This window comes from Carassius auratus, unplaced genomic scaffold (assembly GCF_003368295.1).
Source record: "Carassius auratus strain Wakin unplaced genomic scaffold, ASM336829v1 scaf_tig00026283, whole genome shotgun sequence".
In the NCBI taxonomy this organism is placed as follows: domain Eukaryota; kingdom Metazoa; phylum Chordata; class Actinopteri; order Cypriniformes; family Cyprinidae; genus Carassius; species Carassius auratus.
Genome location: NW_020525502.1, coordinates 289,604 through 433,782, shown reverse-complemented (window position 1 = coordinate 433,782; position 144,179 = coordinate 289,604). Strand labels below are relative to the sequence as shown.

General features: G+C 38.3%; 2 protein-coding genes across 2 annotated transcripts; one reads left to right on the top strand and one right to left on the bottom strand.

Moving 5' to 3' along the window:
* The first annotated feature begins 43,922 nt into the window (after positions 1–43,922).
* On the top strand, positions 43,923–93,306 carry LOC113078666 (NACHT, LRR and PYD domains-containing protein 12-like). Its single transcript, XM_026250996.1, has 8 exons — positions 43,923–43,977; positions 44,800–46,600; positions 49,148–49,321; positions 55,997–56,170; positions 70,057–70,230; positions 88,683–88,856; positions 92,460–92,506; positions 92,579–93,306. The coding sequence occupies exons 1-8, from the start codon at positions 43,923–43,925 to the stop codon at positions 93,106–93,108; spliced, it is 3,129 nt and encodes a 1,042-aa protein (XP_026106781.1). The 3' UTR covers positions 93,109–93,306.
* Positions 93,307–115,458: 22,152 nt separating this feature from the next.
* LOC113078667 (CD209 antigen-like protein C) lies at positions 115,459–143,134 on the bottom strand. Its single transcript, XM_026250998.1, has 5 exons — positions 142,723–143,134; positions 142,393–142,638; positions 137,721–137,848; positions 116,027–116,133; positions 115,459–115,638 (listed from the first exon to the last, which is right to left on the bottom strand). The coding sequence occupies exons 1-5, from the start codon at positions 142,844–142,846 to the stop codon at positions 115,509–115,511; spliced, it is 735 nt and encodes a 244-aa protein (XP_026106783.1). The 5' UTR covers positions 142,847–143,134; the 3' UTR covers positions 115,459–115,508.
* Between the last annotated feature and the right edge of the window lie 1,045 nt (positions 143,135–144,179).

Below are 144,179 nucleotides of genomic sequence, written 5' to 3'. Positions count from 1 at the left end.
CTCTGAGTATGTTAACCCTGAAATGAGGGAAACTCTAGGTTTTCCGTTTCAGAATGGGAGGTTTGTCAAATCCGAGAAATCAGGGTAAGTCAAGCCCATTTCTGAAAGAGAGCTAACTTATACTCAGAGTCAGTTACCATGGTAACTTACTCTGTGAACCTAACCTGGGGGTTGTTTCATCAAAGACGCCAAGAAAAGAGAGGACTTGAAATAACATAAATCAATAAGGACTAAAGCGGTTTCATAAATTACAAATAAAGTTCACACAATTTCACTAATTCAATCCAGGTTCAATGAGTCAGGATAATTTGATGTGCAAGCTTATTCTTAAGCAGCCTATAAGGTCGATCATGGATCAAATTGATCCAACTTGACAAATAGAGAATATCTGTGCTGTTTAATGCATTTGAGACATTGTGTTTTCCTCTGTGCATGACTGGCACATCACAGGTATATTTGTAATCTGTATATGTTAGAAAGTCATGCAAAGATATATATTTTGCTGTCAGGAGTGGGTGGGACATATATGAGTGAACAGTAGCGTACCGTGGGGTTTCAGTCAGGGCCTTCAGTAAGCAACTGTAAACTACATACCTTTACACATCTAACTTTCACATACCTGTAACAGCTAACGCAGCCTTATGCATATCATTTGCATAGTATGCTATGCACAGGCTCTCAACGACAATGACAGCTGGTCAACAATTTCAACAGTAGACTAGATGGAGGTGGGTAAAATTTAGTAAATTTCCCTACATGGGTCAGTAAAAGTAATCCACAAATACATAATTCACTATGATCATTCACGTCACTCTACAATGTTGACTCGCCCACAGCAGCATAACTGTACAAATGCTGGACATCCACACACAACACCACAGTATTATCATTTACATTTACATTTACATTTATTCATTTAGCAGACGCTTTTATCCAAAGCGACTTACAGATGAAGACAGTGGAAGCAATCAAAAACAACCAAAAGAGCAATGATATATAAGTGCTATAACAAGTCTCAGTTAGGTTAACACAATACACGTAGCATGGGATTTTAACTAATATAATAAATAAAAAGAAAACTGATAGAATAAAAAAATAAAAGAATAGAGTAAGCTAGTTAGAGGTCTTTACACACACACACACATACAATTGCATAATAAATGAAAAGAAAATTTAATACAAAAAGATTAGAAAGGTATATAGATTTAAAGAATAGAATTAGAATAGTGAGTGTTAAAGTTAGAGGGTCAAATAAAGATGGAAGAGATGTGTTTTAAGCCGATTCTTGAAGATGGCTAAGGACTCAGCTGCTCGGATTGAGTTGGGGAGTTCATTCCACCAGAAGGGAACATTTAATTTAAAAGTCCGTAAAATTGACTTTGTGCTTTGGGATGGCACAGTCAAGCGACGCTCACTTGCAGAACGCAAGCTTCTAGAGGGCTCATAAGTCTGAAGTAACGAATTTAGGTAAATGGGTGCAGACCTGCCAAGAGGACATTGCAATAGTCCAGCCTGGACAGAACAAGAGCTTGAACAAGGAGTTGTGCAGCATGTCCCGAAAGAAAGGGCTTGATCTTCTTGATGTTGAATAAAGCAAATCTGCAGGATCGGACAGTTTTAGCAATGTGGTCTGAGAAAGTCAGCTGATCATCAATCATAACTCCAAGGCTTCTAGCTGTTTTTGAAGGAGTTATGGTTGATGTGCCTAACTTGATGGTGAAATTGTGATGGAACGATGGGTTTGCTGGAATCACAAGCAGTTCTGTCTTGGCAATGTTGAGTTGAAGGTGATGGTCCATCATCCAGGAAGAAATGTCTGTTAGACAGGCTGAGATGCGAATAGCCTCCGTCGGATCATCAGGATGGAATGAGAGGTAGAGTTGAGTGTCATCAGCATAGCAGTGGTATGAAAAGCCATGTTTCTGAATGACAGAACCTAATGATGCCATGTAGACAGAGAAGAGAAGTGGTCCAAGAACTGAGCCCTGAGGCACCCCAGTAGTTAGATGCTGAGACTTGGACACCTCACCTCTCCAAGATACTTTGAAGGACCTATCTGACAGGTAAGACTCAAACCATTGAAGTGTTGTTCCTGAGATGCCTTTCGCCAGTAGCGTTGATAGGAGGATCTGGTGGTTAACCGTGTCAAAAGCAGCGGACAGATCAAGCAGGATAAGTACTGAAGATTTGGATTCTGCTCTTGCCAGTCTTAGAGCTTCAACAACTGAGAGCAAGGCCGTCTCAGTTGAACGTCCACTTCTGAAGCCAGATTGGTTGCTGTCAAGGAGACTGTTGTGTGTGAGAAATGTAGAGACTTGTTTGAACACAGCTCGTTCAAGTGTTTTTGCAATAAAAGGAAGAAGGGAAACTGGTTTGTAGTTCTCTTAAAGAGATGGGTTGAGGTTGGGTTTCTTAAGTAGTGGAGTTATACGTGCCTGTCTAAATGATGAGGGAAAAACACCAGTGTGGAGGGAAGTGTTGATGATGTGAGTGAGTGCAGGTACAACTTCAGGAGAAATGGCTTGAAGGAGATGAGATGGAATTGGATCAAGCGGGCAAGTTGTAGGGTGATTAGAAAGGATGAGTTTTGAGACTTCTGCCTCAGAGAGTGAAGAGAAGGATGTAAATGAGTGTAAGTTTGCTGGTGATATGAGCTTGACTGATTGTGGTGTGGAAAATTGTGCACTAATGTGTTTAATTTTATTAATGAAAAACGTTGCAAAGTCGTCAGCTATTAGAGATGAAGCAGGAGGAGGAGGAGGACAAAGAAGTGAGGAAAATGTTTTAAAAAGCATGCGAGAGTTAGATGAATTGTTAATTTTGTTATGGTAGAATGTCCTTTTAGCAGAGGAGACATTAGCAGAGAACGAAGATAGGAGTGACTGATACACAATAAGATCAGTAGTATTTTTGGACTTGCGCCACACCCTTTCAGAAGCTCTAAGCTTAGAACGGTGTTCACGTAGAACATCAGATAACCAAGGGGCAGAAGGGGTGTTACGGGCTGGCCTGGAAGATAAGGGGCAAACAGTGTCTAAACAAGATGTAAGAGTGGAGCAGAAAGTATCAGTAGCACTGTTAGCATCCAAAGATGCAAACAGTTTAGGGGAAGGAAGTGAAGATGAAACCATTGCAGATAGCCGGGAGGGTGAAAGTGTGCGTAGGTTACGTCGAAAGATGACATGTGGAGGGGTAAGTGATGTGTCAGGGATCATGTTGAGGTTAAGAGTGAGGAGGAAGTGATCCGACGTGTGCAGTGGAGTAACCAGAACATGATCAGTAGAGCAGTTTCGTTTATAAATAAGGTCCAGTTGGTTGCCTGATTTGTGAGTAGCAGAAGTTGACACTCGGTTGAGATCAAAAGAGGCAAGTAGAGTTTGGAAATCAGCAAACAGAGGTTTATCTAGGTGGATGTTGAAATCTCCAAGCATAACTAGGGGAGTACCATCCTCAGAAAAGTTTGAGAGCAACACATCTAATTCATCCAAAAAGTTACCCAGTGGTCCTGGGGGTCGATAGACAACTAAAAAAAATATTTTAAAAGGGTAGGTAACAGTAACTGAATGAGATTCAAAGGAGCTGTTGATACCCAAAGGATTAAATTTCCAATCATTAGAGATGAGCAGACCAGTACCTCCACCTCTTCCAGTCAAACGGGGAGAGTGGGAAAATGAGAAATTATTGGAGAGTGCTGCAGGTGTAGCAGTGTCCTCTGGTTTGATCCAGATCTCTGTTAGGGCCATGAGATTAAGCTTTGAATGACTAATAATAGAAGTAATGAAATTGGTTTTGTTTACAGCTGACTGGCAATTCCAGAGACCAATAGGAAAAGAAAGTAGTGTATTAGCAGACATAGGCAAAGTATGCAGGTTGTTAAGATTGCGCTGTCTACATTGTGTGTTGCATGGTTTACGAGTGGTAATGATGGTAGGGTTCTGGAAACACATAGTAAGATTTGGTTATAAACAAAACAAAAATATATATTATCATACAACACATACACCTCTATAACAACGTGCATAATTCAATACTCAAAAATAATTAAACACTCACCTGTCACTTCTAAATAAAGTCTGTGTGTCTGTCATTCCCTGTCCCTTTACTCGTATTAAAAAAATAAACATGGCCAAATAATTTGTTGTGCTCAGTGCTTGCTGTTAGCCACTCATAGATGCTATTTATCTTTGAAATGGTACACAAAATCATTGTTAGCAAATTCAGGTTAAGTAGTTTATCCTTAAGTTATTCCTCTTTTGTTTGCAAAAAGGTGCCTTTGAAAAAGGCAGATCAGCAGCATTGTCTGGTGCATAGGTGCCGGTGACTATAAAAGACTAAAAATGACAGAAGGAAAAATAAATAAATAAATAAAAGTAGAAATAAATAAATAAATGCAGAAATAATAGTGAAAATAAATACATTTTGGTGATATAAATGGCTATTTCTGTATTTTTGCATGTATTTATTTCTTTATTTATGCATTTCTATATGTATGTATGTATTTATATATGTATTTATTTATTTGTCCACCGGATCCGTGTGGACAAAACGCCCATCTGATTAAAAATGTGTGCGTAGTCAACGCGTCTCCTTGTGGACGGAAAAAAAAGGAAAAAAGAAAAATCTCGGAAACCCTCGATTTGTTGTTTCCCTCTCAAATGTGATTGGATTATGCAGGCCCCACTGATTGGGACAGCCTATCAGCAATCACTTTCAGCTTTCCACCAATGCTGTGTGTATAACACGGTCAGGTTCAGAGGTGTGTCAGAACAATGTTATATTGCCTTCCTTGCTGATCTAGGTTTGTTGATTAGATTGATGAAAAACAGAGATACTCACATGTACACACAATTACACAATAGCTGAATCTTCTTTTCTGATATTACACATTAATGTAAGCTGAGCATTTTCTTTGATGTTCTTGAGTATGTGGGTGTGTTTAACACAGTTAGGTTCAAATGTGGGTGCAAAAAATCCATTAAAACTCTAGCAGAGGTTTGTCAGAGCGTTGCCATTGTGCTATTGCCTTGTGAGCCAGTGAGAAATGTTAAATAAAGCAACATAGTAAAAAGATTAAAATGACTTGATTTTCCTTTTCCTTTTACATTCTCCAAGGTATTAACATTAACATTTTTCATAACTCCATGTAGGACGTCTCTGTACATAAATGTAAGCACTGTGGCAGTAGTAATGCAATATTTAGAAAATGAACTCTTGATACTCAAGTAATTTTAAAAACAAAGTACTTCAGTACTACTTTTACTTATGTAGACATCTGACTGTAATACTTTTACTTGTACTTGATCTAAATTTAGTAAGGGGTATCTGTACTTTTACTCAAGTAATGAAGCTGTGTACTCTGTCTGCCTCTGGTATTTATACAGCATATCCTTTTTATGTAGGATATTCCAGTTCAACCTCAATGAAACTAATCATAGGCCATTTAGTGGACATAACACAAATGAAAATTATGTCTAAATAATAATAATAAAAAAATTTTTTTTACATAATTTTATTTTTCATAGGGCAAGCAGAGAAGGCCCTGACGGCCCACCACCGTAAGTGAACAAGTGCTGCATGCGCGGTAAACAGATGGAACGCAATAGAATAATGGAGCAGTAATTTTATAATACAATATGCATTCTGCTAAAATATTTGTTGAACATTAAATGTGACATGTAGAATTTTAATCCTACATATAAACGCATTTTTATAATAGCAGTATGTAAATCAAATTTAAGCTGCTAATACAGCCCTACTATGTTAAATAAATTAATGTGTGTTTCTCTTATCAGTTAAAATCTAGTCTGATTTCTGTTATTTATTTTCATTTTTTAATGATAATGTTCTAGTTATAACCATAAAAGGTACAGCTGTCATAAAACCTGAAAGAAAGACTGCATGGCTAGAAACTGCTGAATAACTGAATGTGCAAGTTGCAACTATGGTGATATGTTTTCATTTTTAAAAGGTCATTACATTTTGGACACAATATTAAATATCATTGGTTGTACCCTTTTTTGTATTAATTTGATTATTTAAGTTGAATTTTTGTATACTTTTTATTTTTGGATAATAAAGTAAAATAATTGTAGCGTATATGAGAGAGTCAGGACGGTTCGCTGAAAAAAATCAAACCGTTCAGTTCTCCACACACGGTTCGGCAAACGCTGGGAACGCGGTTCAACCTGTAATATGGTTTTAGCACCTAAAACAAACAGGGTTCAGCCAATATAGGTTTCTATTGATGGATACGCATTCTGGCTTCCCAGACATTACAACAACAGCGATGAGAAGAAAAACAAAACCTGGATAAATCGGTCACTCTTGTTCAATGCAAATGCATTATGCTGGATTATTAGCAGTGGTGATAGCTCACACGCTCACAGATGAGACCTAAATAGTACACGCTAATATGTGTTTAAACTAAACTCATTTAAGCTTTGCCAGTTTAAACATTTAAGAGCCAAAGTATGCAAGCTTGCGCAGACACTGAGAACACAATCTGCTTTTTTTCTTTTTTATTAGAAAGTATAGTTTTTCCATACACATAGCACATACCGAACTGTACCAAAACCGTGACTCTAAAACCATGAAAAAGTTTAACTGTGCCACCCCTAGCTACTATTGGTCAGTGTCAGAGGAGCTCAGCTTAGCTTGACAGTAAGTTAGTCTCCCAGCATAAAATGCCATAGTGACGGAGCCTGAGCTAAGGTCATTTTGCTTTATGAAACCAAATCAAATGAAAATAAGTCAGACCAACTGAAATAAGCCTGGCTTATTTGGTAAACTTGTTTTATGAAACAGCCCCCTGTTCAGAAGCAGGTTTTCTTCGTTAAACCCAGAGTTTCTTTAGCCCTCCTCCCTCTTTTAAAGCACAAGCAACGTTTAAATACTTCATTCATTCATGCACGCTGCAAAGTTGCTTTTCTTACTAAGGATTTTTTTTTTTGTTATTTCCAGTAATAATATATATTTAAAAAAAATTTTAATCAAGATGGATTTTCTATATAAGAAAATGACATAAGGTATTTAGTCTTGTTCCCTGGGGGGGATTTAAATTAAGTGCATTTTACTTAAGTAAAATTACATGCCATTGTGGTAATAAAAATAATTTGAATGCAAATGGAAAACAAGATTATTTGTAGTGTCTATTACTAAGTGCAAATCTACTGTAGCTCCACCCTCCAATGTCACACAAGATTAAATGCAAAGTAGTTTGTGATGCCAATGACGGGGTTCGAGTCTGGCTTTTGCCGACCTCGCTCTTCTCTTTTACCATCACATATCACATAATAATTTAGATTCAATTAAAATTTAGCAAATGTTCCAAAAATTATAAGTAAAGTGGCTAAAGAATGTTTAATAATTATAAAAGAGTATATAGTTTTAATAAATAATAATTTACAATCTTATTATTTTGTAGCATTACTCTATATTATATATTCGTAAATAGAAAATAACGTTTATATTTCGAATACAGGACACAGTACAGTTGCCTAAGAAATTTTTGTACACGGGTTGTACACCTTAAATTTCACAGAAATTTCCCAATATCAGATTTATCCCAGAAATTCCTCTTTTAACGCAATGGCTGTTCAGTGGTTCTGAACCAGAAAACTTTTCCCATTTCAGAGTAAGTCTCATAGAGAGTGAGCTAATGTTTATCCTGTTCCCTCACGATGGAACAAAAACAAATGGAGTATGAATGTCAAAAGCCCTACACTGCACCAAAACAAAACTGTCATCATTTACTAACTCTCATGTCATTCCAAACTGATATGACTTTCTGGTATAAAGATATTTTGTAGAAAGTTGGTAACTACTCACTCATGAGTTCTGTAACTGGACATCAGCAAGTTCAAAAGATGCTAGAGGAATTAAAGAATCTCTGTAAAGAAATAAATCAAAAGGGACACAACCACACTAAGACATGCCTGGAAAGAGTGGAACAAACAATCAAAGATATAAAAGATCAATTAACTGAACATGAGGAGAGAATCGAAAAGGCAGCAGAGAGAATAAGCATGGTGGAAATTACGACAATGCCACACCAGAGAGCACTAAAGTACCTGCTTAACCATGATGTGAATCCTACTGCAAAGTGCAATGAACTTTAAAACAGAATGAAGCATAATAATATTAGAATCTACCAGATACCAGAGGAATTTTGGATGCAGCGGTTAAAGACGCGTCATCATGTGTGGAGCCAGGGTCAGATTAATTTCTAAGAAAGGAGAATTTTCTTTGAACAAGATTACTCTCCTGACTTTCAGAAGAAAAGAGCAACAGTCTAAGAAGTAATTAAATAGCTTAAAAAAAAAAGAAGGCAATACAGTCAAAATGCATATACCAAACGCAATTAAGACTGAAATTTAGCAATGGGAAGAAAACGTTCACAACACTGAATGATGCAACAAAGCGACTGAGAGAACTGGAAATTATGCTGTGAATGTGCACTGTGGAGAAAAAACGAGACACACTGCTGTCGACACATGATGCCTTGATTAAAGAAAAGTGTAATGTATTTAAAAATGGGATAATAGTAAATCAGAACGTTTTCTAAGTAAACTATGGAAGGTTTCTTCACTTCTTCGGCTTAAAGAACATAAAAAATTAATTGCAGTTATGTTATTATAAGTATTTTCATATGTTTCCATATAAGCTTATATAAGCTTTATGTTAAATTTCTGATGGATGCAAAAATCTGACTGGAAAATGAGTGAAGCACTCGATTAGACGACTTGTGTGCATGTACAATAGTGTCATAGGACTTTTAATAGCCCTGTGTGCAATGTTTTCTCCGGAGAGGACAAGCCACACCTCTGTCCAGTGGTTTAGATGCAGAAAGTGTTTGTAAACGGATTCTAATGGGACCAATGGAAGTTCGAGTTCAGTTCATGTTTCAATGAGAGGTTTTTTTTGTTTGCCCTCTCTGTCTCTATACAAGTATTTATATGAACAAGGAGGAATATATATATAATAATACTATTCACAGAATATGGAATTTTTTAATTTCATTAGTTATAATATACACAGAATTAGTAATTCAACAAAAAGGACAGTTATAAAGGGGTTATATGATATCATTTTGGGTAATGCAATGTGTTCATGCAGTTTATGGTTAAAAAAAAAACATAATATTTTCCACATAATGTACATTATTGTTCCTCCTCTATGCCCTGCCTTTTTGAAACACATTGATTTTTACAAAACGCATCAGTCTGAAAAGTGTGGTGTGCTCTGATTGGCCAGATATCCAGTGCATTGTGATTGGCCAAATACCTCAAGCGTGTGACAGAAATGTTACCTCCCCTAAATATACTTTTATGCTGTCTCCTGGCACGATAAGACAAAACCCATTATAAACAATGCATTTGTTTTATCCAGTGGGGACATAATTACTGATTATAATTACTTACTGTCTTTTTACGCATTGCATTGTGCCACATAAACTTAAAACCTTGTCTGCATTTGTGATCGTAGAAACAACAATCAACAACTGCTACTCTCCCAGGAAACAGTCTTCATCCTCCATAAAATGCGCTGCACACGTCTAAATATTTGTGTTGAACTGTTCTAGAACAGTGTTGTAAATTCAACTTAACCACTGATTTCTAGTTGTGTCCTCTTCTGGAAGGCCAAACAAAGTAGTTTCACTTTCACAACAAAACTACAAACTACATTCTCCACAAAATGGCGACGGCAACAAAACTACAGCAAGGTTTAATGTTAGGCTATGCCTTCTTTATTTGTGGAAACATTTGGTTGCGTTATGCAAATCTTCTTTAGTCTTTGCCACTTTACAGATCTTCTTTATGCTCCAAGAACCTGTAACACTCCAAACCGAAAGGGACATTTTCAATTGCATTATATGAACCCTTTGAAAGAAATTGCAAAGTTCTGTAGTATTACTCCAGGAAACAAACTTATCTCAGATAAACATTTAAAACTAAAAATAGAATGGGTAGATCAAGTGTATAATGCATCATTTGGAAATAAGAAGAACAGATGAGTGGCCTTTTTGTTTAGTAAAGCGGTATGCTTTAACAATGAAAAAACTTTCAAGACGAGGATGGCTGATATGTTATGTTAGTTAAATAATTTGGAGGCATAAAGATAACAATTGTAAATATATATATGCTCCAAATGAAGACTGCCACTTTTTCTTAAAAAAAAAAAGAATAGCAGCACCAGTGGCAGATAAAAGTAATTGGATCTTGCTTATCTGAGGAGATTTGAATTGTATATTGAATTTAAAACTAGACAGATCACCTGTAATAGAAAAACCTTAATCTAAATTGTCCAAGGAAAGTCAAATCTGATAGACAAAATGGGTTTAGTAGATGTTTGGTGACAAAATTCATCCTAAGGAAAGAGACTTTACATTCCTGGCGCATGTGCATGTGTAACCCCTCTCACCCGGGTCCTCTCTGACGCTCCTCGCACTCGCTCCGAGCGGGGCTCGAACCCGGGTCTTCCGGCATGGGAGGCGGACGCACTAACAAGGAGGCTAAATGGCTACAGCCACTAGCGTCTGTCGCTAGTGCGTCTCTTGAGATCGGGGAGTGAGGTTTACCTGCACAGCACTACTCGCTGGCCTCCGTTACACATGTGCATGTGCAAGGGAGCTTCTCTAGGATAGATATATATATATATTTAATCAAAAACAGATTTATATAAAGTAAAGGAATGTACAATTGAACTAGTCACCCCCTGTGACCATAACCCATTTATCATGAAAATTAATTTACGATTAGACAGTTTGTATTGGATATTGATGTTAACAATTCAACATACTGGACACGACATACAAGAAATGAATTTATGACACTTAAGAATAGAAAAGTATTTTACATAAAATACAGTGCAACCATTTGTAGTTGCATAAAATACAGTGCAATACATAAAAACAGTGCAATTAATTTGGACATTGCACAGTGCTCTTTCAATAAATGCACAGCTAAACAGATGAGTTTTGAGTCTAGATTTAAATGTGACTAGTGTTTTAGCACATCTGATCTCTTCTGGAAGCTGATTCCAACTGCAGACAGCATAGTAACTAAAGGAGCACCCCCGTTGTTTTGTGTGAACCCTTGGTATTTCTAACTGAGCGGTCTGGTTTATATTTAGTGAACATATCTGCAATAAATTTAGGTCCTAGGTCATTGAGTGATTTATAAAGTCAGTACTTAAAAGAGTAATAGTACTTAAAAAAATCAGTCCTAAAAGTAACTGGAAGCCAGTGTAAGGACCTGAGGACTGCTGTGATATGCTCAGATTTTCTGGTTCTAGTCAGAATCCTGGCAGCAGCGTTCTGGATGAGCTGCAGCTGTCTAATGGTCTTTTTGGGAAGGCCAGTGAGGAGCCCATTACAATAGTCCACCCTGCTGGTGATAAAGGCATGAACAAGTTTCTCCAAGTCTTGACTGGAAACAAAACATCTAATTCTTTCAATGTTTTTTAAATGATAGTATGCTGATTTAGTTACTGCTTTGACATGACTACTGAAACTAAGGTCTGTCTCCAGAATCACACCAAGATTCCTGACTTATTTTTTTAGTTTTTTGACCCCTAGAGTCAAGGTATGCATTCACCTTGAAGACTTCATCTTTGTTTCCAAATGCAATGACTTCAGTTTTTTCCTTGTTTAACTGAAGAAAGTTATGGCACATCCAGCTATTAAAACCCTCTGAGGTCTAAGGGTATTTTTGGGGCCTGGAGAAGTTTTGTCATGACCTGACATTTGTGCTTTGTTCAGTTTCTTATAAATGTCTAAATGGGTAAAGTCTAATATCACTGTAATCAGCACAAACTGGGCTATAATAATATGTGAACTGCATGTATGTACATGATTGTGTTTTTGAGAAAAAAAATGTTATGCATGTTTAGTGAAAAACAAAAAAATGTTAAAACACTTGAGTAAGGCCATAAAACACATACATAACATTGGTTCCCGGGACTGTTGAGAACTGGAGTTTGTAGCCTAGAATATTTCTTTCTAAATGATGTGAAAATCATCTTGTTTACTCACCCACAGAAAACAATATATTGATTTAAATTTTCTATGTCACTTTTTGTTGGTAAAAGTCATATGCGAGTAGGCGTCAACTATCATGAATATCATTGTGATTTACACCTGAGTAGACAAAGGCCTGCATAATGAGCTGCATAATGAGCCATTCAGTCAGCTGTGTCACTTGTTTATTATTTAGACTATGTAACTATCACACAAAATAACATTAGAAGTTAGCAAAAACACAGAAGACACAATCAAGGTGAAACTGCAAAAAAAAAAAAGAAAAAAGAAAAAGGTAAACAGGAAGAGTGCAAGATAAAAAAAGGGGACCACTTTATCATAAAGTGCCCAGAATTGCACAGTTATATGTCATTGTGCCACTCCAGGAAACAGTTCCTTTTTACCTGGACACACAAGTGCACATCACATGCCTGGCATTTCCAAGGAGTGTCCTGTCTCTTACCATGCTTTACTTTGCAAAGCACACAAATCCGGCGACCAGTAGTGGCACCTGAGGGCTGCTCAGATCCTGGAATAGGCACATGGTCAGCACTGGTCTGCTTTGGTGGTATTTTCTGTGACACACCACAGAGCTCTGCAATTAGTCCATCCATAAACTCCTTGTGGGTCATGGTGCCATAAAGCTCTTTGTGTACAATAAAAGCATTGGTGGCAGCAATGTCCAAGAAGTGTAGAAATAGCTTTCTGTACCACTTCATTGTTTTGTGCTGTGTACTGTAGTATTGTAACAGCTGATCAGACAGGTCAACGCCCCCATGTGCTGGTTGTAGGCAGTCACAGGTGCAGGACATGGAAAACTCTTTTTCCTCCATCCATTTTGTGTTTTTGCCCTCCTCTAGCCCGCCAGTAGTCTGTGATGGAACTCAACTTCACCATGGCCATGTAGAAGAGTAGCCCAAAGTAGCAGTACAGCTTACTGATGCTGACATCTTTCCATTTATATTTATGTCCCTTTGCACATGTCCTGGCAGCCTGAGCATTGGTGTTTCGACACAGAGTTGACAGCAGAGTCAGAAAAAAACTTTTTGAATAGACTCATGGGAGTGTGTGCATCACATGGTCTTAGTTGTGGTCCAGGTTCCCTTGTGGGCAGGAATCTCAGCGCCTGTGGAGCCATGTCAATATCATAACACTTAGTATAACACTTTTGAAACTTTTACCACATCTGATATTCGCCAACAAGCTAAGTTGGTAAACAATTCCAGCTTTTTGAAAAATAAAGTCTATATGGTAAATTTTTGTAAGAGATAGAAGATATATATCTCGACCTATAGCATTTTATATATATATATATATATATATATATATATAGGCTATATATATTGTCACGGGAGGAGCACAAGACAGACACAGTGGGCGTGGCGTCAGGCCTCGGAGAGGCTTTTATTAACAGAAATCATAAAACAAAGGGGATAAAAGTGGCCAAAGGGGGAAAGTGTCCAAAATAACAGGGAATCTGGTGTCCTCGTCGTGCTGCGGGATTTGTGTAGGTCGGGCAGTGTTCATCAAGGAAGGGTCCAGGCAAGGGGCGGAGTCCGGCGGCCGCACGCGCTCCCCTCCTTGGTCCGGGGCGCGAGGGGCGGCGGCTTCTCCTAGCGGCCGCGTCTCTCTCGTTGGCCGCGGCGCTGGTAGGGGATGGACGGCCCGGCATCCTGGCCCGTCGGCCGTGTATACGGGTGCGGTTCCCATCCAGATCGCGGGTCCGGCAGCTCACGTCTTGGTGGCGCGGGAGTCCCTCAACGCACCCTTCCTGGACCCACGAGGACACCAGTGTGCATGCACAGGGAAGAGACCGGTCTCCTGAGGAGAGGCGCGTTGGGCTTTTAAACAGCGGCGGTAATGAGGCTCCACTTCCTTCAGGTGTGCCCCATCACACGCCGCCAGCCCTGACTCGTCCAGCGCCCCTCCTCTCACACCCACTCCAGTCGGGAGCCTGGTGAAGGGCGGCGATTTAGGACGGGGTGCCGGTGATAATCAGGGAGGAGGCAGCTGACTCGTCACAATATATATATATATATATATATATATATATATATATATATATATATATATATATATATAGGCTATATATATCAGCATTATATGTGTATTATTTGTGTGTTATATAATTATATAGGCTATATATCATCATCATATATCATATATATATAGTTAAATATGTGCTTTGCTCTTATTTTAGTCAAGTCTGTTTGGAGACGTCCAAATGTAGATATAAAATATGCATTAGCTGAGCAACATTTTAAATCATGAAGGTAATAATAAAAGGCTTACTCGTCAGGAATTATAACCTCAGCTGGGTCCAGACGTTCTTCAAAATGCAAACATCTGTTCTTCATCTGAGGAGAAAGCAGCCTCTTCGTCGCTGTCCAGGGTCATCCGAAGAGCTTCTTCACCCGTGTAGGATGATCCTTTACGTTTTATGTCATTTCTCGGGGGCGTGTCCGTGATTACCTGGCTCACCTCAGTTCATTTCCATATGAACAGCGCGCTATGAGGTAGGCGGGAAAACATTATCTATAATAAGACAATACAGGAGAAACTGGACCAGTCCTTACTTTCATACAAATTACATAAAAATTGATTATTTGTTTTTTATTTGAATCTGTTTATTTAAAAGTAGACATTTTAAGCTTTCTATAGATATATTTATCTTGTATTTGAGGCAAGTATTCGCTGAGATTCAGGTTGTTTCATTTAGGTGTCTGTGAATAGAGGTGACAGAGACAGAGACAGCAGATAACGCACACTGTTTATTTTGTTTATTCTACAAAAGTATAGCGTTTTGTTTTTGTCATGAGTGTATACAAAAAACAGTAAACACTTCAGGAAATTAACCCGCAAAACGCATATATGCGTTAATGGAGGGTTAACAATATGATTTTCTAAAAAAAAAAGAATATATATATATATATATATATATATATATATATATATATATATATATATATATATATATATATATGTTATAATGTTTCACTTAGTTATATATTTAGTCAGGAATTATAGTTTGGAAAAATTTTTGGAAAAAGTTTAACTATTAAAATTTTACACGTTATGTGAAAACTAGTACAAGTTCATAAATAAATAAAAAGAGATTTACTCGTGTTTATGATCTCTGCTGAATAAAGTGCTTCATTCTTTTTTTCTGAGGAAATCCAAATCTCAAATCTTCAACTACATCACATCTTGTTGGGGTAAATTATGTCTTATTACTCTCATCGCAAAGCAAACCGTAAAATAAAATAAAAAAGTTGAAGAACAGTCTCGCTGCGTTGTCTTCTGTTGTGTGGGCGTAGTCAAGCTGCGCGCTTCAGTGAAACATTAGGGAGATGTGAAAAAAACGGGCATCGCGTTGTTTTCATATGGATTACTTTATCACAGAATATTTGTTTTCGGCAGCAGACATACCAAGCTTTCTATAGATATATATCTTATGTCTCTTCGTTGAGTATTTATTGAGTTACAGTTCATTTTAATGATGCGTGTCTAAATGAAGATCAGCACAGACAAAGGCTGCAGACAGCACACCTTGTTTGTTATCTTTATTTTAAAAATGCACAAAGTTTTATTCTTATTATGTCTGTATATAAAAAAGTAGACCCTTTACGGATTTGATTGATGTATTGATCTTATCTGTATGATCAAAACTGAAAATGTAATTTAAGTTCTTTTCGGAGTTATCAGGAGAAAATGCCTCATAACATGTATACACGTTAATCGACTCCAGAGGGTTAATTTCATCAATACATTGGCAGAGGGAGTCAATGGGGCTGTAGTCATTTGGCGATAAGGCTTGGTAAATGTGGGTCATCAGCATAGCTGTGATAGGCAATTTGGTTCTTTCTAAATATTTCCCTTAGTGGGAGAATATACAGGCTAAACTAGAGTGGTGCATGAATTGAGCCTTGTGGGACTCTGCATCTCATGGACGTCCACTTAGACTTGTGCTCTCCTATCCTCACATAATAACTTCTCCCTTTTAAGTATGACCTGAACCAGTTGAGTATCATCCCAGAAAGCCAGACCCAGTTTTTCAGTCTCTGTAAAAATGTTATGATTGTTGTGGAACAAGCAATTGTCTTCTCAAAGTCGTAAAATAAAACTTTAACAAAGGAGTTCCAGTTCCAGATGTCAAAATAAGACTTCATTGGACACAGCAATAAAGCTGAGATGACAGTCGCTGCATTGGAGTTCTCTGTCTGTCCGTGCACTTGTTTTATACCCTCATCTCTGACCAAAGTTTGTAGTTCAGTTGGTAGTTTTTAATTGGCACTGCCTGCCCGGTTTGCCACACTTTCTCACTAGTCCTCTTATTCCATTTTTTATGGTGGAATTTGGCCAAATCAACAATTTTTAAATAAAACTTCCATTTGCCTGTTCCTATTGGTAGGCTGTGGTCAAATGAGACATCGTCATATTTGTTTACCACTGCGGTCATCCTTTGGAAATCACCCAAAGTTCACAGAGTTACTCTAGTTCACAGGTGCAATACACAGGGGTAATTTTAGTACATAGGTAAATGGAAGACTACCAGCACCTCCCAGTGGGAGGTTGTTTATACATCCAGACCTCTTCAACTCTATCAGTACTGCCCAATGGGAGGGCCCTTATACAGCCAACCCTTTATAAGGCATCCAGTATTTGGGAATAACTCAGCATATTAATCAGTATATTAATTACTTTCATAGTCATGCACAGTATTATAAGAAATATAATACCATATTGAGTAAATAACACAATTGTTTATTGCTTTGCAAAACACCAGGCAGGGATATGTCAGCCACAAGACTGAGCGCTGGCCTAAAAAGCTCATCTGAATAATCAGAGAAAGACTGAGATGAAATAGCAGCGGACAAAAAGTTGACATCTCTATGTTTGAATTGCGCCAAATGTGTCAGGCTGACATGGCATTGCCTGATCTACTCCATTATTGCTCTGATCAGACTCTTCAGAGGTCAGTGGCTGATCAATTTCAGTGGGACTTGACCCAGCAACAATGCCAGGGATTGGCAGAAAGTTCACATCCAACAATTATAAACAGTTATGTCTGGATTCACATCAACAACAGTGAACACTGTCGTGCCATTTATCAGCCAATCTTCTTTTTCCTCGTTCTGACTTATTTGCTACCAAAACCCGATCACCCACTGACAAGAGAGTGCCTTCAAGTCAAGTCAAGTCACCTTTATTTATATAGCGCTTTAAACAAAATACATTGCGTCAACCAACTGAACAACATTCATTAGGAAAACAGTGTGTCAATGCAAAATGATAGTTAAAGGCAGTTCATCATTGAATTCAGTGATGTCATCTCTGTTCAGTTTAAATAGTGTCTGTGCATTTTATTGCAATCAAGTCAACGATATCGCTGTAGATGAAGTGACCCCAACTAAGCAAGCCAGAGGCTACAGCGGCAAAGAACCAAAACTCCATCGGTGACAGAATGGAGAAAAAAACCTTGGGAGAAACCAGGGTCAGTTGGGGGGCCAGTTCTCCTCTGACCAGACGAAACCTGCAGTTCAATTCCAGGCTGCAGTACGTATGGGATCCGGGTAACTGCAGTGACCCTCTGATCTCGATACAGGCTGGATCTGGTGGCTTCGGTGACCTCAGAATAAGAGAGAAACAGACTAATATTAGCATAGATGCCATTCTTCTAATGGTGTAGCAAGAACATGAAGTGTTCCCGGTTCCGGTTTACCTAATTAATGCAGCCTAAAAATAACGGATTTGGATATTAAAAGTAAAGTGTGAAAGTGAAGTAAAAGTGAAGTGACATTCAGCCAAGTATGGTGACCCATACTCAGAATTTGTGCTCTGCATTTAACCCACCCGAAGTGCACACACACAGAGCAGTGAACACACACACTGTTAGCACACACCCGGAGCAGTGGGCAGCCATTTATGCTGCGGTGCCCGGGGAGCAATTGGGGGTTCGATGCCTTGCTCAAGGGCACCTAAGTCGTGGTATTGAAGGTGGAGATAGAGCTGTTCATGCACTAACCCCACCCACAATTCCGTCCGGCCCGAGACTAGAACTCACAACCCTTCGATTGGGAGTCCAACCCTCTAACCATTAGGCCACGACTTCCCATACTAAGTATATTACTATGTTATGTGTAAGCCATGTTAAAGAGATGGGTCATTATTCTAGATTTAAACTGCAAGAGTGTGTCTGCCTCCCGGACAGTTAGGTAGGTTATTCCAGAGTTTAGGTGCCTAATAGGAAAAGGATCTGCAGCACGCAGCTGACTTTGATATTTTAGGTATTATTAACTTGCCTGAGTTTTGAGAACGTAGCGGACGTAGAGGAGTATAATGTAAAAGGAACTCATTCAAATACTGAGGTGCTAAACCATTCAGGGCTTTATAAGTAATAAGCAATATTTTAAAATCTATACAATGTTTGATAGGAGCCAGTGAAGTGTTGACAGGACCAGGCTAATATGATCATACTTCCTGGTTCCTGGTACATTTTGGACTAGCTGTAGTTTGTTTACTAAGCGTGGAGAACAATCACCCAATTAAGCATTACAATAATCTAACCTTGAGGTCATAAATGCATGGATTAACATTTCTGCATTTGACATGGGAGCATAGGCCGTAATTTAGATATATTTTTGAGATGGAAAAATGCAGTTTTACAAATGCTAGAAACGTGGCTTTCTAAGGCAAGATTGCTATCAAATAGCAAACCTAGGTTCCTAACTGATGACAAAGAATTGACAGATCAGCCATCAAGTTCTAGGTTATTACATGCAGAGTTTTTTTATATCCTATAATTAACACCTCTGTTTTTTCAGAATTTAGCAGTAAGAAACTACTCGTCATCCAATTTTTTTATATCGACTATGCAATCCGTTTTTCAAATTAGTATATTTCACCAGGCCGCAAAGAAATATATAGTATCATCAGCATAACAGTGAAAGCTAACACCGTGTTTCCTGATGACATCTCCCAAGGGTAAAATGTAAAGCGTGTAGAGTAATGGCCTTTGTACTGAGCCTTGAGGTACTCCATACTGCACTTGTGTTCGATATGATTCCTCTTCATTCACTGCTACAAATTGATGGCTGTCATTTAAGTAAGATTCAAACCATGCTAATGCACTTCCATTAATGCCAACAAAGTGTTCAAGTCTGTGCAAAAGATTGTTGTGGTCAATAGTGTCGAATGCAGCACTAAGATCCAATAGCACTAATAGAGAGATACACCCTCGATCAGATGATAAGAGCAGATAATTTGTAACTCTAAGGAGAGCAGTCTCAGTACAATGATACAGTCTAAATCCTGACTGGAAATCCTCATGGATCCCATTTTTCTTTAAGAAGGAATATACTTGTGGGGATACCACCTTTTCTAGTATCTTGGAGAGTAAAGAGATATTCGAGATCAGTCTATAATTAACTAGTTATTTGGGGTCAAGTTGTGGTTTTTCGTAGCGTTTTCATTCGAAATTATCACTGTTCTTTTCTCCTCTCCTCTCTCTCGCTCCAGTTTTTCACAAGTTCATCAAACAACTGTGGTAAGAAGATTTCATTTTCATATTTCATAGAACGGGTGTATCAAAAGCCCTGGTAGTAGACCCCTGGTGTCCTAGGTTCAGATTGTATACTTAAAAGAGCCCTTCCCCTACCAAATTGGCTTCTTTGGTCAAATGTCACATTGTCATTCACCACATCAGTAAAACTACTAAAACGCTCTGCCATATTTCCACACTGTAACAGTCAAATAATTTCAACTTTAGTATAACAAATAAACAAAAATACTGTTCTGAACAGCATAAATTGATAACAGTAATTAGCTTTTCGGCAAATTAATTGGTTGAAAGTTTGAATTCAAATTGGTGACATGTCTTTGTAGAAAAAAATCATCAACCATCATATAAAATAGTCCTTCAGTCCTTGAGGAAAATAAAACTAAAACCAGTCACTGCAGCTTCCCATGGTGAACGAACAGACATCGATCTTCAGATGAATCCTTAAAAGGTCACGGAACCATTGTAACGGGTCCCAGTAAAGGGGAATCCACTCTGCGTTGTTGATGTCAGCCAATAAAGAAACTTCAGAACTCTCTCTGCTTACCACTGGCTTTATTTTCTGCATAAATGGGGAAATATGTTGAAAATATGAATTTTGTGATCTCTTGATTAAACACCATTTAATGCCTCGACAAACCACGAGACAAACTTCTCTCAGCTCAGAAGGAAGTGAACTGAGCGAGCAATTTCACAAAAGAATATACATGGAGTTAATCTGCTTAGCATAAACTAGCATAAAACAAAAATAACAATAACATGAAATTAATAACAAAGATAGCACTCAAAACTACAACATACCTGCATAAATGGGTAAATATGTTGAAAATATGAATTTTGTGATCTCTTGATTAAACACCATTTAATGCCTCGACAAACCACGAGACAAAATTCTCTCAGCTCAGAAGGAAGTGAACTGAGCGGGAAAAGCGCTCCACAGCGAGAGAGCAAGTATATACTCTTAACCCCTCACTAGTAACCCCCCTTTTTTGGCATGGAGACCGAAATTACATACCCAAAATAAAAAGGTTTCTGCTCATGATTCTTTCTGACTAGATACATAATCAACCTTTGTTCACAAAGCTGACACTTTAAAGTTTACTGTTCAGGAATCAGAATCACTCAGACTGTTATGATAATAGAGATATATAAGCTCAAACATAAAAACAAAAATACAAATATTAAAAACATATGTTTTAAATGCATTTTAAAAAATGTTGATGTAGGAAATGAATTTGAAAACACAGTGTAGCTAAGGCCACAAGTCTTCCAAGACTTCATAAAAAATTTCATAATCGAATCTGTAAAACTGTGAATTTTATGAAATATTTTCTAAGGCCATGTCATGTGTGTTTTTAGAGAAGGCTAATCAGATTGATTTATGGCCCTTGTCATCTCTGTAAGATCTCACATGTAAACACTGCTGTGCTCTTTGTGTATGTTTCACTGTTGAAAGCTGCCCGAATCATGATTGTATTGTTCTCACCAAACGGTTCTTTCACACCTCCGCCAAGTATGACACATTATCCGCATTATTCTTTTATCATTATTCTTTTGTTTTTATTCCACCTTTATTAGCCTTGATTGTGGTTTTTCAGGCTTTACAAAGCAACAAAGCAGCGATCTCACTTCAGTATCTCTTTGCATTTAGCCCTTATTTATCAAAAGTCTTACTATAAAAATACAACAAAACATTTTCTTACGACCTTACGTGAATTATTGAGACAAAAATGCATTATGAAGAAGAAAAGCACCTGCTATTAGTAGCATTGGTGCTAACGTTAGCATCAAGCTACATCTGACAATTTATGAAATTATTAGTACACTTTTACTCAAAACTCACTTTAAACGCAGATCGAGTGTTTATAATAACTTCCTTTAGCGATCAGGGGTGGAATTTGGTCGTTTACTGTTGTAAAAATATGTTATTTGTAGCCTTTTTCATCGCTGCACAAGTTAGCATTTCCGATGTACATTTTCGATTTTTTTTATAAAAACGCCCCAGATCTCAAGAAATTCTCATACCAAGCTTTACTATCGTAATCGCGGGTTTATTATTCGGATATTTTGTGTGTACAGAGGTGTTTCAGTGTTGTTTTGGCCAGATAACTACCAGGAAGTGTGCAGGAAGCATGTGACACGATGGGGCGGTGTCCAGATATTACACTCTCAGATTGACATTTGGGAAGGCCCAATCAGAGTCTGAGTCACAAACAGCACGAGCTGTGACTACTGCACGCACACACAGATCGCTGGGAGAGGCTGTTTATCATCTGATCGCGTAAATCCGTGGAAAATGAATAGAAATGACGATTCTGTCTGAAGAAATATGAAGTAAACATCAGTAAATATATCCATATATCTCCGCAGATATGCATCTTTGGTCTGTAAATCCTTATTGACGCTGTTCAGTGAGTCTATGTGAACACAAATAAACCGCTGCTGACATGACTGAATATGAGTGAGTTGTGAATTTCTATTCAAAATGTGGCATAATACGGATTTATTATTTTGCACTCCTGACATAAATCACTAAATATCGGTCACTGCAACAATGTTTTATCAAAATATTGGTCAAATATCGAAGCTTGAGTCTTTAAACTTTCCATTGATGCACAGTTTGTCCAGATGAAGTAAGACAGTGATGTTTAATGTGCTGTGAAAGTGAAACAATAATAAACTGGGGCCGTCAGCGATGTTTGCACGTAAAGGGGTTAAAGTGATAATGCACTTTAAACTTTAGTTTGACATTGTTTTAATATTGAATCAAACTAGTTTGCATATAATTTGTAAATGAAAGGGATTAATAACAGTATTTAATTTAAAGGGGGGGGGGGGTGAAATGCTATTTCATGCATACATGGAGTTTTTTATACTGTTAAAGAGTTGGATTCCCATGCTAAACATGGACAAAGTTTCAAAAATTAAGTTGTACGTTTGAAACCTTCCGGTTTGTCACAAGTTTCGGAACGTTTTTTTTCAGTATGGGTCTGTGTGACGTTAGATGGAGCGGAATTTCCTTTTATGGGTCCTAAGGGCACTTAGGCACGCGCTCCCGTATAGCAGAGCAGAGACATTAACTGATCAGAGCGAGAGACCGAAATGTCACAAAAGAAATGTGTTTTTGGTTGCGAGGGCAAGACAACCCTGCACAGATTACAAAAAGAAAAAAACATTAAGGGACCAGTGGATGGAGTTTATTTTTACAGATCATCAACGGAGTTGTGCAAGTGTTTTGGTTTGTTCCCTGCATTCCGAAGATGCTTGTTTCACAAACAAGGCCCAGTTTGACGCCAGATTTGCGTATCGTTTATTTCTTAAGGATGATGCAATTCCAACGAAAAAGGGTCACGATCGTGTGTTGGAACCGCAGGCGGTGAGTAAAACTGCTTAATATATCTCTGTGTTGTTAACTTAGCTATCAGCGCGTAAGCACATCAAGTAAACCTTGTACACCTTTAAAGAAAAAAAAGACGACATAAATTGTTACTTAGTCATTTTCCAAAACCGCTATGTGTAACGGAGGCCAGCGAGTAGTGCTGTGCAGGTAAGTAGTGCAGCCTCCTTATTAGTGCATCTGCCTCCCATGCCGGAGACCCGGGTTCGAGCCCCGCTCGGAGCGAGTGCAAGGAGCGTCAGAAAGGACCCAGGAGAGAGGGGTAACATAAGCAAATATATACAGTTTCAATGCATACCACATAGAGACGCTGTTGTAGTCGTTGCTGCTGCTGCTCTCGTTCAGTTTCAGCCTCGGGATCTGATTCTGGATCATAAATAAATGGCTGAATCTGACTGTTAGCCATGGTTTGTTTTGGATGATGTTTTTTTTTTTCTCACGGTAATGTCACAACTTCTTAACGCTCTCAATGCAAAAGCCTACTCGCGCTCGTAATTCTTTAGCTCCGCCCACACGTCACGCCTCCAGCGGCTTGTGTTTTTCCAAAAAAAATCGGCACAGACTATTTTTCTCTTATGAATATAATAAAACTAAAGATTTTTTGGAGATATGAAGGATGCAGTACTACTCTATAGGTACTCAAGATTAACAGGAGTTGGACTGAGATTCTGTTTCAGAGAATGATGGATGAGCAGGAACATGTGCATCTCATGAGATTAAATGGTTACAGAGATCGCATCTGTCAATTTCTTGAGTCCCGGGCACAGGGTGTATCACACAAGGCCTTGTACCAAGCCTGAGCTCGACTGTCCCCGCTGGTCTGCACTCATATTGCTGTTAATGTTCCAGGACAGTGCACACGTCATTTACATGCTTCTTTATGTTTTGAAGAAATGCTTTCGCTAATAGACTGTCTGAAAGATTTAGCACTTAAGCAGCACAGTGATTTCCATTAAACTATGCTGCACATATCAGAGGATTATTAAGGCACGGTATAGCGATATCACTCTAGTCAAATCAGCTAGACTTTTAGATGTGCTCAGGCACGGTTAAGATCACCTAGTCTGAGTATAGAGCTAATACTGCTCTTAGTTCAGAGGAACTTCTTCAGTCTATCTGTTCTTCTCCTAACAGTATATTTCAGTGTAGTCTGTGTGCCTCTGTTTATCTCTATATGTCTGTGTTTGTCACCAATCATTTTACTCAGTGTTAAGACAGATACATTATGTGTGGGTCTTTTGAGGACACACAACTCACAATTCCGACACTTCACAGGTCTCTCAACTCAACTGTATCTCAGTCCTCTAATCAAATGTAGACACATTTTATCTCACAAGCTTTAACTCATTCATTTATATCATGTGAATAATTCAGTCTGTCCACAGCAATATATTCTGTCAGATCTCAGCTTTCACATCTGACTACCTCTCCTCGAGCTTGTTGATGTACACTAAGTAGAAATGCAAAAGGCCCTTTTTACCGCCGCACGTACCGCCGTTGACAGCCTTTGACCATTGAGTGGCGCTTTATCCACAAGTTATCAAACAAGTGCATCAAAGCACATTTTTGCTAATAGACGTCAGTTTTGCCTCACTGACGTGTTAGATTTGATGGCTTCAGTCAGGGAAATTGAAAGAAAAACACTGTAGTTCAAATATTTAATATTTAATATCCACAGATGAAAGTTTAGTAGGCTACTTATGAAGTTATGTGCATTTCTTAGAACGAATTCAAGCAGGATAAATGTCAAGCCTGTGTCTGAGCCTGTGCTTACATTTTCTCTAAGCTACATGGTATTAAACCATATTTTAGATTTGACACATTTAAAAGGTGTGCAGTATTATTTATACTATATTGATTATGCGTTATATTATTCAAAAGAAATTGTGGTTTACTTTGCATCGGAGCATTAAAAGTGGTAGCCTATTTTAGGGGGGTAGGCTACATGGATTAATATGCAAAATGTCAATATTTTCATATATTATGCCTATATTTTAATTTATATTTTCAATAATAAATATATTTTTTCCTTTAAAACAACATGCATTTTTGTTATTCGTTACCTGTCCTTTAACTTATTGGGGAAAAATACATTTGTCTGTAAACTGATTAAGAAATTGTTGCATGTTTAAACATGAAGCACTGTATAATTTTGTTCCCATTATTCATGCCTAATTAGCCTAAAACAAGAAACGAATCAAATTAAACCTGCACGATTAAATCTTTGAAACTCTAAAGAATGGATGGATTAATAAACCATCCTCACGATTAAACTCAAGTTCTCTCATTATAATCAACAAAATACACACAATGTAAAAAAAGAGCTTCATTAACTGACAACATAAGTGATTTTAAAGGGAGCCTTTTTTACTTGCTTTTAGTGCTGGGGGATAGCATATGCCCCCCCCCCAAAAAAAAAAAAAAACTGATTTATGATTTAAATCGATTTTAAAATCAATATTCAAATGACAAAGAAATTTTTCAATACAAGTTTTAATATAGTTTTAAATGTATAACTGAGACAAGATGATAAAAAACTGTGATGTTATTACCTTAATGCTGGAAAGACCTTTACTTTATTTTATTATTATTTTTCTTATATATTATTTTTTATTATTATTTTTTTTTTGTTAATACTAGCCTTTTGTTAATAATCAGCTGTGCAAATTTTGTTTGTGAGGAAAATAACAGTAAATTTTTTTGTCAGTTATTTAATCTAAACAGATCGATTAATTTCTTCAAGATTTCAAAATCAAATAGCCTACTGATAATGTAGTAGCACTGTGAGATTACATTTTATTGAATGCATTATTGCTAAAGTGATTCGTGTGGGTGAGGGTTGAGCCACTCTGAACTACGGGAGAACTGAGTGGTACATTTATTCATTTAGCTGACGCTTTTATCATTTAGCTGACGCTTTTATCCAAAGCGACATAACTACCCCCAAAAACCCAACCCCCTCCAGCTGAACAGAATTCGGTCTGTGTTTTGGCTGTGAGGAACGGTGTGTTACTGGGCTGAAACATGCCTGTACTCAGCAGCACTACTTTTAGTATTCATTATATTCTCGCAGCCCATATTATTATTTCCACAAGCCCATAATAATAATAACAAATCATCAATTAATAATTAATCATTATATTATGAAAATAATTGTTATTTGTGATCGTGGACATTTGCGGAAGGCTTTAAGACCAAGCGGAGTCCTCTGTTCCCGCCTCACAGCGCACGGGACTCGCGCTCAGTGATGCAGCTTCACTGTCTGCGGTTTGACTTTACTAAACCAAACAGAGGCGAATACAACACCATAAATGTTATGCATTTTATGAATAATGAAATGTTCTGAAAAGTATGTATTTTATTTATTCACATGCAGTATGGTCGATGGTATTTAGCAGTTAAAACCTATTTTTAAACTTGAATTTAAATACTCTTAAACTAACTTTAAATTCTCAAGGAGTTTATAAGTAAAAAGGATAAAATATCACAGGGCAGTCTAAATGAACTTGTTAATAATATAATTAGAACTAACAATATAATTAGATTTTTTTAAATTGACAATTTGTGTATAAAATGGGACAGCAACCTTTATATCAAACATTTTTAAATATTGCAATGAAAAAAAACCTCACCCGGATAGCCTATATTAGGCCCAGGCTCTGCTCTGAAGTATAAAATTTTAAGGGATTAATCGCCTTTTTCCTTTGCTGCATTTTTTATTTTTTAAACACGCAAAAAAATTAATTAAGTTTGTCAGAGGAAATAATAAATAAGTCGTCTATAGTTGCATTTTAACAGATTCATCACCTATTCTCTGTTTGCTGCATGTTTTTTTATTTTTTTATTTTTTTAAACACGCTAAAAAATAAATCAGAGTTTGTGAGAGGAAAAAATATAAGTCAGGTATAAGTAGGGATGTGTACCAAAACCCGGTATTAAACTGGCCCCGGTGGCTAATTTATGAAAGACCGAATCAGTAAGATCTGACGCTATCGGTTCTGCTTTCGGTACTGGAACAAGGGAAAAAAGATCATGTAAAAATATAAAAATAATAAAACCTAACTATATTTCTCTGGTTGTTTTTATTTAGACGTGTCTGCTTCTATTTTAACCAATTTATTTTCAATAAACTAAAACAAAAATAATAATAAAAAATGGAAAATGAATACAGCTCGTTATCAGACTGTAAAAAAAAATATGATGAAAAAGTCATGACAACACATTTTTAAGGTTGGCTACTTTAACTTATAGAAATAATTTAAGCAATTTAATGCGTTTTTATACTAGTTTAAATCTGAATTTTTTATACTATTAAACTGAATTTATAATGGGACAGCAACCTTTATATCAAACACTTTTATGTCGTCCACAATTGTGCAACGTGAGAGGAAGGTATTGTGCAAGAGCGCACAAGTGAATGTGAAGAAAATATTTAGGGGATAGGAGGATTTTTTATTCTTAAATTTTCATATGCAATGAAAAAAATGGGATAAACACTAAATAAATAAGTAAATAAAATACATTGATATACAGTATATCCTCTTAGCTTACATGTTGGGTTTACCTTGCTCACTCTGGACACATCCAAATGTTTCCATATTCGTGATGTTGCGTATTTGCAGCTAAACTATTATTTATTAGGTAAAATAGGCTTTGTGGTTCACGTGTGTTTCAGTATCGACGGAAAAATATTATAAAGAGCAAAAATATGCCACAGTAGACCGCTGCTCATGCTGAACTGCGCTGTTTACAATTAATATGTGCGCGTGAGGCACCAGCGCATAAAACAGCTGAAATATACCATACTCAATTTTTGCTCACACAGTTAAGGCATAATTGCAGACAGTTTAAAAAATCAAGAACAATAGCAGTTAATAATAATTGTTGCTGTTAGTGTGGTTCCTCATATGGAACTTGAAGGATTTTATTTATTCATTTTGCTAAGAGCAAACCAGAATGAAAATATCTATTTTTTAATCCGTGTGTGTGTTCCAATACATATATATATATATACATACATATATATATATATATATATATATATATATATATATCAGGGTTTCCGTTGTCCGGTAATTGCCGGACATTGGCCGAAAAAAAAATGAAATGTCCGACAAAATTAAATCTCTCCGGTCAAATTGTCCGAATAAAATTGCCTAATAATCCCGCCCCCCCCAACACAATCTGAATTTGAGAATAAGCCTAAAATGTATAAAGCAAAAATACACCGAACTTTGGCTATGTTATGAAGGAACAGGCTCGTTTGAAAGTTATTAAACATTATTACATGGCTTGGTTGAATTCCAATGTGGAATGCGGTCTGTTATTTCTTGATATCAGACCGCTGCGAAGCACTAGCGGCGCCAGGATTTTGATTGTAGGTGGGCCTCCAGAAAACTGGATGGGCCAGTTAAAATAAGCCAAAAAATAAATAAATTAAAACGGGTTCCCCTTTCATCTCCGTTTCAGCGCTTTTCTGGGCACTGAGGACAGCGACTCAGTAGCCTACCTGAATTTAATGTGTAATTAGCATAGGTAAAAAAAAAAATTGTTTTAAATTGTTAAAAAGACATTACAAGCTTTCTTAAGATATATTTCATGTCTGTGAGGCCTACGCTGAGTTTCGTTAAATTAGGATGAGATGCACTCCAGTTCACTAGCAATGCAAGTGGCCGCGAGGGCGCCTGCATGATTAGGCCTGTCGTCTGCTATATTTGCTTCTTATGTATTAAATCCAGGCAATTGGTTGATAAAAAAAATTATTAAAATTAAGATACAATTTATACAAAACGAAATTCACTTCAAAAAAGTATTTCTACTAAACAAAACTTAATTAAGTGGTCAAAATCATGTCTGACCCGCTCCATGTCTCTCGATATTGCGCATCTTATCTTACTCGTGCGGTTCACTTTTCATAATCAACATAAATTAAAAAATAACATTATAATATTTTAACAAATATTAAACTAAATAAGCTTATTTAATGGCTACAACATGTATAGTAGATCTAGAATCTCTATTTGTACAAATTGCTGCACATTCATTTCATTCTGAATTTTGCACACATAAGTTGAAAGGCATTTGTTTGTGCATGCATGTAAAACATATCTGCAACTTTTATCAAGTTCACTGATAATTATGCGTGCATTTATGAATTATTATCTTAATCTATAATGAAACAAGGACGAAACATATGCTTTGTTTGTTTAGAATGGAATGGATCGCAAATAGATCCGAATGAAGAAATGAACCATAGTAGAAAATGTTTTTTTTTTCCGTCTATTTGAAAGTTAGGCTAATAAACATGTTGCATTCGGCGGCCTGATTATGTCATTTTTTACGTTACATAGCCTGCCTCCAGTTTTCCTCACCTTGACTAATTAAGAGGCGATACTTGACCGGCATATCATCAAAATGTCCGGAAAAGGAAACCTCTGCCGGTCACTTTGACCGGCACCATTTTTTTCTAGCGGAAACTCTGAGATATATATATATATATATATATATATATATATATATATATATATATATATATATATTATAGGAACGCACACACGGATTAGAACATTTTATGTTTTTATTCTGGTTTGTTTTATATATATATTAGTGCTGTCAATCGATTAAAAAAAATTAACTAATTAATCGCACAATTTTTTAAAATTAATCGCGATTAATCGCAATTAAAAGACTGAAACTTTTTGGATATGTAAATGTAAAATGTAAATAATTAATGTAAACTCAAGACAAAGAAACTATTTAAATTCAAAATATGATTGTTTATTGGAATTTTTGTTTAACTTAACACAGATTTTCTCATGTAAACAACATACCTGCAATAAACCATCAATATCCTCCAAATTAACTTTTGACTTGAAAGCCATTTTTATTACAGAAATAAAAACACAGGCATGTAAGTACCATTTGAATTTCAAAACAATCAATGCCAATAAAAAACAAAAATGATTTCCATGTTGAATTCTAAGTGGACTGCAAAAAAATTGCAAAGTATAGTCATTGCCAGTGCTTTAAGTGGGCCGGTACGCACCAGTACTCAGTACCGCCACTTCCAAATATAGCTCTTGAGCGTACCGCCACCTCTCCGTGCGCCCAGAACGTGCTTTTAGCGTACCGGTACGCTCATTTGGACATCTGTTTTAATAGAGGTTTTAATCTTTTTGCCGATTTTCAGAGCGCCCTTCACAATGCAAGCTTCCTAATACATCCCACCCAGAGCAGAAACTACATTACCCATTCACCCTTAAGTTATACAAGTGAATAGCGCATGTGTCGCTTTTCCCACTGTTAAGTGTCAACAACTCAACGTGGCCGGAGAAGGTGTGTGAAACTCGTTGTGAGTTATACTAAAGCAAAATCTTGAGTATTTATTGTCTGATAAACATTAAAAACTGTCTGCGGAGGTTGAGTCGTCCTGCAGCCCCCGCTGGCTGTTCATTGGCTGCAGCATCTTTTTTCTAAGTTCTAAAAAAATACCGTAGAAGGCAAGGCACAAATTTAGATATTCATTTATCTAATTAATCTATAGCGTATGCACAAAGACAATATGATCTTTTTGTCCCCTTTTTGTTTTGAAGCTTGATGAAGAGAGAGAGCGCAAGTTGCTGCAGCTGCGAGGAGGACAGTGATGCACGCGTACAGGAGTGATTGACAGTTCGCGGCACTGTGTACAAAAAATACTCCGCTACACAATTATTTCTTTATTTTCGTTTAAGCTTATTAACGTTAGCGTTACAGAAAGGTCTGATTTACGCACTGTTACAGTCATTGTTGTTTTTGTTTTTTTTAAACAATGACATTTGAGTTCATGATTTTAATGTTGCTGTTTCTTGTGGCAGACTGAATGAAGAGTAATGTTTCTTGTGGCAGACTGAAGAGTAATCCGGCAGAGTTTTATACTGAAACTTTCCGTCTAAAAGTCCTTCCTTGGTCTTATCCATATTTCTTTGCACGTTGAACACACATAGGCCACAACTGGAAATAAAAAAAACTGCAACCGCGTTAATTGCGTTATTTTTTTTTAACGCGTTAAATATTTCAAATTAATCGAATGCGTTAACGCGCTAATTTTGACAGCACTAATATATATATATATATATATATATATATATATATATATATATATATATACCTAGTAATGACTGTTTAATGACAATAGCATGCAGTAAGACTTTGTGTAAAGGTCTTTCTTTTACATTTTTACTGTAGCCTAAGACTATCCCACTTTTTTAAATGAACTCTTACTTTAAATTTTATAATGGATTTTAAGGATGTTAAAATGTTATAATATAATGCTATTGATGTTTTACATGTCCTTTCATCTTAGTTTACAAACCGTCATTTTATTATTACAGTCAGTCCCTTTGCGCCACCTGGCTGTAGTTAAGCGAATTATTTTAACACACGACTGAATTCAGTTAATGCCGCAGCACCGGCAAAGCCCATTTAGCTTGTCCTCCTACTGTATGTGTGTCTGCTTTTGTGTGTCAGTGTTTGTTTGTGACTCTTGTGTGAGGAATCACTAGCTTATTATCAGATGAGTTTTTGTGAGTCTGATCATAAATTAATTTAATATTCAAAAAATCACTTGATCATTTAGGTCCACATGTTAAAAGTGAAACTATTTCATATCTTTTTTTCTTGTCCTGCAGCTGAGAAAGGTTGAAAGATGATGGCGTTTGTTGAAGAACTGCTTCTGAAGTCGCTGGAGGAATTGGTCAAAGATGATCTAAAGAAGTTTCAGTGGCACTTAAAGAAACATAAGTGTATATCAACATCTGAAATGGAGGATACAGACCGGTTAAAAACAGTGGATAAACTGGTGGCGTGTTTTGGACCAGAAGAAGCTGTGAAGATCACGGTCGGCATCCTGAAGAATATGGGAATGAATGACTTAGCTGAGCAGCTGGAGAAAGAACACAAGCAAGGTGACATTTAACTAACTGTGACTGTAATACGAGCTGTAACGTGTCACTGTTTAGCAGTGTAACTCTTTGACTTACACTTTCCTCTGTGCTCTGCTGAAGTGTTTGTGTGATTTGTGTTTCCCAGTGAGTGAACTTGTCTATCTCTCTCTCTCTCACACACACACACACACACACACACACACACACAGCTCAGGCTGAGGGCAATATGAAGACATCTGATTCTGCTGGAGATCATTCAAAAGAGAAACAGGTTAAATAACTGTCACTGCTTGTACTGTACATAGAAACAAGAGGAAATAGAACAGCAATTACAGGACATAGCCCAACAGCAGCATGTCTTAAATACTTAATACATTTAATAGAACCCAGTTTACAAGCTTGATTAAAATGGTTTATACTGTGATACAATACATTTTTACATTCTGATACAAATTATGCTTGACCAGTAGGTGAAATAATTTAGTTTCATCAATGCAACATTACAATCACAAATACAAAGTATTGTAACACAGAATACTGCAAAACTGATCAGTTCTATTGAAGAACTAACTGGTGATTGATCAGTTCTATTGAAGAACTAACTGGTGATTATTCATTAACACTTAACTCACTACTGTAAACTACTAAGGAAAATGTGTTAACTAATCAGTATGTAATATAATTTTATGATTGTGTTAACCCCTTACTAGTAACCCCCCTTTTTTGGCATGTAGACAGAAATGACAAACCCAAAATAAAAAGGTTTCTGCTCGTGATTCTTTCTGACTAGATACATAATCAACCTTTGTTCACAAAGCTGACAAAGTTTACTGTTCAGGAATCAGAATCACTCAAACTGTTATGATAATAGACATATATAAAGCTCAAACATAAAAACAAAAATAAAAATATTAAAAAAATATTTTTTAAATGTATTTTTAAAATTGTTGATGTAGGATATGAGTTTGAAAACACAGTGTAGCTAAGGCCACAAGTCTTCCAAAACTTCATAAAAAATTTCATAATCGAATCTGTAAAACTGTGAATTTTATTAAATATTTTCTAAGGCCATGTCATGTGTGTTTTTAGAGAAGGCTAATCAGATTGATTCATGGCCCTTGTCATCTCTGTAAGATCTCAAATGTAAACTCTCCTCTGTATTTTGTATGTGTGTTGGCTTTGCAAAACTCCCTGACTCATTGTTCTATTTTTCGCGAAGTGTCACGAGATTTTCGCGAAGTGTCGCAAGACTTGAAACTGAGTGTTGTGTCATTTCCCTTTAAATATGGCCACGCGCTGTTGTTTAGTGTGTGTGTGCGGGAGATGGTGTGTTGAGCTGCTGCAGGTGGGCGTTTAGTCGGTAAAAGATTTTATTAATTTAACTCCTGGTTTAAATTATGTATGTCAACCTTTATGTGTATTGTATGTGTATATGGATCTGATAGCAGGTGCTAGTGCTGGCTGTACTTTAATTATACTGAGTCTGACTGTATATATATATATATATATATATATATATATATATATATATATATATATATATAGTGCCTATTTAACTGCGTTATACATTAAGCTTAATATTGTTGCATTACGAAGTTGTCAACTACCCTTTTTGATTCTGAAGTGCATTTTGATTATATGTATTGATGTTGTCTATTTATAAGAGTAATCTTGTTGATTGTTAAATTATTTATATTGCTATATGCAGTATTTAATTTGAAGAATGTACATGGAACACATTAATTGAGATTAGGATGATATGATGACTTTATTGTATTATGGTTATGGTGATTAACAGTTTAGATGCTTGGAACCAGAGTGATGTATTAATTGGTCCCGTTTTGTACAGGCCAGGTTCTGCGCATTGATGGCGAGCCACTAGGCCCAAAAACTGATGCTTTGGGATGCATTCATCTATTGGCGTGGTAGGAGGTGCTGCAGCTGTTAATTGATACACCTGCCACACACCCTCAAAGACATTTGAACACACCTTTTGGGGATTCTCTATACATCAATACTGAGCTTGTGAACTGTTCCATTATGGACCCCTTGGACTCTGCCTGTCTTGAGGGCTGTGTGTTGTGAACTGCTGTGGCTTTTTGCACCTTTTTTTATTATGCTTTACCAAATGCTGAATTGTTGTATGTTCATTAATCAATTTGAACTGGATACTTCCTATGTGCAGGTGTAAATATTGTAAATACTTGTTGTTCTATATGTAATACAATTCACAATTGCACTGCAGCCTTGACTCTGTGTATCATTGAACTTTACCTTTTCCTCTTTGAGCCAAACTAGAACCTTCTGATACTGGTCCAACATTTTAATTTATGCACTTATAGATGCTACATAACTTTGGCGAGCCGGCCAGGAGGAATTGGTAAGTTTAATGTGCATTGGAGTTATTGATTTGGGTTATATTGCAGTTCAGTAAAAATAATGGATGTGTTTTTGAAACGTGGTATTAAAATACCAAAAGCTGTGTTGTTGGAGGGCATAACTGGACCAGGAAGTAATGAAGTTATTGAGCTTTTAAGCCAATATTGGTCAGTCGATAAAATTGAGGAAATTTCTGAGACCGAATCGGAGTATGATGGTGTGCTTGTGGTTGAATTTACTACCGGTGCAGCTTTTGAATCGTTGCGTCCCATTTTGCCATACACATGGGTCTCGTCTAAAAAGACACATACATGTTGTATTTTGGAGTTATCTTCTGTTTGTACAGATCACCTTGCTAAAGCTAAAACTATGTTGTATTTGTCTGATTTGAAGAATTTAGCCAAATTAACTGGGGTTGACTACACAGAAGTACTCAAAACAACAAATGTCTCAGATTGTACTTTCGGTTTCTGAGCTCTGCCCTGCGCCTCATGTGGAAGATCCGTCAGTAACTGGGTCGCCTACGCTGCCATAGCCATCAGTGAAGCAATCAACTCAGTCTCCATCAGCCATTCCTGTTCCCCTTGTGGACACTGCTGCTCCCAGGTCTGTCGCTGAGCCCTGCAGTGACCCAGCTAATCCTAGGCAGCCAGGTATGAGACATTCAACTTCCAGCATTGATGTCCATCCACCTGAGGTTCAGCGCTACGTAGTAGAGTACATTGTGAAGAATGAGGAGAGTGCAGTACATCATCAGAGGCTCAGAGTATTCTCAGGTCGGTTTCCCAGACCCACTCATGAGGCTGACTATGACACCTGGCGGTTGGGAGTAGAACTTTTGGTGAAGGATCCATCTGTGTCCGACCTCCATCACTTTAGGAGGATAGTGGAGAGCCTCCTTCCTCCAGCAGCAGACATGATGAAGCAATTGAGTACCAGCATGTTACCTGTAGTGTATCTAGACACTCTTGACTCTGCATATGCTACTGTTCAAGATGGGGACAAACTGTTTGCTAGATTCATGGACACATTTCAGGATACCGGCAAGAAACCATCTGCCTACCTCCAACGGCTCCAGGTTGTCCTGAATTCTGCCATGAAAAGGGATGGAGTCATAGGGTCTGAAGTAAATCGGCATTTGTTGAACCAGTTTTGTCGTGGATGCTGGGACAATTCTTTGATTGCTGAGCTCCAGCTAAAACAAAAGAAGACATGTCTACCCACTTTTGCTGAACTGCTGCTCCTCTTGCGCACTGAAGAGGACCGAGAGGCAGCAAAAGCTCAGCGAATGAAGCAATATCTGGGGTCTACACGACAGAAAGCTACATCTCATGCCCAGTTTGCTCGTGTTAACCTTGAAGATGGGACTGCAGTTACCGCATTGGTTAACATCACCCAGCAACTGGCTCAACAATTAGCTGACGTCCAGCGACAGTTTGCCATGCTAACGGCCAGGCCGTCAAGGACCAGCCTTATTCTTAAGACTTCCACCTATAGTAAGCCACATGCCAGGGCCACTAATCAGCAGCCTTGTCGCTCCCCACTTACTCCGGCAAAACCTGATTATTGCTTTTGGTGTGGTGAGGATGGTCACATCCGTCCCCAGTGTGAGAATGAACCAAATTCTACCCTGGTTGCTCGTTAAAAGAACAGTTCAATAGCAACCAACAAAACGCTTCCAACTCCATCCATTTAAACTAAGTTCGGTCCTTGTTGTGGGACAGACAGGGGCCAGAGGGGACCAAATCTGTCCAAAGGAAAAAAAGATTGTCAAGTGTGCAGAATTGTCACAGTCTAAGATAAAGAATGTAACCATACAACTTCCAAAGGGCTTGGTGGGTTCAAAATGTTCTGCAGTTGTCCAAATTGCTGGACAGAACTACCCTTGCCTTTTGGATACAGGTTCACATGTCACCACGATTCCAGTCTCTTTGTACAATCAGAGTCTCAGCGATCACCCTATGAAGCCGCTTTACGACTTACTCCAGGTAGAAGGTGCCGCCGGTCAGTCAGTACCATACATGGGGTATGTATAGATGACCATAGGCTTTCATAAAGAGTTCTTGGGAGAGGAATTTGATGTACAGATTCTTGCCTTGATTGTACCCGATGGTCATCCTGAGGGTTTTTCAATGGTGCTTATTGGCATCAATACTCTGGAGCCTTTATTTGAGCGATATACCAGCAGTGATATCTCTAATTTTTAACCTACGGCTCAAGGGTACTGTGCAGTCTTAAAGCTCCTACAATTGAAGCACCAACAAAGCCAGCTGGGTCGAGTAGGATCCGTGAAGTTGTTGAGTCAGACATCATTACTGATCCCTTCTGGTCAAACCATTGTTCTAGAAGGCTCTGCCAGAATACACAGTCCAACTACAGTTCAATGGGCTGTGATTGAACATCTTATATCCCCCCTCCCTGGCGGGCTATGTGTCTAGAGTTGTGTCATCACATTCCCAACTCATGCTCCCTATAAGGTTCTAGTTCAAGAATGTTCTCAAAGAAGCACTTTGGAGTTAAATTTTGGTGAATCGGTTATCCCACCTGAATGGAAGGAGCGAGTAACATCTAAGCTCAACCAAATGCCTGAAGTGTTTTCTCACCATGATCTTGATTTCGGCTGTATGGACCAGGTAAAACACCATATCAAGCTCCACCATGAAACCTCTTTCAAGCTTCGAGCTAGGCCGATCCATCCCCATGACATTGAAGCTGTTCGAAGCCATTTGCGGGATCTGCTTGGAGCTGACATCATCCGGGAGTCTGAGTCATCATTTGCCTCCCCAATTGTGGTGGTCCGGAAGTGGAATGGTGATGAATTAAATTGACAAACTGTGAAAGACGCCTATGCCCTGCCGAACCTTGAAGAGTCGTTTTCAGCATTAACAGGCTCCAGATGGTTTACGGTTCTGGATCTAAAATCTGGATATTACCAGATTCAAATGAATGAAGCTGATAAGGCTAAAACTGCGTTTGTGACACCGTTGGGGTTCTGGGAATGGAATCGGATGCCGCAAGGTGTTACGAATGCTCCAAGTACATTCCAGAGACTTATGTAGAAGTTTATGGGTGATCTGAATATCAAGGAAGTCCTTGTATTTCTAGATGACATCATTATTTTCTTTGACACCTTAGAGGAGCATGAGAAGCACCTATTCAGAGTACTTACCCGCCTGAAGGAATTTGGTTTGAAGTTGTCTCCTGAAAAATGTAAATTTTTCCAGTCTAGTGTACGTTACTTTGGACATGTTGTATCTGAGAAGGGGGTTGAAACGGACCCTGGAAAAATGTCTGCTCTCAAATCCTGGCCAGTCCCCCTAAATCTTAAAGAACTACGGTCTTTTCTAGGATTTGCAGGATAGTATCGGAGGTTCATAAAAAATTACGCCACCATAGTAAAACCACTTAATGTCCTTACGAGAGGCTATGCACCCCTTCGTCAGTCTATCAAAGATAAAAAACCTGCTGGAAAGTTCTTGGATCCAAAGCAGTCCTTTGGGGAGAGATGGACGCCTGATTGTCAGGCTGCTTTTGACATAATAATTTCTAAGCTAACATCTGCTCCTGTCCTTGGGTTCGCCAATCCGAAGTTGCCCTACATCCTTCACACTGATGCTAGCATAATTGGATTGGGAGCCGTTCTATACCAGGAACAGGACGATCAACTCCGGGTAATTGCTTAAGCCAGCCGAGGCCTATCTCAGAGTGAGTCTCGATATCCGGCACACAAACTTGAGTTTCTGGCCTTAAAATGGAGTGTTACAGAGAAATTCCATGAATATCTTTATGGTGCTAACTTTTCAGTTGTTACAGACAACAATCCTCTTACGTACGTTTTGACCTCAGCAAAATTGGATGCCACAAGTCACCGGTGGCTAGCTGCATTATCAACTTATTCCTTCAAGATGCAGTATAGAGCTGGCAGACACAACTTTGATGCCGATGCTTTGTCTAGACGTTACAATGAAGTGTCCGATAAGGCTTCAAGCTGTGAAGAATGGGACCTTGTGAACCGCCTAGCAGAGCAACTGTGTGACCCTGGTGAAGCTGTTGAAATTGACCCCGACATCGTGGTCGCTATATGTCAGAGCAGCCTAGTTAGATCATGCCATCCTGCTGATTATACTCAATCTGATGTGACCTTAGTTGAGTCTTTTTCTGTCCATGCTAATATTATTCCTAACTGTTTTTCTGAGGAAGAGTCACATGGCCTTCCTGTCATTTCTCCTTTGAACCATGCTGACTTAAGAGAAGAGCAGTGTGCTGACCCAGCAATTCGAGAAGTCATTTACCAGCTTGAGACAGGGGAAAAGGTTTCTTCCACTGTCAAAGAGGAACTTCCTGAGCTTCCATTGTTGTTACGGGAGTGGAATCGATTGGAGCTGGAAGATGGAGTTTTATACAGGTGAAGACAGGACGAAGATAAACTTACCCTTCAGCTTGTTCTGCCTCCAGTGTTGCAGTCTGTAGTGTTGAAGAATCTCCATAGTGACATGCAGCACATGGGTATAGAGCGAACTCTGGATTTGTTGCGGCAGCGATTCTTTTGCCCAAAAATGGCTACTAATGTCGAGAACTTTATTAAGACCTGTGGTCGTTGTATAAGACGTAAGACTCCTCCTGATAAGGCAGCTCCTTTAGTAAATATTAAAACCAGTCGCATTCCAGAACGTTTACATTCTGACCAAGGTACAGACTTTGAGTCTAAGCTGATTAAAGAGCTCTAAGATGTAGCCGGCATCAAGAAAACTCGGACCACTCCATAACATCCCAGGGGCAACCCTGTTGAGCGCTTTAACCGGACACTGTTAAACATGCTGGGAACTCTCGAGAACAAGCAGAAGGCTAAGTGGAGGGAGTACGTTAAACCTCTTGTCCATGCGTATAACTGTACGCGGAATGAGGTAACCGGGTTCACACCTTATGAACTTCTGTTTGGACGATCCCCACGACTCCCGGTTGACTTGCCAGTATGTAACTCTCCATCTCCCTCGCACTCCCAGTATGTGAAGGATTTAAGATCACGTCTCGAGGAGAGCTATAAGCTTACATGCCAGAATTCTCAGAAGTCAGCTAAAAGGAACAAAAGTTGGTTCAATCAATGTGTAAAACCTGCAAGCTTGGATGTTGGGGACAGAGTCCTTGTTCGGAATGTTAGAATCCGAGGAAAACACAAGCTCGAAGATAAGTGGGAACAAGAGGTGTATGTGGTTGTAAAACGTGCATGGGATCTTCCAGTTTACATTGTCAGACCAGAGACTAGGGAGGGACCTACCCGTATGCTCCATCGTGATCTGCTCTTGCCCTGTGGCTTCTTATCAGCTCCGGTAACAGAGGATTTCTCAGAAGATCTTATTTCTCAAAAACCCCATACTCGTAGCCAGAGTCGCAACCGTACTGACCAAGTTGATTTCTTTGAGGATGGGGATACAGCGAATGCTGAACTTACCATCTTTGGGAGTTTTCCCCAGATTCCAATGAAGTTTAGTGTGGAAAGAGTTTATAAGAGTACTCTTGTTGATTGTTAAATTATTTATATTGCTATATGCAGTATTTAATTTGAATGTACATGGAACAAATTAATTGAGATTATGATAATATGATGACTTTATTGTATTATGGTTATGGTGATTAATAGTTGAGATGCTTGGAACCAGAGTGATGTATTAATTGGTCCCGTTTTGTACAGGCCAGGTTCTGTGCATTGATGGCGAGCCACTAGGCCCAAAAACTGATGCTTTGGGATGCATTCATCTATCGGCGTGGTAGGAGGTGCTGCAGCTGTGATACACCTCCACACACACCCTCAGAGACATTTGCACACACCTTTTGGGGATTCTCTATACATCAATACTGAGCTTATGAACTGTTTCATTATGGACTCCTTGGACTCTGCCTGTCTTGAGGGCTGTGTGTTGTGAACTGCTGTGGCTTTATGCACCTTTTTTTATTATGCTTTACCAAATGCTGAATTGTTGTATTTTTATTAATCAATTTGAACTGGATACTTCCTATGTGCACGTGTACATTTTGTAAATACTTGTTGTTCTATATGTAATACAATTCACAATTGCACTGCAGCCTTGACTCTGTGTATCATTGAACTTTACCTTTTCCTCTTTGAGCCAAACTAGAACCTTCTGATACTGGTCCAACATTTTGATTTATAATTGCAGCACTTATAGATGCTACATTAAGGTTCAAGAAAAATAACTATGAAGTAACTACTAATGAATAGTTATACACAAATAGTCACTATAATAATCAGGCTGTGGCCCACAAATCAAGTACTTGAGTAAAAATACAGATACCCCAATAAAATATTACTCAAGTAAAATTATAAGTAGGCCTATTCATTTTAAAAATTACTAGAATAAAAGCACAAGTACAACGTGCTACAACAGTTGCAATATTGTTACTGTCTACTCATTAGACTTAAATGGAAATAAAATATGTATTTTGTTTGCTTCTAAATGTTTAACTTTTGATTATAAAATGTTTGTTAATTTAGTTTAAATGTGGGCAGTATACATGTTACAATGGAATAAAATAAGCTATATTAAGAAATGTTCTTTTTAGAGTGCAAGTTTGATTTAAAGTTTTGATGAGTCAAATTATTATTTACTGATATGTTCACTTTAGAATACTGTTTTAGGTTCTCAGTGATTCCCGTGGAATTATCTGATAATTCTTTATTAATTACTAATGGGTTCACAATATTTTTACTTTAGAATACTGTTTCAGGTTCTAAATAAGTCTTGCAGAATTATTTGATAATTCTTTATTAATTACTATTAATTACCTGTATTTTCACTTTCCCTCAGTACTTGCCTTACACACAGAAACTGAATTAATGATAATGTGGTATAGGCTGAGGAGGCACACATAAGCCCCTTTCACACTGCCATTCCGGCAAATACACAGGTAAAGGCGGGCGTACACGGTGCGAATTCGGATGGTCGAAGATCGTATGTCAACGCAAACGGCACGAGTGAGTTTATCTGAAAATCGTACGGACGACATGATATAGGCTACGACACGATTTTACAACCTGCGAATTCCAGAAGCAATCGCACGAAGTTGATAGACGCGCTCGACTTGAAGCAGCGCTGCACGCACAGAAGGATCACTGTATGACATTACCGCGAGAGCAATATGAGAGCACACATATCCAATGCATTCGAATCGCTCTCGTGGTACTTTGATGTCATACAGGTGATCATTCTGTGCATGCAGGGGTGCCTCAAGGGGAACGCGCCTAATATAACTGCTCTCCCTCTCTCATAACTGCAAATAAAATATTGATATGAGCCTTGACTGTTTCCTGCACGTACAGGTTATTTTTCAGCAATAGGAAACCGGGACGTTTGGTTACCCTGTGTGTGTGTTCTTGTAGGCCTATATAGTTTATAAATATCTGAAATGGGTATTAAAATGTAAACATGGTTTATGAGGACAATTACTGTGCTCTCGTAAACCAAATGGCTTTAAAAAATGCTATACGGTTTTTAATAGAAATTTTAAACATGCATTTTTCGTGATGGATAGAAGTAGTGTATGGGGATATACAGTATAGAATACCGTTACGTCTATGGAGAGTCCCTGTAAACTACATATGCGTGTGTGAGAGAGAGAGCGAGAGAGAACTAAAAAGGCATTGGAATACGTTGCTAGAAACATCATACAGCGCTCGCTGTTCCTGTCAGACTTCAGCTGCCATCTTCGTCTTTCTTCTTCTGTGGTTTTCCTAGTTCGTGATTGGTCAACTTCAGATAAATCAACAAATCGGCTCGTTCAACAGCACAAATGGCACGAATTCAAACCGATAGCTCACAAACTTTTTAGACATGTTTAAAAATGATCGGGAGGTCGGGAAGTGCTCGTAAGCCACTCTGCTCGGCTCGTAATTCATCGCAAATGATACGAGCCGCGACCATACAAGAATACGCGTTCTTCGTTATAATATTGAAAACAATCGCATGCGAACTCGTACGACAGCAAAAATCGCACCGTGTATGCCCGCCTTAAAGTGTATACCCACGAATGGGCATCGCTCATTGCCCAGAGAAAAGTAGACGGCGCGTTTGGAATAAACTGAAGCATTTATAACATTTATTGCATTAAGATAAAGTAACGAGAGGAGGGTCGCCCACAGTAACGAAGTAAAAGTACAGATTTTTCCCAAAAAATTTACTCAAGTAAGAGTATAAAGTACCCATCTTTAAATATACTCCGAAAAGTATTAGTTACCCCGAAAAATTACTCAAGTAAATGTAACGAAGTAAATGTAACTCGTTACTACCCACCTCTGCTTGCTAATCATGCTAGCAACTTTGCTAATCATGCTAATGACATGGTAGTCACTTGCTTGTAATGCTAGCAATATGTTAAGCACTGTCTTTTTTAAACATCTTAAACTTTTAAATCTTTTTAAACTTTTCACATTTTCAAACTTTCTAAACTTTTCAAACTTTCTGGTCAGGCTTTCTCAAGCCAACTTAAAGTTTGTCTTGACAAACTTTTTATCTAGTTGTGTATAACTGTTCATTAGTAGTTACTTCATAGTTATTTTTGTTGAACCTTTACCCATTAGATAAATAATAGTAGTTCTTCAGGAGGTATGACAGAATATATTAGTTATTGATTAGCTAACTGTTACTTAACACAATCATAACATTTTATTACATACTGATTAGTTAAAGCTGCAGTAGGGAACTTTTGACGCTCTAGCGGTTAATAAACAGAACTGGAGTAGCCGGAGCTACTTCTCTCTGTTTATGTCTATGAAGAATCACAAAGGTACTGGGTTACTCTGCCGCGGTACCCCCGAAGCAATCTAAAATAGTCTGAATATAAACACTTATTATAGGTGCACCCTAGTGATTCAGGAGAAGCTAAAAACACGGTTTGGATAATGGATTCATGGTATATTCGCTAATTATGTTAATTTTTCTACATTTTGAACACAAACTGCAAATGACAATAGGACCACTGGGAGGAGCCAGAGGAGCTTGATTTTTTTCACAGATTATCTGTCTCATATTCTACTGTCAGGACATAATGACAAGTTTAATATGTAAAAAAATTTTTTTTTACAAAAGTTCCCTACAGCACCTTTAACACATCTTCCTAAGTAGTTAAAAGAAGTGAGTTAAGTGTTAATGAATAATCACCAGTTAGTTCTTCAACAATTCATTATTAGTTATGCAGTAAGAAAGAAACAGTATTCTAAAGTGCTACCAAAAGTATGTAAGTTATATAAAAGTTGTAAAGTATGTAAATCTTTGTAAGAATCATTAATCTTTCTCTCTCTTTCAGCTGATAAATCTCCAGTCCAGATAAGCAGCAGTGCTCAGCCTGGAGCCAATGTTGTTGAAGTGAAAGCTGAAACAGGTGCAAGTTTAAATGCTCCTGTACTCACTGGAAGCACCTTCACTGGAACAGTTAACTTCATCTACAGCTCACATGCTGCAGGAAACGGTACACTGACATCACCAATACTAGCATTTGAGTAAAGACTGGTGATGTTATGTCCTAGTGAATTTAATGGGATACATGATTTAGCACAATTTTAGTGCTATAGAATACTATAGCATAATAATCTAAATTATTATTATTCTGTATCTTGTTTATTTCTCTCTTTCTGTATTTATGTCAGATAAACTCAAATGCTCAGAGACAGCAGAGAATAACAGAGAAAAACAAGGTAAACATTTAATTTATGAACATTTATTGTGTAGCTGCTAAAGAAGAGGGTCCTTCTCCCCATTTACATATCTGATTTAACAGTAATTAATATGATGAATTAGTTCATTGATGCATTTGGTGTTATTAGTGAATAACATTATATATGCTATTTAATGTGCATATTTTGTATAAATTTTAGTCAGACTGAAATTCCTGCAGAAATAAATATATTGTGTCTATGAACGTGGAGGCAAAAGTGCAGCTACTCTTATAAAGCATTAAAAGTAGTATTCATTTTACAAAACTAGTGTATGAAATGGCAAATAAAAATTATGTAATTTCATTTTCATTTTGCACCAAACGTCGCACAAATCTATTGGAAAATGTAATTGTAAATACAGAAATGCATTGCCATTTTACATATTGTATTGTCATTTTGCATATTACATTCCAAATTAAATATTGGTGATCTGTTGCATGATGATTTGTTCTGAACATTTTTTGTTAATTTCTTGTCCAATCTATCCTTAAAGCCGTGTTGCTGCTGATGTTTTTCTTCCGCTGACCTCAACCCATGCCTTGCTTTTTCATTGGCTGTAGCTTGTCGCGACACCTGACACCATTTGATGATGAGTCAGCTGACCAATCCAGATATTTAAAATGCTAGATATTTGTTTGGTGTTGTGACATGTCAGCGAGCCTCAGTGATGCATCGTAGAGTAGTTCAAACATAAAGATTGCAGAGCGCAGACCATGTCAGAGTCTACATAAAGATTTTATAATCATTATTTTATTAAAAACCAATAACTTACACTTAACTGACTTTTCCATTTTCTCAAAGGCTCAGCTGCAGAGTACAGTGGAGCTACTCATGATGATTACACAAAGACCTCGAAGGACAAGTTAAAGCAGGAATGTGAGCGGATATTGGTTGGTAATTCACAGACGGGTGAAAATAAATACCTGGATGATATTTATACAGATTTATATGTGGTGGAGGATCAGACTGGAGGAAGAATGAATGAACACGAGGTGAGACAGATTGAATCAAAACACAACCGACCGCCTGCCAAGGACACGCCGATCCAGTTTAAAGACATGTTCAAAGACCATATGGGTCGACAAAACAGGAAAGTGTTGACAGTGGGGATTGCAGGAGTGGGAAAAACTGTCTCTGTAAATAAATTCATCCTTGACTGGGCTAAAGGAAAAGAAAATCAAGATATAGTCTTCATTTTTCTACTCCCATTCTGTAAACTGAATTTGATTACAGAGGAGTACAGTCTCATGGGATTGCTTAACACATACTGCTTTAGTGGCTTTAAAGGGCTGACATCTCTTCCTGAAGATGGCAATAAGGTCATGTTCATTTTTGATGGGCTGGATGAATGTCGCTTCCCTTTGAGCTTTAAACAGGGTGACAGTTTTACAGATGTTAATAAGAAAACAACAGTGAGTAAGATAGTTACAGCCCTAATCAAGAGACATCTGGTTCCCTCTGCTCTCATCTGGATCACATCCAGACCAGCAGCAGCCAGTCTGATACCCCGAGAATACATTGACCAGGTGACAGAGGTACGAGGATTCAATGATGAGCAGAAAGAGGAGTACTTCATCAGAAACAGCAGTCCTGAGGTTGCTGAAAACATCATCCGTCACATCAGAAAATTCAGAAGTCTGTACATCATGTGTCACATCCCGATCTTCTGCTGGATCTCTCTCACTATTCTTCAGCCTCTACTGGTTCAAGAGAGCAATGACAAAACACCTACAACCCTCACAGAGATGTACACAAACTTTTTACTTTGTCAGAAACAACAGATGGAAACAAAATATTGCGATGATGCTGAAACTAATCCTAAAGTCATGTCTTTTGATGATATTATTCTGAAGCTTGGGAAACTGGCCTTTAAACAACTACAGAAAGGTAATCTGATTTTCTACAAAGAAGATCTTGAGGAGTGTGGACTAGATACCATTGAAGGTTCTGTGTACTCTGGGTTATGCACCCGGATGTTTCAGGAGGAAAAATCTATGTCAGTGAGAAACGTTTACAGCTTCATACATCTCAGCATCCAGGAATTACTTGCTGCTCTCTATGTGTTTTTTAATAACAGAAACAAGAAAGCAAACCCTTTTCTTAAATCCTGGAAAAAACTAACATGTATCCTGTCCACAAAGCCACTGCTTAAACTTCATAAAGCTGCAGTCAATGAGGCTTTACAAAGTGAGAATGGACACCTGGACCTCTTCCTCCGATTCCTCCTGGGTCTTTCATTGGAGTCCAACCAGAGATACCTGAAGGAACTACTGCCAGGACTGAAGCTCAAAACAGAGGACACCAAAAACACTGCTGACTATATCCACAAGAAAATAAAGGTGGAGGAATCAAACGAGAGGAAAATCAATCTGTTCCACTGTCTGAATGAACTGAAAGATGACTTTGTGGAGGAAATCCAGAAGAATCTGGGCTCTGGAAAACCTTCGGAGCAGAATCTCTCTTCTGCTCAGTGGTCAGCTCTGATGTTTTTGCTCCAGATGTCAGAAGAGACTCAAGAGAAGTTTGAACTGCAGAAATACAAAAGATCTGATGAAGCACTGATGAGACTGCTGCCAGTAATCAAAAACACCAGAAGAGCGCTGTAAGAGTCTTTTTAGTATTAATTTATATTCACTGTTAGTTGTTTTAAAGGGAGACACTCCAGGCAAAAAGAATGTTTTTAGATGCACCTGTTGATTTTGGGTTTTTTGGCTTTTCATAAAGTGTTCATAAAGACTACTGGAAAGAAAACATCCAAAAGACACTATTATGTGTTTCTTTTATAGAAATATATTGCTTCCTGGTTGAGTGACAAAAAGAGATACTAAAAAATCCTTCTGTAAAAACATCTGACTAATATGAAAAATAAAAAAATCCGGTTCAGATTTTTGTACTAGAAATGTATGCAAATTTGTGCATATTTCTTTAAATAAAACCTAATTTGCATATTTTAATATAACATCTTTGTAATCAATCAGCTGGGTAATTGAAAGTGAAAAAAAGTGAAAGTCGTGACATTTGTCAAATATGGTAACCCATACTCGGAATTGGTGCTCTGCATTTAACCCATTCAAGTGCAGACACACAGCAGTGAGAAGTGAATACACTGTGAACACACACACCAGGAGAAGTGGGCACACATACACAAACACACTGTGAACACACACCTGGAGCAATGGGCAGCTATAGATCCAGTGCCTGGGGAGCAAATTGGGGTTCAGTGCCTTGCTCTTCAGATTTCATGGCACTTCCGCCATGGATATTGAGGGAGGAAGAGAGCACTGTTCATTCACTCCCTCCCATCTACAACTCCTGCCAGCACCGAGACTCAGGAGATGGGGGGGGGGGGTGAATGAACAGCGACGATAGTCCATCAGAAAGAAGCTTGGTGATAACTATTAGTTAAAGGGATGTGAAATGCTGGTTTTCACTCAATATCCTGTTAATCTTGAGTACCTATAGAGTAGTACTGCATCCTTCATATATCCAAAAAGTCTTTAGTTTTATTATATTTATAAGAGAAAAATAGTCTGTGCCGATTTTTTTCTGAAAAACACGAGCGGCTGTAAGCGTGACGTGTGGGCAGAGCTAAAGAATCACGAGTGCGAGTACATTTTTCGTTGAGAGAGTTTGGAAGTTGTGACATTACTGTGAGGAAAAAACCCATCATCCAGAACAAACCATGGCTAACAGTCAGATTCAGCATTATATTTATGATCCAGAATCAGATCCCGAGGCTGAAACTGAACGAGAGCAGCAGCAACAACGACTACAGCAGGACGTTTCTATGTAGTATGCATTGAAACTGTATATATTTGCTTAGCGGTTTTGGAAAATTACTAAGTTCCACTTTATGTCGTCTTTTTTTTTCTGTAAAGGTGTACAAGGTTTACTTGATGTGCTTACACGCCGATAGCTAAGTTAACAACACAGAGATATTTGAAGCAGTTTTACTCACCGCATGCGGTTCCAACACACGATCGTGACCCTTTTTCGTTGGGATTGCATCATCCTTAAGAAATAAACGATGTACAAATCCGGCGTCAAACTGGGCCTTGTTTGTAAAACAAGCATCTTCGAAATGCAGGGAACAAACAAAAACACTTGCACAACTCCGTTGATGATCTGTAAAAATAAACTCCATCCACTGGTCCCTTAATGTTTTTTTTTGGTAATCTGTGCAGGGTTGTCTTCCCCTCGCAACCAAAAACACAATTCTTTTGTGACATTTCGCTCTCACTCTGATCAGTGAATGTCTCTCGCTCTGATCAGCGAATGTCTCTGCTCTGCTCTACGGGAGCACGCGTTCTTCCGGGAGAAGTGCCCTTAGGACCCATATAAGGAAATTCAGCTCCATCTAATGTCACACAGATCCATACTCGAAAAAAACTTTCCAAAACTTCTGACAAACCGGAAATACTTCTTCAAACGTACAACTTAATTTTTGAAACTTTGTCCATGTTTGGCATGGGAATACAACTCTTTAACAGTATAAAAAACTCAGTATGCATGAAATAGCATTTCACCCCCCCCTTTCATATTTTTACCCTATTTACCTGCAGTGTCTTGCCTTATTAAATCCCAAAATGAATTTTTTGTCATTAATCATTTTCCTCAATGTTGTTCCAAATCCAGTTAAAGCTTGTTCGTCTTCGGAACACAATTTAAGATATTTTGGATGAAAATCGGGAGGCCTGTGATGGTCCCACAGACTAATAAGTAACAGTGTCAAGGTCCATAAAAGGTATGAAATTCGTCATCAGAAGACTACATCTCCCATCAGTGGTTCAACCGTAATGTTATGACGTGATGAGAATAGTTTCTGTACGTGAAAAAAACAAAAATAACCATTTTATTCAACAATTCCTCTCCTCTGTGTCTCTCCAAATCTGAGTAATGAATAATGAATAAAGTAATTATTTATTTTTTTCCTGTACAAAAAGTATTCTCGTCGCTTCATAACGTTATGGTCGAACCACTAATGGCAGATAGACTATTCTGACAAAGCTTTTCACACTTTCCTGGACCTTGACAGTATAGCTTACCTGGCAGTCTATGGGACACTAGTCAATGGTTTTTGCAAGTTTTCTGTGCTCCAGAATGTAAACCAAAAAAAATAAGCAAATAATTTTTTTTTTGTTCTCTACAGGCTACAGTCCTGTATTCTCACTGCACAGGCTTGTGAGAGTTTGTCATCAGTTCTACTGTCATCAAACTCTATCCTGAGAGAGCTGGACCTGAGTAACAATGATCTGAAGGATTCTGGAGTGAAGCTTCTTTCTGATGGACTGAAGAGTCCAAACTGTCAGCTGGAGATTCTGAGGTAAATGGTTTACCATAAAATAATTATCAAAATGCTATCATAATGACTTTAAAAAATTTGTCACCAACGTTGGTATGTGCTCTCAATGGAATGTTATAGAACAAGAGATAATAAATAAAAAAAAAAAAAACAGGCCTGTAATTTTAAGGGTTGTAATCCCCCTGCCCCATATTTATACAGATGCCTATTATACTCATTTTTCAACCTGAGAAATATGACATTAAATAATAGATTCCAACTATTTGCATATAAATTTTTTATTTAAAAATATGCACGTTAACTTTTATTTGTATACCTAATATGTTGAAAAAGACCGATTTACCAGACAATTTTATCCAAACTGACTTCAAAATAAGCAAATTCAACAAGTGATTCGTCTTAAGTCAATAAAAGAAGTTCTAATAATGCAAAGTTTCAAACATGGTCAAGGATCATGCAAACTAGAAACCAGGAGGGATTTAAGAAATAGTGAAAGCATAGAAGAAGGATTTTTTTTTCCCCAAGTCAGCATGATGCAGTTAAGTGCTCACAGAGGAGTTTCTTGAATTAAGTTTTTCTTAAAGTCAAGTCAAGCAGCACTTGGCGAGTGAAATTCTTGGGAGCTTGCTCCAGAAATTGCAGAAACAGTTAACATATAACCAACAGACTTCAGCAGGTGAAAGTGTGCAATATGCACATACATATGGTCAATACATACAGTGTACCATTAGATCAACTTACAGTTAACACTACACATTATACGCAATATGTACATACACACAGTTAGCCCTACAGATTAAACACTATACACGGAATGTACACATTCTGCATTCTGTAAACATATACACGCATGAAAATATGCTAAGGTACAACAGAGTGTACGTGAACTGGATACAAAAATGTCATGGATGTGCATCGGATGGTATCCGGTGGTAACGGGTAGTTTATTGTATTAAATGCAGTGTGTATGTATAGTCCAGTGTTGAACTGTTGGAGTTAAAGTTTCCCTATACACCGCCTGGTGTAGATGTCCTGGAGGGAGGGAAGCTCACCTCAAACAATGTGGCTGGCAGTTCGCACGACCCTTTTCAGAGCTTTACGGTTGCCAGCGGTGCTGTTTCCGAACTAGGCAGTGATGCAGCCCATCAGGATGCTCTCTATAATGCAGGTGTAGAATTTTCTGAGGATGCTGGGGCTCATTCCAAACTTCCTCAGCCGTCTCAGGAAGAAGAGGCGCTGGTGTGCCTTCTTCAGCACTGCATCAGTGTGTGTACAGGGAGTACAGGAGTGGGCTGAGGACACAGCCCTGAGGAGCACCAGTGTTGAGGGTCAGCGGGGATGAAGTATTGTTGCTCATTCTGACCACCTGACTTCTGCCAGTCAGGAAGTCCAGGATCCAGCTCCACAGAGATCTGTTTAGTCCCAGAGTCTGGAGCTTCGCAACAAGTATGGCAGGCACTATGGTGTTAAATGCTGAGCTGTAGTCCACAAACAGCATTCTCACATAGGTGTTCTTATTTTCCAGGTGGGAGAGAGCAGCGTGTAGGGTGAAAGCAATAGCATCGTCTGTAGAACGGTTGCTGTGATATGCAAATTGTAGCGGGTCCAATGAGGCAGGCAGCACAGAGCAGATTTAATCTCTGACGAGTCTCTCAAAACACTTACTGAAAATGGGGAGGGCAACGGCCTCCAGTCATTTAAGCATGTGATTTTGTTTTTCTTTGGTATGGTCACAATGGTATATTTTTTGAAGCACGAGGGAACCACAGACAGACAAAGGGAGAGGTTGAAAATGTCTGTGAAAACACCGGCCAGTTGGAATGTGCATGCTCGGAGCACACGGCCTGGGATGCCATCGGGACCCACAGCCTTTAGGATATTTACCCGTCGGAAGGATCGGGTTACATCCACAACAGAGAGGGAGAGTGCACTCACATCTTCTGCAGCTGCGGGAGCGCTCTCTGTGTGGGCGGGGTTGTGAGCCTTGAAACGAACATAAATGTTATGTAGCTCATCCGGTAAAGAGGCGGCGATGTTCACAGAAGCTGGTTTATTCCCTTTAAAGTCTGTGATGTTGTTGATGCCCTGCCACATGCTTCTTGCATCGTTGGTGTTGAATTGTTCTTTAGCTTTGTTTTTGTATTGTCTTTTTGTGGCTTTGATGGATTTTCTGAGATCGTAACTGGCTTGTTTGCGATCATCAGCTTTCCTGGATTTAAAAGCGGATGTCCAAACATTGCTATTAATCCATGGTTTTTGGTTGGGGTAGATGCGGATTGTTTTTGTCAGCACTACATCTTCTACACACTTCCTGATGAAACACATTATCGTTTCTGAGTACACTTCTATGTCATCATCAAACGCTGCCCGGAACATGTCCCAGTCCACCTGATCAAAACAGTCATGTAGTATAGTGTCTGATTGGTCCGACCAACATTGGATTGTCCTGAGGGTGGGTGCTCCCCGTTTCAGTTTCTGCCTATAAGCAGGCAGCAGCAGAATGGAAGAGTGATCCGATTTGCTGTAAGGTGGGCGGGGGAGGGATATTTAGGCGTCCTGGAAAGGAGAATAATAATAATTTAATAATAATAACCTTTATTTTCTATAGCGCCTTTAAATGTACATCTCAAAGCGCTGTACAGAAACAATTAAAACAGCAAAGAAGAAAGAAAATACAGCACACAAAAAGACGTAATGCACTGTAAAATAAACAAAAAAGACAATAGATCAATTAAAAGCAAACCTAAAAAAAAATGAGTTTTAAGCTGTGATTTGAAAATACCAAAAGATTTAGCCTGCCTAATCTCAATCGGTAGAGAATTCCAAAGTTTTGGAGCTAATGAAGAAAAAGCCCTGTCTCCCATTGATTTTAAACGAGTTGAAGGAACAGTTTAAAGACCAGATTCCGAAGAACGAAGATCACGTTTAGGAGTATAAAACCTCTGTCAAGTATTGAGGTGCTAAACCATGCAGTGCCTTCTAAGTAAGCATCAAAATTTTGAAGTCCACCCTAAACCTAATGAGAAGCCAGTGCCAAGACTCCAAAACGGGAGTAATATGATCATGTATATTAGTTCTAGTAAGGATTCTGGCAGCTGAATTTTGTAAGACCTGCATTCTGTTTAAGGTAGATTTTGACACGCCAGCTAACAAGGCATTACAGTAATCAATACGGGAAAACACAAAAGTGTTTATCAATCTCTCAGCAACAGTAAACGATAGCATTGGACGCAATCTGGCAATATTTCTAAGATGGAAGAATGAAATTTTAACAGTATTCAGAACATGTGGCTCAAACGTTAGCTTGGCATTGAAAATTACTCCTAGATTCCTCAATTTTGTTTGAAACGCCACATTTGTGCCAACAAGAGTTAGAACAGCCAGCTCTGATTTGCGTAGATGGTAGGCTGAACCAACAAGCATAATCTCAGTCTTTTCACTGTTAAGACAAAGAAAATTATCCGTCATCCATTCCTTCATCTTAGAAATACACTCAGAAAGAAAATTAACAGGCACAATTTCATTAGGTCTAAAATGAATATAGATCTGGGTATCATCTGCAATAGAAGAGGAATTTTAGACCAAGAGATCTCAAAAGCTGGCCAAGAGGATAAACATAAATATTAAAAAGAAGAGGGCCCAAAATTGACCCCTGTTGGACACCAGACTGCACAACATTAACCTCAGATCTAAATCCACCCATGGCAACGAACTGCTTCCGATCAAAAAGGTAGGACTTAAACCAATTAAGAGCAGTACCCCAAAAACAGTTTCAAGACGAGTAATTAATATTGAGTGATCAACAGTGTCAAAAGCGGAACTGAGATCAAGTAGGATCGAAACTGAAAGACAGCCAAAGTCTGAGGCGATTAGCAGGTCATTGGTGACCCTAACCAGAGCTGTTTCTGTAATATGTCATTTACGAAAGCCTGATTGCAGAGGCTCAAAGAGATTGTTTAACAGTGGTCCAGTGCACGATCTCCACGCGTGTTGATGTTGATGTGTTGGAAATATTTTGGCGCTATTGTTCAATAAACCGTAACAATAAACGCTGCACCTAGGTACATGGTTTCCGGCTCACTTATATTCCCGTACAGTTCCTTGAGTGCCTGGTCTGTGCTAGCCTGAGGGGGAATGTAAACAGCTGTGATAATGATTGCTGTAAATTCCCTCGGTAGCCAGAATGGTCGACACAGAAGCGTTTGAAATTCCAGATCAGGGGAGCAGAAGGATTTAATGGAGTGTAGGTTCCTTTCATCACACCACGAGTTGTTGATAAAGAAACAAACACCCCTAACTCTGCTTTTCCCTGTGAGCTCTTTCGTTCTGAACCCTGAAAGCTCGATAGCTGAGTCTGGAACCTCTGCAGACATCCAGGTTTCTGTGAGGCAAATAATGCAGCAGTCCTTTGTTTCTCGTTGGTATGAGATTTTGAGTCAGCTTGAGTTCAGTTCCATGCATTTTTCAATAAGATATAGGGACTCACAAAGTGATCTACCAAATGGTTGAGCATAACAATAAAGGGTTAAAACTAATTCAAATGTGGTCATTGCAAATATATTTTCACACTATAATGAAATTTTGGCAAGATAACGATTAAACTGTGATTAAACTTTACATCATGTAAATTTAATCTTTCGTATCTAAATAATGCTAAATAAATCTCATAAGTGCAGCGAGCATCATCATATAAACAAAGGTGGCATACACCGATTTAATTGAAATATACAGGCATATTAATACCTTAATCCCATTACTGCCACTCTGACCAAAGTGTGCATGTGCTCATGACATACACACTGATGTGACATGTACAATACGCAGATTAAAAACTATGGTGGAGAAGTGAATGTCACATTTTTGGGGAGTTTATGCTGTCAATGTTGCACTACATGAACATAATGCAGTACACTGATGGAAGAAAACATTGAAACTGACATTTTTAGGCATGTGACAGCAAAAAGGTCCAACAGAAGAACTGGCTACCAAATTTGTGTTCGATGGAAAGAGTGTGAAGGCTGTGTGTTTTAAAAACAAAAAAGCACAACGTGACCAGTGGATCTAACACTGCGACTCAAAGCATGCAATACAACCACACAAAAGTGTTTTGCACCTGTTGTAAATCAATTAAAAGGCTGATGATTGCTTCCTTCTGTGTGCATTGTGTTTTTCCATTGAAATGTATTCTAAGATTAAATTTGTCCAGTGTTTGATGTGGCAAGATTTTTTTGATTTCCAGTTTTGGAGAACTACTTTCTTAGCGACAGCTAGAGAGATGAACAATGGATTCCTGTATTTTTGCAGGATATGGATTTCGGAAAATTTGAATTTCTTCCTGCATATCATCTGCCATGCTTATTCTGAAGTCTCGCGAGATTTTGTGAATAATAATATGAATAATGGAAATCGCATGTAAACGGAAGTGAAGCGCTTTGCTCCTGACAAGTAAACATCGTAATGCGATTAAGTGCTTACTCTAATTACTGGAAACAATCACATTATTTGTACCCATGTAAACATAGTCATTGTCATTGTCAAATTATTTTTACCATTGAATGTAATTACTGACTATATGGCCGGCCATAAGTTTGAATGCTGTATTTCTGGCCATCAGAGTGAATGTTGATTTTTATGGCCAGCCAGAAAAACTACTAGGTAGTGTCAGAAAGATGTTTACATGAAACATCATGATATCTTCCTCAAATTTGAAATATAAACTCAGGAGACATGTGTCTTTCAAATCATTACTTTTCTGGATTGCTCAGGTTTGATTTGATGTATGTATATAAAATAAATAAACATTCAGTGCGGTACACATTTTTTTCAAGGTACTTCAACATCTGTTTATCTTTATGAACATTATCAACTCTGGTTGGTGGATAGTGAAAGCTCAAAGTGTCTTATTTCCAAATGTACATAAACTGTAAATGTAGACCAAATTATTCAGTAATTATTCAGTTACTATTTGAATTTGGGAAAATAATTTCTGAGAATGTGCCGGATGGAGGGAGAAAAGGACTAGACATAGTCTCAGAAAAATGTTTGCAGGAAACATATTTGTAATTTTATCTTCTTCAAATTTATAATATGAACTCATGGGACATGTGGCTTTCAACCCATTGCTTTTCTGGATTGTTTCAGGACTGATTTAATAGATTTGTTAAACAAAAATATCCACTTTATTCAACAATTCCTCTCCTCTGTGTCTCTCCAGATCAGTGTCAGCAGCATATTGGCAAATCTGAGCTGGACACAGGCAGCTATCTTCTGTGTCAGCTGCACTGCGCTGATGCACAGTTTTTTTCAAACCAAAATGTAAATCCACGTAAAAAAAACATATCCTTGTGGCACTGCTGACACAGAGGACCATACGTTGCCTGCGTACTGCTCAGATTTGTCAAAATGGCACTACGCTAATTTGGAGAGGCACAGAGGAGAGGAATTATTGAATAAAGTCATTATTTATTTTTTTCCTGTACAAAAAGTATTCTCGTCGCTCGTACATTATGGTCGAACCACTATTGGCAGATGGACTATTCTGACAAAGCTTTTCACACTTTCCTGGACCTTGACAGTGTAGCTTACCTGGCAGTCTATGGGACATTAGTCAATGGTTTTTGCAAGTTTTCTGTGCTCCAGAATGTAAACCAAAAAAAATAAGCAAATAAAAAAAAAAAATTGTTGTTCTCTACACAGGTTACAGTCCTGTATTCTCACTGCACAGTCTTGCGAGAGTTTGTCATCAGTTCTACTGTCATCAAACTCTATCCTGAGAGAGCTGGACCTGAGTAACAATGATCTGAAGGATTCTGGAGTGAAGCTTCTTTCTGATGGACTGAAGATACCAAACTGTCAGCTGGAGATTCTGAGGTAAATTGTTTACCATAAAATAATTAACAAAATGCTATCATAATGACTTTAAAATTGTGTCACCAAAGTTGGCATATGCTCTCAATGGAATGTTAGAACAAGAGATAATAAATGAAAAAAAAAAACAGGCATGTAATTTTCAGGGTTGTAATCCCCCTGCCCCATATTTATACAGATACCTATTATACTCATTTTTCAACCTGAGAAATATGACTCCGTTTGACTGTGTACACCTGAGAAGAAAACAAATGTTGAAATATTGTGATGAAAAATTGATTCCATGCATGAACTCCGCTGCACAGCACTGCACAAGCTAGCCGCACCATCTAGTGGCTGTGTGCTGAACAACCATGGCATCTAAGCCAGGGTTTAGAATTACCACTCACCAGGCATCAAGTGCCATTAAAAACTGATCTTCCCTGGACAGTATTTGAAATTTGAAAAAACAATCTGGTGTTTTACATTTTTATATACATTTACATTTATCCATTTACAAAACACTTACAAATGAGGAATACAATAAGTGATTCATCATAAAGAGGCAAGCAAACACAAGAAGTGCTTGTAATACAAAGTTTCAGACTTTGTTTAGAAGAGCACAAGCTAGAACAGAGTGCCATCTGTGTCTAAGAGCATCTCAGTTCACAGTAAATGATGCTCCACTTGAATACTATCTTACACAAGTGCTATGCGTTTGGATCACTTGGATTTTAAAATGCATAACAAAAAGAGAATGAAAGAATTTATTAGAAAGAAACTAGAAATCATAAAATAATAGATTCCAACTTATTTAAAAATATGCACATATTAACTTTTATTTGTATACCTAATATGTTGAAAAAGACTGATTTACTAGACACTTTTATCCAAACTTACTTCAAAATGAGCAATTCAACAAGTGATTCATCTTGAGTCAATAAAAGAAGTTCTAATAATGCAAAGTTTCAAACATGGTCAAGGATCATGCAAACTAGAAACCAGGAGGGATTTAAGAAATAGTGAAAGAATAGAAGGATTTTTTTACCCCAAGTCAGCATGATGCAGTTAAGTGCTCACAGAGGAGTTTCTTGAATTAAGTTTTTCTTAAAGTCAAGTCAAGCAGCACTTGAGTGAAATTCTTGGGAGCTTGCTCCAGAAATTGCAGAAACAGTTAACATATAACCAACAGACTTCAACAGGTGAAAGTGTGCAATATGCACATACATATGGTTAGTACTGTTACATCCCTGCCCCTGTTTTCTTTTTATCTTTTGAGTTCTAGGACTGACTCCTTTTTGGTGGGCGGGATTGCTCTAATGAAGATCAGCTGCACCTGTGGCAAACTATTTAAGGAGCTCATGAATTTTCCCTAGTTCTCTCTCATTTGGGTTTTGTGATTTTTGTTTGAAGAGTGGGTTCTTGAATTTGTGTTCCCATATGATTTCCACAACTCTACCAACCTCATTTCTGACTGTTTATTGATTTGATTTTGTGTTGATATTTACTATAATTATCTTGTGTTCGAACCCTAGACATTATTTGTTTAATTTTAAATAAACTTACAATTTCTTTATTTGAAATCATCTTGTCAGTTGTCCTCTTTATGTTATGACTTGGAGCCAGGTTGGAACATAAATTGGGGCCTTTTCCGGGATCAATAATGGTTTGGATTTGAGGTTTTATTTGTTGAGTGGAGTGTGGAAAGGGGCATTGGATTATTATATATATATAAGTGTATCGGAGTTGCTGTTTAAGATAACCATGTTCAGTGGTGTTTTGTTTAGCATCATTGTTTAGTGTTGAGAACTTGTGAAAAGTTATGTTTGAGAGAGCAGGATTTTTTTTTTTTTTTCTCACTCCCACTTCAGGTTGGTAAGTAATTTTGCACCAGTAACCAAAGTTTTTGGTATGTCAATGTGTTGGGTAACGTGGTGGTGATGTAGCATGCTAGGTTGTTGAATGTGGTCAGCAATTTATGCATGATTTTGGTGATTTATGGGGAGGTTTCTTTTTGAAGATTACCATCGTGTTAGCATGTTACCTGTTGAGAGGTTTTTTGTAAACCTATATAGTGTTCAGGTAAGTGATTGACTTGTTGACTGATGCAGATTAAAATCACCTTTTTAGTAGTTGTGTGGAAATGGAGTTGGTCAAGAGTTTGAATCCTTGTTTTTGTGAAATATATTTGAAAGGATACTGTGGTGTTTTTGGGAACTCCTAAAGTGGCTACTGTTCGGAAGGTGTAGAGTTTAGCTATGGCTTCTAATGTGGAAGTTTTTTTGAAAGAGCCTTCTGAGGAAGCACTTGAAAAGTGCACTAAAGAGAAGCTGTTGTTGGTTGCTGCTCATTATGATATCGAGCTTACTAGTGCTGATAAGAGACATAAAGCGTCGACCTTAAAAAGTTTAAAGGGCACTTTAGAGGAAAAGAACGTTTTTGGTGGAAAATTACAGGTGCCAGGTCCCATTGTTGGCAGTGAAGTCAAGCTGAAAGAGATGGTGTTACGGGAAAAAGAGTTGTCCTTGGAGTTAGTGAGGTGAAAGAGCTGCAGGGAAAACTTGAGATTAGGAAATTGGAGGGACAGGAAAGGGAGCGTGAGTGGGCTTTTGACCTTAAAAAAAAATGGAGCTGGAGTTGGCAGGTCTGAGTCCTGAGGGCCAACCGCCTGTTTCACCTTTTGTTGTTCCCTCTGAGATTCCTCAAAGGGTAGAGCAAGTTTTTGATATTGGGAAGCATATAAGGATGGTTCCTCCTTTTTCTGAAAAAGAGTTAGAGAAGTGTTTCTCCCACTTTGAGAGAGTTGCTACTACACTGAAGTGGCCTAAAGAGGTTTGGACGCTGCTTGTACAATGTGTGCTTACGGGTAAGGTTCAAGAGATTTATTCAGCACTTAGTCTAGAACAGAGTGCTGTATATGATGCTGTTAAAACCTCCATTCTCCATGCTTACGAGTTAGTGCCCGAAGCAATATCGTCAAAGCTTTTGAAATTACTTTAAAAGTGAGAAGCAAATGTTTGTAGAGTTTGCTCGAGAAAAGGGGAACATGTTTGATAGGTGGTGTGCTTCTAAGCAGGTTGAGACCAAAGAACAGCTCAGGGAGTTGGTTCTTTTAGAAGAGTTTAAGAATTGTCTCCCAGAAGGTCTAGTTACTTACTAGAATGAACAGAAGGTTTCAAAGTTGTGTGATGCAGCCACTAGGGCTGATGAATTTTCTCTAACCCATAAAGGGTTGTTTGGAAATCGTGACTTAAAAAGAAACTTCTATCGGAGTCGAAGTAAGTTGGTCATGGCCGGATCTAGTTCTGGTTCAACCTCTCCTAGGAAACTTCAGGCAGTTCCTGTAAAGGCAAATAATATTTGTTTCTATTGCAAAAAGCCAGGTCATAAGATATCGGAGTGCTTTGTTCTCAATAAGAAAGCAAAATCTACCAAGCCAGTGGGGTTAACTACTGCATGCCAATTGCCCCTTTTGCCAAGTGAAGAGTGTTTTGAGCGCCATTCTCCAAAGGGGGAGAACATTGAAAGTAGTGATGGTTCCACTGATTATACTCCTTTTTTTAACAACTGTAGTTGTCCCTCTATCAGGACAGGACGGTGGTGTTCCGGTAAGTATTCTCAGGGACAAGGGAGCTGCACAATCGTTAATCAGTCTGATCAGACTGATACAGGTGCTAAAGTTTTGGTAACGGGGGTTGAAATGGGCTGTACCATTGTCCCTTTACATCGCATTGGTATGAAGTCACCCTTGGTCTCTGGTCAGGTAGTAGTAGGAGTGCTACCTTCTTTGCCCAAAATGAAGGAAACCCCTTCAATTGGCAATGATTTGGCAGGAGTTAAAGTTATTCCTAGCCCTCAAGTTACCGAAGCACCTATATCAGGTGAGAGCTTTGAGTTGTCTCAGACTTTTGTTTTTTCAGTATGTTTTTTCAGTATGTGCGGTGACACGGGCTATGTCTAAACAGACTTCTAGTTCCACCATTGAAGGGGGTACAAATTTTAATTTGGCGATACCTTTTTTGGGGAGTGTGATTGGAAGGGTGGAGATAAAGATGGGTCTGTTGAATCTGAGATAATGATCGGTAAGGAAGTGTTAGAAACATCCCAAGATATTCCTTACATAAAATCATTGATTACAAGGGATCAACTCATTTTAGAACAGCGTAAAGACTCTTCTTTGTCTTCTGTTAAATGAACTGAGTACGGAGCAAGAGGTGAATGAGTTGTCATCTGGGTTTTTCCAGAAGGACGGGGTACTAATGAGAAAATGGTGCCCTCGATCTTTGTCTGAACAAGATGACTGGTGCAATGTTTTTCAGGTCGTGGTACCTCAGGTTTTTCGTGTAGTTCTCAAGCTAGCGCATGACTGTAGTAGGCCGGACATCTTGGTATAAATAAGACATATTTATAAATAAGACAATAATCGTATATTGCAGAATTTCTATTGGCCTGGTTTAAAAAGATGTAGTTTCTTATTGTAAGAAATGCCATATTTGCCAGGTAACCGGTAAACCCAACCAAACTATACCTTTATAGTTTTAGTAGATTGTGTTGGTCCATTACCTAAAACCAAACGCGGCCACCAGTATTTGTTGACCGTTATGTGTGCATCTACTTGCTTCCCTGAGGCCATTCCTTTAAGGAAGATAACCGCTCCCGCTGTGGTACAGGCCTTGCTAAAGTTATTAATGTTCGGGCTTCCAAAAACTGTTCAGTCTGATCAAGGGTCCAATTTTGTGTCCAAAATTTTTGAGCAGGTGCTGGATCAGTTGGGTATTTCATCTTGCCATTCTAGTGCTTACCACCCAGAGTCCCAGGGAGCCCTTGAGAGGTTTCATCAAACCCTGAAAGTCATATTAAGAACCTACTGTCTTGAGTTCCAGAGGGACTGGGGTGAAGGGGTGCATTTCATGCTTTTTGCCGCCAGAGAGGCTGTACAGGATTCCCTGGGGTTTAGTCCTGCTCAATTGGTTTTTGGCCATAATGTCTGTGGCCCATTGAAATTGTTTAAGGAGAAATGGCTGGCGGAGGCATCTGATTCTTCCAATCTGCCGGACTATGTTAGTCATTTTCGACATCGGCTTCGTAAAGCCTGTGAAATTGCTCATACTAATTTGGCTGGCTCACAGAAAAAGATGAAGGCCTGGTATGACAAGAGGGCTAAGAAGCTGGATTTTTCAGTAGGAGATCAAGTTCCAGCGTTGCTTCCTATACATGGTTTGTCATTTACAGGCACAGTTTTCAGGGCCTTACACCATTGAACGCAAGGTTGTTGATCTACATTACGCTTACGTCTGCCTGGCGTAGAAATGACATAGTCATTTGTGTCATATTAATATCTTGAAGGAGTACTTTGTTAGAGCCAGAAACTCTGATGGATTAACCAATAACGTGGCTGTTTTACCGTGTGTGCCTGTTTTTCCGGAGGAACTTGGTGATGTGCAAGTACCTGTACATCGGTTAAATAACTCTGAAATTCTCTTTAATCTTGAGGCTCATCTCTCTCATTTGCCTCCGATGGAAAGGTCTACTCTTGTAGAACTGATTAGTTCCTATACTCCTTTGTTTCCAGATGTGCCTAACCAAACGAATCTTGTGGTGCATGATATTGATGTTTCACAGGAGCAGCACCTGAAACAACATCCATACCGGGTTGGTCCTGAAAAGCGTGCACTATTGAGCAAAGAGGTGACCTATATGACTGAGCATGGTATCGCTGTACCAAGCCAAAGTGCCTGGAGTTCGCCATACATTTTGGTACCCAAGTCTGATGGCTCTCAGAGGTTCTGTACAGACTTCCGTAAAGTTAATGCTCTAACTAAAGTAGATTCTTATCCTTTACCTAGATTGGATGATTGCATTGACCGGGTAGGGCCTGCCAGTTATGTGACCAAGTTAGATATGTTGAAGGGCTACTGGCAGGTTCAAGTTTATTCAAGTTTATTTGTATAGCGCTTTTTACAATACAAATCGTTACAAAGCAACTTTACAGAAAATTATGTTTCTACAATATTTAGTAGTAGCTAGTAGTTTGTGCACGTTTGACAGGATTTTAGAAAAAATAAATACAAGATGTAGTCAGCTAGACGATGAACTATTAATATTAGTAATTAATAGTTATTATATGATGCAGTCACACATTTAGCAATAATTGTTAGTTCTGTTTGTTAAATCAAGGTTAGCATCATCTGGGGTCCTCTGAGGGTCAGCATCATCTCTTCTCAGGTGTTCTGGATCCAGACTGGAGCTTGTGGTGGCAAAACATAGAAACAAAATAGAGACATCATTAGCATAGCTGCTGATCCAACAAAGTAAAATTAGTTTAACCCAAGCTAATGAATAAAAATGCACATTTGATCAGATGCAACTACACTCACAATTTAAAAGATACATTATTCGTATGCTTGGCGAAAGAGATGCGTTTTAATCTAGATTTAAACTGGGAGAGTGTGTCTGAACCCCCAAACATTATCAGGAAGGCTATTCCAGAGTTTGGGAGCCAAATGTGAGAGCTCTACCTCCTTTAGTGGACTTTGCTATCCTAGGAACTACCAAAAGTCCAGCGTTTTGTGACCTTAGGGTCCGTGATGGGTTGTAGCGTGGTAGAAGGCTAGTGAAGTATGCAGGAGCTAAACCATTTAGGGCCTTATAGGTAAGTAATGATAATTTGTAAAAGATACAGAACTTAATAGGTAGCCAGTGCAGAGACTGTAAAATTAGGGTAATATGATCATATTTTCTTGACCTCGTAAGGACTCTAGCTGCTGCATTTTGGACTACCTGTAGCTTGTTTATTGACCAAGCAGGACAACCACCTAGAAGTGCATTACAATAGTCCAGTCTAGAGGTCATAAATGCATGAACTAGCTTTTCTGCATCAGAAACAGATAACATGTTTCGTAGCTTGGCAATGTTTCTAAGATGGAAGAATGCAGTTTTTGTAACGTTGGAAATATAATTTTCAAAAGACAAATTGCTGTATAATATAACACCCAGATTTCTGACTGTAGAGGAAGTAACAGTACAGCCGTCTAGTTGCATATTGTAATCTACAAGATTCTGTGTAGTATTTTTGGTCCAATAATTAATATCTCTGTGTTATCCAAATTTAATTGGAGAAAATTATTTGTCATCCAATCTTTTACATTTTTAACACTCAGTTAGCTTAGATAATTGGGAAGTTTCATCTGGTCTTGTTGAGAGAGATAGCTGAGTATCATCAGCATAACAGTGGAAGCTAATTCCGTATTTTCTAATAATATTACCAAGGGGCAACATGTTTATTGAAAATGGAAGGGGACCTTGGACTGATCCTTGTGGCACTCCATATTTTACTGATGATAAATGAGATGACACCCCATTTAAGAAAATGGTAACAAAATGGTAGCGATCGGACAGGTAGGATCTAAACCATCAGGTTCCTCTTTCTGACAGAGCCAAAGAGATTTCTGCATTTGTGACCCCAGATGGGTTATGGGAATATCAGGTTATGGCTTTTGGCATGCAAAATGCTGCTTCTACTTTCCAGAGATTAGTCAATGGAGTGATGTCAGGGTTGATAAACTGTGAGGCATATCTGGACGACATTGTGGTGTATAGTTCTGATTGGAGTAGTCGTATAACTCCAATAAAGGTTATATTAGATTGTTTGTTAGCCGCTAATCTGACTGTTAACTTGGCCAAGTGTGAATTTGCCAAAGCCACCATCAATTATTTGGGCAAAATTGTGGGTCCGGTACGAACAATTCGTGCTAAAGTGGAAGCTATAGACCTTTTTCCTGTGCCTTAGTCTCGTAAGGATTTGAGAAGGTTTTTGGGAATGACTGGCTATTATCAGGCTTTTTGTCCAAATTTTGCAAGTGTAGTGAGCCCTCTTACTGACTTAAGTCCAAAAAAAGATTTTGTGTGGACGACCGATTGTCAGCAGACCTTTGATAATGCCAAGGCATTGTTGGTGAATGCCCCTGTCTTGTCAGCCCCAAATTTCGAGACCCGTTTTAAACTGGCGGTAGATGCCAGTGAAAAGGGTGCTGGTGCAGTTCTTTTGCAGGACGATGACTGAGGGGTTGAACATCGAGTGTGTTTCTTTTCCAAAAAGTTCAATATCCATCAAATAAACTATTCTGTAATTGAGAAGGAAGCTTTGGCATTGATTTTGGCTATTCAACATTTTGAGGTTTATTTGGGCAGCGGCAGTCCGATTAAGGTGATGACTGATCACAATCCTTTAGTCTTTTTACAGCGTAGTTGTACTACCAACTAGCGCTTAATGAGATTAATTCTTAAAGGATATGATTGCAGAAACAAACTCCATCACATTAAAGGAAAGGAAAAGGTCTCGTGTGTAATGTTCCGGCCTGTGACCTTAGGGCGATTTCTAAATATGAATTCTTTCATAAATGTGGCCCTTTGTGCTTGCTGAATTCCCATTTACTAGTAGGTATCTTTTTCTCTTCTATTTAAATTGGTGTAGATTTATTTTTCCCCATTTTGGGGTTATGTTTATTAATTGTATTAAATAATCCAGATTATTTAATTTCTTGTGGGTGGAGATGTTACATCCCTGCCCCTGTTTTCTTTTTATCTTTTGAGTTCTAGGACTGACTCCTTCTTGGTGGGCGGGATTGCTCTAATGAAGATCAGCTGCACCTGTGGCAAACTATTTGAGGAGCTCCTGAATTTTGCCTAGTTCTCGCTCTCATTTGGGTTTTTTTTTTTTTTTTGGAAGAGTGGGTTCTTGAGTGTGTTCCCATATGATTTCCACAACTCTACCAACCTCATTTCCAACTGTTTATTGATTAGATTTTGTGTTGATATTTACTTTAATTATCTTGCGTTCGAACCCTAGACATTATTTGTTTAATTTTAAATAAACTTACAGTTTCTTTATTTGAAATCAGCTTGTCAGTTGTCCTCTTTATAGTATGACTTTGAGCCGGGTCGTAACAAGTACACACAGTGTACTATTAGACAAACTTAGTTAACACTACACATTATACGCAATATGTACATACACACAGTCAGCCCTACAGATTAAACACTATACATGGAATGTACACCATACACTGTACAATGTACTATATATACTATACATTGTACACTATACACAATGTACACGTTCTGCATTCTGTAAACATACACGCATGAAAATATGCTAAGGTGCAGCAGAGTGTGCGTGAACTGGATACAGAAATGTCATGGATGTGCATCGGATGGTATCTGCTGGTAACGGGTAGTTTATTGTATTAAATGCAGTGTAAATGTATAATCCAGTGTTGAACTGTTGGAGTTAAAGTGCAGTGTGTGGCATACCATATTGTGTAAGTATGCATTAGGGTGCTGTAGTCTGATAGCCTGAGGGAAATAGCTATTCCTCAGTTGGCTAGTGCTGGATCGGATGCTGCGGAGATGTCTTCCTGAGGGCAGCAGAGAGAGCAGTCCATGGTATGGGTGGCTGGAGTCACTGATGATTTTCGGGGCTTTCCTTATGCACCGCCTGGTGTAGATGTCCTGGAGGGAGGGAAGTTCACCTCAAACAATGTGACCCTTTTCAGAGCTTTACGGTTGCCAGCGGTGCTGTTTCCGAAACAGACAGTGATGCAGCCCATCAGGATGCCCTCTATAATGCAGGTGCAGAATGTTCTGAGGATGTTGGGGCTCATTCCAAACTTCCTCGGCTATCTCAGGAAGCAGAGGCACTACTGTGCCTTCTTCAGCACTGCATCAGTGTGTGTACAGGGAGTACAGGAGTGGGCTGAGGACACAGCCCTGAGGAGCACCAGTGTTGAGGGTCAGCGGGGATGAAGTATTGTTTCTCATTCTGACCACCTGACTTCTGCCAGTCAGAAAGTCCAGGATCCAGCTCCACAGAGATCTGTTTAGTCCCAGAGTCTGGAGCTTCGCAACAAGTATGGCAGGCACTATGGTGTTAAATGCTGAGTTGTAGTCCACAAACAGCATTCTCACATAGGTGTTCTTATTTTCCAGGTGGGAGAGAGCAGTGTGTAGGGTGAAAGCAATAGCATAATCTGTAGAATGGTTGCTGCGATATGCAAATTGTAGCGGGTCCAATGAGGCAGGGAGCACAGAGCAGATGTAATCTCTGACGAGTCTCTCAAAACACTTACTGAAGATGGGGAGGGCAACGCCTCCAGTAATATAAGCATGTGATTTTGTTTTTCTTTGGTATGGTCACAATGGTAGATTTTTTTGCACAAGGGAACCACAGACAGACAAAGGGAGAGGTTGAAAATGTCTGTGAAAACACCGGCCAGTTGGAATGTGCATGCTTGGAGCACACGGCCTGGGATGCCATCGGGACCCACAGCCTTTAGGATATTTACCCGTCGGAAGGATCGGGTTACATCCACGACAGAGACGGAGAGTGCACTCACATCTTCTGCAGCAGCTGTGGGAACGCTCTCTGTGTGGGCGGGGTTGTGAGCCTCGAAACGAGCATAAATGTTATGTAGCTCATCCGGTTTTAGGCGTCCTGGAAAGGAGAATAAACGTGGTCCAGTGCATGATCACCACGCGTGTTGATTTTGATGTGTTGGAAATATTTTGGCGCTGTTGTTCTGGAGTTGGCTTTGTTAAAGTCCCCCGTAACAATAAACACTGCATCTGGGTACATGGTTTCCGGCTCACTTATATTCCCGTACAGTTCCTTGAGTGCCTGGTCTGTGCTAGCCTGAGGGGGAATGTAAACAGCTGTGATAATGATTGCTGTAAATTCCCTCGGTAGCCAGAATAGTCGACACAGAAGTGTTTGAAATTTCAGATCAGGGGAGCAGAAGGATTTAATGGAGTGTAGGTTTCTTTCATCACACCACGAGTTGTTGATAAAGAAACAAACACCCCCGCCTCTTTCGTTCTGAACCCTGAAAGCTTGATGGCTGAGTCTGGAACCTCTGCAGACATCCAGGTTTCTGTGAGGCAAATAATGCAGCAGTCCTTTGTTTCTCGTTGGTATGAGATTTTGAGTCAGCTTGTGTTCAGTTCCACACATTTTTCAATAAGATATAGGGACTCAAAAAGTGATCTACCAAATGGTTGAGCATAACAATAAAGGGTTCAAACTAATTCAAATGGGGTCATTGCAAATATATTTTCACACTATAATGAGATTTTGGCAGGATAGCGATTAAACTGTGATTAAACTTTACATCATGTAAATTTAATCCTTCTTATCTTAATGTTAAATAAATCTCATAAATGCAGCGAGCATCATCATATAAACAAAGGTGGCGTACACCGATTTTAATTGAAATATACAGGCATATTAATACCTTAATCCCATTACTGCCACTCTGACCAAAGTGTGCATGTGCTCATGACATACACACTGATGTGACATATACAATACGCAGATTAAAAACTATGGCGGAAAAGTGAACGTCACATTTTTGGGGAGTTTATGTTGTCAATGTTGCACAACATGAACATAATGCAGTACACTGATGGAAGAAAACATTGAAACTGACATTTTTAGGCATGTGACAGCAAAAAGGTCCAACAGAAGAACTGGCTACCAAATTTGTGTTCGATGGAAAGAGTGTGAAGGCTGTGTTTTTTTAAAAACAAAAAAGCACAACGTGACCAGTGGATCTAACACTGCCACTCAAAGCATGCAATACAACCACACAAAAGTGTTTTGCACCTGTTGTAAATCAATTAAAACAGCGCTCACTAACACTGGGTACACACCAAAAGCTAATTGGGCTGATTTGGGGCTGATTTCCCCCTTCCCACAATCCTAGCTATGTCGCGATTATCTTGATGGTTCTACAGATTTTATCAGATTTTCCCTTGGTGTGAGGTGTGTTAAGAGTGTCCGAACATGATCGTAAATATTCAACATGTTTAATATTTATGATCAGAAATGCAGATGTGTGGGGGGAACCCCAAGGACAAACGTGTGCACACTCTGGAGATTATCAGGTTAAACGAAAAAATATCCAATCAGAAACACTATCATTGGAATTTCTGCCTTTTTTTTATATATATATATTTTTTTTTACATAACATAACATAAAGCAGTACAAAGAAAGTGCATTAACTAATTCCATTAATCTACTGTAACTATATATATATATATATATATATATATATAAGACAGCCCTAGTGGATGTTAGAAAAAATATGGAAACATGTTATGCATAGGTGTGGATACTGTATGCCTATGTATGTATGAAGTGATAGCTGCAAGGGCAAAAGCAAAAGTGAAAAAAAAAGAATATATAAACTTACATAACGAAAGTAGTGAGGTATATATCTGGTAATGTACATTTGGCTTGTAATTATGTTTGTGTGGTATTAAGAAATGTCAAAAATGGGGACCAGGTGTCTTCAAAGGCTGATGATTGCTTCCTTCTGTGTGCACTGTGTTTTTCCATTGAAATGTATTCTAAGATTAAATTTGTCCAGTGTTTGATGTGGCAAGATTTTTTTGATTTCCAGTTTTGGAGAACTACTTTCTTAGCGACAGCTAGAGAGATGAGCAATGGATTCCTGTATTTTTGCGGGATATGGATTTCGGAAAATAGGAATTTCTTCCTGCATATCATCTGCCATGCTTATTCTGAAGTCTCGCGAGATTTTGTGAATAATAATATGAATAATGGAAATCGCATGTAAACGGAAGTGAAGCGCTTTGCTCCTGACAAGTAAACATCGTAATGCGATTAAGTGCTTACTCTAATTACTGGAAACAATCACATTATTTGTACCCATGTAAACATAGTCATTGTCATTGTCAAATTATTTTTACCATTGAATGTAATTACTGACTATATGGCCGGCCATAAGTTTGAATGCTGTATTTCTGGCCATCAGAGTGAATGCTGATTTTTATGGCCAGCCAGAAAAACTACTAGGTAGTGTCAGAAAAATATTTACATGAAACATCATGATATCTTCCTCAAATTTGAAATATAAACTCAGGAGACATGTGTCTTTCAAATCATTACTTTTCTGGATTGCTCAGGTTTGATTTGATGTATGTATATAAAATAAATAAACATTCAGTGCGGTACACATTTTTTTCAAGGTACTTCAACATCTGTTTATCTTTATGAACATTATCAACTCTGGTTGGTGGATAGTTAAAGCTCAAAGTGTCTTATTTCCAAATGTACATAAACTGTACATGTAGACCAAATTATTCAGTAATTATTCAGTTACTATTTGAATTTGGGAAAATAATTTCTGAGAATGTGCCGGATGGAGGGAGAAAAGGACTAGACATAGTTTCAGAAAAATGTTTGCAGGAAACATATTTTTAATTTTATCTTCTTCAAATTTATAATATGAACTCATGGGACATGTGGCTTTCAACCCATTGCTTTTCTGGATTGTTTCAGGACTGATTTAATATATTTGTTAAACAAAAATAACCACTTTATTCAACAATTCCTCTCCTCTGTGTCTCTCCAGATCAGTGTCAGCAGCATATTGGCAAATCTGAGCTGGACACAGGCAGCTATCTTCTGTGTCAGCCGCACTGCGCTGATGCAGTTTTTTTCAAACCAAAATGTAAATCCACGTAAAAAAAAAACATATCCTTGTGGCACTGCTGACACAGAGGACCATACGTTGCCTGCGTACTGCTCAGATTTCTCAAAATGGCACTACGCTAATTTGGAGAGACACAGAGGAGAGGCATTGTTGAATAAAGTCATTATTAATTTTTTCCTGTACAAAAAGTATTCTCGTCGCTCGTACGTTATGGTCGAACCACTAATGGCAGATAGACTATTCTGACAAAGCTTTTCACACTTTCCTGGACCTTGACAGTGTAGCTTACCTGGCAGTCTATGGGACACTAGTCAATGGTTTTTGCAAGTGTGCTCCAGAATGTAAACCAAAAAAAATAAGAAAATTAAAAAACATTTTTGTTGTTCTCTACACAGGCTACAGTCCTGTATTCTCACTGCACAGTCTTGCGAGAGTTTGTCATCAGTTCTACTGTCATCAAACTCTATCCTGAGAGAGCTGGACCTGAGTAACAATGATCTGAAGGATTCTGGAGTGAAGCTTCTTTCTGATGGACTGAAGATAACAAACTGTCAGCTGGAGATTCTGAGGTAAATGGTTTACCATAAAATAATTAACAAAATGCTATCATAATGACTTTAAAATTGTGTCACCAAAGTTGGCATATGCTCTCAATGGAATGTTAGAACAAGAGATAATAAATGAAAAAAAAAAACAGGCATGTAATTTTCAGGGTTGTAATCCCCCTGCCCCATATTTATACAGATGCCTATTATACTCATTTTTCAACCTGAGAAATATGACTCCGTTTGACTGTGTACACCTGAGAAGAAAACAAATGTTGAAATATTGTGATGAAAAATTGATTCCATGCATGAACTCCGCTGCACAGCACTGCAAAAGCTAGCCGCACCATCTAGTGGCTGTGTGCTGAACAACCATGGCATCTAAGCCAGGGTTTAGAATTACCACTCACCAGGCATCAAGTGCCATTAAAAACTGATCTTCCCTGGACTGTATTTGAAATTGTCTACGTCACCAGTTTGTGAGAATGCAGTATGGCTTAGTGTAATTTCTAAAATTATAAAACTCGCAGTTCACAATCTGGTGTTTTACATTTTTATATACATTTACATTTATCCATTTACAAAACACTTACAAATGAGGAATACAATAAGTGATTCATCATAAAGAGGCAAGTAAACACAAGAAGTGCTTGTAATACAAAGTTTCAGACATTGTTTAGAAGAGCACAAGCTAGAACAGAGTGCCATCTGTGTCTAAGAGCATCTCAGTTCACAGTAAATGATGCTCCACTTGAATACTATCTTACACAAGTGCTATGCGTTTGGATCACTTGGATTTTAAAATGCATAACAAAAAGAGAATGAAAGAATTTATTAGAAAGAAACTAGAAATCATAAAATAATAGATTCCAACTTATTTAAAAATATGCACATATTAACTTTTATTTGTATACCTAATATGTTGAAAAAGACTCATTTACCAGACACTTTTATCCAAACTTACTTCAAAATGAGCAATTCAACAAGTGATTAGTCTTGAATCAATAAAAGAAGTTCTAATAATGCAAAGTTTCAAACATGGTCAAGGATCATGCAAACTAGAAACCAGGAGGGATTTAAGAAATAGTGAAAGCATAGAAGAAGGATTTTTTCCCCAAGTCAGCATGATGCAGTTAAGTGCTCACAGAGGAGTTTCTTGAATTAAGTTTTTCATAAAAAGTCAAGTCAAGCAGCACTTGGTGAGTGAAATTCTTGGGAGCTTGCTCCAGAAATTGCAGAAACAGTTAACATATAACCAACAGACTTCAACAGGTGAAAGTGTGCAATATGCACATACATATGGTCAATACACACAGTGTACTATTAGACAAACTTACAGTTAACACTACACATTATACGCAATATGTACATACACACAGTTAGCCCTACAGATTAAACACTATACACGGAATGTACACTATACACTACACTGTACAATGTACTATATACACTATACAGTGTACACTATACACAGAATGTACACGTTCTGCATTCTGTAAACATATACACGCATGAAAATATGCTAAGTTACAACAGAGTGTACGTGAACTGTATACAGAAATGTCATGGATGTGCATCGGATGGTATCTGGTGGTAACAGGTAGTTTATTGTATTAAATGCAGTGTGTATGTATAGTCCAGTGTTGAACTGTTGGAGTTAAAGTGCAGTGTGTGGCATACCATATTGTGTTAGTATGCATTAGGGTGCTGTAGGGTGTATTAGTTCTGAATGTTCATCAGTCTGATAGCCTGAGGGAAAAAGCTATTCCTCAGTTGGCTAGTGCGGGATCGGATGCTGCGGAGATGTCTTCCTGAGGGCAGCAGAGAGAGCAGTCCATGGGATAGGTGGCTGGAGTCACTGATGATCCTCCGGGCTTTCCTTATGCACCGCCTGGTGTAGATGTCCTGGAGGGAGGGAAGCTCACCTCCAACAATGTGGCTGGCAGTTCACACAACCCTTTTCAGAGCTTTACGGTTGCCAGCGGTGCTGTTTCCAAAACAGGCAGTGATGCAGCCCATCAGGATGCTCTCTATAATGCAGGTGTAGAATGTTCTGAGTATGCTGGGGCTCATTCCAAACTTCCTCAGCTGTCTCAGGAAGAAGAGGTGTGACATCAGTGTGTGTACAGGGAGTACAGGAGTGGGCTGAGGACACAGCCCTGAGGAGCACCAGTGTTGAGGGTCAGCGGGGATGAAGTATTGTTTCTCATTCTGACCACCTGACTTCTGCCAGTCAGGAAGTCCAGGATCCAGCTGCACAGAGATCTGTTTAGTCCCAGAGTCTGGAGCTTCACAACAAGTGTGGCAGGCACTATGGTGTTAAATGCTGAGTTGTAGTCCACAAACAGCATTCTCACATAGGTGTTCTTATTTTCCAGGTGGGAGAGAGCAGCGTGTAGGGTGAAAGCAATAGCATCGTCTGTAGAACGGTTGCTGTGATATGCAAATTGTAGCGGGTCCAATGAGGCAGGCAGCACAGAGCCGATGTAATCTCTGACGAGTCTCTCAAAACACTTACTGAAGATGGGGAGAGCAACGGGCCTCCAGTCATTTAATGTCAGAATGGCACTCCGCTATTCCAGCTCGCAACTTCGTGGACTACATCTCGCAACCACACCTAGATTTAATATCCCCATCATCAAAGAACTTGGACTCCTTCGCCGTCCGCGGTACATTCATAGAGGATCTGGTCGAAAATTCATCTTCCATAACCATCCAAACAGCTCTTCAACAAGCATTCCTTCTCTCTGGTCATTCGTCGCATGCTTGACGCGTCATCAGAATGCCGCTGCTCCAGTCACTATCAACAATGGAAATATCGCCTGGAAATATTCCAGCCTGCGAGGAGTGGATTTTAATGTTTTGTGTCCAGTTCAGAGATTCACTCCTCAGTCATTGGTTAAATTCGAACTCTTTAACACTCAATCCATCAATAATAAATCTGTACTGATTGAAGAACACATTAGGGAGAAAAGACTTGACTTCATGTGTTTAACAGAAACATGGCATCAGCCAGAGGTGTTCTCTGCCCTAAATGAAGCCTGTCCCCCTGGATACAGTTACTTGGAGGCAGCTCGCAAATATTCATGTTGACACCCCCTAATGTCATCTTGCTGCTGATTTTCTTCAGCTGCTAGACTCCCTCAACCTACAACACCATGTTGATGTCCCCACACATTCCAAGGGACACATACTTGATTTAATCATTTCAAACTCAGCTCTCATCAGTAACCTACACGTTTATGATCTTGGAGTTTCAGATCACAAGGTTGTGGCAATGGAGTTGCCCCTTCCTTTCTCTCACATCAAACCAAAGAGAAAGATCTACTACAGAAAGTTGAAAAATATCAATGCGGATGTCCTGGTCCAGGACCTTCAACATATCTCCTCTCTCTCCATTGGCCTTTCTGACTTGGTTTCCGTTGCTGACTCGGTGGATTTTTATAACCAGTGCCTGAGCAGTCTCCTGGACCTCCATGCCCCTCTGATATCGAGGACCGTCTCATTCACATGATCAGCACCTTGGTACACCTGCGAGCTGCGAAAGATGAAAGCGGCTGGGCGTGTCCTTGAGCGGCGTTTCAAGGCCTCTGGACTGACTGTTCACAAACAGGCATACAGGGAACAAAAGAGGGCTTATGCAGAAGCTCTGAGAGACGCGCGGTCACGGTATTATTCCGCTATCATCAATAACAATCCTGGAAACTCAAAACAACTTTTTTCAACAATAAACCACCTTCTCAAACCCCAAACTCCCACTCTGAGACCACTGAGGAGAGGTGTAATATGTTTATTACCTTTTTCAAACAAAAAGTAAATAATATCCGCTCTCAACTCACTACCACTGCTGCTCTGCCTTCTCCAACGGAAGATCCAGCATTGAAGATTGTCCAGCCCCTCAGCTCTTTCACTGATGTCACACAGGAAGAAGTGGAGGATGTTATCAGAAAGATGAAGCCGGCCACCTGTGCCCTGGATCCCTTCCCTTCCACTCTGCTGAAGGCCAACCTCTCTGTTGTCTCTCCATTCATCACCAAGATAATAAACAACTCCCTTCTGGTTGGTCATATCCCATCCACATTAAAAACCGCTGTCATCAACCCTCTACTTAAAATATCAACTATGGACCCTGAAGTTCTCTGCAACTATAGGCCCATTTCAAACCTACCATTTCTATTAAAGGTTTTGGAAAAACAGTTGCAGTACAACTTCATACTCACCTTAAAAAAAAAAACCTGTTTGAAAAATTTCAGTCGGGTTTCCGCCCTGGTCCTAGCACTGAAACAGCCTTGGTCAGGATCACCACTGACCTTCTGATGGCAGCAGATACTGGTTCCCCATCACTACTTATCCTGCTAGATCTAACAGCTGCTTTTGACACAATAGACCACAACATTCCGCCTGAAATACACCATTGGACTTTCAGAAAATGTTTATGACTGGTTCATTTCATATCTGACTGGCAGAACTGAGTACGTTGCCCTGGGCAAAGCCAAATCACTCACTCATAATGTCACTTGTGGTGTTCCTCAGGGCTCTGTGCTGGGTCCCACACTTTTCTCCATTTACATGCTCCCCCTCGGTAAAATCATTAGTAGACATGGTATATCATTCCATTGTTAAGCTGATGATACACAGCTGTATTTAAGTACAACCTCCACTTTCTCTGCTCCCCTACCAACATCCACACTGACCACCTGCCTGGAGGAGATAGAGATGTGGATGAAGCTCAATTTCCTTCAGTTAAATTGCTCTAAAACTGATGCCATCTTAATTGGTACACCACATCAACTTTGCACTTCAACCATCACCAGCATCACTTTTTCCGGCCAAAATATCTCCCTTTCCACATCGGTCAGTAATTTAGGTGTCAAAATGGATCCTCATCTCACCTTTGACACCCACATTAAACACCTATGCAAGACCTCATTCTTCCATCTCAAGAACATTGCCAAACTCCGTCCAACACTCAGCATGGAGGATGCAGAGAAGCTCGTCCATGCCTTTGTTTCTTACAGGCTGGACTACTGTAATGCACTCCTCATCGGGATCTCTGGCAAAAGCATCCAGAGACTTCAATACATCCAAAATAGCGCTGCCAGAATCCTGATGAGGGTGCGCAAGCATGAACACATCACCCCCATCCTGAAATCTCTTCACTGGCTCCCTGTCACACTGAGAATTGAGTATAAAGTTTCCCTCCTCACCCATTAGTGTATTCACGGACATGCCCCCCTCTACCTGCAGGAACTTCTCACCCACCCAACCTTTTCACACTCTCTTCGTTCTGCAAACTCAAACATCCTCCAAATTCCCAGAACAAAACTTTGCAGCATGGGTGATAGGGCCTTTTCATCGGCTGCTCCGAGGCTGTGGAATACCCTCCCGGACTACCTGAGGGCCCCACAGACTACTGATGCTTTTAAACGCAACCTAAAAACATTTCTTTTTATAAAAGCTTTTCAATTAACGTTTTTATAGGCTTATGTTGTTCTGTTTTCTTTTTATATTGAATTACTTTGATTTTAAGATCCTCTGTAGCACTTTGAGATTGTCCAAATGTAAAGTGCATTACAAATAAAATTTATTATTATTATTATTATTATTATTATTATTACTTCTCTCTCTCTCTTTAACAGCATTAGCTCAATGATATACGTCTTCCTTCCGTTAGACTTTTCCTGCCTTGCTAAATGTTGGGCTCTTGATCAATAAATTCGCCTCAATCTGATTCAGTGAAGTCAAACCGCAAACAGTGAAGCCTCGGAGACCCGCGCTCTGTGAGGCGGGAACAGAGGACTCCGCTTGGTCTTAAAGCCTCCGGCAAACATCCACGATCACAAATAACAATGATTTTCGTAAAATAATGATTCATTATTAATTGATGATTTGTTATTATCATTATGGTCTTGTGAAAATAATAATATGGGCTGCGAGAAAATTATGAATACAAATAGTAGCCTAGTGCTGCTGAGTACAGGCATGTTTCAGCCCACTAACACACCGTTCCTCAGAGCCAAAACACAGACCGAATTCTGTTCAGCTGGAGGGGGTTGGGTTTTGGGTAGTTATTCATGGCTTGTGGGGTCAGGATAAAGGTGTGAATTGCTCTTTCATATGGATAGTGTTATGAGGCTTTCACTTGCTGAACCGGTTTATATAGGACTTTTTGGTTATATTCACAGTGCTGGCTCTCTCCGACGAGAGAAATGCAACATTCACACATTACATATTCCTTTTCGTTTAAGCTTCTTATCACAAATAAAATTCATGCCAACAGCAAACATATTTAGCTTGATCAGAAGGTTGTCTGCAAGAGTCGAGCGGGATGTTAAGAGTTAGTCTGTTTCTTTTACTGATTATTTTCGGGTTAAAGCATGATTTAAACAGATTCACACTCAATCGCTTTCACAATAATGCGTTCAAACAAATGTAATCTTACAGTTGTACATTAGCAGCATGCTATCTGATTTTGAAATTGTGATGTTAATCGATCTGTTTAGATAAAATAACTGACAAAGATGTTATTTTCATCACAAACAAAATTTTCACAGCAGAAAGCAGCAATTAAAGATTAGTTTGGCATGTCATATAGGGAAAAAAGTTTACACATAGCTTAAGCCACTTTGAAACTCTCCTGTTATTTTATTATTGACTTGATTGCAAATAAATGCACAGACACTATTTAAACTGAACAGAGATTACATAACTGAATTCAATGATGAACTGCCTTTAACTATCATTTTGCATTATTGAGACACTGTTTTCCAAATGAATGTTGTTCAGTGCTTTGACGCAATGTATTTTGTTTAGAGCACTATATAAATAAAGGTGATTGATTGATTGATTTATTTATATTTTATGTTATGAACATAACATTTCAAACATACTGAAATACTTTATTCACGGAGTGAAGGCGGAGCGTGTTTCTGGTATCAAGCCGCATTTTCACTGACGGGCCAGTGTGAGCCAGGGCTTAAAGCAGGCCGGGCGGGGCTCATAGCCCCGGGCCAGTAGCACGAGGCCAGAATAGCGCAGGGTTTCCACAGGAGCCTGAAGCACCGCTGCACGTCACTAAAACACGCCCTTTACACGCCTCTCAGAACAACGTCATGCAAACTCATTATTTCACCAACAAAGAGAAGTTATCAGAAAAAGTCACTGGAACATGCCCGATCACAAAACGAAGATGATAAAAGCGGCCGTTTGTTTGCATGCTTTGTTATATATTCACATTCAAAAGCATCGATGTAGAATAAGTGATACATTGATCATAGGCTATTGATTTAATTTATTAGGACCCAAAATTAATCACACATGAATACACTTATTTCTATTTTATTTATTTATTTTTAACACTTATGAAAATAGCCTGCTTATTCAGTCGAGTCGGTTTCTGTTTATTAGCCACAGTAGCCGTCACATTTAGAATGAATGATAATATCTCTATTTTTATAAAAGCTCCCGAACAAAAACATTAGGCTATTATATTTTTTATGACGTGAGCTAAACTCTTGAGATGAAGCTTGTGACAGATAATATACATTACTAAATACACGAGAATAAGAAGCTGACTTCTGATTTCCTCAAACGGTCATATTTACCATGTTTACTATGGTCATGTTAATGCCTAGCGTGCACAGACTTTTGCATCGCTTATAAATATTTCTGCCTTGTATGGTGATTATAATCCACATCGGATAAAGTTATTTTAAAGACTCGCTGCTGACTGAAAGTGAGTTTTGAGCTTGATTTATTTAAAAAAGTGTTTAATGCTGCTGTTATAGCTGTTATCTTTCCGAAATGATCAGCAGCGCAGACTCTCTATTTTTATAAAAGCTCCCGAACAAAAATCATTATATTTTGATGATATGCAACGTGGAGTTAAACTCACGGAACGAGACGACAGATAAAATGTTACTTAATAAATACACAATTGTGATAGAGAATAAGAAGCTGACATCTGATTTCTTCAAGCGGTCATATTTACCATGTTTACTATGGTAACGTTAATGTTTAGCGTGCATAGTCTTTTATATCGCTTATAAATATTTCTGCCTTGTTTAGTGATTATAATCCACATCGGTTCAAGTTATTTAAAACACTTGCTGCTAACTAAGAGTGAGTTTTGAGCTCAACTTATTTTAAAAAGTCTTTAATACTGGTGTTAAAGTGGTTATCTTTCTGAAATGATCCGCAGTGCAGACTCTAACATTACTCTAAAATTACTTTTAGTTGTCAATTACTAAATCTTTTTTTTTTTACATTGTGTGAATATTGTTGATTATAATGAGAGAACTTGAGTTTAATCGTGAGGACGTTTTATTAATTCTTTAGAGTTTCAAAGATTTAATCGTGCCGGTTTAATTTTATTCGTTTCTTGTTTTAGGCAAATTAGGCCTAAATAATGGGAACGAAATTATACAGTGCTTCACATTTAAACATGCAACAATTTCTTAATGTTAATTTCTCAATTTCTGAATAATATAACGTATAATTAATATAATATAAATAATACTGCACACCTTTTAAATATGTCCAATCTAAAATATGGTTTAATACTGTCAGGGTTCTGTCACTTCAGTTTAGTGGTATTCATGGTTTTGTGACAGAGCCCTGATACTCTCCTCATGTCATTGTTTTCATGTGAGCGCGCGGCTTCGAGACTGCTCGAGCCGTGCGCTCTTGTCTGCGTGTCCTGTTTCATGTTGGAGCGTGGTGTTCGGATCCTGGCACTCATGTCTTGCTGAGTTTCGGTTTCGTGTCAGGGACCGAACACTCGCGCTCCATGTTCTGTTTTGTGTTGTCTTGTATTGTTGCACACAGCTCGAGTTTTCGGCTGTGTGCTTACTTATATTTTGTCTTGTGCTGTCGCACGCAGCTTAGTTTTTACTGGCTGCGTGCTGTCTGGTGTGAACACGCAGTTTATGAGCTTGCTCATTAACTGTGTGTTTGTGTCCTATTCAAGCACATGGCTTGCGATTGGTTTGCTGGCCATGTGCTTGTTTTTGTGAGCACATGGCTTTTGTCTTTGTTCCTATGTGCCATGTGCTCTCGTCAATTGTCTTGACCCCACCCATCTTGTTACCTGATTATTGATGTAATTTTCCCCACATGTGTTCCCTCGTTACCCTCCTCATTAGCTCCCTATTTATTGTCCTTGTGTTTGCAGTCTGGTTGCTAGTTCGTCGTCTAATATTTGTCTGTGCACATCGTGTCTTGCCTTGCCTTGCCAGTCAAGTTTTGTCTGTTTTCCCCTATGGGGTAGTTTTTGTTTGTTTATTTTATTATTATTACTATTAAAGAGCTCTTCTCTCTGCATCATTGAGTCCTCGCCTCATCCTTCTACCCAAACCCTGACAGAACGAACTAGCCAGTATGAGGACTCAGCGGAAGAAGGGATTGCACCGTCCACCAGCCTCCACCCTCTCCAGCCCCCACTACCAGCATATGCTCCAGTTTAAGACTTTGATCTCTCTTCATCAACAAGGGACTGGTGTGAGGGATTTTGCCCTGGAGTTCAGTGGTACTGCAGAGGGATTGGAGTTTAATGATGCGGCCCTCAAGGACCTCTTCAATTATGCCCTTGATGAGCCTCTCAGCTGGTGGAGAATGAGGGGGCTGGACCACCTGTCGTTTGGGGAATTTGTGGAGTTTGTGGCACGTTCCCCAGCTAAGGAGGCTGCAGTGCTGCCTGTGGTCCCCGTCAAAGCTGCAGATCCACCTGTGGTGGATGAAGGAGCTGCAGCACCCCCTGAGGCGATTTGCGACACTGCAGAACCCCTAGAGGTGGCCGAAGAGACTGCAGCACCTCACTCTCGTAGACGGAAGAGGGGTAAGAAGAGGAATGGCTCTACCCCGCCACTGCCAGAGGAGCCTGATGAGGCTGCAGCGCCCCCAGAGGAGCCTGATGAGGCTGCAGCACCCCTAGAGGTGGCCGAAGAGACTGCAGCACCTCCCTCTCGTAGACGGAAGAGGGGTAAGAAGAGGAATGGCTCTACCCCGCCACTGCCAGAGGAGCCTGATGAGGCTGCAGCGCCCCCAGAGGAGCCTGATGAGGCTGCAGCGCCCCCCTCTCAGAGACGGAGGAGGAGGAGAAGAAAGGCTTCCTCCATCCCACATGGCCTGGAGGCCATTCAGGAGCCCACTGCTGGCCTGGAGGCCATCCCAGTCATGCCCAAGCTCCTTGCCCTGCCGGCGCCGCCCAAGCTCCTTGCCCTGCCGGCGCCGCCCAAGCTCCTTGCCCTGCCGGCGCCGCCCAAGCTCCCTGCCCTGATGCCGGTTCCGTCTATGCTCCCTGCCCTGATGCCGGCTCTGCCCTTGATGAGTGCCATGCCAGCTCTGCCCTTCCTATCTGTCGGGGTCCCTGTTTGGCTGGAGGCCTCCTGGTCTCTCCGTCTGGTTCCACCCTGCTGGTCTGCCGGGGTTCCTGTTAGGCTGAATACTCGCTGGTCCATCCCTCCGGCACCGCCCTGGTGGTCTGTCGGGGTTTCTGTTAGGCCAGATCCTCGCTGGCTCATCTCTCCGGCTCCACCCTGGCCCACTGCTGGGACTCCTGGACTGCCTGAGTCTCCTTGGTTCCCTCCCTTCCCTCCCTCCCCTATTTTGTCTGTATCTTGATTTCCATGTCGTGTGTTCTGTTGTGTACCGGGTTTGTGTTGCCATGCCTGTGCTGTCTTGTTCCCGTCTTGTTTTTGGGTGTTCCTCGTTAGGTACGCCAGGTGGCGTCCCTTTTGAGGGGGGCTAGTGTCAGGGTTCTGTCACTTCAGTTTAGTGGTATTCATGGTTTTGTGACAGAGCCCTGATACTCTCCTCATGTCATTGTTTTCATGTGAGCGCGCGGCTTCGAGACTGCTCGAGCCGTGCGCTCTTGTCTGTGTGTCCTGTTTCATGTTGGAGCGTGGTGTTCGGATCCTGGCACTCATGTCTTGCTGAGTTTCGGTTTCGTGTCAGGGACCGAACACTCGCGCTCCATGTTCTGTTTTGTGTTGTCTTGTATTGTTGCACACAGCTCGAGTTATCGGCTGTGTGCTTACTTATATTTTGTCTTGTGCTGTCGCACGCAGCTTAGTTTTTACTGGCTGCGTGCTGTCTGGTGTGAACACGTAGTTTATGAGCTTGCTCATTAACTGTGTGTTTGTGTCCTATTCAAGCACATGGCTTGTGATTGGTTTGCTGGCCATGTGCTTGTTTTTGTGAGCACATGGCTTTTGTCTTTGTTCCTATGTGCCATGTGCTCTCGTCAATTGTCTTGACCCCACCCATCTTGTTACCTGATTATTGATGTAATTTTCCCCACATGTGTTCCCTCGTTACCCTCCTCATTAGCTCCCTATTTATTGTCCTTGTGTTTGCAGTCTGGTTGCTAGTTCGTCGTCTAATATTTGTCTGTGCACATCGTGTCTTGCCTTGCCAGTCAAGTTTTGTCTGTTTTCCCCTACGGGGTAGTTTTTGTTTGTTTATTTTATTATTATTACTATTAAAGAGCCCTTCTCTCTGCATCATTGAGTCCTCGCCTCATCCTTCTACCCAAACCCTGACAAATACCATGTAGCTTAGAAAATATAAGCACAGACTCTTTCTCGTTCTGAGAAATGCACATAACTTCCTAAGTACCAAACTTTCGTCTGACTGAAGCCATCAAATCTAACACATCAGTGAGGCAAAACTGACGGCTATTAGCGAAAATGTGCTTTGATGCGCTTGTTTAATAACTTGTGGTTAAAGCGCCACTCAGCGGTCAAAGGCTGCAAATGCACTTTATACCGCCGCCGCGGCGGTACGTGCTTTTGAATGTCTACTTAGTGTATCACCCCTGTTTCACACCGCAAGCGTGAGTGGTGCGCGAGCAGCATGTCTGCGCAACTACATCGTCACTGCAGCAGCAGACTCTCGCAAGTATTCACACTTGGAAGCGTAGAAGTACAGCATCACAGCAGCGGCTGCAAAGCGTGTTCGGCAGACAGTATAACCATTTCAAACAATGGGTATAATTCTTTCAACATTTGTTTTTATAACAATACACCATACTTTCACACAAAAAGATTAATTAAAAAGTTGAAATGGGTAAATACATGTTTGTTATACTTAATTATCTTTTCTGGCATAATTGTTAAAACACTAGAAATTGGCATTGTTGTTAAAACTCTTGACATGCTTATTCTGTGCATTTTGAACACGTTTTGTGTTAAATCACATTTATTTTGTCCATCAAAAGTGTGCTTTCACTTTAATTGAGCGTGAGCAGCACAGCAAAAATAGACCGGACGCCGAAACCCCCGCTGCACTGCTGTTCACGCGGCGCTCCTGCTTGATGCTCATGCGCTGCTCCTGGTCCCGGTGTGAATGCACTCATTGATTAATATGGACGGCGAAAAAAAAATACTCCACTCACGCTTGCGGTGTGAAACAGGGGTCAGTCATAAAAGTAGTTCTGGGCTTTTTGATTTATAATTTTTAAGCTAACTTAATTGTTATTCTTGGCTTTAAAATTAAAAATCCTTTGAAAATTAATTTAATCCAAACTGTGTAAATATTTAAAGTATATTGAAATATATTGCAGATATGTTCACTGAACATAAACCTAACAGAGCACTCAGATCACTAGGATCGCGTCAGTTAGAAATACCAAGGGTTCACACAAAACAAGGGGAGTCCTCCTTTAGTTACTATGCTGCCTGCAGTTGGAATCAGCTTCCAGAAGAGATCTGATGTGCTAAAACACTAGTCACATTTAAATCTAGACTCAAAACGCATCTTTTTAGCTGTGCATTTATTGAATGAGCACTGTGCAATGTCCGAACTGATTGCACTATATTTTCACTATTTTATTTTTTTTATGTAAAATCATTTTCTAACTTTTTTTAAATGTTTAATTCATTTTAAAAGTTTAAAAGTTTTATTTTAGTTCTTCATGATTATTTTACTTTCATGTAAAGCACTTTGAATTACCATTTTGTACGAAATGTGCTATATAAATAAATTTACCTTGCCTAAAGTATAGTCAAACCATAGAACCGTAGATTTTCATTGGTATTGGTACTGAATAATGACAGTTTGGTACCGTGACAACACTAGATTAGAGATAATGAAGGTAAGGCTGCTTTAATTATTTATAGGGGTTCTCTCTAGTGCTGTTTGGATAGATGGTGTAATTACTGATGATGGACTGGCCGTGTTAATTATCCGCACGTGCTTCTTCCTGAATTTGGTTAGTAAAACAAAGACTCAAAAAAAAACCCGGTCCTTTCCTTGGTTTTTTCTTTGCACTGAAATAATCTCAGGCCCTCTATTGTTTACACTGCAACATCAGACCTCAAACCCCAGCTTTCTGTGAAGCAGTGGAATGCTGGAGTCTGACCTACTGGAAAATTTGGAGGATGAAGTGGACAGGGAAACGGGGAAGGGGGTGAAAAACAGCTTTATACAGAGCTTTAACAACACATTTCAGTCAAGTTTTAAATTAAGAGGGAACATTATCTAAGTTAATTTAACTTTCCAAACCTGAGACATTCGCTTTTGAAAGGGAACTTCACACTGCATCCTCTAGAGAGCGCTATGGGAACGGTATACCAATGCTGCCATGCTGAGGGATAAGTGCCTAGGTAACTGTCTCCCCAAATCAGGACTTGAGGAACAGCATCTCTACTAGAGAACGCGCTAGGCTATACGACAGGCTTAAGCTCTAATCATCATAGACTAACTCATCCGCCAGAGTCTGGAGCTCAAAAAGTGGAGGTCTCAGCATAAAGACTCTCTAAACTGAGTGGAGACCTAACTACACTCAATGCCAGAGGCATGTAGTGGGGACTCAAATAAAAAGAGCCTACTACTCACATTACTGCCTAAGCGGAGCTCTAGGGAGTGGATGCTTTAGCAGGATGACTCTCTTAAACGAGAGGAAGCCTAGCACTCAACCCCTATTAGAGAAACTCTTAAGAATGGAGGCCTCAGCATGACGACTCTCTAGAGCGAGAGGAGGCCTGACAACACTCAGCGCTAAAGACAATTAGCAAGGCTCACAAAAAAGGAGCATACAATAATGACAATAATTGAAAACAATAATGCTGTTTAAGCGAGCTATGAGGAGCAGAGGCTTTAGAAGGTTAACTTTCTTAATCCTCTGGAGTCTGAGGGTATTTTTGGGGCTGAGAAAAGTTTTGTCATGCCCTGACATTTGTGTTTTTTTCAGTTTCTTATACACATCTAAATGGCTAAAGTCTAATCTCACTGTAATCAGCATAAACTGGGCTATAATAATAAGTGAAATGCATGTATGTACATGATTGTGTTTTTGAGAAAAAAAATGTTATACGTGGTTAGCGAAAAAACGAAAAGTTAAATCGCTTGAATAAGGCCATAAAACACATACAGAACATTGGTTCCCGGGACTTTTGAGAACTTAAGCTTGTAGCCTACATTTTTTCTTTCTAAATTATGTGAAAATCATCTTGTTTACTCACTCACATAAAACAATATATTGATTTAAATTTAAGACAATTTTTGTTGGTAAAAGTCATATGCGAGTAGGCATCAACTATCATGAATATCATTGTGATTTACACCTGAGAAGACAAAGCCCTGAATAATGAGCTGCATAATGAGCCATTCAGTCAGCTGTTGTCACTGAGAGGGAGGAGTTACAAGAATGTGAGGACAAAATAAATCTATATAATTTTATGTTTGTAGTTTATTTAGAATATATTTCATTATCCCACAACATAATTGAATATCCACTTGGGGGAGCAGTTAAACAGTTTATTAGGAACAATCAAAGCTGACTTTCAAACAGAATTTTTTGCATCATTACTTCATTCACACAATCCTTCAGAAATCCTTTTAACAATCTTATTTTCTACAAAAAATTATTATTATTATTAATGTTGAAAAGAGCTGAGAATATTTTTTTTTCCGTTTTTTTTAGGGGGGATAAATTGAAATAACAGCATTGTTTGTTACATTGTAAAGTTATCTTTATTTGTTACATTTATATTATTTACATCAAGAATGGTATAGTATTATAGTAGTCTTTTGAATGGTATAGTATTGTATATTGTTATTGAAACTTCATAATATTTCACTTAATTATACATTTAGTCAGGAATTATAGTTTGGAAAAAGTCTAACTAGTAAAATGTTTACACGTTATGTGAAAACTAGTACAAGTATATAAATAAATAAAAAGAGACTTACTCATGTTTATGATCTCTGCTGAATAAAGCACTTCTTTTTTTCTGAAGATACCCAAATCTCAAATCCTCAGCCACATCACATCTTTTTGGGGTGAATTATGTCTCTCCTCTCATCGTGAAGCAAACAGTAAAATAAAAAAAACTCGAAAAACAGTCTCGCTGCGTTGTCTTCTGTTGTGTGAGTGTATTCAAACAGCGCGCTTCAGTGAAACATTAGAATCTGAATAGCGCGTTCAGCGCAGGTGCGTGGTCACATTAGAAGATAATGAAGGGAGACGTGAAAAATGGACCTCGCATTGTTCTCATATGGATTACTTTATCACAGAATATTTGTTTTCGACAGCACTTTTAGCTTAAAAGTAGACATGTCAAGCTTTCTGTAGATATATCTCTCATGTCTCTTCTATAGATATATCTCTTATGTCTCTTTGTTGAGTATTCACTGAGTTACAGTTCATTTTAATGACGTGTGTCTAAATGAAGATCAGCACATACAAAGGCTGCAGACAGCACACCTTGTTTGTTATCTTTACTTTATAAGTGCACCAAGTTTTGTTGTTATTATGTCTGTATGCAAAAAAGTAGCCCCTTTTTACAGATTTGATTGATGTATTGCTCTTATCTGTATGATCAAAACTGAAAGTGTAATTTAAGATATTTTCGGGGTTGAAAATGAAAATGCCTCATAACGCGTATACGCGTTAATCGACTTCAGAGGGTTAAACAAGAGGAAGCCTAACAAAACCCAAACTAGTTGAGTAGCTCTTAAGAATGGCGGTTTCATTCCGCTAAAATGAGAGGAGACCAACTACTAAACACTAGACACACTGCCAACAACTCAGAAGCTAGAATACTAAGCTAGGAGTACTAACCATGCTAAGTGTTGTAATCGGCAAGAAGGCCCTCAGATGAGGGGGGGTACTCGAAAGCTCGCCTGAAGAGCGACTCCGAGGAGGCCCACAAGAGCCTAACAGCCACATATCTCTGTTGAAAGAGCACTAGGAACTGTGATCTCGGCACAGCAATCCTCAAGGGAGGGGAGCTAACAGGCTCAAGAACAGCTGAGAGGATGAGGAAGCTCCAACAAGAGCCTAACAACTCAAAAAACTTGCTTTTACCAAGTCAGGAGCCTCTTTCACCAGTAATGTAGATACACCACATTGTAAAATAAATATTTATATTAGTGGTGGGCATAGATAATTTTTTTAATCTCACTGTGATCTTGAAATTAATCTAGATTAAAATGGCTAATTCGAATTCTGCCAAAGGGATTCAGAATATGTGTGTTAACCAATTAAAATTGACAAACAGTAAGTCTTTGAGAAGGAGTTTATCAATCTAGGTGGTGCATTAGACCAGGGGCTCATCTCCTGTTTCCAAAATGCATCCCAAAGTGCTTGAAAAAGCTGTAAACTAATTCCACGTTGCACAAGGTGCAAACAACCTTATGCCTGTTTCACACATACTCCGTCTGCAGTGCATATGCGCTGCATATTTTTTTACGCACCAATGTTAACGGATTCTAGTTGCATTCCATGAGCGTTTACGTCTGCAGCAGTACAGTGATAATTTACGTACCGAGAAGCAAACTTGTCCTGTGTAAAAGCACATCAGGGTCCGTGCTGCACCACATACGTAATGCACACGCACTGCAGATCGAGTATGTGTGAAACAGGCGTGAGCAGGGCCATAGCTGGGGTCAGCGGGGACCCGGTGAAGGTTGTACCAGTGGGCCCTGTTTGAAATTGTTTAATTTGTATGTTCATTTATTTTTATTTATTTGTGCTATTTACAAAATGTTTAAAGGGGGGGTGAAATGCTCGTTTTCACTCAATATCCTGTTAATCTTGAGTACCTATAGAGTAGTACTGCATCCTTCATAACTCCAAAAAGTCTTTAGTTTTATTATATTTTCCCGGAAAAACACGACCAAGAGCGTTTGGAAACTGTGACATTACCGTGAAAAACCACCCAAAACAAACCATGGCTAACAGTCAGATTCAGCCGTTTATTTATGATCCAGAATCAGATCCTGAGGCTGAAACTGAACGAGAGCAGCATCAGCAACGACTCGCTCCGAGCGGGGCTCGAACCCGGGTCTCTGGCATGGGAGGCGGACGCACTAACAAGGAGGCAGAGATATTCTAAGCAGTTTTACTCACCGCCTGCGGTTCCAACACACGATACTGACCCTTTTTCGTTGGGATTGCTTAATCCTTAAAAAAATAAACGATACGCAAATCCGTCGTCAAACTGGGCCTTGTTTGTAAAACAAGCATCTTCGAAATGCAGGGAGAAACACTGCCATGAATAAAGAATGGTGTCAAAACGCCTGCAAGAGTGACTTTGTCTAATGAATCATGAGCAAATTGGTGATGATCCGTGCTTTTTTCAGCATGATGGAGCACCATGTCACAAAGCAAGAGTGATAAAGAAGTGGCTCGAACATCATTACATTGAGATTTTTGATCTGTGGCTAGGCAACTCCCCCAATCTCAATACTAAAGAAAACCTGTGGTCAGTCCTCAAAAGGTGAGTGGACAAGCAGAAGCCCACAAATTGTGATCAACTCCGAGAAAACGGCAAAAATGGATAAGCATTTATCAGGATTTGGCCCAGAAGCTAATATCCAGCATGCCAGAATGAATTGCAGAGGTTATGAAGAACAAGGGTCAACACTGTAAATACTCATTTTTTTGCAAATCAAAGCCTTTAAAACTTATGATATGCTTGTCATCGTTTTTCAGTATACCACTGAAATAGAAATTGTGTTTTACAAAGTTTGCTGTCACTGCCAAAACTTTTGGCCATAACTGTAAGCACAAAATTACACAAATCACAAATCATTATCCATAAATTAAAAATGAATATTATAAATATGAAATATGGTAATTTGCAGCCAAAAGGAATGTTTCAACCAGTCAAATGACTGAGAACTAATTCTGAGGTCTGAGAATGTCCTCATATCAGCACATTTGTATGAGGCTTGTGAAAATAGTATATGTTTCTATGCTTCTACCTCCTCAGCGCATTTCTCGGTCATCTTTAAAATAAAATAATCTGATTTTCATTACACAAACAAGCTAATTGCACATATTCATAAAGTGACAGTTCTGTCTCTGTGAATATTACACGTTTGACTCAACTGACAAGATCAGAATAACAACAAATATGCACAATACTTTATGTTGAATAATCAGTTCAATACAAAAATGATACAACACAATGTTATATACAGAACAAACTAACTAATGTGATGTGGGCTGCTGCTGTATGTTTTTGTAGGTTGTCTGGCTGTATGGTGACAGAGGAGGGATGTCGTTATATATCTTCAGCTCTGACTTCAAACCCCTCACACTTGAGAGAGCTGGATCTGAGTTATAATCACCCAGGAGATTCAGGAGTCAAGCTGCTCCAGGAAAAACGGGAGGATCCAAACTGCTCACTGGACAAATTCAAGTAAGTTGAGCATGAAGAGCTTTTAGGTTTTATTGATTAAACATTTCAGTGTCTTTGGGTATATCTTTATGCAACAATATTTAGACTTTTCTGAAGATTAAAATATTAACTAAGCTGCTCAAACAAAACAAAATAGTACTTTTAACTCACTCCCTATCTGATTTTAAAAGAGGAGCATACAGTGAAAACACAATGGAGGATATATATATATATATATATATATATATATATATATATATATATATATATATATATATATAATATTTTTTTTTTTTAAAGCAATGTTTTGCACATATTATATCTTATGTGATTTTGAGAGCGAGATTTCCTCGTGAGTAACAGTGTGTGATGTTTTGTGATAACCACAACAGCTGAAAAAAACTTTGAATTCATGTTTTGAAGAATAGATTCGCTTTAAATGTGCAACCTCCCTTTGTGAATTCACCGCACACTGGGAAGTGTTACTAAAACAAGATTCAAACAATCAGAATATTGTACCTGGTCAAGAGTGCCCAATGTTGAAATGTGAATACTACACCATTACTGATATTATACAGTTCTGGAGGCTCTACATAATGCAGAGGTTGACTGTCTGCTCTGCCTACAGTTTGCAGTGGTCCTACACTATGCAATGCTTCATAAACCATTGTTTTACTTAATTCTGCTGAGGTGAAATTCATTGCAGTCCCCTATTGGGATACGTATTGTTACTTTACTGGTGATGCAAAGCCCTACTAGCAACCACCCCGTGTACTCTAGCAACTGCACAGCAACACCCTATCAACCATGTTGTGTACCTTGGCAACCACATAGCGACCAACCAGAACATGTTATCAACTGCATTGCAACCACCCAAGTACCCTAGCAACTGTATAGCAACAACATAGAAACCACCCTGACTACCTTAGCAATCACATAGCAATACTCTAGAAACCACCCTGAACACATTATCAACCACAAAGCAACCACATCATGCTGTTAGGGGAATTACAGTTATAACTAAAGGACCAGGTGTTGTCACAATGAAGACCAGGAGTCAGAGATTAATTAAATTAATAATAATAATTTTACTTGAAGAAAATAGTTTGCAGTTTCATAAACAGAAGTCAGCTTCAATACTGTCAACAAAGTTCGTAGGCCGCTCTCCAGTACAATACAAAATCAACCACAGTTACACTCCAGACAGAAGACATTAGTTGCGTCAAATCGCTGGTCAGCAGCAATCTGATAGACTTAGAAGACAATATTCACATATGGGCATAAACATCTTCAGCATATCTCCAATGATTGTAGCCGGCGTCAACACGGGTGACGAAGACACTTCATCTCAGGTCCAGATGTCAGCAATGTCAGCAGAAACTATTCTTCTGTACAGAACATAGGTGCTGACACACACACACACACACACACACACACAAGCCCATATCTACAATTCAAGGTCCTCTAAGCACTGGCAAGTCTTTTATCACTACGGTTGGATACACACACATAATAGGGCAACATTAATCTTGAGGAATAGAAATACAGGCTAGAACAGGATTCTTAATACCTAGTATACATTTCTAAATGTCATAGTGCTACATTTCGTCCCTCTCAGCGCACGTAGAGGAAGGGCCTCTCCTGACCCTTTTAGCTGACCTTGTGACCCTAGGAGAAGGAATACACTCACATATGTGACCAATCACGGAAAGTAGGGACACAAGTTGGTTCTGGGGCATTTTGAGTTATTCACAGATTCTGAAAGTGTAGTCTCCAACCGATGTGTAACACATGGAAATCCGATAATATTTGGAGAAGTTGTGGCCATTTGAAGGTAGGCACTCAAAAAAGCTGAAAAAGCAGGAAATAGCCTCTGAAGATTGTGGAGTTCTCACTGCTGCGAGTGACAATGGGGCTCATTTACATCTCATTTAGATAAGCCATACCCCCTGCATAGCAACGACAGACACAACGGGAAAAATCTGACCGCATACTATTAATAATAAAGGAGAATGTGCATTGTAAATGTCAGGAAATTTATCTTTTTTTACCTTTATAAAAATTGATTTAGAGCTTGAAATATGTGAGTTTTATCTTTTTATAAAAAATCTTTAATCTTTCAAATGTGGCCATCATTTTTAATGTTATTATTTTAATGTTTATGTAAACAAAAAGCACATATTGATGCTAATTTTATTTATTTGCTGGTTTTTTACATAAAACTTGGTGAATTGATTTCATTGTGTAGCATTAGGACTTTTTTAACAGGATTCTGTGATAACCGATGAGCTATGAGCTAGCTAGTAACAATAGGTAGATATGGGAAGGTCTAAACATGGACTAAACATGAGATAATGTGTATGTGTTCTTAGAATGAACACAAAACGACAAACTTTGATGTTTATGGAAACTCACCCGGAGTCGTCTTTGTGGATGTAACCATCTCCGAAGTTTGCACTGTCCGTCTGTTTGCCTCTAAATGTTACGGATTTTCCCCATTTCTCTGTCTTTATCCCCATCAAATGTTACTATCGATAATAGCCTCTGATATCTTACGGTCCAACTCGTCTGACGCCAGTCCAATACATTCTTCCTCGTCGTCATCTTCGCTCAGTTGTAGATTAGGGATATTATACAGTCTTATTATGCCGCTTTCATCGTCATTCAGATCGTCTTCAGAATCAGTGAGCGCTTGTTTATAAGCATCCGGCTTGTCAAAGAAGTACTTCAAAGCATTTTCGGTGTAACGGCCACGGTTCAGCTCATCTGCGTTCATCTTTGCGCCGTACATCTTCACTGAATTTTGATATCAGGTACAGCCGGCCAGAACGCTGCATACTAAGTAGCCACGCTTCCCTCGGAGGACGGGGGCAATAACAAAAGAAACAAAAGCCGGCTTATCCAGTATGAAAATACAGACAGACAATGAAACGCCCCTACTGCGTGCTAGAATCTCAGACAAACTAGCTGATTTCAACCTCAAAATGTACGCTTTTAAATATACCAATACTGCTATCTCAAACACGGAGAGGCTTCTTTGTGATATCAACTAACAGATTCTGCAAAAAAACGAAAATCACCAATTTTGAAAAAAAAAATCACTTCTTTCTCATTTTGCTCGAAAGTTGTGCTGCTGACTTGTGTCACTGGTTTCCGTGACGGGTCACATATGCTCGTGTCTGTTACTTCTAAACACTTCTAAAGGAGAAAATATATATCTGTGTAAGCAGCATGCATCTATCTATATGTATAAAGATGACTTTTTACTTATTTAGTTAAATCATACAACAATCTTGGAGGTTAAATACTGATCAAACACTTGATTTATAATTACACAATATTAATGAGATTATATATATATATATATATATATATATATATATATATATATATATATATATATAGAAGAAAGGATATGATCAGCAGCATCCTCTCAATCCTCTTCTTCATAATTACACAATATTAATGAGATAATATATATATTGAAGAAAGGATATGATCAGTGGCATCCACTCAATCATCTCCTTCAATGCACCTTAGCAACCCCCCTGAGTACCTTGTATAGTAACTGCATAGCAACAGCAATTTGTTCACTGACTGATTGTGACTCTGTGTGTTTTTTAGTGTGGATAATGGAGGAGAATCCAGGATTACACCAGGACTAAAGAAATGTAGGTCTAAACACACACATACACAGCTGTAGTGATTGTTGTTGTTATTAATGTCTTTGTTCTTGTATTCAGATGCTTGTTTTTTCACACTGGATCCAAACACAGCAAAAACTGATCTCATTCTGTCTGAGGAGAACAGAAACGTGACAGGTGTGCAAGAGAACCAGCCGTATCCTGATCATCCAGACAGATTTGATGTGCGTCAGGTGTTGTGTAGAGAGAGCGTGCCTGAACGCTGTTATTGGGAGATTGAATGGAGTGGAAATTATGGTGTGTGGATATCAGTGTCATATAAGAGCATCAGGAGGAAGGGACGGGGTGAGGAGTGTGAGTTTGGATATAATGATAAGTCCTGGAGTTTGATCTGCACTCCTGACAGTTACTCATTCAGACACAATAACATAGAGACAGATCTCCCTGTAGAGTCCATCATCAGGAGAATAGGAGTGTATGTGGATCACAGAGCAGGAACTCTGTCCTTCTACAGCATCTCTGACAAAATGAGCCACATCCACACAGTCCAGACCACATTCACTCAGACGCTCTATCCTGGGGTTGGTTTTTTTTCTTATGGATCATCAGTGAAACTGCTGATGAATTAGAAGAGTCTCACGAGAGATTCTACCCATAATTCTTTGAGCTGCATGAATCAGTAACAGTGGGATGTTATAGAGTCTCTTCATAACATAAAATCAATCTATATCAACAAAATTAAATTTTTCAATGCAGAGGAAACACAGAAGAGGGACTTCAATGTATTTACCCACTGTTTAATGCAGGACATGAATGCATTTGACCTGCAGTTACAATTGCATGAATAATGTTTTGATATAAAAGACATAAAATGTTTAATACTTATTTGAAAAAAAAAACATTATTAATAAAATCAACAGATACGTTAAATGTGAAATTAAAACTGCCAGTAGGTGTCAGAAAGTCTCTTAATAAGTGAGTCATTGCGATTGAACCAAATCATATAAACTGGTGATTCTTCAGGAACGAAACACCATCATTGTGTAGAGAGGCAAAACTGTGCTATGGTGGCTGTGTTTGGAATTATTTTTGTTGTCGAAATAGAGCAAAAACAGGCAATATGGTGTCTAGAATGCAAGTCTCATAATTCAATTCTTGTTTATTGAACTGTTGTAGAAAACAATCTATATGTAATCATGCTGATTTTTGAAAATATGGCACTGTTCATGTGATATTGATTTCCTATATGAAATGATATAAATATATACATTTTCTGCCCCATATCTTCAATTGTGTGCATTTTAGCAGACTGAATCATAAAGTAAAAGAACACACTCTAAATGTTCACGTACTAGTGTAATCTACCAGACTTCATTGCATATCGTTAGAATAGCAATTACAATATGATCACAGACGATATATATATCACACACGCTGCACCACTGTCTTTTTGGCTAATTTGTGCAAAACCTTTTGCTAAACTGTCAAAGATTAATTTTAACCACCAATGCAAAGATGCAAGTTTTACCTTAAATCTGTGTGCTTGCAAAGGGTTGATGTCAAGATTTTATAAGCTGCTAGTTTGGTCTTTCTATGCAAACACAACTTACAACTTCATAATAGAGCTTAAATATGGCCAGGGCTTCACTTCATTTCCTTCGAGTTCGATTATTTGACAGCTGCAGTCAGGGAAAATGAAAGAAAAACACTATAGTTAAAATATCTAATATTCACATATGAAAGTTTATTACTTGAAGTTATGTGCATTTCTTACAACAAATTCAAGCAGGATAAATGTGAAGCCTGTGCCTGGGTCTGTGCTTATATTTTCTCTTAGCTACATGGTATTAAAGCTGCAGTAGGGAACTTTTGTAAAAAAGTATTTTTTACATATTTGTTAAACCTGTCATTATGTCCTGACAGTAGAATATGAGACAGATAATCTGTGAAAAAATCAAGCTCCTCTGGCTCCTCCCTGTGTCCTATTGCCATTTGCAGAAACTCCATTGCTCCCGGTAAAAAACAACCAATCAGAGCTGCGATCCGTAACTTTGTTTGTGTTCAAAATGTAGAAAAATGTATATAATAAGCGGGTACACCATGAATCCATTTTCCAAACCGTGTTTTTGGCTTGTCCTGAATCACTAGGGTGCACCTATAATAAGTGTTTATAGTCTGACTATTTTAGATTGCTTCGGGGGTACCGCGGGGGAGTAACCCAGTACCTTTGTGATTCTTCATAGACATAAACAGAGAGAAGTAGTTCCGGCTACAATGTTCTTCCGCAATACGCAGGCAGTTCTGTTTATTAACCGCTAGCTAGAGCGTCAAAAGTTACCTACCGCAGCTTTAAACCATATTTGAGATTTGATACATTTAAAAGGTGTGCAGTATTATTCATATTATATGAATTATGTGTTATATTATTCAAAATAAATTGTGGTTTAAAGTGGAAAAAAAAGTGGAAAAAAAAAAGTGAAGTGACATTCAGCCAAGTATGGTGACCCATACTCAGAATTTGTGCTCTGCATTTAACCCATCCGAAATGCACACACAGAGCAGTGAACACACACACACTGTGAGCACACACCCGGAGCAGTGTTCATCATTTATGCTGCGGCGCCCGGGGAGCAGTTGGGGGTTCAATGCCTTGCTCAAGGGCACCTAAGTCGTGGTATTGAAGGTGGAGAGAGAACTGTACATGCACTCCCCCCACCCACAATTCCGTCCGGCTCGAGACTAGAACTCACAACCCTTCGATCGGGAGTCCAACCCTCTAACCATTAGGCCACGACTACCCCTCTTTTTTTTTTTTACTTTGCATTGGAGCATTAAAAGTGCAAAATGTCAATATTCTCACATACTAGGTCTATATTTTAATTTATATTTTAAAATTCCTTAAAACGGCATGCATTTTGTTATTCGTTACCTGTACTTTATTTTGACAGTTAACTTCTTGGGAAAAATATATTTTTCTGTACACTGATTATGAAATTGTTGCATGTTTTATAAATTATTTCCTTTATTTTAGTAAAATGTGAGGCACTGTATAATTTCGTTCCAATTATTTAGGCCTAATTAGCCTAAAACAAGAAATGAATAAATTAAACCTGCACTATTAAATCTTTGAAACTCTAAAGAATGGACGGATTAATAAAACGTCCTCACGATTAAACTCAAGTTCTCTCATTATAATCAACAAAATGCACACAATGTAAAAGAGTTTTATTTATTGACAACTTCAGTGATTTTAAAGGGAGCCTTCTTTACTTGCTTTCATATAATTTAGGTAAAAATAAAATTGCAGCCGCATTTAAATGCAGGTGTGTAAAATGTCAGAGTGCAAGATTTGTGCAGCGCTGAAGCTGAGTTCGATGTGCAGTATTTATTCTTATTTGTTTTATCTTCATTACAGATGTTTGGTTTTATTTTGGATAATTTTATGTAAAAACATATTTACGTTGCAATGCATATGCATAATGCAAATGTGAAGTAATATTCATATTCAAATGTTTGTGCGAAAATTATTAATGTGCATGCATGACAGAGAGACGTCTCGATCACTTGAATTTTTTTCTGATAATAAAATAACTTAAAATTGTGGTGTCTCACATACATGAGAAATATATCTACAGAAAGCTTGAAATGTCTTTTAAACGAATGTTAGATTATTTCATGATCTCTGTCAGATATTACTGTGAGGTTGCAAATCCTCCTCTCTTCTTACTCACTCCTTCCACAGATGTTTCCTGTTTTTGCAACATATAAGTGTTTTTGTCTTCTCTTTATCTCCTGCCCTCCCTTTCCTTGTCCTATGTTTTTCTCCTTTCTCCCATCTGTGTTTTCACTCTCTATGCTTTAGTCTTATGTCTCTTTATCCTAATGTATACCCGCATGCGCAGATGATACCTAAAGGTGAATCTGTGAAGATTGGTGGGGGGACCTTTTAGGCACAGGTTGTTGAGTTCAGTTTAACCTTTGCAGGAAGTTGAAAGGCTCTGTGCCAGCATTATTCCTTGTATGTCCAGTAATTCCTGATCAAATGTATGTTTATATAACTTATATAAACATATGTAATCCATATCTCATTGGATAAACTAAAGCACAACCGCTTGCAATGCAACTATATAATGTGTGAATGTAATAATAAACTTGGAAGAAGTTTGTGAGCAGACTTGGCTTGATGTTCATTTACTTTTTCCCATGGGCCCATGCAAGGACTGAGAATGGTCAGATGGCATCGAAAGATAAAGACAAAGAAATGTGTTAATTTAACAATGAATCAATTAAAAACGAAAGCATTAAGTAATCTGTGAAGGTTACATTTCTCTTTAAAGGCGCATCCATGTGGAGAGAGTCAGCACTGTGAATTTAATCTTGCAGACGACAAGAAAACATTTGTTTATTAATAAAACAGCGTAGGTTGTTTCTGGTGTAGGATTTGTACTTCTATTTAATGAGCTCTACATGTAAGAATAGCCTACACTAAAGTTTTTTTTTTTACTCGCTATTTAACAGCATTAACTTTCAATGAAATAAGTCTTCCTTCAGGTAGACTGAATGTTTTTCTGCCTTGCCAAATGATGGGCTCATGATAAATGAGTTGTATTCACTTGCAATAAGCAGTTTTTATTTTAACTTCATATTTTTAAGAGTTTTAATTTAGCTTCATCTTTGACATTCATGTTAGCATAATGAATCTGAGTCATCGTTCCTTAAAGATATGAAATAGGTTGTTCTTCTAAAATTCATGATTGTCCGTGCTCATTTTAGTGAGGAATGACTGCTGAAAATAGCATATATTTTTAGTTCATACATATATTTTCAATATCTCACTCACAATCAGTAAGGTTTTCTACTTTTCTTTCTTCTGCTTGTTTGTCAGTGGCACATACATACAACCTTTGTAAGTACATCCCACTGAGCAAAAGAACGTCCAAACGATGTAAGTACATCCCACTGAGCAAAAGAACGTCCAAACGATATCTTTTCAACATCTTTGAAAGTTTTTATGATGTCTTTTTACAACATCTTTTGGGCGTTCAATATCGAGGTCCACAGAACATCTCTAGAAAGTTGAAATATAGTTCAGTTGTGGTTATTGTGGACGTATTTTCAACGTCTTAAAAGGTCTAACTTAGATGTAATTTATACTGTTTTTGGACAAAATAAACACTCTAAGGCTGCTTTCAATTAACTCATGTTTTTTCAATGCAATTTCTTTTTTTACTTGTACATAAACTTACAGAAACAGTGTGTTCACACAAAAAAACATACAAATAAAAGAAGTTTCACTTATTATACAGTGGATAACAATTAACAACAAACTATTTACTTTAGTTGAGTCCATTCATTATGTTCACCTGTTGGAGCTTAACCTTTTAAGATTTTTTTTTATTTCTATTTCAGCTGCAATTAGCATAAAATTCTTAAAGATGGTATTCTTTATTCATGCAATAGTCAAGTGTTCATGTGCCTCAAATATTATCTGCATTCACAATAATGAAAAGAACACAATATGCTACAATGCAAGGGTTTTAAATCTGGTTTTCAGGACCAAAGCAAATGGGTCCGAAAAAATAAATTATACCATATTTTTCAGACTCCAAGTCTGAGATGTGCTGAATTATTTCAAAGTAATGTATATTATTAATTTTATGTCAAAAAGCCTAAGCAAAACATAAACACTTATAAGCGGGCACTTACAGGTTTCTACAGTTTAAATATAGTTCTCATGTTTGTGTGACAAGTCTGTCTATACACAATGATATGGTCTGTACCACTGTGTTTCTACATTTTCAGGTTCACAGAAACTGAGATAGCAAGTGCATTTTGTTAGGTTTCTTTATTTAACAAAAGAAATACTGCTTGTAACTAATGGCACCTGAATTTGTTTATTTTATACATAGGCTGCTTGTTCTGTTTTTTTTTATCATTAAATAAATAATTTGAAGTGAGGGAAAATAAAATACATCTCTACAGTGTTATAGTTTTTAAGTTTCTTAATGTTTGTTTTATTTATCAGTATTTTAATTATTTCAGAAATTAATAGGAAAATGTGTCTTATACACTGATGCAACTGTGTATTTTCCTGGCCTGGTGCAAATTAGCCTTTTATTGTGCTGTATTATTAAACAAATGTATTATTTAAAAATGGGGATCATTTAATAAATAAATAAATAAAACAATCATATTATGTTAATTATACTCCCACCCAAATACCCTTTTTGTATTTCTGAGGGTGTCCTTGAAAAATGTTCTGTGCAAGGAGTCCCTGGCACCAAAATGTTGTAACATATACAGCAGAGAACCCTCATCATAAACTGCCCTGAAACACAAATAAATATAATGATTATTATAAATATAACTTCACAGCACTCATTTTGTGATGAACATATGATCAGAAAAGACTGATTTTTAGTCTTTAGTGAATAATTTCAAAGCATGATTTATTGCCTTATTTCACAGGCTCACGTGTGCATCCAGGATACACCACAAAGGCTGTTTTAATACGAGAATGAACACATGTAGTGACAGAATGTATTTGTATTTGCAGTTCTAAAACTAACCAGTCAGTAGTGTTACACTTATCAGTAGAGTGTGTAGATTACGGAGCAGAAGTTAAACTTTTGTTGCTGTTGCCATCCTTAAAAGTAGAAAAAAACGTAACACAACCATTTCTTATTGGGTCAAGAAAAATTACAGTTACCTGTTTTAGTGACCAAGTTTAACAACTAAGTTAAAATGGATCGACATAATTTCACCTCAGACTGTAACTTGAACCACCTCAAATAAACCAACAGGGATATGTACAGTTACAAAAAGAGGAATTTGAAAATATATAATCTTTCTAATCCAAATAAATCATTTGAAATATTAATCTGAAGTGAAATTTAACATTAGATTGATAAAACGATGAATAAAAGCACATTTGTGCTCCCCTTTGGCTCAACACCAGTAGACAGATGACCGTTACTGTGTGAATTTACAAGTAACGTTAATTAGCTCCGTCCCGTTGTGAAGGTCGTTCTTTGGTCCAGTATCTCTGTAGGTTTTATAAAGTGTCCTCAACGTTGAAATAAATAAAAGATGGCGGTAGTTATATCTTCAGTATTTTGTAATAAACAGAATTATTCTTATATCTTCGTGGTTGTTTGCGCCATCTAGGTTAAGTTTTTTTTTTTTGCCATCACGTTTACATCACTTACGTAACATCGCTCGGCTAAAACACCTCCAGCCTGGTCAAGAAGGCTCACCAGCGCCTCTTCTTCCTCAGGACACTGAAGAAGAACCAGCTGTCTTCATCCATCCTGGTGAACTTCTACCGGTGTGCGATCGAGAGCATCCTGACCAGTTGCATCACAGTCTGGTATGGGAACTGCTCAGTGGCTGACCGCAAGGCACTGCAGAGGGTGGTGAAAACTGCCCAACGCATCACTGGGACACCACTTCCTGCTATTGAGGACATTCAGAGGAAACGCTGTCTATGTCGAGCTCGCAGCATTCTCAAGGACTCCTCTCACCCTGACCTGACTCCAGGAGGCGCTACTGGAGCCTCTGGACAAGGACCAGCAGACTCAGGAACAGATTTTTTCCCTACAACTGTCTTCTTGCTGAACTCTGCCCCCCCCCGACACACACACACACACCCACCCACACCACACACACAGACTCCTCCCCCTCTTCAACACTACATCTGACAAGTGAACTTGTTATTACTTGCACTGCTGTCTGTTCATCCAGGAACACTGAGTAATCCATTTGCACACTGAAATATTTTCTATGCACTGTCCATTGCACTAGTGTAAATGATGTTCATAGTTCTGCCTATAGTGTACATACTTTTACATAATCCATCTGTATAGTGTGTTCATAGTACACCTATCTGTATATCATGCTAATAGTATTTAAAATCTGTAAATGATGTCTATAATACTTTTCTGTGTAGTTATTGTACATATTATAGACCTTGTATATTCTCTACGTACTGCTTATTGCACTTCTGGTTAGATGCTAACTGCATTTCTTTGCCTTGTACCTTACATGTACAGTAACAATAAAGTTGAATCCAATCTAATCTAATCTAACATCACGTTAACCAATTCGTGGCCAGCGCACATTTAAATACACTATTTCATTCAATTTAAATTAGTGCTGTCAATCGATTTAAAAAAAATTAACTAATTAATCGCACAATTTTTTAAAATTAATCGCGATTAATCGCAATTAAAAGACTGAAACTTTTTGGATATGTAAATGTAAAATGTAAATAATTAATGTAAACTCAAGACAAAGAAACTATTTAAATTCAAAATATGATTGTTTATTGGAATTTTTGTTTAACTTGTAACACAGATTTTCTCATGTAAACAACATACCTGCAATAAACCATCAATATCCTCCAAATTAACTGTTGGCTTGAAAGCCATATTTATTACAGAAATAAAAACACAGGCATGTAAGTGCCATTTGAATTCCAAAACAATCAATGCCAATAAAAAACAAAAATTATTTCCATGTTGAATTCTAAGTGGACTGCAAAAAAATTCCAAAGTATAGTCATTGCCAGTGCTTTATGTGGGCCGGTATGCACCAGTACTCAGTACCGCCACTTCCAAATATAGCTCTTGAGCGTACCGCCACCTCTCCGTGCGCCCAGAACGTGCTTTTAGCGTACCGGTACGCTCATTTGGACATCTGTTTTAATAGAGGTTTTAATCTTTTACCTGCACTGCCGATTTTCAGAGCGCCCTTCACAATGCGAGCTTCCTAATTCATCCCACCCAGAGCAGTAACTACATTACCCATTCACCCTTAAGTTATACAAGTGAATAGCGCATGTGTCGCTTTTCCCACTGTTAAGTGTCAACAACTCAACGTGGCCGGAGAAGGTGTGTGAAACTCGTTGTGAGTGTACACAACGTTCGGTTCAGTTAAAAATCAAATACAGTTAACAACAACACTTAATATGTTTTCTTGGCTTCAGACTCTGAATACTGCAAGAATAAGATCAGAATCAGATGATTCGCTGATTGACACCTCACTAAATTTGAATCCTATCACTGCAGGTCAGACTCAAGCTAATGAAGTAATGCAGCTCTTTCAGGAAGGGTGACCAGACGTCCCAAAAAATTCGGCACAGTCCCGAAATCTAAACTGTTGTCCCGACTCCCGAATCTGGCCCTAATTGTCCCGAAAATTATATTAAAGCAAAATCTTGAGTATTTATTGTCTGATAAACATTAAAAACTGTCTGCGGAGGTTGAGTCGTCCTGCAGCCCCCGCTGGCTGCCCATTGGCTGCAGCATCTTTTTTCTAAGTTCTAAAAAAATACCGTAGACGGCAGGACACAAATTTAGATATTCATTTATCTAATTAATCTATAGCCTATGCACAAAAACAATATGATCTTTTTGTCCCCTTTTTGTTTTAAAGCTTGATGAAGAGAGCGCAAGTTGCTGCAGCTGAGGAGGACAGTGATGCACGCGCACAGGAGTGATTGACAGTTCACGGCACTGTGTACAAAAAAATACTCCGCTACACAATTATTTCGTTATTTTCGTTTAAGCTTATTAACGTTAGCGGTAACGTTTTTTTTTTTTTTTTTTTTTTAAACAATGACATTTGAGTTCATGATTTTAATGTTGCTGTTTCTTGTGGCAGACTGAATGAAGAGTAATGTTTCTTGTGGCAGACTGAAGAGAAATCCGGCAGAGTTTTATACTGAAACTTTCCGTTTCTGTCTAAAAGTCCTTCCTTGGTCTTATCCATATTTCTTTGCATGTTGAACACACATAGGCCACAACCGGAAATAAAAAAAACTGCAACCGCGTTAATTGCGTTATTTATTTTTTTACGCGTTAAATATTTCAAATTAATCGAATGCGTTAACGCGCTAATTTTGACAGCACTAATTTAAATATGTGTTAAATATTTATTATTGAATATGATATTATTATCTAAATGATGATAATACAATAGATATCATATTTTATATATATATAATATATATAAGATTTAATGTGTTAAATCTTTTACATTTAAATCTAATTATCTATTTAAATATATTAAACTTAATTCATAATAATATATTTTAATCTATTAAACTTTATTTACTATATTTAATTTATAGATCTAATACAGATGTAAACTGCAGTTTCTGTCAATGCTCCAGTGAGAAATATCACTCAAATAAATAAACAAATCCATGTAAGATTTTATATGGTCACATTATGGCACTTTACTTTATGATTTTAAACATTTATACATTACATAATTTTAACACCTAAATGTCTCATAAGAGTACGCTACATGTGATATTTAAATCAGAAATCAAAGGATTACTTTGTTGTGTTTATATATATATATATATATATATATATATATATATATATCAAAAAGTTGATTTCCTGAATTTTTTTACGTTAAACAGATGGGGACCATTTAAAAAAAATCTCTAATTAAAACAATCATATTATGTTCATTATACTCCCACCCACAATAATTTTAAGCCTTAAAATGTGTTGTAATTCTGTCCTTGAAAAATGTTCTCTGCAAGGAGTCTCTTGCACCAAAATGTTGTAAATGTCCTGTGCTAGTGGACAGGCATCATATACAGCAGAGTCTGGAGTGATAGGAGGAACTGTCCTGGTCGTCACAACGTCTCTCGGCCTTCACGAATTGCCCTAAAACACAAATTAAATATAAATGGTTATTGTTAATATAACTATAGTTTCACAACACTAATTGTACAATGCACGTTGTACAGACGTCTATGGAAGGATTTTCCAGACTATTTTCAAATGGAATTGCAAATTGTATTTTAATTTGAGTTTTCAAAATGTGGACGCATAAATTGTGACATTATCCAAATGCAATTGCAAATCTTGCATTTCCGTTTGCAAACACACAGTGAGTGCCAAATTTCAAATAAAAAGTCCATTAGCAAATGCATTTCTCATGTCTTACAAACTATGAGCCTGTTATATTTAAAAAGCAATATTAATTACCACATTTGCTTTTTCATCCTCTCGGGATTGCGCATCTAAACTGCCAAAACGATCGACGACACGGAAACCTGTCAATCAAGTGACAGGTGGGGCCATTTTTTTTTCGGCGTGTTTGCATTGGGAAGTGACGTCACTCACAGTCGACGGTAATAAACAATTATTAATAAACGATTTTGCGGAATGTTTTGAAAAAAATGTAATCAGTGAAATTGTGTTGGACATTTTGACACTAGCGCAGCAAGTCGACGACAGTTCATACGGTACAAATTTCCTTTAAGCCATTTGGTTTTGGACCGGTTAAATTAGCATCATAACAGTAATGAGTAATTAGTAACTCAACCAAATCACTAAAATCAAATCGAAACAGCAGCATCGAGGTGAAATGACGTCGCTATCAAGCACCCACTTTAATGGCCTAAGATACACAAAAAACAAACAAACACAGGATTACACACACACACTTCTACTTAAAAATAGACATAGAGACATGAGTGGTTTTACATACTGATCTGCAGGACTTCTATTCAAATATCGGGCAAACAATCCCCGCCTTCCCTTTACTGCACAAAGGAATTCACGCCTCATCCATATGCAAAATAAACATAATCCCACACTCGCATATACATAATACAATGGACCTACCACGCAGAAGAACAGCAGTCACTCCCAGCCCGCCAGGTTACACGTGCAAACTAATTTGTCTAGTTATAAACTGGAACTCCCACGATCACATAAAATAGGAAAAGGAAAACCCTCAAGCAGTACGATCCGCACCTCCAGACAGTCACCAGCTCACACACTGAAGCACACGAACCCCGACCACCATGACACTCAGGTGTACGTTTGGCTGATGCTCTAGGGTTACCCTTTATATAGTCCAACCACAGCCCACTAAATACTCATGGGGCGGGGATCAAACTTAAAAAAAGGAGCACTTCACCACATGAGTTGTGTTTATAAGTATTCAACTTAAGGAAAATTTACATTTGGGATACTATGATAATTACAATTAATAGTTAATGTGAACAAAAATACCACAAATGTGTCTGTATGTTTTCACTGTTAGGAAAAATCAATGAAATGGCAGTTAGTGAATGTTTGGTAGTGGTTAAAATATTTCAACATTATACATACCTTTTGATCTGGGTGCATTGTTTTAATTTTAGCTTCTGCAGCAGTTTGTTTTGGAGGTATGACTGAGAAGGTGACCTCTGTCACGTCAATTGTGCTGTCACGACTTATCATGACGTATGTGTTATCGTCCGTCTGGCCTGCAGAGTAGAAAACTATAGAAAATACATGAACATAAAAAGTAGTAGCATCAGTGGTGTAGTCGGGGCCATACCTAAGTATACGCCTTATGACTTATACATTTATATCTGAATTTATGTCAACCTATAGACTTTCACATATCAAAATATCATGAATTCATATGTATCTGTGTACAAAATGACATATAAACACATTTTCCTATTATATTTTGCCTCGAAACGCTTCTCGCGCGTCTCACGCAGGCGGTCTGTAAGCTCTAACCTGTTAACATGGGAGCCGAATTAAACACCGACACGCCACGCGGCTGAGACGCTTGCACCACGCATCCAGTGTGTCGCCGGCATGAGGCGGGAACAGAGGATTCTGCTTGGTCTTAGAGCCTTCCGCAAACACCCACGATCACAAATAACAATGATTTTTATCAAATAATGACTACCCAGCCGGCACATGACCAACTTTCATCGTTGAAATATGGTTGAAATAAGGTCAGTTTTGGTTTCAACATTGAAAAAACGTTGATTCAACGTTTACAGATGAACGGCTGAAAAACTTCCAGCACATGACTAACTTTCAACATTGAAATATGGATGAAATAAGGTCAGTCGTTTTAATGAAACGTTAAAAATGTTTAATGCTAAATTGTTGAAAAAGGTTAACAAGCTTTTAAATTATTTATATTAAATTATTTAAATTAAATTATTATTTTAATAGCATTTTAAAATATTTTAGTCATGATACCTATTCTAAAATCTAAAGGTATATGTTAAATATTATCATCATTAACAACATTAAAAATATATACATTTCGCTGCTTTATCACACTGAAACAACTCCCATGGGTAGTTTTATTTTATTACTTCGATCATGATTGGTTAATCTGGCTGTCATTCAGGAAACTGGATAATGAAAAATATGACCGTTATTGTCGTCTTTCTGTGAGTGAGGCGGCTAACTATGAGCTGCTGCTCGTTTTAACTGACTGCTCGGTCGGTCCCGAATTATTTAATATTTGCCTGTTATTTTTATTTTTATTTTTTTTTAGCTAATTTGAGTCATGACATGTCAATGGAGAACAAAAACTGTGAACACAAGAAGGGTCAGATGTGTTCTGCGAGGTCCTGAAAACATACTGGCAAAATGAGGTAAGAAAATCGCTAACGTTATATTTATTATCTTTTGAAAATAGTAAAGTATAACCGGAGTTTAAAATGGGTAGCTTAAAGGACATGTAACCTGCAGAAGATAAATAAATACCCGTGTGTCTATTTTTGCATTGCTTTATCACAGCTGATCAAGTTAGATGCTCACCCAATGTGTTGCTGGTAGGTTATGTGTTAATGTCTGTCTTTTAGAGATTTTCCCATATTTTCCTGATGTGAATCCCATGCATTAGGTGTGTTATGTATGTTTGTATTCTTAAAATAGTTTCAAAGTGTTTTCTGAAACATATAAGTGCAAATGTAGGTATTTAAATAATATAATTTTAATGAATTAATGAAAATGAATTAAAAACAAAATAGGATTGTTTAAAGCCATGGTTCTCAAAGTGTCAGGCCCCCTCTAGTTGAAACGCAGGTGAATCACTAAATTAAACTAATAAATGTTAATACATTTTAATTTAATCTTTGAGTAAGTTTTTTTTTTTTGCACATTTAAGTATGTTACAGTTAATGTACAGTACAGTTTTGTAACTTTTGTCACATAATTACATTTAAAATTACATTTTAATTTAATGTATGTAAGCACAGTTGTAGTGTTAATGTTCAAACATGGTAAAGTGTCTGACAACAATTAATATTCTTATTAGAATAAAACTGCCTCATTTTTTAACTGTAGACCTGTAGCTGAATAGTTTGGCCTACTACGCTGCTGAAATTTACTGTTGGTCATTATGGTGGGACTTAATATTTAATAAAAAATATTTTCTGAAGTGGTACTTGGTATAAAAAGTTTGAGAACCAATTGTTAAAGAAATGGTATAATATGAAATCCTGCTTTTTAAGAACTTTTCAGTAAACCATTTCTTCTTTCCCCTTGTAGAGTCATTGAGGATCCAGTTTATTCTTGAAACATTGGTAAGAAATTGTTCTTCTGCTACATTGCACTGTCACTTCTGCTAGAGATGCTTTGACCTTTTGTGATAGGTTTTGATTGTACTTCGTTTAATAAAAATGTTCTTAATTTGATTTGACTTGTTTTTCTACACTGTAATGTTAGTGTTCTGATTAAAACAGTGTAACTGGGGGCTCTGAAAACACTGCTTGTGAATAATTTGTTAATATTGTACATTTTCATCTGAATACATTAAATAAGTGTTTAATGAATAGTGTTGTCCACTTTGTTTCCAACATCACTGTTACTGAACTGTAAAGTGAAAATATTGTGTGATTTATTTTGCATTCAGTTTTCAGTTAAATATATTTCACAATATCAAAGTTATTGTGAAACGTTGTGAACATGCCTAAACTCACTGTTTAAATCTTATGTGTCCTCCAGAAGTTTGCGCTCTGCAAGTGAACGACTCCTTGTGACCAAAGAGGTTCAAAATCACCTTTTCCTGGACTGTGCCCAGCTGGTGGAATGACCTCCCAATCTCAATTCGTACAGCTGAGTCTTTACTCATTTTCAAGAAACAACTAAAGACTCATCTTTTTCACCAGAACTTAACCAACTAATGCTAGCACTTTTCCTTCTTTTCTTGTCTTTCATATTAAAAAAACACCTGGCTATGCGTTCTGTACTAGACTTGTCATGGCACTTGTATACTGTTGTTGTTCTCTTGTTGACCTGACTGCTTCTGTTGTTCTCATTTGTAAGCTGCTTTGGATAAAATCGTCTGTTAAATGATTAAATGAAAATGTTTATACAGGACGGTACAGAAAGTGCAAAGTGGGAGAGAGTGCTGCTGAGTGCAGGCATGTTTCAGCCCAGTAACACACCGTTCCTCAGAGCCAAAAAACAGACCGAATTCTGTTCAGCTGGAGGGGGTTGGGCTTTGGATAGTTATTCATGGCTTGTGGGGTCGAGATAAAGGTGTGAATTGCTCTTTCATATGGACAGTGTCTTATGAGGCTTTCAAAGTTGCTGAACTGGTTTATATAGGACTGTTGTTTTGGTTAAGACAAAAAAATGGTCTGCCCCCACGTAAGATTTTTCTAGTTCTAGTCGTTCGCTTGTTATATTCAACTAGAGAGAGGTTTATATTAAATTTACATAATCAAGTCTTAATATATTCTGCGCTCAAGCACATGCATTAAGTTTGCCACAAAGCACATGCAGAAGTAGCCTAATAATTGTGAAAAATTCGCGATTTAAATGTTTTAACATTTTAATTATTTATTAATAAACAAATGTTTTCTTGTCGGCTGCAAGATGAAAATCACAGTGCTGGCTCTCTCCGACAGAGAAATGCAACATTCAGTGCTACTACATTATCAGCATGCTATCTGATTTTGAAATCTTGAAGAAGTTAATCGATCTGTTTAGATAAAATAACTGACAAAGATGTTATTTTCATCACAATCAAAATTTTCACAGCAGAAAGCAGCAATTAAAGATTTAATGCTTACAGTGTTATTAGTTTGGCATGTGATAGGAAAGAAACTCTCCTGTTATTATATGTTTTTTTATTATTTTTTATAGGCTACGTTATGAACATAACATTTCAAACAGACTGAAATACTTAATGCACGGAGTGAATGCGAGCATAGTTTCTGGTATCAGTGGAGGAGAAGTTGCTGCTGCTCCACTCAAAGACTCTGCTGAAATGAAGACGACCGCGCGAAAACAATCAACCTGCAGCAATGCTCGTTCATCGACTCGCCAAGCTTTACTTTTTTAGGTTGCATGACAGTAAATAATACGATAATATGACCATGCAGTCAATACAGATATTTAATAAAAACATTAAAAACAAGCAGGGCTGTAACATAACCCATTAAAAAACGCATGCCAGGTCTACACCGGACACGAGTGGAGCGATCCAACAAAAGACAACAGAACACAGTGATGGATACACTGGACATGATCCCCATCAGTGAACTGATGCTCGTTCTGTTTATGATGAAATGTTCTGACACTGCGTTCAGATGATTTGACACTATAGTGTGATGTCATCAAGTTTAGACAGACCTTCAGCAGAGCGAGGCACGGATGACAACTCTGGCATCCGGTGTAGACAAAGACAGTGTCTGCTCTATTTACAAATAAGTTATATAAGAACAAAAAATCCTAAACCAGCGGAATAACGAGATGGAAATATAAACTAGAAAAAATATTTCCACTTGCTCTGTCCTCCGTCCATGACACTGACTCACTGCGGAGCTGCAGTTTTAATCTGAACAGCTCTTAACGACGAGTGGATGGTTAGATGCATTATGGGCTAGTATTAACAAATAAAAAATAAAAAATAAATAAATAAAGGTCTTTCCAGCATTAAGGTAATAACATTACAGTTTTTTTTATCATCTTGTCTCAGTTATAAATGTATTATTATATTAAAACTTGTTTTGAAAAATGTCTTTGTTTTTTGAATATTGTTTTTAAAATCAATTTAAATCATAAATCTGATTTGTTTTTTAGGCCATATGCTATTGCCCAGCACTAAAAGCAAGTAAAGAAGGCTCGCTTTAAAAGCACTTAAGTTGTCAGTTAATAAAGTTCTTTTTTACATCGTGTGTATTTTTTTGATTATAATGAGAGAAATTTAGTTTAATCGTGAGTAAGTTTTATTAATCTGTCCATTCTTTAGAGTTTCAAAGATTTAGCTAAACCATGCAGGTTTAATTTATTCGTTTCTTGTTTTAGGGTAATTAGGCATGAATAATGGGAACGAAATTATACAAGTGCTTCACATTTAAACATGCAACAATTTCTTAATCAGTGTACAGACAAATGTCTTTTTCCCAGTAAGTTAAAGGGCAGGTAACGAATAACAAAAATGCATGTTGTTTTATTAAAGAAAAAAAATATTTATATTCAAAATATAAATTAAAATATATGCAATAATATATGAAAATAGTGACATTGCATATTAATCCATGTAGCCTACCGCCCTAAAATATGCTACCACTTTTAATGCTCCGATGCAATGTAAACCACAATTTATTTTGAATAATATAACACATAATTAACATATGTTTTTTATGCATGTACTGCATAAAAAAAAAAAAAAAAATAAAAAAAAAAAACAACTGGACAAATATCTAAATTTTATGAAGAACTATCTGTACTGTTGATGCTGTCTGTCTGCATGGTGCTGCTTTTACAAAGTGTCTCTAAATGGTCTGATAAAATTTTTAGTGTAGAAACTTTTTACGGTGGACCAGTAGTGCACACCACAACGAAATCGCCACAACACAGGAATAATTTAGTTTTGTTATGGCTTCTTCTCATTGTGTTGTGTCGTGGCATTAAAACTGAATGTCCATGGTCACCAGGCCTTATAATGAAAGTAAAAAGGGGGTTTGGGTGAAAAGCTGAATCTTTTGGACCAATGAAAAACCCTCTCCTGGGTGCTGGGATCACCTATTTTGTTCAAGCAGGAAACTGGACCTCCTGAAAAGTCTCCTTGTTTGCTGGTGCACTACACAAATATGTTCACATTTCATCTAAAAACTTGCTTCCATGACATGTTGGCCAAAAATGCCAATCAGCTATATCATCACATTATCGTCACATTATCAAGGCTTGCATAAAAGCTGTGAAAATGTTAGTGTTTCCATAACAGAAAGGATCTGATGTCAGATCTTTGTGCTGTGGTAGGTAGGCTATATAGAGATTGTTTTAGGGCAGCTATAAAAAGCAAGGCATCTTATGCATTTTATCAAATTACAAAATCTCCAAAACAAATTTTTCAATAACTTGAAAAATTAAGAACCATGGACAGTGACAATTATGCAAGACTGTAAATATTAATCAGTGAGCGTGGATTATAATATTAAGTGAGTTTAATGTTAGATGAATACTGAAAACAACAAACACATAACAGAGTAATATATTTTTGTTAACTCAGCACCTGGACAACAGTGTTGTATACATCATTATAATGATCACAACTCTGTATCACACAAAACTACAAAAACAGATGAAAAGACAGTTTGTTTTATAAACTCCTGGATTTCCAACTTGTTTGATAGCAGTCGGTCACTCCTTTAAAAAGCTATTGTTGTGGATGATATGTGATAGAGAAAAAAACAACTACAACACATGGCTAATAGAAGTAGAACATAAAAGGCAAACATACATACATTGAAGAGTAGTCTGCTCTATAGGGTGAAATAAACAATTTTCCAACTCGTTCTGGAGCACTACAACACTTCTTTCTAACGCTACTGAAGTGAATCATGTGTCAATGGAGAAACCCATACAAAATGTCAGTAATAGGTATATAACATATAAAGCAAAAGCATGTACAATAAAGGTTTGTGGCATGGTCTTTGAGACTAAATAAAGATTTTACCATCTTCCTTGGATGACTTGATATATTTTTCCGGTAACGCTTTAAAATAATGGTCCGTTGTTAATAAGTAACTATGCAGGAAGTAATAGGTAGTACTACATCAACACTTAACTTAATACTATTAACTAATATAGAAGCAAGATTAACTAAGCAGTAAGTAATAGCTCATTTAGGACATAGGTAGTTCCTTATTAGTTATTTGATAATTACTAAAGAAAAATATCGTCATTGAGAACTACTTTGGAACTATGGCCAACTAATGAAGAATAACCAATTAATTACTAATCACAACAGCTATGTCTATAAAGTGAACAATTAGCTTCTTTATGGAAACGTATATATATATATAGCCTATCCATATGATATATTTAATGAGCTCCATTAAGTTCAATGTCTCCAACTCTAATAACTTTAACGTTAGTGATATCATGCTGGGGAGGGCTTCTCTTTAGGAAGTGACAATAAATAATGATGTTCTCTTGTCAAAACATATTTGCATCCTTCATGAAAACATTGACTGCATTTATAGTGTTAAGCACAAAACAACATCTTCCAGATTACAATGTCTGGTAGAATATCACTAGTTCCTCACAGAAATATATGGCTGTACAGTATGTGTCAGATCATTTTATTGTAAATTACTTGTGAAATCCATTACTCATTACTCAAGTGTTATCTTGTCAGTCCGCAGGAACTACTAGTGATCTGGCCCATTATTTTAAAGTGAAAAACATGTTAACTCCTGACTAATTACTCAAGTGTTACCTTGTCAGTCCACATGAACTAACGTTACTAGTGATCTGGACCATTTATTTTAAAGTGAAAGATTTTTTATTTTAAAGACAACATTTCTTAAAACTACATAACGTTACTGTTATAAATAAACAAATAACAAACAAACAAACGTAACGTTAATCATTTATTTTTTGCGAAAATATCAAAAGTGGTACCAAAAGTAGTTCAAATGATAATGAGTTCCAGTCGCAGTCCTCTATATGGAGGTAATAGTTTTTATAGGGTACAGAGCAGAATTTAATTTATTAATCCATGAAATTATGTATCTGTCTTCTCTCCGTGAAGGCGCACTAGCGCAGTATTCAAATGTCATAAACTGAAACACAACATGTCGCAATCTGTGACGAATTGGATGAGGACCAATGAGCGTTCGATATCAGTGCCGTAAATCATGTCGTAACGTGGCGCACTGGCGCTATTTTCAAATTCGAATCATAACGAGCGCAAGCTTTGACTGTGACGGACGCTGTTGCTGAGAATGAATATGAAGAACCATTGATAAAGGGCTGAATTTGGATATGTTCCTTGCAAACATCTGGATTCTAAAGATATGCAGTACAGCAAACAAATAAAATGGATGTGATTTGTAATTGTATGCTGTGCTTTTGTGTGTGCTTTTGTGTGTATTGCAAATTAAAACAGACACTATTTCAACTGAACAGAGATGACATCACTGAATTCAATGATGAACTGCCTTTAACTATCATTTTGCATTATTGAGACACTGTTTTCAAAATGAATGTTGTTCAGTGCTTTGGCGCAATGTATTTTGTTTAAAGCACTATATAAATAAAGGTGATTGATTGATATCTATGGTTTGCAGCATGCACAGAAATGTTAGTTCATATTAAATAGACGAGTAAACTGCTTTCAATAAATTGAATAAAAACATGTATTTGTACGTTTTACTGCTATAAATACGTATAAATTGTACGTTTCTATGTGCATGAAAACGTATGTAAATATACGTGTGATAGAACCACATTTAACTTAAAAATACACACGTATTCTCATGAGATCACATTGAACACTCGAGTCATGGATTTCACAAGTAATTTACAATAAAATTATCTGACACATACTGTACAGCCATATATTTCTGTGAGGAACTAGTGATATTCTACCAGACACATTGTAATCTGGAAGATGTTGTTTTGTGCTAAACACTATAAATGCAGTCAATGTTTTCATGAAGGATGCAAATATGTTTTGACAAGAGAACATCATTATTTATTGTCACTTCCTGAAGAGAAGCCCTCCCCAGCATGATATCACTAACGTTAAAGTTATTAGAGTTGGAGACATATATATATATATATATATATATATATATACGTTTCCATAAAGAAGCTAATTGTTCACTTTATAGACATAGCTGTTGTGATTAGTAATTAATTGGTTATTCTTCATTAGTTGGCCATAGTTCCAAAGTAGTTCTCAATGACGATATTTTTCTTTAGTAATTATCAAATAACTAATAAGGAACTACCTATGTCCTAAATGAGCTATTACTTACTGCTTAGTTAATCTTGCTTCTATATTAGTTAATAGTATTAAGTTAAGTGTTAATGTAGTACTACCTATTACTTCCTGCGTAGCTACTTATTAACAACGGATCATTATTTTAAAGCGTTACCATTTTTCCCAGACCTATTAAACTGTGTAAGGTGTCAATGAAGGAACCAATGCAACACGTTGGGAGTATAAATTGACCATATAAAGCAATAAATCATACAGTAATGAGTAGTAGTTGTTCTTTCAATTTAGTTAACATTTTACAGTTTGTCCCAGAAGAATTAGTCTGTGTAATACGTCAATGATGGAAACCATTGTAACACATACTTGTAATAGAACATATAAAGCAAATAATTGCAAAATAAAGACTTAAAGTATGTTAAGTAGGGCCAAATTAAGGTTTTCCACCATGTTCTAGAACAGTCCATCGAGCCTTTTGAAAGCAAATGAACTGGATGATAGAAGAATCAAATGCAACACACTTGCAGTGTCAAATGTACACATAGAGCAAATAATAGTACATTCAAAAGCTGTAGTGTGTTATTTAATGTACAATTAATATTTGTACTGGGTAAGTCAGTATCTTTCTTCAAAAGGTATTGAACTGGAAGATGTTGCAATGAAGAAAAAAAGGGGACTTTGACGATGAACAGACACATGAAGCAGGATTGCCATGATGTGCTTCAGGTTGTTACATCAGGAAGTCAGACGGCTGAACAGTTGATGGTTTTAGCAGCGACTGCATCTGATGCTCTTCCTTCAGTCCATTATTCACTGACTTTAACGAGGCTGGACTTTAAGGGAACTGTTAATCATTTGGGTGTAAAATCTGGACTTGATATCACAAGCATATAGCTGACTATCAACAGTCATAAAAATATTTAAAACAAAACAATTTATATTTGACGCATGTAATTGTTTCATATAGTCTCAGTTAATGATTCATATTTACTTATGCTAGAATGTACTTGAGCTACATGATGTTGTTTATTAATAAAAAAATATATACACAAAATTGTCACTCATCCATAAATTATATCCTGATTTCCACAAACAGAATATTGTTCATATTCTGAGTGAAATATTAGAGGAGTTTTTTATGTGATATGCTTATACTTTCCATTTATATTCATCGCATGGTTCAGGAAATATGTAATCTATGCTAATTATTGAAGACAAGTAAATCATCATCAATTAGGTTTATTGTCATACTGTAGTTGTTACAAAAAGCTGCAATAAATTACAAAGACACACAGTTCAAAATAAACTTTACTGATGTCCTGAATAATAAAACTAAAATCACGATCATTTTGGATCAATGCTGTTCATGTGAACATTTCTATTATTTCAGTGTATTACTGATATTATTTCAGTCAGTAGAAACATCACTGTTGTTTTTCACATTCAGATCTGAAGATCAAAACTACAATATGAATAATTTTGACTGAACATTCAAAACAAAGTGATTTTAAATAGTTGAAATATTACCATAGTTTTTGTTTTTATTACTGAATAATCTAATTAAAGTGCAATTCAAATAAACCTGAATTGCAAAATGACTAAACACAAGACTTGATGTTAAACAGATATATTGTAACGCAGCTGCTTCAGAAAAAGAGAGAATCGAAGTGCAGTCACCAACATTTATTCAAAGAAACAAGACAAACATAAATCCAGGCGAGAAAAATCCAAAGACGGACAAGAAAAACAGATCAGATTGAATCATGACACAGATATTCACAAAGCTCTCGCTCTCTCTAAAAATCTATCTAAATTTTAAAAACAAAATGATTTTAAAGTTTTATATGGAAATTTTTATATTACAATGTTTTTTTTCTATTTATTTTTTTTTTGTTTTAACAGAATAACCTAATTAATGTGCCATTCAAAAAACTAACAACAACAAAAAAAAAAACAGGTAAAATGACTGACATTTATATGTTCATAATGCATATATGTAAATTTTTATTATAATTTATCATTTAAGGATACTCTTCTCACAGATCCATTTAACACTATTATCACATGGAGTATCAAAGCATCCTGATGAATGTGTATTAGCACAGTCTTCGTTTCCCTGATTGTTTGGTTCTCCAGACGCCCAGAACCTGCATCAACAGATCAGAGTTAGATCAGAGCTGCTTTCTGAGTGATATGATACTGACTGAGACAATCATTTATTAGATAATAATCAGGGCCCGGTTTCCCGATAAAACATAAAATCATTGTTGATCCACAACATTGTCAACATACCATAGTTTGACTTGTACTGCGCTGCGCTGGTTTCTAAAGACTGCTGTACAGTAGCGTTTTGAGCTCAAACAATGCTAAGAGAGACCTTACGAAAGTATGACTTACAGAAGATATACTTAGCGTACGAACGTGTCGGGAATCGTGCCACAAGGTTAAGAGAGAGGTTAAGGAATAGGTTAAGAACTACTTAGCGATAAGAACGTTTTGGGGAACCGGGCCCAGTTAAGTTCAGTCATTTCTCACCCAGAGGTCAGTGTGCTGCCATCAACCCATTTCCATCTGCCCTCCACTTCAATATCAGTCAAACCAATCCAGAAATGTTCAGAACCACAAATATTCTTCACAAAATCCTGAGAAGTCAAACAATAACATGATTTATTAAAAACACACACACGCACGCACACACACACACACAGGTATATAGTGTTTATGAGGACAGCATGAAACCATTGTGGTTTAAAGGGACATCCCTTTCCTAACATCCAATAACCAATCTATTAAAATATCAATATTTAAAGAAACCAATATATTAAACAATGTTATATGGCCTCTTTAGGATACATCTCACTTAAAATTTTTGTTTTTACCATAAAATCATGGAAATGTATCAGCTGATTTTTCACATTTTTCTAGCATAGTTTACTAAGAACTTCATAAAAAAAACTGATAGACAGTAATTTTGATATGAGTAATCCATCTTTAGGAACAGTAGGTTCTACATTTTAAGGTTTGGAGCCTGTCATATTTTCTGCTTTAGTACATGTAGCATGAAAAGCAACACAAATCAATGTACTTGATTTGTTGCCTCTGTTACAGTTTTCAAAGATGAGGCAGTGCTCTTCTTTTGTGCAACACAGTTATTTCTGTATGAAAGTATGAGAAAGACAGTTTAGATCGGCAACACTCTCTGTAGCGTGTGCAAACTCACTCATTACATACTGATCGCTCTTTCACTCTACAAGCGTCAGTGACCAATCCCAAAGTCCTTTCAGGCAAGTCGTGCCACTCGGCCGCCATCTTGGTAACACCTCCGGGCAGCTATTTCAGAATAACAAGACCAGCTCCTATCTAAACGAATGGGTAGAGAGTCAGAACTGCACTTTCACTGGTCACCGGGACATAAAAACAGCATGTATAGAAACAGCAGTGAAATATGATAAAAATCGCTGAAATAATTTGATGACTTTGCCCAAAAATAAGGTTTAAAATGCCTTTTCCCCACAGATTATACCTTTACTACGCATGCGCAAGGGTTCCTCAACTGTGCGAATACGTCAGAGGAACCAGACGATATGCTTTAATGTTTCCCGGCTTGACTTTTAAAAGCATATGATTGGCTTTCCAGCGGGAGCGGCGGGAAATGTGCACACAACCGCCATCTTTGCCGTTACGGGTTTTCCTTAAATATATGTATTGAGGATTGAGGAAGTGACATGTCTCTGTCTCTGCCAATCTTCAGCCGAGTGTACAGCTTAGGGTGCCCTCTATTGGTGAAGCTGAGTTTCACAACGGTAACCCTTTTTCTAAAAATACATCACAACAGTATTATCACCAAATGTCACTGTAATTCTTATCATCAGAACTCCGTTACTGAAATCAAAATTTAAAGGGGCAATGTTTATGTGTCTTTTAAAGGGACAATAAACACTCAGGGCTACACCTCTTAATTTAGACATGTCTTTGTATTTTGCAATTTTTTTTTTTTTGATAAATTATCAGTTGATGTGTTGACAGCAAATTGCTTGTTCAATTTAAATGTGAATGAAAGTGTTGTCTCTATCATTAAATAAATTACATTAAAGTGTTTTGTCATCTTTAAAAAAGTAAGCCAGTGGGGTAACATTTGTTTACGATTATTGATCGAAGTAAAAACAAAAAATCCCTGTCGACACAACATGATTTAGTTGACTAAATCTACTAGAAAATAGACTGGACTAGAAAATAAGAGTCAAGTCAACTTAAAGAAATATTAACTGAACTAATTCCACTTTAATATGAAGTTGTTTCAACAATAATTTTTTTTGTCAAGATAACAAAAAATCTTTAGGCAGCGGGGTAACATTATATTTTAGTTGACTCAAAAAAATGTTTTATTAAAAAATAATTGCACATTACAGACTTCCTCCCTTTTCATTAAGTATGCCATTCATCACAGAACCTTTCATCAACTAATTTCATATCATTTAAAAATACTATCAAACTGTTAAAAACACGGTGCTTTAAAACACTGCACAATATGATTTATTTAACACATGAATAAATCCAAAAGACTTACAGACTTAGAGTAAACTCATGAAATGAAAATGCTCATGACGTCATTAAAGTGACGCCATTAAAGTGAAGCCGCCACTTCGTCATATTGGTAATCCCTAGTGTGCGTAAAAGTTATATTCAATTAATAGGAAATTGATTTTAATGAGAAAACATCACCTAACAAGTCAGCGTTTATAAATCTGAAGTATCTCTGTACATTATTACAATGCAAACACCCTAGTCATGTAAACAGTTATTATTTTAAAGGTTGGGAATTTTCCCTACTTATTAAAAAGTAACGAGCATCATGAGCATGATAAACATCAGACATGACCTCAACACATATAAGAAACGACAAAGTGCTCATTGTGGAATCTGAAAAAAGATTTATGTTTTTATTCCTTGTACAGTTATTCATCCATCCATCCATCATCTTCCGCTTAATCCGGGGCCGGGTCGCGGGGGCTACAGTCTAAGCAGAGACGCCTAGACTTCCCTCTCCCTAGCCACTTCTTCCAGCTCTTCCGGGGGGATCCCGAGGCGTTCCCAGGCCAGCCGGGAGACATAGTCCCTCCAGCTTGTCCTAGGTCTTCCCCGGGGCCTCCTCCCGGTGAGACGTGCCTGGAACACCTCGCTGGGAAGGCGTCCAGGAGGCATCCGAAATAGATGCCCGAGCCACCTCAGCTGGCTCCTCTCGATGTGGAGGAGCAACGGCTCTACTCTGAGCTCCTCCTGAGTGACCGAGCTTCTCACCCTATCTCTAAGGGAGCGCCCAGCCACCCGACGGAGAAAGCTCATTTCGGCCGCTTGTATCCGGGATCTTGTCCTTTCGGTCATGACCCACAGCTCATGACCATAGGTGAGAGTAGGAACATAGATTGACCGGTAAATCGAGAGCTTTGCCTTACAGCTCAGCTCCTTCTTCACCACGACAGACCGGTACAGCGACCGCATTACTGCAGAAGCTGCACCGATCCGTCTGTCAATCTCACGTTGCATCCTTACCTCACTCGTGAACAAGACCCCAATACACCTGAACTCCTCCACTTGAGGCAGGAACTCTCCACCAACCTGAAGTGGGCAATCCACCCTTTTCCGACTGAGAACCATGGCCTCGGACTTGGAGGTGCTGATTCTCATCCCAACCGCTTCACACTCGGCTGCAAACCGTCCCAGTGCACGCTGAAGGTCCTGGTCTGAGGAGGCCAACACGACAACATCATCTGCAAAAAGCAGCGACGAAATCGCATGGTCCCCAAACCGGACACTCTCTGGCCCTTGGCTGCGCCTAGAAATTCTGTCCATAAAAATTATGAACAGAACCGGTGACAAAGGGCAGCCCTGCCGGAGTCCAACATGCACTGGGAACAGGTCTGACTTACTGCCGGCCATGCGAACCAAGCTCTTGCTCCGGTCGTATAGGGACCGAACAGCCCTAAGCAGGGAGCCGCCGACCCCATACTCCCAGAGCACCCTCCACAGGATGTCGCGAGGAACACGGTCGAATGCCTTCTCCAAATCCACAAAACACATGTGGACTGGTTGGGCAAACTCCCATGAAACCTCCAGCACCCTGGAAAGGGTATAGAGCTGGTCCAGTGTTCCACGACCGGGACGAAAACCACACTGTTCCTCCTGAATCCGAGGTTCCACTATCGGCCGAATTCTCCTCTCCAGTACCCTGGCATAGACTTTACCGGGGAGGCTGAGAAGTGTGATCCCCCTATAGTTGGAACACACTCTCCGGTCCCCCTTCTTGAAAAGAGGGACCACCACCCCGGTCTGCCAGTCCAGAGGTACTGTCCCCAACCGCCATGCAATGTTGCAGAGGCGTGTCAGCCAAGACAGCCCCACAACATCCAGAGACTTGAGGTACTCGGGGCGGATCTCATCCACCCCCGGTGCCTTGCCACCGAGGAGCTTTTTAACTACCTCGATGACTTCAGCCCGGGTGATGGATGAGTCCTCCTCCGAGTCCCCAGCCACTGCTTCCTTAACGGAACACAAGTCGGTGGGATTGAGGAGATCCTCGAAGTATTCCTTCCACCGCCCGACGATATCCCCAGTTGAGGTCAACAGGTGCCCATCTCCACTGTAAACAGTGTTGGTAGGGCACTGCTTCCCCCTCCTGAGGCGTCAAACAGTTTGCCAGAATCTCTTTGAGACCTACCGATAGTCTTTCTCCATGGCCTCCCAGGCCCGATATTTTGCCTCCACAACTACCCGGGCTGCAGTCCGCTTGGCATGCCGGTACCTGTCAGCTGCCTCTGGAGTCCCACAAGCCATCCAGGCCCGATAGGACTCCTCCTTCAGCTTGACGTCATCCCTTACTTCCGGTGTCCACCACCGGGTTCGGGGATTGCCGCCTCGACAGGCACCGGAGACCTTACGGCCACAGCTCCGAGCAGCCGCAGTGACAATGGAGGTGGAGAACATGGTCCACTCGGACTCAATATCTCCAGACTCCCTCGGGATCCGGTCGAAGCTCTGCCGGAGGTGGGAGTTGAAGATCTCTCTGACAGGGGGCTCTGCCAAACGTTCCCAACAGACCCTCACAGTACACTTGGGTCTGCCGAGTCTGTCCAGCTTCCTCCTCCGCCATCGGATCCAACTCACCACCAGGTGGTGATCAGTTGACAGCTCCGCCCCTCTCTTCACCCCAGTGTCCAAGACATATGGCCGAAGGTCTGATGACATGACCACAAAGTCGATCATTGACCTCCGGCCAAGGGTGTCCTGGTGCCACGTGCACTGATGGACACCCTTATGCTTGAACATGGTGGTTAGCACAGAAATCCAATAACAGAACACCGCTCGGGTTCAGGTCAGGGGGGCCGTTCCTCCCAATCACGCCCCTCCAGTTGTCACTGTCACTGCCCACGTGAGCATTGAAGTCCCCCAGTAGAACGACGGAGTCTCCAGTCGGAGCACTTTCCAGCACCCCTCCCAGAGACTCCAAAAGGGCCGGGTAGTCTGCACTGCCGTTCGGCCCGTAGGCACAAACGACAGTGAGAGACCTATCCCTGACTCGAAGGCGCAGGGAAGCGACCCTCTCGTTCACCAGTGTGAACCCCAACACATGGTGGCTGAGCTGGGGGGCTATAAGCAAACCCACTCCAGCCCTCCGCCTCTCACCATGGGCAACTCCAGAGTGGTAGAGAGTCCAGCCTCTCTCTAGAAGTGTGGTTCCAGAGCCCAAGCTGTGCGTGGAGGTGAGCCCGACTATCTCTAGTCGGTACCTCTCGACCTCCCACACAAGCTCAGGCTCCTTCCCCGCCAACGAGGTGACATTCCATGTCCCTAAAGCTTGATTCCGTGTCCAGAGATTGGGTCGTCGGGGGTCTCGCCTTCAACTGTCGCCCGATCCTCTATGCACCGGCCCTTTACGCTCCCTCCTGCAGGTGGTGAGCCCACAGTTATTCATTGTTTATATATTTTAGTTATAGTGTTTTTATTCGTACAGTAGCTAACAATATTTCATTAAAAGCATTAATTTTGAAGCAGGTAATGTTTAAACGGTGGTTAAATTAACTATTTATTTAGCATACAACAGTTTACATGGAAACGTTAATAAACATATCAAATCATAAATAATCAAATCCATTTCTGATACTAATAGATTCATGTTTAATAATTCCTGAATAATAATGTTCATAAAGACATAAGGTATATTTTGTGTTGGATCAGTTATCTGTGTCATCAGCGCGCAGCACCTAAACGATTTAAATATATCACTTACTGCCCCAAAAGACCGTAAACACTGCAGATAACACCTGAAGTAAACATTAATTTGCATACACATAACAACGAGTCCCGTTTTACTGATATGCTTCAAATCGAGTGATTTTAGGACAGCGGATTGGATGTGTCTCAATGGTGCCCTCTGCTGGTAGGGTTTAGTAAGCGGATCGAACACTTCCGGTGGCTTCACTGTCTGCTGGAAGTTTAGAACGTGATGAGTGATCCAGTCATATATAGATCGGTGGTCCAGACACATTCAGTAAAGGAATAGTTCAACCAAAAATGAAAATGATTTCATCATTTACTGACCAGGAGATTTATTATTATTATTTTTTTATGGAGACCAGAAGTCTCACAGTGGGGACCAGAAACAGTTTGGTTAACTACAATATTTAAAAGATCTTTTGTGTTCTACAGATCATAGAAACTCCTGCAGGTTTAGAACAACTCGAGTCAAGTCAAGTCACCTTTATTTATAAAGCGCTTTAAACAAAATACATCGCGTCAAAGCACTGAACAACATTCATTAGGAAAACAGTGTGTCAATAATGCAAAATGATAGTTAAAGGCAGTTCATCATTGAATTCAGTGATGTCATCTCTGTTCAGTTTAAATAGTGTCTGTGCATTTATTTGCAATCAAGTCAATGATATCGCTGTAGATGAGGGTAAATAAATTATGTCATGATTTTCATTATTGGCTGAACTATCCCTTTAAGTGTGCCATACACGACTGAACCTTTGGTTATCTCATATCGTTTAAATTTACAATCAAACAGTCTGTTAAATACACTGGGCTTCAAAACACTGCACAATAAGATTTACTTAACACAAGAATGAATCCAAAACACTCATATACTGTTTGCTTCATGCTTCAGAATATGTCCAGACACATTCATTAAAGGGGTAGTTCACCTCAAAATGAAAATTATGTGACCCACAAGTTGTTCCAAACTTGCAGGAGTTTCTTTCTTCTGCTAAACACACAAAAAAAGATCTGAAGTACATGGGTAACCCAACGGTTTCTGGTACCCTTTGACTTCCATAAAGTCTTTTATGTCTTGAATTGTTTGAGAATCAAGAATGGGGTGCTCTGCATTCTCACAATGGGTACCAGAAACTGGTTACCCACAATCTTTAAAATATATTTTTTGTGTTCAGCAGAAGAAAGAAAATCCAACAGGTTTGGAAAAACTAGTGGGTAAGTAAATTTACATTTTGAGGTGAACTATCCCTTTAAGTGTGTCATGCACTGCAGAACTTTTGGTTAGAAAAAAAATACACAAAAACTGCAGCAATAGTTAAAATGTCTAAACAAGACAGAAGTTTGCTTTGATTGTGCCAGTCAAATTGTGTGAAAGAGGATAGAAAAGAGAAAACATTTAAAAACACAATCTGTCTCGTGTGAGCCATACCCATGTTCTGAACAAAGTCTTGTATGTTTTTTTGTTGTGCAAGAAACAAGAATGGGGTGCTCTGCCTCTTGCAATTTCACATTCTGGTGAACTTGCCAGTTTTCCTTTGCTGATGTGCTTCCAGAGACTGCTTAGTGACCTTTGACCTCTGACATCGACCATGGTCTTTTCACATAGGCCCTTTTTTTCTTTTGCTTGTCAATCTCTATAAAAAATACAGTTAGTTAACAAATACACAACATACAGAGGGGCTCGAAAGTTTGGGCACCCCTTGCAGAATCTGTGAAAATATGAGTAATTTTCAAAAAATAAGAGAGATCATACTAAATGCATGTTATTTTTTATTTAGTACTGTCCTGAGTAAGATATTGTACATAAAATATATTAATATTTAGTCCACAAGACAAAAAAATTGCTGAAATTATTATGGGTGCTGAAAATTGCTGAAATTATTATGGGTGGGCGATGTATACAAATTTGGCATCTAACGATTTCTACGATTTTCCATTTAACTTAAAGGAAAACAACTAACGAATTACTAACATTAATTCTAACAACTAACATTGTGTCTACATCAGATTTAGGCCTGACGCAATAAAAATAATGTCATGTATGAAGTCATTATTTGTCTTATGAAGATTCACCTTTGTTGTGTGCAATATGAAAGCAATGACAACAGTCAATAGACTTTTAGTTATGTGCTTTCTAAAATCTGCAAATCCAATTCTTTTGTCTGAAATTAATAATTTAGATTGATTAATCAATAAATTAGTTGATAGATTAATAAAAATAAAAAGTCATTAGTGCCAGCACTAGACTACAGCAATGCTCTTCTGGCTGCACTTCCAAATGATACAGAAGGCAACAGTATGACTGGTTTTCAACAAGCCCAAGATCCCACGGCACACATTTCCAAATCTAGTCATTGACTTTTGGTTGCAGCTCACATCAGGTTCAAGACACTGATGCTTGCATAGAAAACAGCCATGGCTCTACACTTTCCTACTTCCCCTTGCTCTTTAAGTCTACATCCCCTCCAGAAACCTGCGGTCGGTGAGTAAGTGTCACATTGTGGTACAAGTACAGACATGCAAAAAAAAAACTATTTCCAGAAAAATTGTATTTACTATTACAAGCTGGTGGAATGATCTTCCGATCCCAAATCTGGAACGCCAAATCCCTGACAATATTCTAGAAAACTCACCTCTTCCATGAACCCTTAATTGAATCCTGCAAAAACAAAAATAAATAAAAACCTCGGCTTCCACTTCTTCCTTAATTCCTCCCACTACTTACTTAATTCCTCCCACTACTTACTTAATTCCTCCCTATTCTACTTTGTATTGTTGTATCAATGTCTGACATTTGTAGGTAGTTTTGGATAAAAGCTCCATAGGAATTAGTTATTAATAAATGTAAATATAAAAACTTATTGATATTTGGATGGTGTTCAGTGAAGTTATGTTAACAAATAAAATGGAGTGAATGTTAAAAATATGAGAATATAAAAATGACATATTAATTTAGCATGTTGCACGTTGCCACATAGTTTCAGTTTTGTTGACAGTGAGAGGTGGTACAAAATTTGATAAAGGCAGCCACTTTGAAATTCTTTATGCAGGAACACTGATCTCTCATATACGCATACATTACCAGATCGTGTTATGATATGATTTGGTTCAGATTGCATCTGATTGTTTGACAATTTATACTGTGACTAGGATATATCATATCATCCAGCCCTACCCTCGTCTCCCCTGATGTACTCTGGCACTCCCTCATTTACATTTTGATAACCCATCTTGCTATATAAAGATAAGTCACTTTCAAGATTCGTGATCAACTCCATTTATACTATGGAATGGCAGTACTTACCACACATTTTACAAGATATTTTGGTCAGAGTGGTATTGACAATCTGCAAATCATTCACCATTGTCCTCAGACATCTCTCCGTACACCATGTCTTCACTGGACGCAACAGTAGTCGTGTGGTGCCGTATCACCTAAAGACTTCTACACTGGACACGACCATTGAAAATCATTTTAAATGTGTGTCAGCACGTCATAAATAGAACACAACAGTTTACTGTCAGGGATTTGTGTTGTCATGCTTTCAGTCTAGACCGCATCACTAATTATAATGAGTTCTATTGACTGATAGATGGACGTTAAATTGTCCAAGAAATGATCATGATAAACGATAATATTGTCGTTCTAAGATCAGTTTCAACTAATATAATAATAATGGCATAATAACACAGGTACACCTTTTCAGAGAGCAATAATCTTTTATTTTATCTTACATGTTACCAATACCAACATGTTGACTTTGTGTGACTTTAATTAATTTTGTATATTATGTTTATATACCAGTTAGGGTTGCTCTTATTGGCCGTTTATACGTTAAACGAAAGTAAACATTTTGACCGATGAAGGGGCCGTTCACATATCGCATCTTTTTTTTGTGCTGGAGTTCGTTATTTAATGCGTAGTATGCACACTCATAATGGAAGAGCAATATGCACACGGTGCGACAAGGTCGTTTTTTCCAGGCGCGTTAACATCAAGTTAAAAACATCTCAGCTTTTCAGAATGAGGCAAGCACACCAGGTCATGTTAAAAGAACCAACGCAATCAGCTTCCTTCAGGGTGAAAATACCCATTGTTTTTGAAAAATGGGTTCACCCAAACACTGCAGAGTTTCCTTGTAACCATAGACTGTATAAAAACAGGTTGTAACGGATAGCGCAGCTGATGGATGCTTAGCAACGACAGACGACTCAGCACAACTGCCCGAGCGCTTTGGAAAGAAGGAGAAAATGAGGTGTGTGTGTGTGTGAACACACATGTGACCCAAACATCCACAAACAAATGAAAGGCGCTTCCCAAAGCTGGCCACTCTAGCGAGATGTTATCTCTTTATTCCCGGGACATCTGTGCCATCGGAGTGGTGTTTTGTACTGCAGGCTGTCTACAGGCGGTGCTCCAGACTAACCCCACATCATGACAGGTTACATTTTTTAATAAAAATTGAAAAAATAAATTATCACGGACGAAAAAATTATCAAGCTAAATTTTTTGTGCAATTAATTGATTTATCGACTATTGTGTCAGGCCTAAATCTGATGTAGACACAATGTTAGGATTCGTTAGTTGTTTTCCTTTATGAGTTAAATGGAAAACTGTAGAAATCGCTCGATGCCAAATTTGTATACATTGCCCAACAGTAGTCCAAATATGTAATGCTGCAGTGCTTTGTCAATTAATTTTTCAAACATCAATAAAGCAAAAATATTTTATCTTGAGATAAAAATGCTTACTAGTCACAACTTAGTCACTTAGTCATTTGAGTCCTTCATAGTTTTAGTCCAGGTTTAGTTGATGAGGTCAACATTTAGTCATTACTTTTAGTCCTTATTTTAGTCAAATTGCAGTTACAAACATTTATTTTGGTAGCTATTTTATATGTAGTTTACATACACTAAGTAGACATCCAAAACGCCGCTTTTACTGCCACACTTAACACCGTGGCGGCGATGTAAAGTGCATTTGCAGCCTTTGACCGCTGAGTGGCGCTTTAACCACAAGTTATCAAACAAGCGCATCAAAGCACATTTTCGCAAATAGACATTAGTTTTCCCTCACTGATGTGTTACATTTGACTGCTTCAGTCCTCCCTATTCTACTTTGTATTGTTGTATCAATGTCTGACATTTGTAAGTAGTTTTGGATAAAAGCTCCATAGGAATTAGTTATTAATAAATGTAAATATAAAAACTTATTGATATTTGGATGGTGTTCAGTGAAGTTATGTTAACAAATAAAATGGAGTGGATGTTAAAAATATGAGAATATAAAAATTACAGATTAATTTAGCATGTTGCACGTTGCCACATAGTTTCAGTTTTGTTGACAGTGAGAGGTGGTACAAAATTTGATAAAGGCAGCCACTTTGAAATTCTTTATGCAGGAACACTGATCTCTCATATACGCATGCATTACCAGATCGTGTTATGATATGATTTGGTTCAGATTGCATCTGATTGTTGGACAATTTATACTGTGACCAGGATATATCATATCATCCAGCCCTACCCTCGTCTCCCCTGATGTACTCTGGCACTCCCTCATTTACATTTTGATAACCCATCTTGCTATATAAAGATAAGTCACTTTCAAGATTCGTGATAAACTCTATTTATACTATGGAATGGCAGTACTTACCACACATTTTACAAGATGTTGGTCAGAGTGGTATTGACAATCTGCAAATCATTCACCATTGTCCTCAGACATCTCTCCGTACACCATGTCTTCACTGGACGCAACAGTAGTTGTGTGGTGTCGTATCAACTAAAGACTTCAACACTGGACACGACCATTGAAAATCATTTTAAATGTGTGTCAGCACGTCATAAATAGAACACAACAGTTTACTGTCAGGGATTTGTGTTGTCATGCTTTCAGTCGAGACCGCATCACTAATTATAATGAGTTCTATTGACTGATAGATGGACGTTAAATTGTCCAAGAAATTATGATAAACGATAATATTGTCATTCTAAAATAAGTTTCGACTAATATAATAATAATGGCATAATGACACAGGTACACCTTTTCAGAGAGCAATAATCTTTTATTTTATCTTACATGTTACCTATACAAACATGTTGACTTTGTGTGACTTAAAATTAATTAATTTTGTATGTTATATTATGTTTATATGCCAGTTAGGGTTGCTCTTATTGACCGTTTATCCGTTAAACGAAAGTAAACATTTTGACCGATGAAGGGGCCGTTCACATATCGCGTCTTTTTTTTTGTACTCGAGTTCGTTATTTCATGCGTAGTATACAAGCTCATAATGGAAGAGACGCGCTTGCAACATGCACGCGGTGCGACAAGGTCGTTTTTTCCAGGCGCGTTAACATCTAGTTAAAAACATCTCAGCTTTTCAGAATGACGCAAGCGCACCAGGTCATGTTAAAAGGGTCATGCAATCAGCTTCCTTCAGGGTGAAAATATCCATTGTTTTTGAAAAATGGGTTCACCCAAACACTGCAGAGTTTCCTTGTAACCATACACTGTATAAAAACTGGTTTTAACAGATATCGCAGCTGATGGATGCTTAGCAACGACAGACGACTCAGCACAACTGCCCGAGCGCTTTGGAAAGGAGGAGAAAACGCACGGTGTGTGTGTGTGTGAACTCCCTTGGGTGAGTTGACACAAACAACCACAAGCCTACAGACATATTTAGCTGAGCAAGCCAAATTGAGCGAGCGAAAAGTAGGCCCATTTCAACAGACTTGCAAAATATGCTACACGGTATTAAAATAAAGCAGTAGTGCAAGTACAATGCTGTATAGCTTGTGACCCAAACATCCACAAACAAATGAAAGGCGCTTCCCAAAGCTGGCCACTCTAGCGAGACGTTATCTCTTTATTCCCGGGACATCTGTGCCATCGGAGTGGTGTTTTCTACTGCGGGCTGTCTACAGGCTGCGCTCCAGACTAACCCCACATCATGAAAGGTTACTTTTTTTAATAAAAATTGAAAAAATAAATTATCACGGACGAAAAAATTATCGAGCTAATTTTTTTGTGCAATTAATTGATTTATTGACTATTGCGTCAGGCCTAAATTTGTTGTAGACACAATGTTAGGATTTGTTAGCTGTTTTCCTTTATAAGTTAAAGGTGCTGTAGGGAACTTTTGTAAAAAAGTATTTTTTACATATTTGTTAAACCTGTCATTATGTCCTGACAGTAGAATATGAGACAGATAATCTGTGGAAAAAAAAAATCAAGCTCATCTGGCTCCTCCCAGTGTCCTATTGCCATTTGCAGAAATTCATCCACTCCCGGTAAAAAACAACCAATCAGAGCTGCGGTCCGTAACTTTGTTTGTGTTCAAAATGTAGGAAAATGAACATAATAAGCGAGTACACCATGAATCCATTTTCCAAACCGTGTTTTTAGCTTGTCCTGAATCACTAGGGTACACCTATAATAAGTGTTTATATCCTGACTATTTTAGATTGCTTCGGGGGTACCGCGGCGGAGTAACCCAGTACCTTTGTGATTCTTCATAGACATAAACAGAGAGAAGTAGTTCCGGCTACGATGTTCTTCCGCAAGATGCAGGCAGTTCTGTTTATTAACCGCTAGAGCGTCAAAAGTTCCCTACTGCAGCTTTAAATGGAAAACTGTAGACATTGTTCGATGCCAAATTTATATACATCGCCCAACCCTACTCCAAATATTTAGTGCTGTAGTGCTTTGTCAATTAATTTTTCAAATATCAATAAAGTAACAATATTTTGTATCAATAAAGTAAAAATATCTTGAGATAAAAATGCTTACTAGTCACCACTTAGTCATTTGAGTTTTTCATAGTTTTAGTCCAGGTTTAGTTGACGAAGTCAACTTTTTTTTGGTAGCTATTTTATATGTAGTTTATCAAGTGTATTTTGCACTTTTTGAACTAGTAGCTGCTATGAGTCTACATACACGATTCCTGCTAAACCAAACTACATCCTTGTAAACCACGACTGAATTTACACAAATATGATGCAGAGTTATGAACTAGTAGCTGTGAGTCTACATACACGAGTCCTGCTATACCAAACCATGTCCTTGTAAACCATGACTGAATTTACACAAATATGATGCAGAGTTATGAACTAGTAGCTGTGAGTCTACATACACGAGTCCTGCTATACCAAACCACGTCCTTGTAAACCATGACTGAATTTACACAAATATGACGCAGAGTTATGAACTAGTAGTAGCTTTGAGAAAACATACAAAATTCCTTTTGTAACAAATATAAGGTAATGCTAAATTTCCCTTTTAGAATTTAAAATGATTGATTTTAGTGTGTTTAAAATTATTTCTAATTTTAATATTATTTAAATTTATAGTGTATTTGGAGGAAAAATTTTTTGTCAGTTATGCCATTAGTTTTATACTGTGCACAACAAAAATAATAATCAGTTTGCATATTCAAAAACATGGTCTGTGAAGTGCACTCTTTTACATTTTTGGGTTGAAAGGGTGCTTTCTTTTTAGCAACAATAAATTTACAGTTTTTCCCCAAAATGACTTTAATTGGGACATACAGAACTCAACGTAGTTATTTTCAATACAAATGTGTGAGTGGCTCACAATATGATTAATACTAATTTAATTCTACCACATCAAACAAAATAATGTCTTCTTAATTAAGAAGCATTACACTATATTTGTGATCATTAAAACATGCATCTCATATTATCAGACTACAGTATGTATTCTGATTACCTTTGAATGTGAATGTGAAGGTCAGCTCCTCCGTAGTCGTAGGTTATCTCTTGGCCTTCAGAAATATGTTAAATTGCAAACAGAGGTTGGATTGCCATTCGTCTCTATTTTCAACATTTTCGCATTAGTCTACCCCGTGAATCATCATCATGTGATGCATTAATGCTGTTAAAAAAAAAACGGAAACATTTTTCTTTAAAAAGTTATATAACATTTACACACATCGTAGACTCTGGTCCTGGAGAGCAGCCCTGCAGAGTTCAGATCCAACCCTAACTAAAACTCACCTGCCTGTAGCTTTCTAAGGGTGTACTCACACTGCCAGCTTGAACCGTGCCCGAGTGCGTTTGACCACCAAAGCGCGGGTCGTTTGACTAGTGTGAGTGCTCCGAATCGTGCCCGGGCGCGGCTCGATTGGCCGGCCCTGGCCCGCTTGGAAGAGGTGGGCCAGGGCACGGTTCAGTTGGACTCGGGCGCGGTTCGCATGCAGTGTGAGCGCTAACCGTGCCGGGGCACGGAAAAGGACGCTTTGCATCACGGTTTTGCGACGCTCCAAAACCAACATGGCAGGGAAAGGGTCGCTTTGGTCTACGGCAGAGGTGCAAAACGCATAAAAAAACTAAAAACTGCAAAGTCCTTGCTGCACTTCAGCTGGTATCTTGCAAACATCCTCATACGAGCAGCACGATTACGTGAAAATGTTCGCGCCACTAAGGCGACACATCTGTTTCACAACAGGCTGTGGACCAAACAACACAAAATTATCCACAAAGAAAACAGAGCGATGCACTCCATTGTGTTCATAGAGCGCCGCTCTTCCTGTTTATCCCGAAACCGTCGCACCATAATGACGTAAGCGTGCTCCGGCACGAATGCTGAATCCCTGTATGTGAGTGCAGGCCAGAGGGGGAGTACTCGGGCCCGGTTCATGGCAACCGTGCCTAGTGTGAGTACACCCTAATAACCCTTCAGTCCTTGATTAGCTTGTTCAGGTGTTTGATTAGGGTTGAAGCTGAACCCTGCAAGGCTGCGGCTCTCCAGGACCGACGTTCACCATCCCTGATATAGACAATCAAGTGAATACGAAATTCAGCATGACAATAAACTGCAGCACAAATTTCAAAACTTAAATTATGTTTGCTTTGACCCATCTCTATGCTACACTAAACCTAAATCTGAAAAAAGGATACCTAAATATCACTTCAGATGCAACTTCAGGGCTCAACATTAAGCTTTGAAATGTGCTAAATCAGTCAAAAAGTTACTTGTCCTGGACATTTTTTGGGGGGGTTGTGATGTAAATGCTATTTATTCAGAAACAATTTTCTCATCAATGTTCAGGCCTTATATTAATCTGCATAACTGTACTTTCTGCCCACCTAAGTTGATTTCTAAGACACTTTTTATCTGCCACATGTATGTTCTTTTTGTTTTGAATATCTGTTGGTTCCTGTGTTTAATTTGGCCTATTTGTCTTTGTTTCCATTTTCACACCACACTGACATAATGCCTGGCAATTACACTTTTTACACAGACACTGCCAGCATGGTTATACTTCATTAATACATGAATCCTGCGGTTCACTCAAATTCACACATTTAATAGTCAGTTAGTAGGAAGAAGTAGTTTAGATCAGTAATGTTGTGAGATTATCAAGTTTGTATTAATCAAAAAGCATGTCTAATTAATTAAAATTATGAAACTTATAAAATTTCACGTCAGTTTGTTAAAAGTTTAACAACAATCATACGGACATTACTTTCTTCAGAATTTTCAATGTCATTTTCATTTCATCTTAGGCTACATATAACTGTTAATGCCCGATAAAGCAGCATTTCTGAGCTCCATAGAGTTAGAGAGAAAATTGTTTGACATGTAACGTAACTTGGATAGTTTTAGGGAAAATGTTTCTTTGATTAAAAAAAAGAATAAAAAAAACATGCTGGTGGAACGATATATTCCCACAAAAGACAGAAATCAGACTGAAATCATACAGTTCAGATAAATCAATGATGATTTAACTGAAGCAATGGAAAGAATCGCCTCAAAATGGTGACTCATTCATAAATTAGGCATCAATGTTTCAGATTCTAACACGTACTTGATGAAATGGTTGCTTTAATATGACCAAGAATACTGATTTCTACAGACAGACGTGTGGTCAGAACTGTGCTGTACATACAGAGCGCGCTGAGGAGAAGCGCTGGCCTGTAACGATCGATCTCCATCATTACACACCTCTTAATACAAAAGAAACATATATTTCCAAATAGGTTTAAATGGAGACAATACATTTAGGAAGTCTTCAATCGTGGTTGCTAAATACCTAAATTATTATTTGCTCATATGAGTTTCAACTGAGGTAAGTAATGCTGGAACTTTTTTATTCACTTTACAAAACTTAGTAGATTAATGTATTCAAAATGCAAAGACGATATTTACATAGACATATAAAATGATGTAAGACAACGTATATACATTTTAAGGTTTTTAAAATAAATATTTTTTTTCAAAGGCACAGATTACTTACTTGGTATGTCTCTGACGCAGTCTGAATGTCTTTGCGGAAAAAAATTATTGACATCCCAGAACAACCATCCTCCGCATTTTCATTGGTCCGTAGTGTTGTCAGTCACAATGAGGAAAAAAGCACCCAACCTGTAATCACTTTTTATTTATAGTTTTATCCTTTTTTCAAATTTGACTGTTTAATTTGAAAATATCTTGTGTAGGAGAAAATGGTCCAGTCCGACGCACGGCTTTTACAAAACTGACCAATTAAAAGAACCTCATGTAGGCTAAAGCAGACACACACTGTATTATGCAGGGAAATCTATAAGGTTATTAGATAATAATACATTTCTATTTTAAATATTGAGTCATCAAAATTTTGCTGCAAAAAATACATTTCAAAAAAATTTCCCGCGAACAGTTGTACAATTTCCCGCGAGATTGTATAGTTGTAAAATGGCACATCTTGGTTAAACGGGACATGCTTCAAATTCATACACATTGTGGAATATAAGGTCTTTTTTATTATTAAAGACGTAATAGGGAGCATTATTTTGAGTCCGAAAACAACATAATAGCTTCCAGAATTACGAGGACACCGAAATGTCTTTATAAACCAAATATCCTTGTAATGCTGGTGAGTAACCTGACATTTTGTCCTCATGAACCATATATTCAAGAACACACACACTCACTCACACACACATTTGTTTTTGTGTAAAGTGTGTTCATCCCATAGGTGTAATGGTTTTTATACTGTACACACTGTATATTCTATGGCCCTACACCAGGGGTCATCAACTATATTTGTCAAAGGGCCAGAATTTTTCTCTGCAGACACTGTAAGGGCCAGATACTCGTGATATAAAATAAAATTCGAATTGTATCCTAATATGTTATTATTTGATATTGTAATTCCAAATTTATGTTATTTTTTACATATTACCTGTACTGCAGCGAGCCACCAGGGGGCGATAGCGATATTGTATGCTTCATATTTGTGAGGCTGTAAAGCTGTCCATCACTGTCACATGCAGGTCGTAGTTTGTGGAGAACACCATAGAAAGGCCTTCTCGATATATTTAAATGAAAAATGGCACTCTCAAAGAGCCTTAAGTGAAAAGTTGATTCAGAGAACCGTAGTTTTAATGAAGAATGGACTGATAAGTACGTATTCATAGTGCCTACTGTTAGAAATGCTGTGCCTGTGTGCCTCATTTGCTTTTTTTTCTCGTTAGATTTAAAAATAAATAAGTATGGAATGGACCCGAATATTCGTTTGGTGAGTTTGTATTTGACAAAATTTGAAAATTTGACATTCGAATATTATTTATTTTTTTTATTTTTTTTGCACACCTGGGATCCCATTTTTTGCACACCTGGGATTCATTTTTTCTTTATTTAAATTTAGTTTTTTCTTTAATTTAAATTTTGTTTTTTCTTTATTTAAATTATGTTTTTCTTTATCAAAATTTTTTTTTTCGTTATTTAAATTTCCTTTCCCTTTATTTAAATCTACCCTTACTGTGCCAATTTGTGGGTCAGAAAAATATTAGACTACCTTACAAGTATTGCTTAATTTAACAGACCTGTGTGTGTGCGTTTTATATCACTAGTGCAGTGTCCGTTCTTGGAGCATAAAGGCCTGGTTCACACCGGACGCAGAAGCAATGCCGAAAATCACGCGCGGTCCGGAGCCTGCCTGTTCACACCAGACACATATTCTCCATGGCGGTCGACAAGCACTTCTGCTCAGTTGTTGTTTATTCAGAGCACATCATGGGTAAGTAAGTAGCCCCCTCCCACCTGCTCTGTAGTCCGCCCACTCCCGTTGCTCTGTGTGTGCATGTGCGTGCATGTGGTGTGTTGTGTTTATTTTTTTTCATTTTTTCTAGTCTGTTTAGATACTCAAATATGATCGCATTTGTTACTCGCGGTATTTTAATTTGAAAATTGCTTATATTTTGACAATTGACCGGTTTGTCTCGTGTTTCTTGGTGTGACTTCCTGCCGGAATTGACGCGGATCGCTCGCAGCTCGCGCAAAAAATAGGTTTGAACGACACCATAGGTTAACATGGGAGCCGAAAGGAAGCAGCCTCCATTCCGCATCGCTTCCGCGTCCGGTGTGAACCAGCCCTAAGGCCGGCGACACACTGGATGCGTGGCGCAAGCGTCTCAGCCGCGTGGCGTGTCAGTTTTTAATTCGGCTCCCATGTTAACAGGTTAGAGCTTACAGACCGCCTGCCTGAGACCAGTGTTGTGCCAGTTCATACTTAAAAAGAACTAGCTCAAAGTTCAGTTCACACAGATGATAATGAACTAGTTCATGTTCATAGTTCATTTTTTTTTTAAATGAACTAAGTTCACATATCTAAAAACGAACTAGTTCACGATCATTTGTTAAATTCTTTTTAAGAATCTTACTATCTTACTCAATAGAACCTCTTTACCATCCATTACCAGCTGTAAATCACTGCCACTCCAAAACTAATCAAAATTATTGTACCAATAAACACGAGACAATTATTATAGCCAGGAGAAAAACAATGTTGAGATAGAGAATATATTTACCCCTTAGAGGTGCTCCGATCACGATCGGCCGATCGTTAATGCGCATCTCGTCAGTAAAGCCGGTTCTCTAATCAGCGGTTAATTCCCTCAGGTGCGTGATTTCACATAGAGCAGCTGTTACTACACAGAGCCATTGTTAACTGAGAAGATGTGCCAAAAAACGCTGAAAATGAAGTGGATTTGCGCATCTTCTCTATTAACAATGGCTCTGTGTAGTAACTGCTGCTCTATGTGAAATCACGCACCTGATGGAATTAACCGCTGATTAGAAAACCGGCTTTACTGACGAGATGCGCATTAACGATCGGCCGATCGTGATCGGGGCACCCCTACCCTTAAATAATGTCTTATATTGCACATCCTATCTTACTCGGTCGTGCTGTTTACTTTTCATAAATCAACATAAATGGAAAAAAAAATACATTATAATATTTTAACAAATATGAAACGGGCTATTTTTAATGTCTACAACAGTAGCCTATAGTATGCCTACATAGCCTACTCTCTATTTGTACAAATTTCGGCACATTAATTTAATTCTGAATTTTGCACACACAAGTTGAAAGGCATTTGTTCAAATCAAGTTCACGGATAATTGTGCATGCATTTATTAGCCTAATCATTATGATACTAAAATCCTAACAAATAGGATATGCTATGTACAAAAAATCAGATGAGCCCATAATATGAACGGTTAAGCATTTTCCTCCCATAGAAAACCATTATAAGAACACTTAATGTGGCTTAATGCAGATTAGAATGTCCCCTTAGTATGTCGAAATAACATAATAACGAAATAACAAGATATCGATAATAAGCTACTGTGGCCACCGTGGTCTCCTTTTTGATCAGCAAAATTTTTTTTTTGCTTGTTTGGGATCTGACTGTCCAGCGTATTTGAAAAAGTTAAGCAAACTTTCCTGTCTTTTTGACATTTTTCCCCTGCGTGAAACGATCGAGGCTAACAGCAATCTCAACTAGTACAACAAGCGCGCAAGTCATGTGTCACAAACACTGAACACTACACAAACAGTAGCCTATTTTATTATTTTTTTCATTTAGGAAATTAATTTTAGTGACACAGGAGGTGCCGGATCCAATGTCGGAGGTGACGGAACATGTTCGGCTCAAATTAAGCCCTGGTAAAACCTGACATTTCAAATGAGCGTGAACGTGAACTGTGCGTGCTGTTCATTACTGCCAGAGTGAGCGCCGCTCTTGTTCACATTCATTGTTTGAAAAGTTGAAAATAGAACAAACGCCTATTTTTCACGCGACACGCACGCGTTTTCGAAGCGTTTCCAGGCAAAATATAATAGGGAAATGTGTTTATATGTCATTTTGTACACAAATACATATGAATTCATGATATTTTGATATTTGAAAGTCTATAGGTTGACATAATTCAGATATAAATGTAATTTAAAAATTAATTAAATAATTATCGATTTTCAAATATTGCACCAGTCAAACATAATCTTTATCAGTAGGCGTAGGTGTGTAAAAAAAGTTGATATTGTTGTCATGAAGACAAGAGCCTGGTCTGTCAACGGTCTCCCTCTACAGCAGCAGCGCGCCAGGCACGGTTCTGGAGTGTAAAGACACAGAAAACACGAGGCAGCCACCACGCTTCTGGGACGCTTCAGACACCCGACGCTTCCTGCTTGCGCTGTTCTGACTGTAGTTTACTAAAAGTTAATTAATTCTGAATGTTTCGCGTCTCGCAAACGGCCATACTGACACAGATTCCTGCCTTTATTAGAGAGAAAAATATATTAATTACTACCGAAGCTTCGAAGCTTAAATAATGGTATTCGGACCAGCCCTAAACTTTTTCCTCTTACAAGGCTATTCCGGAATTCAGTATTATTCTGGGGTCGGATGGAAATCTCTGGCGGGCCGCCAGTTGACGTTGCATGCCCTACACCAACCCTACACCTAACCCTACCCCTCACAGGAAACTTTATTCATTTTTACTTTCTCAAAATAACTCATTCTGTATGATTTATAAGAGTTTTGAAAAATGGGGACATGGGTTATGTCCTCATAAGTCACCCTCTCCTTGTAATACCTGTGTCATACCCATGTCATTATACAGAGTTGTGTCCTGATATGACACAAAAACACACACACTCACTTGTTCCTCCCTGTTGTTGATGATGATCAGATCTGCTCCTCTCTCTCTACAGTATCTTCTGCTCTCATCCCAGTTCTTCGTCTCAGAGGAAAAGAAGTAAAGACTGGATTGATGGCACCTCCATCCATCTATAAACACAACCAGATACGTTATGATCTAAACTCTGATCCACACCAAGTTAAAAAGGTTATGATAGTCTTAGTAGAGGTGTTTAAGTTATTTCAGTTGTTTGTTATATGCTGCTTATATATTTTACATTTGTCTTGTTGTGGACTGCTAATCGTATTTCTTATTTCAATGGATCAGTTACTGTGATTATTATAGGACTATTATTTTATTCATAATGCCATGCAGAAACTAAATGCATTTATTCATGCTCCCCGTCCCAAATGCAAATTCTGTAATAAGTTATCACTGAACAAGTATGTCGTGTTAAACTGAAATAATTATTAATTTCTAAAATAATATTTATCATGCAAGCAGAGAGATGTCATGACAAACGTTTAGTGATCATTTGAACACGACTGAATCCATTCAATGCACACATTCTCATTACGCAGAACACTTTAAGCGAGTCTTAATGTTAATGAACTTCACTAAACAGATGTGTGTGTTCCGTGCAAACCAGCAAAAGGTAAAGATGCAAACATGTAGGACAAGTAGACAATGTATCCGTATCTAAGCTGATTATTAGCCTACTCTTGAGAGAGAACCGATTTGTTTTTTGAGAGACTGAGACGCGCAGCGCGGCTGTTTGATTGGTGAGCGCGCTGTGCTTATTCCATTCATTCAGATCATATCGTAGCCTAAGCTTTAAATCATTGCCTTTTAAATATATACAAATACTATAACGTGTATGATGTATTATTATAGGTAAAATTACTCTTGTATCGCTCTGATTTCTGAGAGATGCACAGAGAGGCGACAACAATACGGTATTTGATTTGCGCTCTTTTCACTCATAAAGTTTACATTCATTCACTTCTGGCGCTGATTCCCTGGCTCACCTGTTATATAGCAAACACCAGACTCTGTCAGCTTTAGCCGAGTATTCAGGCAGAATTATTCCTTGTCCGTTTTTCGTTTTTTAAGCCATTATCCTTGCCATTCCGAATAAGGTATTTGGCTTCAGGCACAACCCTAATTATTACATTACATATTTTATTTGTACATGCAACATAGATAAGGTCATATAGTAACAGCTCCACGCAATATTGTAATTCTAAAATTCACGTCTTACTTGCAAACACTTTGTATGCATTATGGTTAATGCATGCTGGAGTAGTCGATTGTTTCCGACAGCGCTCGACTAGTACAGTATGACAAAAATATCGCTGTATTTATGTGCGCATGCCCAGTAGAGCCAAACGTATCCCTTCTAGCCTTGCTGCGCGCATTTGTCATATCCCAATCTTTGCGTGTGTCTGTGCACTGTGCCAAGGCATCAGTCATTTTATTTTTTGACCACAGACATAATGTCAGCAAAAGCAGCATTATTAAGTAAATAAAATGAAAAAAAAAAGTACATAAAAATAATTTGACCTTACAGCTCCAAACTCTGTTCTAGAGGGCCAGTGTCCTTTATAGTTTAGCTCACAGGGTCGGACTGGGGGTAAAACCAGTACTCATTACCAGGGCCCCAAAGGAAGAGAGGGCGCTTGAAAAGTATGAATCTGAAATATAATTTATTTTACCTGGATATTTTCATGGGTGGGGGCCATGGGGGCCCATCAAGACTGCCTATGCATAGGGCTCGGGATCTTGTGTAACGCCCCTGTTAGCTTTAACCCTGATTATACACACTTGAACCTAATCAAGCTCTTACTAGACACACTAATCTTGCAGGTGTGTTAAGGCCAGTTGGAGCTAAACTTTTCAGGACATTGGCCCTTCAGGATGTAGTTTGGAGACCCCTGTCCTACAGAGTTGTTACTTTGCACATGCTTTTTGATCATTACAAATAATAATGTAAATTAATTTTCTTAGAATAGGAGATATGCTGTCTCGCAGTGTTGTAGTCGAGACCGGCTCATTCGAGTCCGAGTCCAGATCGAGTCCAGAGATGGTTGAGTCAGAGTCAAGACCGAGTTCAGAAAGGGTCGAGTCTGAGTCAAGACCGAGTTCAGAAAGGGTCGAGTCTGAATCAAGACCGAGTTCAGAAAGGGTCGAGTTTGAGTCAGGACCGAGTTCAGAAAGGGTCGAGTCTGAGTCAAGACCGAGTTCAGAAAGGGTCGAGTCCGAGTCAAGACCGAGACCAGAGAGATTGGGTCTGAGACAAGACCTAAAGAAATCTTCAAGAGTATGTAAAATGTATGATGGAAACAATAAAGGGTAAAAGGGCCACATAGTATGTGGTGTAAAGGTAATTTTATTAGAATTATGAATTGTTACTTGTCAATATTAAGTTCTCATTTTCACATAACATCGTTGTACCACTATACACATCCATATAACATTTCTAGTACACATAACATTACTGTATGACTCTATATTGTAATTCCACATAACCTTTCTAGTACAAGTAACATTACTGTACCACTATACCTGTAAATGTTCAACTGTAACAGCTTTTACATAACTTTTAACCCTGAAGCTTAACTAATGACTGCTAATATCCTTACAATGTATTGGATTATGTGCACTTTAGATGTTGTGAAGATTAAAGATGGGCATAATTACTTTTCAAAAAATTAAGTGAGGAGACCATCCTGCTACCCAACCGAGCACGATGTGGTCTCATGATCAATCCACCCCGACTAAAAACACTCTCTACTGGTGCAGAGGAAGCGGGGACTGACAAAAGTTACCATTTTATCAGTTTCTGTAACAGCAACGGATAATCTAATGCTAATTTCACTGGATGGTGCGTTTTAATGCAGGGTAAAATACACACTAGTCCAAGTTTTTTTTAGTTACGGAGGGCATACACACAAGAGCCGACTGACTGTCCAGGAAAATTTCATGCAAAAGTGTGTATGTGCCAGGGGAAGAAAGCTGGTTGAAATGCCATATAAGTTCAATGCATTCTGTCAGACATTTTTTTGGGGGGAGATGTTTAGTGTTGAGACAGTCAGTCTGTGTCTGTATTCATTATATAATTTAATTAAACAATATTTGTTTTTTTCTGTGACCATTTTGTCCTACTTTGTAAAAATAACACAGTTGAGAGAAATAATGTAGCAATGTGGCTTTCTGGAAAGCGGGATCACTACAGGCGGATGGCAGGAGGGTAACTTAGGCCGGTGACACACTGGCTGCGTGGCGTCTCTGCTGCGTGCTAGAAGCGTGGTGGCTGCTTCGCGTACACAGCAGAAGTGTGTCTGATGCGGCGCTGGCGCGCTGCTTCTGCTATAGGTGACATAGAGAGAGGCTGCCGAAAAACCGGGCTCTTGCAAAATAGAGTATGTTTGACAGGTGCAATATTTGAAAATCGATAATTATTATTATTTTTATTTTTTTTACATTTATATCTGAATTTATGCCAACCTATGGACTTTCAAATATCAAAATGTCATGAATTAATCTGTATTTGTGTACACAATGACACAAGTGACATATAAACATATTTTCCTAGTTTATTTTGCCTGGAAACGCTTCCAACATGCGCGTGTTTGCGTGAAAATAGGCGTCGGTTCTATTTCTAGCATGCACGCATTTTCCGCGCGGCTCGAGCTGCGCCTGGGATGCGCGTCTCACGCAGGCAGTCTGCAAGCTCTAACCTGTTAACATGGGAGCCAAATTAAAAACAGACACGCCACGCAGCTGAGACGCTTGCGCCATGCATCCAGTGTGTCGCTGGCCTAACGTCTCACGTCACAAGAAAATCACCAGTCATTGGATGTATCAATCATACATCAATTTAAAGAAACATTAACATACAGTAATAATCATGACATATTTTGATTGGGACTCGAGTGGACTCGGGCATAAGTCCGATTCCTAATATGTTCGAGTCCGAGTCAATACCGAGTCAAAATGCACACGAGTCCATGACAAGACCGAGACCATTAAAATACGGTCTCGAGACCGAGACCGAGTCTGAGTCTTGAGTACTCAACACTGCTGTCTCGCTCATCACAAACATTATCAGTAGTTAAGTATGTGGTCTTGAAGAGGACCCTTTTTTCTCTCATTTGGACTCGGACTTGACTTGGACTCGAAACTTTTGGACTTGGACTTGACTTGGACTCGAACCTCTTTGGACTCGGTCTTGACTTGGTCTCGACTAGTCCTGGACTCGACAAAGCTGGACTTGACTACAGCTCTAATAAAAATATATTAAAAATAACACATGTAGTGGAAAATAAACTTTTCTTAATGCTTATTGCTGAACTGTATCTGCACCCTTGATTTGTGTTGTATTCTCTCATATACATTGATCCATTCCCAAAAGCAGGTTTCTGAACTGATCTCACTAGTTCTCTTGGCAGTGAAGTACTCTGTGTATTTGACCGGTTTGTGTCCAAACTTTGAATAAAAGAGAATGTTTTTGACTAAAATATTTGATTTTGAACTGGAAGTGTAAGTTTGTACGAGATGGTGTGTAGTTTTGAGAATGTGTTTATAGTTGTGAGTAAATGCGAGCATTAGCCACATGACAGATCCAGTACAGTCCACTTTCAAATCTGAGTCTGCTTTAGAGCAAGTTACCAGTTAGACTGAAGAAACTTACCCGCAAACTTCTTCTGAAGATCATTTCTTTCTGATTTCAGCTGGTCTCTCTCTTCTGTGAGGTTGGTGATCTTAGTAAGTAGCTGGTCTCTCTCTTCTGTGAGGTTGGTGATCGTAGTTAGCAGCTGTTGTCTCTCTTGAGTGAAGGTGGCACACAGTATAATGCGTGCAGTCAGCAGAAGAACACACAGCAGCACAAACACTACTGCAGCTGCTCTGGACCTTCTGATCATCACACCATCACTTCCTGACCATCAACACAAACATTACTTTATTACCTTTATTTATCCACTATTATGTGTGATGAAATATGTTCAATTAATCTCAGTACCTGTGAGTTCAGATGACTGGATTCTCGTTGTGTGACTGTCTGTGGTCCTTTTTCCAGATGTTCCTTTTGTAACAAAGTCATTTTCACAGATATCACTGATACTTTTCCCATGTTCTCTCTTCATTTTCCCTTTTCTGTATTTTTGTCCACTTTCTGAAAGTTTCAGTGTCAGTAATCTAACACTAGTTTCTCTCTCATAGTGGACTGTGTTGTGTTCCTCTTCTGTGTTTGTGAAGCCACTATTTATGCAGAGAGGAACTGTTTTTTTTTTAGAAATGTTTCAAGTGTTTATTCATAAAGGAACTTCAACTCGCTGCAGAACATCATCAGAAATATCTTAAGATTGTTGCTTGTGTTTATTTAAATGATGTTCAAATACATTTATTATCATTCACAGAGTGTCTGTATAAATTCTTCAGAGGTTTGTTCATTTTGATGCTGGCTGGTGTTTGGGAACATTTACGGCCTTTGCAGGGTTCATGTGGATTTTTTAAAGATCCTGCGAGGGGAAATTTTGGGCTAATTCTGTTGATGTTTATTAAACTAAAATATATTTAGTGATCCCTAGTGCAGTTAGATTATCATCAATTTATAGATGTTCCAAGATGTACCCTTTTTCTCTTCCCGATACCGATTCCGATACCTGGGCTCAGGGTATCGTCCGATACCGAGTACTGATCCGATACCTGGGTATGTATCCAGCTGTATATACTACTAGCCCTGTGTAAATTGCTAGAAATATTTTATGTGCTTCAGACTGATCCCTTAATAAAACATGAAATACATGGTGAACTACTGTATTTAATACAGTATTTTTATTATCTGACATGAATTTGACAGTATTATTTATTTTCTTAAGCGAAAAATAACTTCAAATGCAACCAAAAATCTAACACCGCAAACTAAAAAAGGTATTTTAGTTTTACAATATAACTGTATAAAAAACTGCAACAAATAAGTCTAGGAATATAAAAAATTATATAGTAATCAGATAATCTCTTTACAACAAAACAAGTAAAAAACAAGCAACCGTCTAGGCTTAATTATTATTATTAATAGAGACGTATTATTACTACATACAGACATCAGTAGCTTAATATATTGTCAATTTACTCACATTAAACCGCACATTTATTTTGATGGGTTGCCATGAAGATCTTTGAGTGTCTGTGTTTATGATATGACAGTTTTCTCAAATGAAACGGTAAAGTCTCATGAAGAGATGGTTTATGCGTTCGTGTCCTCATATAGTGACACACGGCAGAGACTACAAAACAGCGAGCTCCCGCGCATCTGCGCCTGTCTCCCACAGAGATGTAGAATTTGCAGGAGTAATATTTAAATAGTATTTTGTAGTTTAATATTCGCAGACACTAGTATATATTCGGCTACTGTCTGGAGCCCTGCGCTTTGTCTAACACGGAAGCGACTGAACGCAGCTGCGGGTACCGAATACA

Bases quoted from the DNA above. Each gene is read 5' to 3' on its own strand.
- LOC113078666 (XM_026250996.1), top strand. From the start codon at position 43,923: ATGTCAGATAAACTCAAATGCTCAGAGACAGCAGAGAATAACAGAGAA. The intron at 49,322-55,996 runs GTAAATGGTTTA...TTCTCTACACAG, and splicing joins TGTCAGCTGGAGATTCTGAG to GTTACAGTCCTGTATTCTCA. The intron at 92,507-92,578 runs GTAGGTCTAAAC...TCTTGTATTCAG, and splicing joins TACACCAGGACTAAAGAAAT to ATGCTTGTTTTTTCACACTG.
- LOC113078667 (XM_026250998.1), bottom strand. From the start codon at position 142,846: ATGAAGAGAGAACATGGGAAAAGTATCAGTGATATCTGTGAAAATGAC. The intron at 137,849-142,392 runs GTAAGTTTCTTC...TTGTGTTTATAG, and splicing joins TCTTCAGAAGAAGTTTGCGG to ATGGATGGAGGTGCCATCAA. The intron at 115,639-116,026 runs GTGAGAAATGAC...CTGTTGATGCAG, and splicing joins GGCAGCACACTGACCTCTGG to GTTCTGGGCGTCTGGAGAAC.